The sequence below is a fragment of the Natrix helvetica genome, assembly GCF_964273705.1.
Source record: "Natrix helvetica genome assembly, chromosome: 9".
NCBI classification, from domain to species: Eukaryota; Metazoa; Chordata; class Lepidosauria; order Squamata; family Natricidae; genus Natrix; species Natrix helvetica.
The window spans coordinates 1,598,570-1,736,499 of record NC_138560.1 but is presented as its reverse complement, the minus strand read 5'-3'; the positions used below and the strand labels follow the sequence as shown (position 1 = coordinate 1,736,499).

The following is a 137,930-nucleotide window of genomic DNA, read 5'->3' as shown; positions in this document are numbered from 1 at the left end:
ACCCGGGAGGGGAGACCTCCTTTCTACAACCCTCCCTCTCTTTTAGCACTGATGATGTTCCCTAGTTGGGTCACGGAACGTCTGCATGGAAACCCACCAAGCTCAGAGAGCACCAAGGACTTTACAGTCCTCCTCCTCTCCACGAACCCCACTCCCTCCTAGCACTGATGATGTTACCCAGTGGGGCCATGAAACATCTGCAAGAAAGCCACCCACCCCATGGTCTTCCTTCTCCTTTCTCCAACCAAGCCATGAAACGCTCTAGGGCTAGCTAGGCCATTGTTTCTCAACCTTGGTCCCTTTCAGGCGTGGGGACTTCAACTCCCACAATTCCCCAGCCGGCTGGCTGGGGAATTGTGGGAGTTGAGGTCCACACGCCTGAAAGGGACCAAGGTTGAGAAGCATTCTTCTAGGCAGCTGATCATCATCTCTGCTGGGTTTGGGGACAGTTTAAAAGAACCTCAACGGGGAGAACTTCCCCCCTGCCACATCCTTTCAAGGGAGGAGTGACGGAGCCTCCATCTAGCCCAGATGTTCCTCTGGCTCTTTCTCTGCTTCCCCAGGTCCTCCTTTTCCCCAGCTGGCCCTGCCTCCCTCCCTCCCTCTTCAGCCCACACAGCGTGGAAGGCTTAGCGCTCCTTTGTTGTGAAATCTGAATCCCAGGCGTTGAATTTTGCTGGGCCTTTTTCCTCCTGATCTCCTCCTCCCTTCCCAGGGCAAGGGTGGGGACCCAGAACCATCTCCACCTCCTCCTCCTCCTCCAGATAGCTGGTGGACGGAGCTCCACCTCTTCCTCAAGCGTTGGGAATGCTTACTAACACGGCCTCTAGAGTAATCCTGAAGGAAGACAGCTAGGCTGTGGTTGAACAGAGCCATGAGTTTGATAGGGTGACCGTGGGACCCACAGGAAGCCATTTAATTCGTAAATCTTGGGCAGCCATGCTCCAGGACAGGGGTCTCCAAATTGGCCATTTTAAGAGGCTTGTGGACTTCCAATTCCCAGAATTCCTCAGCCGGTCCATAAAATGATCTATTTTCCTTGAGTAGGGTGTGTCCAACCTTGGCAACTTTTAAGTCATGTTGGCTGGGAAATTCTGGGGGCTGAAGTGCTCAAGGTGCCCAAGTTTGGAGACCCCTGCTCAACCAAGGTTAGGACATCACAGGCTGGAAAGAGGGGGCTGAAATTTCCCAATTGCATCTGCATTACCACTTCGACCTCTGCAGCTTAAGTGTATTTGCTCGTTTGGGTATTAAATTTATATGCCGTTTATCTCCGCACTTTTCAGCTTGGCTGAAATATGAGATTATTGTGTTTAGCTCACGAAAAAAACAACTCAATTGGTCCTTTGTACCAGCCAGCTAATATCCAAGGAAATTGGATCACCATTTTTTTTTTATTTGTTGATGTCCCGCCTTTTATCACTTTTTACTAAACAAGGCAGCGAATATATTTAATGCCCCTTCCTCCTCCTATTTCCCCTACTACAGGGGTGTCCAAACTTGGGAACTTTAAGACTTGTGGACTTCAACTCCCAGAATTCCCCAGCCAGCAGAGCTGGCTGGGGAATTCTGAGAGTTGAAGTCCACAAGTCTTAAAGTTCCCAAGTTTGGACACCCCTGCCCTACTACAACAACCCTGTGAGGTGGGTTGGGCTGAGAGGGAAGTCACCTAACTGGCTTTCATGCCTAAGGCAGGACTAGAACTCCCAGCCTGCTGGTGATGGGCCCCAAGTCACTCAGCTGGCTTTCAGGCCTAAAGCGGGACTAGAACTCACCATTTTCTGGCTTCTAGAAGTTCTAGAAGCTTCTAGAAGTTCCCAGAAATGTCTTCTGAGCTTGGCAAAGAGAAGGGATGGACTCCAGGGTGGAAGCTGACTGCTGGATCGGGTGGAGCTCCCTGGCGCAGGCCGTGTTCACCTCCTAAAGAAAAAATTGTAGGGACAAAGTGAGTTGTTTGTTCCGGCCCAGAGAAACCGGGGTCCCTAAGTGAGGCCCCTTACCTGGGGTCCTAAGCAGCGTCAGACATTTGGGGAGCTGCAGAGAGCTTGAAGATGGTTTCTCCTTAAGGATTGTCTTGGTGGGGGAGACTGTACCCCAGCATTTCAGATCACCCTCGACTTACAACCACAGTTGAGGCCCCAAATTTCTGTTGCTAACCAAGGCAGTTGTTAAGTCCAGCTTTGTCCCATTTTACGACCGTTCATGTTAAGTGAATCCCTGACGTTATTCAATTATAGTGGTTCCAGTAAATTTGGCTTCCCCGTTGACTCGGAAGGTCGCAAAAGGGGATCACATGATTCCAGGACACGGCAACCGTCATAAATACGAGGCAGTTGCCAAGCATCTGAACTTTGGTCACGTGACTTAGGGCAGGGGTGTCCAAACTTGAGAACTTTAAGACTTGTGGACTTCAACTCCCAGTCCTGGCAGGGAATTCTGGGAGTTGAAGTCCACAAGTCTTAAAGTTCCCAAGTTTGGACACCTCTGTCTTAGGGGGTGACACAACAGTTATAAGTGTGATAAATGGTCATAAGTCACTTTTTCAGTGTAATTTCGTGAGTTTCTTGCGGACGTTTCGTGACTCAACTAGGTAACATCATCACTGCTCAGTCATTAAACCAATGGTTATAAGCCGAGGACCAGCTGCATTAAGGGACTGACCGTCTCTTCTCTCCTGCAGTGAATCGGATGGCAATCCCAGCACAGAGGACGAGTCTAGCCGTGGTCCGGAAGAAATGGAAGCCGCGAGGGGCCTGTCCGCCAGCCATGAAGGAATCGCGGGCCCCGGCAGCCTCTTCCTCCCCGGGGCCTGCACCAGCGCCTCTTCCATCCTCCTGAACGGGAACTTCATCACTGCCAGCTCTCCCCCCGCCATGCTCCTCAACGGGGGCTCCGTCATCCAGACCCCCGCCGGAGGGGTCATCCTGAACGGGCTGACTCTGGGAGACAATCAAACCATCACCCTCAGCCCCGTGGCCGCTCCCAGCCCGCCCATCCTCCTGAATGGCTCGGCCAGCCTGCTGAGCCCTAGGACCCCCAAGACGGAGGAGATGGGCAAAGCCCCCCTGGAGACCCTCTCCCCAGCCACGGTCATCCTCAACCCGGCGGCTCTCCAGGGAGAGGTGAAGTCGGAGACCATGGACCCGCTGGCATTCGGGGTGGAAATGAAGCCGGAGACTGGGCAGGGGGCAGTTCTCCCTCCCCTCCTGTCTCTCCCAGAGACCTCCCCGCTCCTCTCCGAGCACAAGGGGGCGCTCTTGGCTGCGGTGCCCATGCCCCAAGTGGTCCCTTCCAATGAAGAAAGCCCCACAATCCCCCTGTTGCCCGTAGCCCCTCAACCGGCAGCGCCCCAAAGTCCGCAGATTGTGCCCCTTGCTAAACTGGTCCCTGTCGGTCAAGCTCTGGCCACTTCCCAGGGAACAGGGCCAGTGGGGGGTGGGCCCACAGGGGTGGCATCTCCTGCCATCTCTGCCGCCCCTGTCCTCTCTGTCCCTGGGTTCTCTACAGGCCAGGCCACCGTCCTCCACGTTTCTGCCCCATCGCTTCTCCCGCTCAGCCAGGTCTCGGCCCCTTCCCAGGTGGTCCCTCTGTCCCAGACGGTTCCCGGGGCCCAGCTGCTGTCCCCACCTCAGATGGTCCCCGTGTCTCCCACCCAAATCTACACTATGTCCCATGGGGCTCCGGCCCCTCAGCTGGTCTCCATCCCTCAGGTGGCGCAGGGCTCCCAGCTCATCTCCTTGCCCCAAGTGGTGCCCACCTCTCAGGTGGTGACTCTGCAGCCGGGCGTGGGCAGTCCCATCCAGATCCTGACAAGTGCTGCCCCCATCAAGGTGGGCCCTGTGGCCAGGGCCCCACAAGGCACGGGAGGGGCCGGAGGCCTCGGCCAGAACAACGTCCATCTCCTCAACACCGGTGTTGGCGTCACCGCACTGCAGCTTCCAGGCACAGCGCAAGGTATCTAGGCCGGCTTCAGAGGTGGCTGAGCCTGGTCCAGCCATAACTGAGGAACTCTCGGAGCATTGTGGGAAGGCCAGGGCCGCGGGGGTGAACCTCTGGCATGTCTTCCACAGGTGGCACACAGAGCCCTTTTTGTGGGCACATGAGCCGTCGCCCAGTTCAGAACCACCACGCATGGCCGCACGCCTCCTGCCGGCCAGCTGAAGGTGGCTGCGGGAGACATGCGTGGGGGAGTAGGGGGAGGTCGCATGTGCATGCATGGGCTCCCCTATGCCCCGTCTGGTGCCAGGAGGCTTCAGGGAGGCTGCTAGCACCAAAACGGGGGTTGTGTGCCTGTGCACGCGGGGGTAGGGGAGGGGGGGCATGTGGGAGGAGCGCATGAATGTGTAGGGGGTGGGGCCTGTGGGGAGGCATTGGATTATGGGTGTCGCACTTTTGGCCCCCGAGGGAAAAAAGGTTTGCCATCATTGGGCCAGGGGCTCTCCAGAAAAATCAACGGTGCTCAGTCCAGAATTGGGGAGGGGCTCCCCGTGCCTGCAGAGGAGAGTATTTATAGCTCGGGGTAGTAGGCGCTCTCTGAGCTTGTGTGTTTTCAAAGCATGCGTTCACGCACGCACATGTTCCTGGGACCCATTTCTGGACATCTCAAGAATTCCTCTCGGGGCCTCTTACAAAACCCAGGTGGGGCTACTGTGAATTCCTCTGCCCCGTGTTCCACTTTCTCCCCCCTCACCCGTACTGTCTTTCTTTCCCAAAGTCATCTCCTAAATCTGGGGAGGAGGCCGGCCGTGGGGTGGAGCGATGGGGAACCCGAACGCTAAGAGATCTTTCCTCTGTTGTCCTTCTGCTCCAGGTAACCTCCTGCTGGCCAACCCAGCCACCGGCAATAGTACCATCGTCACCGGCATGGCCGTACAGCAGGGCAAGCTCAACCTCACCGCCACCTTCCCGGCTAGCGTGCTGATGACCCTTGTGCTCTCCGCTCCGGCAGCCTCGACCGTGACTCTTCCCATCAAGCAGGAGGCGGCAGTGGCCACGCCAGCAGCTCTGGGAGCCCCTGAAGGCAGCAGTGGGTTGCTTGCGGGAGTCCCCTCGGTGCTGCCTGCTGAAGCCCCTCCTCTTCCATCCTCCAACAGTGCCGCCAGCGTGGCCTTCGGACCAGACGCCAGCCAAGGCGCTCTCCTTTCCAGCTTCTCCCAGCCGGAGAGCCTGTCCGTGTCTCAGCCGCAGGTCGTGTGGTCCAACCCGGTGAGCATGGCCCTGCAGGGGAGCAACTCCGGGGGGCTCTTTGAGATGGAGAAGGGGTCCATGGAGGAGCTGCGGCTGCCTGAGGGTGAGGGTCTTTTGCTGGCTGCTGCTGGGGGGGACCCCCTGGGCCCCGAAGCTCTGGACTCGGATGAAAAAGTGCTGACTCAGCTGCAGTCGGTCCCAGTGGAAGAGCCTCTGGACCTATAAGACAGTCGGTGAGTTGTCACCTTCCAGACAACCTTCAAACTGAGGATTTGGACCTCCTGATCTTTCCCAGAGTAACTGAGTGTGGGAGCCCTCAAAGTGCCTCGATCAGAGAAGACGCTTCCCTGCCCGTCTTTGCGGTTCCATCTTTGCACAGGAACGGTGTCACACCACAAGGGTTCTCCACCCGGCCCTTCATGTTGACCATAACAAACCACTACTGGTGCGGCCAACCAGGGCATCAGAATAGCAAACACTACAATCCTGGGAGTTTTTGACTTTCAACCAGTCGTTGAAGGAGGAGCACGGAAAGTTATGATGGACTTTTGAAAAGCTACATATGACCTCTCCTGAAAGTTGTGACCACGGTGTTGCCCCTTCCCTGGGGATCATGTGATCACATTTCGGGTACCTAACAATCAGCTCACATTTACAACTGGTTGCAGGGGCCTGCAGTCTTGTGATCGCAATTTGCTGCATTTTTTGTAAGTTTCCAATCGTGTTTTTCACGATTCCATCATTTTGGATGGAAATGTCCACCCAGAAGAATGGATTTGCTTAATGCCCACGTGTTTTGCTTAACAACTGTGGTGACTCACTTTACAGCTGCTGTAAAAAAAAAGGCCTTAAAATCAAGTCCAGTCACGCGGGGCCTTGATTTATGACCGCAACTACAATTGAAATTCCAGTCGCAATTGTGGCCCTACCTAAATCAAGAAATGCTTCAACATAAGCAAAGGAAGAGCTGCTTCCATTCCTCATTGTGAAGGTCACACATTTCCTTCCGTGTCCTTTTTGAACTTCCTTTCTACTAGACACGCCTCTCTGTTTCCAAAGTCACACTACAACTTGGGCAGCTGGGAATGTCTCCCTCAATCAAGGGAAATTTTATGATATAAAGAAACATTTCCTGTCCTCTCATCCATGGTGCTAGGGATGATCCCAAATCCCCAAATTGGAGAGGCAGGAAAATTATCCAATTTCCATGCTTTCATTCTCGAGTCTTTTTCGGTGGCATTGCGGACACCTTGTCATCCCTCAAAAAGGTCCCCTCTGGAAGTATGGAGAGAGTGGAGGGGCACATCTGGAGCCTCCTGATGGATAAGTTGGAGACGAGCGTGCAATCTTAGTTCGATTAACCCCGTTCCGAAATAGATCTCGTCCTTCAGAGCAGAAAAGGGCAGCTTGGATGTGTCTCCCGATGTATCTGCACACGTGCCTTGTTGGTGGAACAGATGTTTTGAATCTGAAGATAAGAGGACTAAGAAAGCGCCAGGCTAACCATGACCATCCTATCCATGGACAATGCAAAAATGGTGTGGATTCTGCACAGGTTGGTCCGACGGTTAAATGGTACCTAGATTCTATATACAGATCGAGCTTCTTAAGCCACAAGGATGTTGAGTTACTCTAGAACATCTTTGCATTTTTAGACTGAGAGCTGTCTGCCATAGTTGCTTCCACCTGCGATGGATGGAACGGCTTGGGAGAGAGGGAAATACTTCTGCTTTATTGCCAAATGGAGTTCCTCCCCAAGCAATCCTCCCCAAAATGGATTGCTTCTCTTTGAGCACATTGAAATCCTAAAGCCAGTGTTGAAAAAAATATGCATAAAATCTGTTTCCAAAAGACAGGCCTTCTAAAAACACAATTTCCCACACTTTGTGTAAGTTAGATGCAATTCTGCTGCCTGCATGTTTGAGTTTTTATCATGTGGATATAAGGGGGTGGGGAAAATACCATTTTATTCACACTACATTCCTACAACCTTTAGGAAATTGAATAACTTGTGAGAATGGATTTTAAGAACCGAAGCTTTGCCAGTCATGAAATGAAGTTGAGATTTACTATAAATTGAAGATGCCACATTTAGCATGGAGAAAGTCAAGGCTTAATACAGTTTTTTTTCAACTTTGGCGACTTTTAAGATGTATGGACTTTAGCTCCCAGAATTCCCTAATGCAGCTGGCTATATATGTTAAAAGTAGCCAAGGTTGAAAAATACTGGCGTAATAGAATAATCTTGCCTTAAACATTCCTGATAGGCAGGCTACCTGTTTACATGTCCTTCAGAAATATTAATGCTTTTTTAAAGCATTAAAACATGTTCCGTATAAGCAAACATATTTTGTTGTAAAGACAATTTTTGCAGAGAAAAATTGCAGATGGAAATCCTGGTTTTTCTAGCTGAAACAGAAATATTCCTGAGGGAAGCCTGGAGAGCTGCTTTTAGTCAATATGGACAGAACTAAACTAAACTAAGAGGGCCCAGAGCTCTACAGGTAGTCCTCGACTTATGATAAGTTGCTTCACAACCATTCACATTTAACAATGATCAAGGAACGGTTACTTTATGGCCTGTAATGCACCCACAAAAATGGTCACGCCACCCTGGCTTCCCTTGGGGTGTGACCACATTTTGGGCACTTGGCAACTGGTTGACCACAATTTGTGACATTTTTTAACACTTTTCCATCAAATAATTCCCATTCAAATGTTTGCTTAACGACCGCTGGCAAAAAGGTCATAAAATCACTTCCAATCATGTGTGCCTCGACTTACAACTTAATTGCCAGTCCCAGCTGTGGTCCTAAGTTAAGGATTACGGGTAGAGTATAAGGCAGCTTACTTGCACTTTATGACTTGCTAGAGATCAACAAATGCCAATTTTGCTTTCATCTGATTCTCACTTTACTGATCTTCTATTCAGTAGTTTGAACATCAATGCAGAATATCTAATTTGCAAGGGGTAAAAAAAAAAAAAAGTGAAGATGGCGGCTGCAACTATGCAATAAAAGGGCCGCCTCATTGATAGGTGTAAAGGGGCGGGGCTTTGATCACAGGAGGCCGCCATCTTGTCCTTTTGGACCTATCCGTGCAGACAGCTCTGCATGATTCGCACGAAAGAAACTATGCACAGTTGCCATTTGCATGCCCACTTCTAAAGGGTGCACATTTGCAAGCATTTCTGCCATAGCAAAATACACGTCGTGGGTACTTTTGGGTCATTTTCTCCCAGAGCTACAATTCCAAAGCAGGTCGCTTTGGAATTGCAAAATGGCACTACAGTACTTTGAAATGTGTATTTCACACACTTATCTGTTCCAGGTGCTGACCCAGACACATCTGGTTTTTTTAAAGACAGGTAGTCCTTCCACTTATGACCGTCATGGAGCCTGCCCATCATGGTTATTAGTTGTGACAGTCATAAAACAGATCGATCATGTAGCTGACCTAATTGTACGACCTTTTTTGGTGGGGGGGGGGGGGTTAAGCAAACCAGTGCTTTGCTAGGGGAGCAGTTTTGCTGAAACCCAATTTTCAAGAAAATCGTCATAAAATGCAGTCATGTGAACATGGGATTTTGCAAACTGGTGTAAATTATGTGTTGCTGAGCGCCTGACGTTTGGTCACATGACCATGGGGCGGGGGGGAGGGGAAACTGCGAGAACTTTGAGATACAAGTAACCCCAAAACAGGTCTGTTTTAACTTTGAACGGTCACTAACTGACCAGTCATAAGTCGAGGACTACCTATCACATCTATTTCTCCATTAACCCTCATGCTAAGAAATATTGTAATTAGTTCAAAAATGTGTTTTAAAAAATCTGATTTCCCCCCCCTTTTAAATACATGCAAACAACATTCTGAATTATTTGGAATCTGTGAAGGTTCTTACTGAGTTGAGGTCCTCTCAGTTCAAAATACTGTAAGGTGGGAAACTTTACAATTCATTCTGTTGAGAAAAATTCCGTTAATACGGGGAAGAAATTGTTGTGTTCCTACACTACCACCTTCCTGGTTATGCAAATATAACATTGTAATTTCTCTAAATGTCCCTTCTCTCCCGTCAGGTACTAAAGAAACACATCTGTCCCCACTGTTTGTGAGAAGCAATCATTTCTATAAGATATTTTTATATCTCTCCTTTGTTTTTGTTTTTACATCTTTTTGTGTCTTTTATATATATTTTATATATATAAATATATATAAATATATATTTTATCCTAAAACTCCGTCTCTGTGCCTATGTTCATTCTATGGGGAATTCAGATTTGTACACTGGTTTATGAAACAGTTTGTCTCCATAGTTGGGGACTGTTCAGTTGTCAAAATGTTAAAACCACATTTTCAAATTAGCATTTTCAAGTTTGTATCCGGTAAAGTCATCTGGCTCTCTAGACTGCTGAAACTACAAAGCCCATACTCTCTTAGCATTGCTCTTGCTGGCTGGGAGTAATGGGGGTTGAAATCTGTGATACCTGGAGCCACTTTTGACCCTGGTTCTACAGTTACTAGTCTGTACATACGCTCGGGGTCACGCTCTTGCCTTTCTCCGACCACCGTGGATCCCCACTGCCCCCCATAAATCATAAAAGATTCGAACAGATGGTCATCCCTGCACACACACACACACACACACACACACACCCAGTGCGTGGGGAGCAACCTGGGAGCTTCCTGTGGAAAATGGGCTTGTGAACCTGGGGCGACTTCAACTCCAGAACAAAGCTGGTTCTTCCCCCTGGGAAGAAGTAAAGTGATCCAGGTTGGATCGTGTTACGCAGATGGCTGTGTAAGTAATACCGCCTTGGGTGGGAGCGGGGGGGGGGGGCGGTGTCTGATCCTTGAATTGGAAGATAAAGCATGGGAGGGGGCTGGAGGGACCCAGACCGAATCTCAGGTGAGGTTAACCCTTTGTAGGGATTAAACCTTGGCCTGGATTGAAAAAGGCAGGAAGGAAAACAGCTTGTACTGGAGGGATGAAAAGTAGACCAAAGGAATAGCAACACGAAGCAGTAGAACAAAACCAGTGCAGTTCTGTCCATGCGAGTTTGATTTATTCATTAGATCAGGTTTTTTTCAACCTTGGCAACTTCACACCCCTCTGTATTGGATAGCTGTATGAAATATATAGTCTATTCAGTATGTATTGTATTCAATATTCATCTAATGTGTGGATTTCAACTCCCAGAATTCCCCAGCCAGCAAGGAAATCTGGAAGTCCATGCATCTGAAATTTGAGAAAAGCTACATTAGATGAATGGTGAATATAGTATAATGTTGAATATATAATCTATACTAAATTTCAATAGCATGCTGGCTGGGGAATTCTAGGAGCATTTGAAAGCTGACACGGTTGAGAAACACTCCGTTAGATGAATGTCCCATCTTGCCTTCAGCTGCTTAAGGCAGCTTAATTAAAATGCAATCTGCTGCCTTAAAAAAAAGATAATGAACAAGTTTGCTATATTTCACAATTCCTCGTTTTTCAAGGGGTACCTCATTCTAGGGCCACTCCTTCCTGCTTGAGGGATGTGCCAGAAACAGCTACTGGATAGTGCAAGACATGGTCCTCCTCCCCCCCCCCCAAAAAAAATCAAGCTTCATCGCATCACTATGGCTACTCTCTTGAGGTTTTGATCCACCTGCTCCGGATGCTTAACCATCTTTCAGAAAGATTAGCTTCTATGTGCTGCAAATGAGGGAGAAACGAAGTTGCAACTACTTTTCAAGAAATGATGCTGTTTGTTGTTGTTGTTTTTTTTGAATGAGGAAGAAGGAAGCAGCCCATCAAGCGATGCTCGGGGGTGCCATCTGAGCATGGAGCAATGATAGCCCATAAGCCCCAGAAGGGGAGAGAAGGATCCCCCATACGGAGGAGAGTTGAAACCCTGCAGAGATCCCACCATGAGCCAATGAATCAAACACAGCCTTGCCTTCCAGCCACCCCTCCTTGCTGGTAATGGATATACGGCTTTTGCCTGCAGCTGCAAAAAGCCTCTTTTTTTTTTCCCTTTTGCAAGTTGCAACAGGTTATTTGTCTTGCGAATAGCGGCCTCTGAGTCCGAAACATGATCTCTGCATGGGAAGAGCCGGAAAGGGGCAGAGGCAGCGACCTTCCTCTTTGCCTGCACTGTCACCACCTGGCGAGGCCAGGAACAAAGGGAGACAAAGCCCCTGTCAGAGGGATCCAGGACAGCCCCATGAAAAAAAAACAACACTTGTTTTGCTCAGGAAGAGGGAGACAAGCCACACCACACACACACACACACCGACACCTGCCTGTTCTGGGAAGAGGAACTTCGCTCTTATTGTCCTCCTGGGTTTTCCCTTTTCCAAGGCGAAGCCCTTGAAAGCGGAGAAGATGACCTTGGAGGCGAGTAGAATTTGATGAGAGGAGTTTGGAGCTGAGGGACGGCAGTTGAGCAGTGGCTGCAGAAGCCTCTGCCCCCTCTTTAGCTCTCTGCCACTTAACACTCGTCAACCATAACCACGCCGCAGCCAGCACGAAATAAGGCGCAAGCCAAAAAAAAGCGCTCCGATTTGGAATAAAACGGGCTGACCTCTGAGCTGATCTGCCAGGTCTTTTCTGTGGGTCTCCTGCTGCCCCCCGCCCTCTGTAGGGGGCATCTCACATTTCCATACCCCCCACAACCTCCTCCACTGAAAGGTTTACCATCCCAGGGTGACGTGGTAAAAGTCTCCCTCGCTCTTCTTGCGGAGTGGGCCAATGGCTGGCCACAGCTGCAGCCTGTGTGGGCTGGGCCTGTAACCGATACCCCCCAAGACATCCACCCTGGGCAACTGTCTCTAGAGCCAGAAGACGGAGAAAGGAGTCCTGGGAGCACCCAGACCTGGAGAGGAGACGGGAGACATGGCCACCAAAGTGAGGAAGGCGGGAAGCCCCAGCGTGGCCTTTCACTTCTCTTGGACTCTCTTGTCTTAGTGAGGCACAGCCAACTTGGCCTTCCAACCACGTAGGGCCACTGTTCCTTCTTTGCATCAAGGACAGTGGGGTCTTCTACAGGGTAGATGTTGAGTGGCCTTGGTGGACCGCCGTAAATTTTCCTTCGAAAGCCACAAAGCTTTGGAGCCTCCTCTTGGGGTCCTCTGGGAAAGAGCCCCTCGTTTCCCACTTCACCATGAATTTTGGCTTCACGCAAGAGCAAGTGGCTTGCGTGTGCGAAGTCTTGCAACAAGGGGGCAACATTGAGCGCTTAGGACGCTTCCTCTGGTCCCTGCCGGCGTGTGACCACCTGCACAAGAACGAGAGCGTCCTGAAGGCCAAAGCAGTGGTGGCTTTCCATCGGGGGAATTTCCGGGAGCTCTACAAGATCTTAGAGGGCTATCAGTTCTCTCCACACAACCACCCCAAACTTCAGCAACTCTGGCTCAAGGCTCACTACACCGAAGCGGAGAAGTTGCGTGGGAGGCCGCTGGGAGCCGTGGGAAAATACCGGGTGCGTCGCAAATTCCCTTTGCCTCGGACCATCTGGGACGGGGAGGAAACCAGTTACTGTTTCAAGGTAGGTCTTCTCGGAATTGCTTCAGGGAATTCCTAAGCTTTTGCGGACATCCCACTCCTCACAAAGAAAACTCTGTTTCCAACACACAAGCGTTTCAATTCTTCAAGCACAAAAGCCATCAATCGTTCCTTGAAAAGTTTGTATTTGGGATAAACCACTTGATACTCCAGTAAGGTTATAACAAGTCCTCTCTTGCCTAAACCTGCTATGTTCTCTGAATTATCCTTCAATGTTTCTACCACAGTCAACTCTCGGGTCACTTTATTTCCCCTGGAATAGCTTTTCCCTAATTGCCATTAGGCTTCTTTATTTTAATTTTTAAGCCTCTCTTTCCTCTTTCATGGATCCAACACTCCTATTTTCTTCTCTTGCCAAGCGTGCTGACCCCCATCTCTTTGTTTTTTTCCGATCCTACTCTTTTTTCCTACTAGTCTCGCCGTAACGCGGGTTTGATACAAGAAACCTGCCCTTTGAAATGTCCTTTTAACCATCAGGACATAAAACCTCTTCAGGCTGAGTGCTGCCCTTGGTCTTTGGAAACGGGGATTCTATTTCAGAAACTAGAAAGAGGACAAGACAAAAAGGTTTCTTGGGTGAAGATTAAAATTTCACCTGATTTAATTCTGGTTCATTTAATTTGTTAAATAATTAAAGTTCTATACAGGAATAAGGATGTCTCCCTTGGGTTTATACTTTCCTTTCCTTCTTTTTTGTGTTGTTGTTGTTATGGAAGAAAAGGGAAAAAATTGTTGCCGCTTTTAAAGAAGCCATGGTTGGCAGGCCCCAGATTTTCAGGGGTTGTGTAAGGTTCAGGAGTCTCACTTTACATCACGGCTCAAAAACTTTTTAACGCCTTGCCTGCATCTTTAAAAGTCTACTGAAAATATATAATACAAGTTTTCCTGCCATTCTTTCCCTGTTCACCCTTGCCTTTGTGTTCATCTTATTTACTGCAAAATTTAGATCGGGAAATAGTTGGGGAAGGAGTCTCTTGCCTGCTTCAGTCTTTCATGCCATTTCCCACTTCCTCCAAATTCCTCCAGAAACATTCTGAAATAATCATCTGAGGGAGGCCCTAATCGTGCATCTCCAAGAACATTCTGGAAAAGATTCAAAACCCATTTATTTTATGCAGCTTTTGGCAGCCGAGGGAGATAATACGTGCCCTAGCTCCGTTATTACAGTCAAGCAAGTTTTTCCTTTGCCATTAAATGACAGACAACAATCCAAACCTTCAGGCTTTACAAAATGTTACCCTTGAATTAAAAATAAAAGAAGGGGTTGGGATTGGGTGCTCATTTTTGAAAGACAACCAAGATCAAAGAATCATGACGTTGCCTCTTATGGGTTGCATTATAACATTTAAATATAGACCTTGACCTTGAAATATAGACACTTAAAACAATACTGTTTGCTTTTGAAGTTGGTCTAATCGCAAAAACGGACAGTTACCTGCAGCAGTTCAAAAAGCCAATTTAAAAAAAGGATTTTTGAATCATCAACCTGCAATCAGGTTACTGATTCTGGATTCCTGCAAAAGGAAGCTAAAGACCACTAAATACATTTATAGCAAATATACATTAGATTGCCCCAGCTGGAAAACGTTTAGAAATTAACAATAAAAATGCTCAAAAAACTGAACTATTGTCTCTATCTGGGAAGGTTAGAGTTCAGTGCCATTATTAAAGAAAAAAAAAGATTTAAGAGGATTTGATAGGGCCTTGGGGTATTTTATTTATTTGGAAAATGTATATTGCCCACAATATGACCACAGCTGGGACGAGAATTTCAGTTGCGACATGATGTAGTCATTAAGCGAGTGATTGGACTATGTGACTTGACCCAATTTTACAACCATTTTTACTGCTTTAAAATCCGGCTTCTCTCATTGACTTTGCTTCTGGGAATTTGGCATAAAACTTTGGAAGGTGCATGTTGGCTGGGAATTTGTGGTAACTTTGAACTGTTGTTAAATGAACTGCCATAAATTGAGGATTACCTGCAATGACTTTCTGCTCTCCTACAGGAAAAATCCCGGAGTGTGTTAAGGGAATGGTATATCCACAACCCCTACCCCTCCCCTCGCGAGAAAAGAGAGCTGGCAGAAGCTACTGGGCTGACCACAACTCAGGTCAGCAATTGGTTCAAGAACCGGCGCCAGAGGGACCGGGCGGCAGAGACCAAAGAGAGGTGAGGGGGATTCTCTGCCAGCAGGAAATTCAAGCCAACTATTCTAATTTATTTATTTAGCTACCCATCTTGCCACATGGTTAACTCTGGGAGGCTTACCGAGGCATGAGCAGATGTAGAAAAGAAGCCTTGGGGGAAATCTCTGATGAGAGGGAAGCAGAGGGAAAGGTCTCCCTTGCTTCTCCATCTTCCATTCCACGGCTTCTGCCACTAAGACAGCGTTTCTCAACCCCAGCCATTTTAATATGTGTAGATTTAACTATATGTTATGCTAATAAATGAGTTTATTGCAGGGTACGGTGGTCCCAAAATTCAAGAAGGTGGCAATGACAGATCAACTGAAGCTTGGACTGCTTTTTATGTAAAACACAGATAAAACAGGAGAAAGGAAGAGTATTATGTATGTTTGCTGTCTTGAGTTCATTCTAAAGCAATAAAGACAGAATAAAAATCTAATCGATCACAGATAAAAACAGGAGGGGTTTAATCTCCCCATTAGGACCACCCCACCTTTTTGGTTTTTCTGGCGATATGCTGCAGGCACTCCTGAAATATCCCAGATCAGAGAAGACTGAAATATTTATTTATTAACACGCACAACTGATTAGATTACTTTTTAAGAACAACTGATTTAGCTGGCATTTCGCAATCACGCAGACTTGGGCATTGTCTCTTTCTTTTTGGTTGCAGGGAGAACGGCGAGGGTTGCGTTCTGAAGGAAGGACATGGCCTGCCCCTAGACAGACACATGATCCCCAGCTCCGAGGACGAAAGCTCCCTCATTGACAGCCCCTCACTGCTCTACCCGGCCTTGCAGCTTTCAGTTCCCGAGGGATCCTCCATTCACAATGCCCAACCGGTGGATTACCTGCAGAACCAGCCCCTCCACAATGGCCTCCTGGGGTCCCTCACTTCCACTCTGGTAAATCTGGGATCCTGAAACAGTACAATGACACTGCCACATTCTCAACAGGTTGCTTCTTTGTCCTAGCCCCTCCTCATGTAAATATCCCCGTTTCCAACTGCAAGGATCATCATGTTATGTCTCTTCGAAAGAGGAAAACTGTGATAAAACCATACTGAATCATCACATTTGATATTGAGCAAAAACAAACCACGTTCCACAGGGGGTGGATAATGTCACATGTTTTTCTAACTGAGAGAAAAGCTGCAGCCATCCGATCTGAAATTTCTTCTATCTGCACATTTCCTGACTGGCCAAATTCTTTATTTCTGCACTCTCTGCACCCTAAAGCAACGGCAGGAAAGTCACTTAGCTGCAAAAACATCTATAGAACCAAGCAAAAGTAAAGAGCAGACGAGCAACTAACAGCCCAGAATCACGAGTTTAAGGTCAGGGTGGGTTCCTGCAGCAGGAACATCTGTTTAAAGTAGAAAGCACCCAATTAAGACTAATTAGGACTTAGGCCTGGACAGCTGAGCACATACAAACATTTATCCCCTAGAGAGAACAGATGTGATTTGCATATCACAGTGCCAAGAACCTTAATGACTTGGATAGAGAACTGCATTTGAAGGGATTTCAAATGGAACCAAGAAATGAAGGAGGTGGGAAAAGCCTGGTATTGATCCTTTGCCGGTGATTCTTTTTCTCAGCAAGTGTTCATAGGATTGGGATAACCCTGGGATACCCCTCTTGAAAGGTGTAGGGTGGGCAATTGGGCCTTTTGGGTCTGATGGCTTGAATGGAAGTAGTCCATCAAAGCCAAATCATGTTTTTCTGCCATTTTTTAAAAAAATAAAGGTAAAATTGAGAAAAAAAAGTTTATCTAGGGCAAGGTGTTTTATAATTTATTTCTTTTTTGCCAAGGAAACACTGCCCTTGGGAAGGGAATATGCAGTTGGTTAAATGAATCTGATTTCTTCCATTGACTGTTTATCAGAAGCCGGCCTGGAAGGTCGCAAATGGTGATCACATGACTCCAGGATGCTGCAACCTTCTTAAATACACGCCAAATGCCTGAATTGTGATCATGTGACCCTGGGGATGCTGCCATGGTCGTAAGTGTGAGGGTTGCCCAAAAGTTACTATTTTCAGTGTCGTTATGACTTTGAACAGTTGCTAAATGGATGGTTATTAAATCGAGGACTACTGCCTGTTAAGGCGTGATTAGGAGTTCTGCTGCCTACGTGACATGGAGTTATCTAAATATATATTGATTACTCCCTGCTACCTTTCACTTTCATAATCGCCCAGATCAGAGAAGAGACACAGAGGCACCCAATCAGTTAATTTTACTGCCATATTTTATTTTAATTTTAAATAGAGTTTGGGGGTGGGACGACTACCAATAAATATATAAATAGGTAAAACCAATGGAAAAGTCCATTGAAGCTTAAAACAGTATTTCAAACACAAATTGATCTGTGTATAGAGGACACAGTCCAAAAGAGGAAAGGGATGACTCAACAAAATCCAAACCAACCAGAAATATAAGAGACTGATTTAAACTCCTCCTAAAGACAACGTTCTCCCTTCTCAATATGAAGCATTAATCCTCCTTAGCTCAGAACCAGTTTTAAAACTTCCTAACTCTCCTTGAACAAAAGCAAAACTGCAGAATTATTCCTTCCTTAGGATTTTGAGGAATAGTGGGAACTCAGTGCCATCCAGAAAAAGCTCTGAAATGGATTTGCCTCAGTTAAAAGTTTAAAACATCTAGAAACCATTTACTATATAATAAAGCCTGAAACTTGGTGTGGAGCAAGCAAGTCTATACGGACCTCAAAAACTCCATTTGTACTGGCCAAATATGGAACTAAACTGTTAACTAAACTGATGGGGTGGATCTGAGAACATCTATGGCACAAAGCTGTGGGAGACAAAGGGCAGATTAAAAAGACAATAAATATAGATCTTAGGTTTTTGTCTCCAGTTCATTAAAATTATTTTTAAAAGTAGATCCTTTCAAATGCATTTGTGTTTTTAGATCAAGGATAAAAGTTAATATAAAATCTCAAGGATGGAATGTTCTCAAATAGATCAACATGGCCCCTTCATCTAGAGCTAGAGGTTCCCCTTCCTCATGCTGTTTTCTCCCTGCAGTCGATCCTGCTTTCTGCAAGGTCACTAGAGATCAGTTTTGGACATAGGTAGGATAGAACAGCATATATAGGACTGCAGTGACTGCAACATCTGGAACTCTGGGGGGAAAAAACCCATCCCATCTATCAATGTTTTCGTTCTGCTCAGAAAACCAAAATGCGTAACGACAGAAGAAACATTGGTGGTGAGATATGATACAAGGCTAAGCAAGGAAAATAGACGGGGAAAGCTGATGTTTTGAGGAGAAATGGGGTAAATGGCCTCCTTCCTTGTTGCTTCTCTACATTCCCCCTGTCAACCAGAGGGTAAAGCTCCTATTGCTTGCTGTTCTGCTGAAAATGAAGCAGGCACACACACTATTGCAGAACCGTGGGCAGGGAAATTCCAACATCATCAGCAGAGAGAGGGTCCCAGAGCCCACTGAACAGATATAATTACCATCACAATGGGGAAGAATCATGGAATACAGCCTAACAAAGAGACGTTGCCCACTGTCTGGGTGCCAGGAATGCATTTCTCAGCAAGCAGCAAGTGGAAGGGTTTGGGTGGTTCTGGCTCCTCATCGCCACTGGAGAAATCGTCTCTCACAATTCGGTTGTTGAGGCGGCTGAATCGGCGAGCTTTCATGCTGTGAGAAAGAGCATAAAAAGGAGGTTTAGAGCCTAACAAAGGTTTTCTTGTTTGAATTCTCTGTCTAGCTGGCTGGGGAATTGTGGGAGTTGAAGTCCACAAGTCTTTAAGGTTGCCAAGGTTGAACACCTCTGTTCTACAACATGGCTAACTGATTTGCCAAAGGATTACCTGACCCCTTTATCCCAAACATACCAATATGGCTTCCGCTCCTGCTTTGTCATCATACGCCACAGCTGGGCCAGCTCCCTTGTAGCTGCAGTGGAAGCCATGCCTGGACAGGTGCTAGGAAGAGATTGAAACATTTGTTTGATCAAACTCAACAGAAGCAGGCAGCCAAGATATTATCAATGTCTCTAAATCCCTCAAAGGTTTCAAGAAAACAATATTTCTGTAGTGAGCATTACCCAAGCCAGGAATTTGACAGCCAGGAGTTCGATCCTGACCGGCTCCAGGTTGACTCAGCCTTCCAAGGTCGGTAAAATGAGGAGCCAGATTGTTGGGAGCAATGTGGTGACACTGTAAACCGCTTAGAGAGGGCTGTAAAGCACTGTGAAGCGGTATATACGGTAAATCTAAATGTTATTGCTAACCCAGCCCAAATGGTCTGCAAATACAGTTTCTTGGTGCCTAACTGACCTTGGTAAGTGTATTGTGTGAATTTTGCTTTTGTATTTTTTGGCACATTTATTATATGTTGTTGCTGTATTGCTAAAATGACTGGTCTTTTGAGGATTTGCTCCCTTATTTATTTGACCATTTATGCAAACGTTCCTTAAATGCTTCCTGATGGCAATATAGTAGTTATGAGACTTCAAATCGATATTGGCCTTGAATTTAAAAGTCCCTAATTAAATCTCAGCGTAGCAAAAAGCTCACTGGGGCTGTAAGTAAGCAAGCCCCAACTTCCACTCTATAAGAATAGAAAGAAAGGACAATATTTGACATTACAGGCCTACTCTAGAAGTGATGATATACAGGTAGCCCTTAACTTACAACAGTTCATTTAGTGATTGTTCCAAGTTACAACAGCATTGAAAAAAGCAACTTATTACCACTTTTCAGACTTATGACCATTGCAGCATTCCTGTGATTTACCTTTGGATGCTTGGCAACTGATACTCATATTTATAATGGCTGCAGTGTCTCGGGGTCACGTGATCCCCTTTTGCAACCTTCTGATAAGCCAAGTCCATGCAGGAAACTGGATTCACTTAACCAGGGATGCAGTTAACAAATGTGGCAAGAAAGGTTATAAAAGGGGGCGAAGCTTCACTTAACACACGTCTCACTGAGCCATAGAAATGTCGGGCTCCCCCGCGGTCATAAGTCGAGGACTAGCTGTATCTTGAGCAAAACTAAACTGCTGCCAGCCTGCTAATCATAGCAAATGCCTGTGTCCACTGGAGTTTCATCTCCCAGCTCTCACCGGATGAAGTGCTTGCGGTTCAGGCGACAAAACATGATGAAGCCATTCACGCACTTCTTCTTCAGCTGCAGGGGGGGCGAGGCGTTGCTGCGTTTCTCAGCGCCTGCCGGTGGGCGCCTAGCTCTCCTGCCAGCCGTTGTCTTCTTCTTCTGCTTCTTCTTGTTCTTCTTCCTCAGGAGGGCTCCTTGCGTGGCCTTGGCCCTCGGGCAGGGGATCCAGGTGCTGTCGCTGTTCTCCTCGCTGGAGGAGCTGGGGCCTTCGGGTCTCACCGGGGGGGCGTCCTGAAAAAGGAAGGTGCAGAAAGAGGCCGGGAAAATGGCAGCTGAGTCCAGGAATTGCCCAGATTTAGAACGTGGTCTAGCAGGAAGATGACTTCGGCCATCTTCATCCAGGGGCTGCAATGGGGAAGCGTAACGATGGGCCAGGACACCCAGCTGATTGACTGGAGGGCGGGGGCTCCTGCGTGAGGTGATTGACGCTGGGATTGGTGGCTGGGTGTAAAGGGGGAGGGTCCCTTTTTCCCCACCTTTTTTCTTCTGGGTTTGCTCTGTATTGTTCAACCCAAGGAATCTATTTACTTAAGACCCACCCACCCCCAAAAGGGAAAAAGAGCGCAAACTTTCTAGCCACCTGCCTAACTTCATTACAACAGCAGCTTCAGGCTCCTTAAAATAGGCCATTTTAAAAAGAATAAAACAAACAGGATTTCCTTCAAAATAAGTCCTGATCATATGTTTCAGGTGACCCCACAATAAACCAGACTGGAAACTGCACCAATTAAGACTGCAACTAAAACCCCAAAGATGGGCATTGAGAGACACTGCATGCAGGCAGAGGAAGGCGAGAATCAACAGACACACACATAGACTCCAACGGTGAATTAAGGAGGGATAATGGTCCCTCAGACTGTTGGGGGGCAGACTATAGTTTGAAAAAAACATGAACAAATTTCTATGAACACTGCACATATCTTCATTTGTAGTGCAAAAAACCATGAAATAATACAATATTTAAAATGAACAATTTTAACCAACATAAACATACTACTAATTCAATGGGAAGTGTGAGCCTGCTTATTTGAGATTATGGGGCTAAAGGCCTTTTAAGCCTGAAGGAGAATTCACAAACTGATTTGCTTTTTGCCACACTTGTGCATGTGTATATACACATATGAATATCTACCAAAATTGTTCAGCAACCAATTTGGTGGATGTACTTTATATATGAGGAGAATCAAAGCAGTGGGTGAATTCTCCTTCAGGCATTATACCACAGTTGCATTTGAATTAGTGTTAGCCAACTTAGTGTTAGCTGATTTTGAAAAAGCTAGGAGATGTGGAGACATGTCCCCCACCCACTCACTCACTCACTTTTAAACTGCTACTTTAAAAGCAGCCCCTTCCCTACCCACAGGCCCTGGATCACAAGGCTGTGAAGAACATCTGAAAGTCTGTTTTTTAAGTCTTTTAAAGACTTTTAATGACTTTGAAAGACCTTTAATGACCTTTAATGGATCACATGACTGTGAAAAACATTGGAAAGGCTGTTTTTAAAGACTTTTAAAGCACTTATTTACAAGCTGGCAGCTGCTTTTCATCCCACCACTCCACGGGCCAGATACTTTGCATTGGTGGGCTGTACCTGGGCCATAGTTTGAGGATGCCTACTTTAACCAATGTACAACTGATTTACAGCTGCAGTATTAATAGCTTCTCAATTTTTTTTAGTTTTGTTTTAAAGCTAAAGCAATGTAGGTGACAATGTCTACCTCTTGGAGAGAAAAATATATAGTTTAAATATAGTCCTTAATAAAGGCATTAGAAGATTCCATGACCTGATTTATCTGGCTTACAAATTACCAGATCCGTTCCTCACAATCCGTTCCCCACCTGTTGGATTTGTTCGCTCCACGAGGATAATATTTCATTCACTCTTGACATGGGGCTGAACTCGGTTTTACCTGCTTCACTGTAGGAAAGATAACAGTGATCCAGCGTGAATGCTGACTGCAAGAGAAGAAGGGAGAAATCAGAGGGATGGCATTGTAAATGGAATGAATGAAGACAGGGGAAGGAAAGAAGAAGAGAAAAGAATATTAGGCTTCAAATGTAAGATTTTACATGAATGTATGTAACAGTCACCAACACAAAACCCTGTCTAAAATACCATTCAACCTTGTTTCCTTATCATTTAAACTGCAGTTTAATTGGTTGAGTTCAGCGGTGCATGATTTGCAGAGTTGTTAACAACTGGGACAGTGTTTTAATCTCAAAGAGTTGCTTACTGGAACTTAGAAAGGCTATTCAAATAAAAATAAATAAATAAGCTTGCAGTTGGGCACAACAAGAGCCAAGGAGTTTGACCATTGAAGAAACTGCATGTTGACCAAAATATTACACATTGTAGATCTTAAGACAGCACATGGCTCCCAAAGATACTTTAAAAATTGTTACTCAAATGACATAGTAGCGGTTTAATTTTTCTTTCCTCTTCTAGAATAATTTACTCCTGTGTCTTTTCATTTCTTTAACCCTTTGAGAGTGTGACTCTGGCACACAATTGGATGCAAAGTTAAAAGAAACCTGCATATTCCAGATATCATCCAATGCCATTGACTGCAACTGACCAAGCAATCCAAAATCTTCAGAGAATTATTAGCTACTCTACATTGTAGCTGAAAGTTACAAGGGCATTGATGATCTTCTGAATGCAAAACCACTGTGCCACCATTAAGCCATTCTTGGCTTCTCAGTCTGCTTTTCAGGCAAGTGCACATACTGTATATCTACATAAAAATATTTCGCTGGACAAATTATGCAATTGCAATATATGCAATTAGTCTCAAGCCAAGTATCTTAACCAGTCTCCACTGAAAAATATCCAGTGTGAGCTAACAATAGGAAACTGTGTTGCACAGTTATTCATTAACATTCCCCGTCAACCTTTGATACTACAATCAATTACAAAGGGCAAGTGTGTGAGAACCACCTCAGATGGAGAGAAGTAAAAAGGACACACAACAGACCAGGCTGCCTTTTTCGATTGTGGCTATTTATATCTGGAACAACAATACAGGCAGCCAAGATGGGGAGAGTTAAGGTGTCAGACTAGAAGCCAGGAATCCCAAGTGGAATCCCAGTCTCAGCTGCAGAAGTTCACTGGAAGTTGAGTCATGGCCACTGGATTTTTCTTGTTGGCTCGAACAGTTTCGGTGCTTACCCAAGGAGTTTCTGGAGTCTGAGCAGGTTGGTTAGGGGGACCCCAAATAGGTCTTCCAGGATGGGTTTCATTTCTCACCTAATCTGAATAGGCTCCTTAGGTGAGTAGGCAGAGAGTTGTTAAGAATCCTAAATCCTTTCTCCCTCTTGCACCAATCCTCAGGAAGATTTTATGCTGCTCTTGCAGATTAAGACCACTGCACAGGATCACCAAGGAAGCCTCACTTAACGACTGCCTGGATGACTGAGAATCTTCATGGGCATATTCCTACAGAGGTTCACTACGTGACTTTGGGTCAGCCACGCACTCTCAACTCAATCTGCTTCACAGTGATTGTGGTGGGGGAAAACAGGAGGCTATGTACAGGTAGTCCTCGACGTACAACCACAATTGAGCCCAGAATTTCTATTGCCATCATTTGTTAAGTGAGTTTTGCTCCAGTTAAGACCTTTCTTGCCACAGTTAAGTGAATCATTGCAGATGTTAACTTGGTAACACGGTTGTTCACTGAATCTGGCTCCCCCATTGACTTTGCTTGGGAAAAAGGTCACAAAACGGGATCACGTGACCCTGGGACACTGCAACTGTCATAAATATGAGTCACCAAGTATCCAAATTTTGATCACTTGACCATAGGGATCAGGGATCAGTCACTACTGCCGGTTCTCTCGTGGCCGCACCATGCATTTGATGCGCGCTGTGCGTGCATGCACAGTGCAATAAAATGTGTTCTGCGCATGCGCAGAAGCAAAAAACAAGATGACAGGACCTAGGGCGCCACCCAGACAACCAGTTTGGGGGCGTGGCAGGCCTGGGTCAATGCTGGTTCCAGCAACCCAGGTCACCAAACCACTACCGGTTTGGCCAAACCAGTCCGAACCAGTAGCAACCCACCACTGATAGGGATCCTGCAATGGTCTAAATGTGAAAAACGGTCATCAGTTACTTTTTTCAGTGCCACTGTATCTTTGAATAGTCACTAAATGAATAGTTGTAAATTGAGGACTACCTGTATTGTACAATTGACTGTTCATAAGCCAGAAGTCTCGGGATGATGCATGGGAAAAGGCAACGGTCGCTTCTTCAAACTGCCACAGTTAAGAGAATCACTGTGGTGGTTAAATTAATTGCACGGTTCTTAAGCAAATACAGCTTTCCCTGCCAGTTGCCAAGCATCCAAAATTTGATCACATGACCATGTGGACGCTGCAACGGTCGTAAGTGTGGAAAAAGATCCTAAGTCACTTTTTTCAGTGGTGGTGTAACTTTGAACAGTCACCGAATGAATGTTTGTAAGTTGAGAATTACTTGTTCACTGCCTTGACCTCTTCCATGAAAGGGAACATATACAGTAAATCTAGCAAATAAATAACACATATACTAGGAACTACATATCATGTTGCATGATGGAATTTGTCGTTCCATGCCCCTGGAAAACACCAGGTGGGAAAAAGCTGGAATTCAGACTCCACAAGCCGAAATAGATGAATAGAAGATGAAGAAAGAATGTAATATATGAAGCTGAGTAGCAAAGACCTTACCTTTCTCAACAGTGTTCCAGCAGGGGTGTGCGAAAAATTGCTGGACTGAGGAGACAAATACACATCTTCGAACAATACTGCAAAGAAACAAGATGTTCTTTGAAAAATGTTTTAAAGGCCACCTGCTTCCCTCATCACATTTCAAGAAAAGGTTCCGGAGAAGCAACTTTTGTCATTTGTTCTCCCTTTCCTTCTTTTCACCTTGTCCAAATGTTACATTTACTGGAGGGTAACACTCCTCCTTAAAACAATCACACTACAACATTGCAGGTATCTGCTCCCAGGGATTCATAAAGTCTTTGGGTACTCAGTGTTTAGTTCCCACAGGAATTGTTGTCCATAACAAGCCAATAATATTGACAGTTTTAAAATATTCCACTGCCTGGGAAATCTTTCTAAATCTACTTGTTTTGCTCATATTTGAAGAGGAGAAAAATCAACTTTGGAGGAAATGGGCATGTGGGTACAATCCCATCCTTTTTGATAAGAAACACGATAAGCTTTTGGAGGAAAAAAAGGGGCTGCCTATCAAACTGATCTCACCCAGGGAAGGATTCCCTCCCTCCTTGCTGCCAATTTACCTGGAGAAAGCTCCTCCTGAACACCTTGGAGAATGTGCGTGGGGAGTAGCCGAGCAGGAGAGGAGAAAAGTGAAGGGCTCAACCCCAAATCAGGACAGCTGTGGCTTCGGGTTTCAATTCCTGGGGAGCACAGCTGCATGCTTCCCACTGCAATATCAAATGAATCAAATGTATAGGATATTATTTATTTCAACATACAGGTAGTCCTCCACTTACAATCACTTAGCAACCGCTCAAAGTTAGAACGGCACTGAAAAAAGTGATGCTGGACCAATCCTCTAAAACCACTGCAGCATCCCGAGTCAATGATCAAATTTGGACCCTTGGCAACTCCCATGTATTTACAATGGTTGCAGCATCCCAGGGTCACGTGACCGCCATTTACAACTTTTCTAGTTAGCTTCTGACAAGCAAAGTCAACGGGGTAGGGATGGGATGTCAGTCAGATTCACTTATGGATTTCATGAATAGCAAAAAGTCACAAATCAGGGGAGACTCGCTTATTTAGCAATGGAAATTTTGTTCCCAATTGTGGTCGTAAGTCAAGTACTACCTGTACTCATTTTTAGAAGCAGTTGAAAGTAATAAAGAGCAACCCTACTAACAGCACCCGTACCTCTCAGTAGTATTTTGCAAGCCTCTTAACCAATAAAACATACTAAATTTCATAGAGTTTCACTCTTACTAAACTGCTTGCCTTGTTGCCTCTTCAGCAATGTTTTTTTTTTTCTGCATATTTTCGGGCAACTACTTACCACTGGAGAACTTCAAAGGGGACTGGATGGAGAGCCAAGGACTGGCTCTGGGTCCTTCTTCCTCCTCTTCTTCACAAGAGTGATAGTGCACAAGCTCTTGTCTGAAAGCGATTGAGATGTTATCAAGACAATGAAGAGAGACAAGAAAGGAAGGACTACAGGGGATTTTCTCTGTTTCAGGGGGACGAGGTATCATTAATCTTTTTAATGGCTGCTTTTGCTTTACAGAGGCTCCATCCTCAAAGTTTTCTCACTTAACTCACAATTTCTCCCCAATCTTTAATTCCTATCTAACCATCTACCTATAACAAAAGTAAACTTCCTCCCTTTTGAATGCAGGCAAGTAAAGGAGGCCTAACTTGTATTAATCATAACTGACAACACTTGCTTTTAGATAAGATGAACTACAGCAAGTCACAGCAGCCAAATTTAAGTGAGCAACATAGGTCTCAAAGACCCCGTTTCATCTGCTTTAGAATGGAGATGGCACGCTTCTTGATTTCAAAAAGTCCTTATCTGTTTTAAAAAGCCACAAACATTTCAAAAATGGTCTGATTAATACAAGCCCACAGCCGTTTAGGAATGCAGTTTGACAAAATATGAGAATACAACACTCCATTCCTACCTCACCAGTGTGTGTCCAGGGCCCCCACTGTACTGATGCAGTTTATTGTAAGCCATTTGTGCTGTATACACAGAAAATGTATTCTCATCCTCATATTCCTGGTCACCATCAAAATTCCAGCCTGTCAACAACAGTTACAAAGATAGAGGGACAAACTCTTTAAAATCCAATTTATATTCTGTAGGCTATAAAAATAAGTCATTGTAAACAAAATCCGAATAGAATAACATTTTCTCCATGTTAAGAACATTTTTCTGAAAATTGATGAAAACCAGACATAAATCAGGAAGGGAAGAATGGAAGAAGGCATGAAGACATGTATACATGTATGGATTAATATTTAATCTAGATGAAGCAACAACTCTGGAAAAAGAAAAAAAATATAACATACTCAGGATAGAATGATTTTAACAGACTAGTGGATTTAGCAGAGACTAGCAAGGAAGTGGCAAAACTATTGCATGCCACGAGTTTAATGAGAAAATCTATTTCAAGTAACCAAAAATATTTGCATCTTAATGTCAAGTTCTGTCTAAAAATACTTCAGCGGGTGAGGGAGCTTCCCTATTAAAATGACTTATTGGAAACTAGCAGAATATTTTTTCCTGCCCAGTTCATAATTATTTGGAATTCACTGCTGTGCCACATAGACAATGGTGGCTTATATATACATATGGAAAGGATATACTCCTTGCCTGTTAGCAATTAGAGTGAAGCAACTTGTTTAGAGACACATGGCAGTGTAAAGAACTGAATGCCAGAGCATCAGGTTTGAAAACATCCAATGGCTGCTGATTGGCTATTGTGGGAAACAGAATACCGGACTAAGCAAATTGTTGGTCTTATAAAACAGAATTCCTGATGTTCAAACACCAACACAATCTAATAAATCTTTTTTTTCCTTTGATGGAAAAGTCCTCATTAACCTCTCCCATATTTCAAGTCATGTTGTCAGTCACAAAGGAGCAATTTATTCTCCACTGGGTTTTTTTTTTTAACAAAGCAACAAAGAAATTGCACCTGCAGGATCAAATGGGACTCCAATTTTGGTGAGATCCAGAAGATTAGTGTTTGCAGGCTGGTTAGGCTCTGGTAATGGAACTTTAAAATTGGGAAAGGAAGTTGATTGCTTCTGGAAGGATGAAAGTATAGAAGACACATCTCCCACATCAGGCAGACTCTCTTCCTCCGGGTATGAGACAGCATGGGCAGAGTCCTTTCCAGCCTCCAGATCAAGGTACTTGCACACTTTTCTGTTCACACCACCACGTCGATCTACAAAACCAAGTGATACAATCATGCTTGAAGAGCTGAATCTCAGTTTTGACAGTACCAGCCTCATTGCAGCAGGAGCCTTGAGATGCTTCTCCCGTAAGAAAATTCTGCACTTTAGTTTATTCAGCTGCAGTACCAATTTCCTTAGCTCAATCCTTTCCCACATCTTTTATTTACCTTTTTAACCTTCCCAGGAGGGCAAAACCCCACTTATCTAGTTTCTTTCTTGGCTGAGCTATGCAACCATTGTACAGTACCTCCTGTTCATCAAAAAGCAGCAAGCATATTGCGTGACATCCACTGCTTCCCTCTGCCTGGCATCAACCCAAGATCCAAGTACAGCAGGGGTCTCCAACCTTGGCAACTCAAAGACATGGCTGGCTGACAGATTCTGGGAGTTGAAATCCACAAGTCTTAAGAGTTTCAAGGTAAGAGACCCCTGAAATAGAGGACAAGGAAATGTCTAAAACTACTGAAGCCATAAATGGATGTGAAGTTCATGGGCTGTAACAGGCAGTGCTGCAATGGCTGATCATGCAGAGGAAGGAATAAAAACCTACAAACCGGAACACTCTGAAGCATCAAGACTGGAAACCCCAAACTTGTGGAATACTTCCCAGACCTGATTTGCGGGTCCGTCTCCTCTTTCTGGGTTTCTTGTAGACAGCCAGGGGCTTGGGATTTTTTGCCCGTGGTGTGACTTCTCTGCGCTCTCTCTTCAGGGCAGGTATCACCACTTGCTGAGATCCAACTGCTTTTGACGAAAGAAAAAAATGCAGGCCATAATTTTTGCTCTGTACTGTCTGACCATGGGTGTTCTCTGCCTCTATTCTGGCATTTCCCTACCTTTTTGTTCCTCGCCACGACCTTGGAGCAGTGACTTGGCTTTATCGATGCTTGTCTGCAGATGTTCAATGTAGCGAAGGACTCGGAGCAGGATTTCTTTCTGGTTGAATATAATAATAATAATAAATAATAAATATTTATTTCTTAGCCGCACCCTCTCCCGAAGGAATCGGGGCGGCGTACAACAAAACATAGGAAATAAATATACAGACAAACATACATATACCAAAAACATATACCGAGACATATACAAAACATATACTAGGAGGAGGTGAATTGGTAGATAAAAACAAGTAAAAACACAATGTTTAAAACCCCTAAGTAAATTGGATGCAATTAAAATATCCCAGATAAAAAACCCGTCAGGAGCGATAAAATTAGATCAGAGTTGAGCCAGGCCAGCAACTTGAAATAGGTGGGTCTTGAGCTTTACACGAAAGGAGCGGAGGTCAGAGGTATTCCTAATATCCGGGGGGAGGTCATTCCACAGGGCTGGGCCCGCCACAGAGAAGGCTCTACTCCTAGGCGCCGCCCCCCGGCACTGCCTGGTGGACGGCACCTGGAGGAGACCCTCTCTGTGCGAGCGGATTGGTCGCAGGGATGTATGGTGCAGAATACGATCCCGCAGGTAACTAGGTCCTGAGCCATGGAGCGCTTTGAAGATCGTTATCAAAACCTTGAAACGCACCCGATAGACCACAGGAAGCCAGTGCAGCTCGCGCAGGAACGGTGTCACATGGGAGTACCTAGTACTCCCCATAATTACCCGCGCGGCTGCGTTCTGGACCAACTGTAGCCTCCGGGTGCATTTCAAGGGAAGCCCCATGTAGAGAGCGTTACAGTAGTCCAAGCGAGACGTCACCAGCGCATGAGTGACCGTGCGTAAGGCGTCCCGGTCCAGTAGGGGGCGCAATTGGCGCACCAGGCGAACCTGGTGGAACGCCCCCCTTGCCACGGCTGTCACATGGTCCTCCATGGACAGCCAGGCATCCAGGAGGACGCCCAAATTGCGCGCCCGCTCCACAGGGGCGAGTTGAATGCCCCCGATGGCCAATGATGGAATTAATTGGCTGAACCGGGGAGCCAGTACCCACAGCCACTCCGTCTTGGAGGGGTTGAGTTTGAGTCGGTTGTCATCCATCCAGACCCGTACGGCTTCCACACACCGGGACATCACTTCGACGGCCTCGTTGGGGTGGTTCGGGGTGGAAAAGTACAGCTGAGTATCATCAGCGTACAGATGGTATCCCACCCCGAAACCACGAATGATCTCACCCAGCGGCTTCATATATGTGTTGAACAGGAGTGGCGAGAGGACCGACCCCTGTGGCACCCCACAAGTAAGGGGGCGTAGGGTCGACCTCTCCTCCCCTGCCAACACACGCTGCGTCCGGCCAGAAAGGTAGGAGCCGAACCACCGCAGAACGGTGCCCCGGACCCCCAACCCCTCCAGCCGGCGCAGCAGGATACCATGGTCGATGGTATCAAAAGCCGCCGAGAGGTCTAATAGGACCAGGATAGAGGAGCAACCTCTATCTCTGGCCCTCCAGAGATCATCCACCAACGCGACCAAGGCCGTCTCCGTGCTGTGACCGGGGCGGAAGCCGGACTGGCGCGGGTCTAGATAATCATTTTCCTCCAGATGTCATGGAAACTGGTAAGCCACCACACTCTCTACAACCTTCGCCAGAAAGGGAAGGTTGGAGACAGGACGATAATTGGCCAGCTCCAAAGGGTCCAGGGAAGGCTTCTTGAGCAAGGGCCTCACCACCGCCTCTTTCAAGGCGGCCGGGAGAGACCCCTCGCCCAACGAAGCGTTCACTAGGCCCAGGAGCCAGTCTCGTGTAACCTCCCAGGATGCCAGTACAAGCCAGGAGGGGCACGGGTCCAATAAACATGTGGTGGGTCGCAGTCGTCCACGCATTCTGTCCAAATCCTCGATGGCAACCAAGTCAAACTCCTCCCAGGTCGAATCCACAAGACTCGCCACGGACGTCTCCATTGGACCACTGACAGGGACCCAATCCCTCCGGATTTGAGCGATTTTCTCCTGCAGATATTTCCCAAATTCCTCTGCTCTGCCCTGTAGAGGGGCCTCCCGCGGCCTCTGAAATAAGAGGGAGCGGGACACCCGAAACAGGGCAGCAGGGCGGTTCTCCGTGGATGCAATGAGTGGCGCAAAACACAAAATTAAAGAGCAGAAACAGGAAAAGACACATCTGTCATTTTTATTCATTTGTTTGGAATCAGCACACACATGAAATCTGTTGTGCAACTTGGACCAATTTCAATGTCTGGGTAGATCCAAAATTATAGAACATTCCTTGAACATTTATGATAAATTCTATTATTATAATACCTTTGTCAACCTCTTACAACTGGTCCTTAGTGGTATGGGCAACATCTGAGCCAGTTCCTTAAGTGTATTGGTGTAGTTATTGCGTTTTCTTCTGTTAAAAAGAGAGAAGGAAGGTTAGATATTTCTTACAAATACATACATAGATTCCCTCTCTATATTGGTAGGTACTTGCTATTTTTATTCTCTGGAAGTAATAGATGATACCTATCGTCCAAAAAGAATTTAGCATCCTAAATAACCTAGTACCATCCTTTAGGTGTTGTTAAATTGTCAAATATTAATATTTAATACATTAATATTCTGAGATAAATTTTAGTAACTTCCATTTCATTCTATTCAATGCGACAGTCTCAACTTAGGGCTGCATTAAAACAATCTTTGCTTAACCTGATAGTAGTGGTTATTATCATTGCCATCATCATCATTTAAGTTGTTGGATTTCAGGTTGTTCACTTTCTTTCCTTACCTGTCATCACAGTTTTGTTTGAAATTGTTATTGTTGGCTTGCATTTCCTCACAGCAAACTCGCCCTATTTGGTCCCACATCTGTAATGAGAGAACAGAAATTTTCTTGAGTCCAGGATCATAAAACACAACAAAAGAAATGTGTTGGGGAGAGTGAAAAAGAGTGTGAGAGGAAACCTTTTAAGACAATGTTTTTCAACCTTGGCAACATTAAGATGTGTGGACTTCAACTCCTAGAATTCCCCAGCCAGCATACTTGCTAAGATTGAAAAACACTGCTATAGTAGAAAGAACAACTTGCATATACAATGAAGTAAAGGAATTAGGAGGCCAGAGTTCCTCAAGGGGAGAAGCCTAAAACACAGAAAATGTCCTGAGTGATATGCTCCATTTTGGAATTAAATGGGGAAAAATGCTCTATCTTCTTGCCTGGGCTAAATGGAAAGGCCTACAGAACTCATACGCCAAAAGTTTACTGTAGAAAGGGCCTCAACTCAAGACTATAACTTCAGCTGTCAAACTTATTCCACACACCAATAAGAGCTGCACTCCAAAGAGAAGATCATAAGTGGTACAGATTTGTTCCCAAAAACAGGATTTAATCAAAACACCAGAGAGAGCAACCATTAAGAAAGATGAAAATAGCTATCACAAGTATTCTGTTGGAAATAGACATTGTCATTCCTTATGGGAGGAATACAAATTATAAAATGCCATCATGATAAGACAGGTAGCTAGGAATCCTGAGCTGACTGGGGAGAACAATGGAAAAGAAAACTGGCCATATAAATGTTTTAAATAAATAATGAAAATCAATCTATCAACGGTGGGAAAACACCGTTATGGTAAAAGAACAGTGAATTCAGGGATTCAAAATGGCAGTGAAGCTTCTTGAAAGAGATTCTCCAGAAACAACAAAAGTGAGGATTTATATATTAAGGAGAGAGCATAAGAGGGCATGGGGGAATAGATCTGTTTGGGGAGGTATTCTCCCCATCAAATGGCGGTCATGAACTCACTCAAAAGTTAAATTTTTGTTAACTTTCTTGAATGCTACAAACTGAAGGCCAGAAAGGAAATAACATCCACTTATGGCTCCTCATTTTTTTGAGAATGAACCCAAGCTTTTTCCTGAGGGAAGAGCATTATTTGAGAAGGGGGTGGCATAGAGGTAGTGTCAGCCCCAAAATGGCCAGCTGTGAGAACTTCCTTTCCGAAAAGAGAAAAGAAAGATGTGATTCTGAAAATGAGCTTTTTTAAATCAGATTTTGCTGGAAGACTGCCCCTCGGGGAGGCCAAAAGATGGTGAGGATGGCAAATGGATGCCAGGATCAGATGCAGGAAAGGGGAAAGAGGGAAAAAAGCAAAGGAAAGGAGAAAAATTGAAGGAAAGAATGGGAAAGGAGAAAAGGAGGAAGAGATGGGAGGGAGGAGAAGGAAAAATAGAAGGATGCTGATAATGATGATGGAGGATGCTGATGAGGCAGAATATAGCTAATTTTTCTTTATGGGGGCATCGGCAGCCTGCCCCTTGGTGTGTCTAAAGAACAGATCCAGCAGAGGGATCTCTTTTGTACCCCACTTCTGCCCTCATCTCTTTTGCTCAAAATTGAACCCCAACCCCCCACATTGTGACGTATAAATCCCTACAATGAGTGGCGCCCTGCACCCCCAGACCATCATGGCTTATTCCAAAAAACCTAGTTTGGCCCTCCAGGGCTGCAAACCATCCAGCCAGGCTTAGCCTGACTTAGAAAAAGAGAATCCAGAAGGGTTTTTTGACCAAAGAGAGGATAACAGTTTATGTATATTTTGAGGGGGGGTGGTAGGAAGAGAGGAAGATTGGGGGACACACACCCCTCCCCAATTCCTCAGATCACAATAAACTAGCAATTGGGGGAAACCCTTCATGGAAGGGAGGCGAGCAGCTGATAGGATCCCCTCAGGATACCTTCGCTGCCTTTATGGCGGACACGAGCGCTGGGTGTGGGGGGGGGAGGAAGGGCGAGTGGCAAGCAGCAGTCACAGCGGCGCGCGCTCGCGTCAGACCGGGGCCCGCGCAATTCAGGGACGCTCGCGCCGGAGTGGGCGGGATGGGCGGAGTTTGCGCACAAAAGTCCAGAGCGGCGGGTGGGACAATCCCCTCGCACAGGACTGGCGGAGTGAGCCGATTGGTTCGGAGAGCGAGGGGAGGGGAATGGGAATTTAAGGGAAAGAGAGGCTGACCAATCGGCTGGCGCCGCTCTCGTTCCCGCCAAAAGGAGGAAGCGGAGGCCAGTATAAAAGGCAGGGGTTGGGAAAAGGGCTGCCTTTTTTGTGTGGGGGGGATGTGGTGGTGGGTAGGTGATGCTTCTCTTTGAGGAGGGATGGCTGTAAACCTGCCTCGCTCCTCCCTCGCTTTTAATTAATAAAGCGGCGTTCCTCAAACTTCTCAACTTGAAGATGTATAGGCCTCAGCTCCCAGAGTGCGCCAGCCATGGCATTTGAAGCACTAATTTATGTACTATATTTCAGAAGGATAACGATGGTACCCGCCCCTTTTAGACTACTTATGCACAAATAAATGATGGGATATATATATATACTACACACAAGTGCATCACAGCCTCACATGCCAATCATGTCTATCCTCTGTGAAAGTCACATTTAATGCATTTGCCAAAACTGGTCTGCTAAAAGCTCTTTGCAGTTCTTAACGTTTCTATCTTATTAGGCTCCACGGTTTAAAAAGATAACTCCCATTTACATTTTTATTTACCTTTGGGGGGGGGGGGGATAATCCTCACAAATTATACATAATTGGCATAATGCCAGTAAAAGGATCTAACCAAGAAATGATAGGAAACAGCATAATCATAACTGCAGGGGGGGGGGGGGGGGACTGAAATATTTTCCAAAACAGCTATTTTTAATATTGCCTTGAACCATGAGATAGGCGGCCAATAAATTTGATAATAATCTTTGAACTAAAATAATATCAATAACAACTCTTGAGCAAAAGGAGCCATTCAAAAAAGAGGTTGCTTTCTTCTCACCCTTTTATTCTCTTTAAAATCCCTTCTTTCTGCCCCAAAATAATGAATGTTTATTCAAACAATATTGATTTAGCTCTCCAAGGCAATTGTGGTTTTCATAGAACAGTTGGACGCATAACAAACACAAATCAACCTGAAATTTCGCCCCCACAAATAAAAAGCTAGCTGGTTTGCAGATAGGAAAAGTAGCCTGTAATGAGTGACCTTTTCAACCAAATTGATATTCCTAGATTAGGGTTGCGTTCTGCGGCTGGGGATTGTGTATTTACTTCTCCAGGCTGTATTCACAGCTGTGCTTGGTTCCCTTTAGCATCTGAGCAGCTTAACGGGTTTAATGAACTGTTCCATTCGATAAAAGCTTTTACGGAGCCTTTGATTTCTTTCTCAGCAGGTAAAAAAATAGATGTGTCTATAGGCTTCCTTGATGTAAAAATAATTAAAAAAAACAACACTTTTTAAGAGATACCTACTTGTTGACTTTTCCAAAGTGGAGAATAAACACTTTCTTCAGAATTCTGGGATAATGCAATTTGTAGTGTTGCCCCCCACCCCCAACTCTGTTCCTGTATCATTCATGCAAACACCAGGAGCAAAACAAAACAAAACAAGGGTAAATGATGTTTGCCTTGAATTGAGTCTCTTTGTAGGGAATGTTTGTGTGAACCATGTGGCTCTTTCACAGCAGCCCAGAGAGCGAGAAAATTAGGGGTTTATGATAGCAGAAGCGATTCCTCGTTTATTGCTGTCTCTCTCTCTCTCTCTCTCTCTCTCTCACACACACACACACACACACACACTTCAGGGCTTCAACTCTGCAATGTGATGACAACTTTGCTACACATCTCATCCCAGAGAATCTGAAATGCATCTGATTGTTGTTCCGGTTATTCTTTTTTTCCATTCTTTTCTGTAGCTGCAGCAAAGCAGACCTTCTTTTGGCTGCCCGGCCCTGCTTTATTATCCCTTTCTGTGCAAAATGCAACAGCTTTTGCATGCCGACTGCGACTTATCAGATCGAATGTTAATAAACATCAGAAGGCGGCAGAAGCATCAGAGGAAGAAGTGAGCCGGGGTTGGATCAGATGTTTCAGATTGCTCCAGAGGTGATTTTAGAAAGCTGCCGTTGTCTTTTCTTGCTTTTGATGACACCCCTTTGCGTTGGGAGATGACAGCGGGGATCTGTAGGTAAGTCAGGTACCAGCTTTGTTTGGGGTCTTCCAAAGACATGTTGCTTCCTGGCGAGGTGTATTTATTTTCCAAACTCGAGGGTTCTATTCTCAGCTCTTGCTTTTACAAGACCAAATGTTGCAATGTACGTCACTTTCTGATAGAATATTTGTAGCTCAGGGTTGGTCTGTGGGCTACTTCTGATGATGTTAACTAGATTGATTTGTAATGAGATGTCTGCAAGAAAATAACCCAGCTCAGAAAACGAAAAGTACCTCCTCCTCCTCCCAAACACCACACCCTTCTAGCACTGATGATGTTATCTACTTTGGTAATGAAATGTCTGCAAGAAAATAACCAAAGTCTGAAAGCACCAAGGACCCCACTGTCTCCCTCCTCCTCCATTCCGCAAACCTCAGTCCCTTCTAGTAGTGATGATGATACTGAATTTGATAATGAAGTGTCTGCAAGAAAATAAGCTCAGAGAGCACCAAGGACCCCAGTCCTCCCCCCTCCAACTCTTCCTCCTTTCTACAAACCCCACTCCCTTAAACACTGATGATATTAGCTAGTTGGGACATGAAAAATGTCTACCAGGAAACCGCCAAGCTCAGAGAGCACCAAGGACCCCAAAAGACAGCACCTTTGTTTCCTTCCTATACATGTGGATGATTTAAATGTTTCTGATTCACAGACTTGGGTAATGCAAGCAAGCATGATGGAGAGACCCGACGGAATTCTCAGCAGCGTGTTCTCCTCTTCCCCCAACCCCATTTCACCGAGGCTTCCTTTCCTCAAGCATGGAAGGTGATGGGACAACGATCTGCAGAGTTTCAGAAACCGGAAGGGAAGACACAGAGTCCAAATGGCCCCACTCCTATGATGGATAGCATGGAGAATTCATCCTTCGTTAGTCTGCATCAGTGCCCTCTAACCGCTAACACGACCTCCCCGTCTGCTGTGCACATCCCCTATTTGCTGAGCGACAGCCTGACCGCTCTGCTGTCCATCGCTGGCAACCTGTTCATCTGTGTGGTCATCTTGCGGAACAGGAAGTTGCGTTCCACCGTCACCAACTATTTCCTGCTCTCGCTGGCTGTGGCAGACCTCTTGGTCGGGGCAGTGGTCATCCCCTGTGGCCAGTTCATCAATGTGGGGCTGCCCCAGTCCAGGCCCCAGCTGTGTCTCCTGATGCTTTGTTTGCTCCTGATGTTCACCCAAGCCTCCGTCTTCGGGCTGCTAGCCATCGCTGTGGAGAGATACATCTCCATCCTGAAGCCCTTCCAGTACCAGTCTCTGCTAAGTCCTCGCAACGCCCTGCTGGTGATTGCGGCTTGTTGGCTGCTGTCCATCTTGACCAGCCTGATCCCTCTGATGGGCTGGCACGACCCCCTGCCCCCCAGCAGGGAGTGCCTTTTCAACAGCATCATCACCAACGCCTACATGGTCTACTTCAATTTCATGATGTGCATGTTGGCCCCGTTGGGGGCCATGCTGATGCTGTACGGGCGCATCTTCTTGGAGGTCAGGCGTCAGATCCGCAAAGTGGCCGAAGGGGAGGTCAACATCAGCGCTCAGAAGAGGCGCCGCATCATAGCCCGCAAGGAGATGCGGATGGCCATTTCGCTCTTCATCATCCTCTTCTTCTTCATTCTGTGCTGGCTGCCGCTTCACGTTCTCAACACCGTCATGCTCCTCTGCCCCGCCTGTTGCATCCCCAGTCAGCTGACCCTGGCCACCATCATCCTCTCCCATGCCAATTCTGCCATCAACCCGGTGGTTTACGTCTTCCGCGTGCGATCCTTCCGAGACGCCCTCGAAAGCACCCTGGACTGCATCTGTGGTTCCGGCCCACTCTCCGCCTCTGGGACGACGCCCGCCAGCATTTTAGAACTGCCGCCACCTCATAACACTTTCCTGCCAGGCAAGTGAACGTAAAAATCCGGCGTTTGGGTGGAACTGTCAAGCCATTGTTCAAATCGGAAAGGAAACACCAGAGCCATTAATCTTCTCTCCACAAGAGGGGGCAGGAAGGCCTGGAAATATTATTTTTGCTGTGGTAGCCATGAAGGAAAAAAACCCTGAGCATCAGCCAATGACCGACCAACTCACAGCTCACTGCCTAATTATTTTTCAAAATTATACCAAGAACGCTAGACTGGACCCATTTCCCCAGAACTAAGTTGAGACCTCTGGGAAAACTAGACATTTGCTTTCTGGGTCGCGTAGCTGTTGATGAGTTGCGTTTGCTAAGCAGGTGCTGAGTAAGGACATGTTCTAAGACAGGGGTGTCCAACCTTGGCTATTTTTAAGACTGATGAACTTCAACTCCCAGAATTCCTTGCAAGGCTGGCTGAGGAATTCTGGGAGCTGAAGTCCACAAGTCTTAAAAGTTGCCAAGGTTGGATACCCCTGTTCTACCACTGAATAAATGGCAAACCCTGCTACTGATCTCATCTTTGTGCAAAGTAAAGACAACAATTTGTGTGTCACTTCCAGAAACGCAGGTTGGAAATACTTCTCCATATTTCTATCTTCGTTCCTCCATATGTGATGAAAAGACTGTAGGGCACCTCAACCAGACTCCTGCCAAGACCCTTCTAGAGAAGTCATCTGTCCCCATATAGAATTTCTCCCCATGGGACCATAGATTTTGCTCGATGTATCCAGCTAATTGTTCCCTGGGAGATAATGGATATTTTAAATGTGTTTTTAATGCAATGGTGATGTCCCAAAAGACATAACCAATGGATGCATGAAGTGGTAAAAAGATCTGATATCAAAGCAATATGAAGACGCTTTCAGAGGCTGGGGAAGAATGAACGTTGCACCGAGCTTGGGCGGAATAAAAGAACGACCCTTGGGCCTACGGAGTGAGCTCTTGCTAACCTTCTGTTGGGTGGAGAAGGCGCTTATGGCAGGACAGACAACACACTGTGGAAAAGAAAGTGGGGAAAAAAACAGGGAATTGCAGGACCTTGAGGAATTCTAGTAGAAATTGCTTTTTTTTTCTCTTACACACACATTCATACAAAACAAAAGCTTTAACCTTCAATTTGGGTACAAATATTGAATTCTTACAACACGTCAAATCTTAAATCTTTTATGGTTTTAAATTTACGTCAGTTTTATTTTTTATTGTTATCCAACTCCAATTGACCTTTGAGATTATGTGTTAGGGTTAAATTAACAAGTTATCATTTGTGTTAAATGTATGATACGGTGACATCAGACTTCATACCAGACATAATAAATCTGTTCTCCACTCAAGCCCATATGTATACTTGCTTACAGAATCAAAAACTCAGATCAGTTGCTTTATTGCAAACAAGAAGTCACGTATTAAATCTGTGTCGCAAAAGATACGTAGTAATCTGTGTGTGTGTGTGTATGTGTGAGCTCCGGATTTAAACCAGGGGTCCCCAAACTTGGCAACAAGTTTGAAGATCTCTGATTTAAATCCTTGGCCTTTTGAGTGAATTGATTTTTACCATTTTCCTCCCTTGAGAATTAGACAAATCCGCTTGGTATTTACCTAATTATTCCATTTTAGACTATTTCTTGCCTCACCACTTTCAGCCCTTAAAACAGGGGTGTGAAACTCAAGGCCCGTGGGACGGATCTGGCCCGTGATGTGTTCGGATCTGGGCTGTAGGGCCATCCTGGAAATGTAAGAGGCCAGCCCGCATCACTTTGGCCGGTCTACCCAGTGCGAAGAGGAAACATGCCAGCAGCTTAGAGAGTGACGTCAAGCTGGCCATGCCCCCCCCAGTCGCCGTCGCCCCCCCCCCAAGGTCAACCATAGCCCTGATGTGCCCCTCAGTGAAATTGAGTTTGACGTCCCTGCCTCAAAGCTAGATATTTGGGGTCAGGATTAGGATAAGTTTTTTTTTCTGTTGGTGTTAGGGTTTGATCAGGGGTGTGATGGTATTTAATGGAAAATGCTGGAATTAGAAAACAGATCCCCAAATATCCTTTCCTTACCAGAGGTATTTTAAAAAATCATTTTAAGGAGGCAAGAAGAGGGCATTCACAGGATTAAAAGTACTTATTTTCTTTGAATCAAAACACATGTAGGAATGCATCTCAAACCTCTGGACAGAAAACTCTGGTTCCACTCAGCAAGAGACATCTGGTTGCAAAAATACTCTTCATTTGGTTTGATCCAAGAATTTTTAAAGTATGCTGCCTAAGCAAGTAGTGAAGACATGAGGAAAGAAGGCCGAAAGACTTGCCCTGTCAGAAATGTGATAAAATTGTACTGTCTCCAAGTATAAACAAGTTTTTTCTAACATCGAACCGCACCAGATGGGAGAAACTCAGTTATTCATAAATAGAGCTCTTCAACCTTATGAAATACTGGGCAAAAGCGCCTGCACCAGCCAGCCCAAAACACAAAAGCAATCCAACAAATTCAACAAAAAATGTTTATTATATAAAAAAAAGGAAAATCAAAGCACCCACATGGAACATACTGAGGTGACGAGGGAATTTCATCTGTCAGCACGTCATGGAGCTGCACACTCGTGTCACAAGAAACACCTGAAGAGCAGTTGACTATAAGATATCCCCGCCTTAAAACTAAAGGCAACAGATTCCAGTCTTTTGAGATGACCTTAAACGTGGCATCTTGACATTGCCAGGCTCGTGAGCCACCTTGGCCTCTTTACTTGCCAGCAATAAGGGGATTCCTCAGCACAACAATGACCGAATCTCCTCGCAGGAACATCTTCGAGATGTAACGGTCTTTGTTGACCGGCTTGGACTTCTTCTTGCCTTTCCCACTCTTGGGCACCTCGGTCCACATCTCCTTGACGTTCTCTAACACCATGTTGCAGTGCCTGGTGATGGAAGGAAGTGCCTGGTGTTACACAGAGACGAGATGCCCTGGGCAGCTTCTGGCAAATCCCCAACAACCCTGGAGGAAGTTCCGAGAGAGGTAGATCCCCACAGAATTTAAGGCTAAAAATATTCCAATCTGAAAATGGAACTTTGAATCTGCTGCACAAGATGTTTATATACTGGTGTTTATATACTACCCGCTGGCATCTACTTAAGGGAGTTATGAGTTTTTCTTGAGAATTTATGATAGACGTATTATTGCAGTCCATAGGAATCCCATCCGAGCCCAGGAAAAGCCCCTCTTCTTTAAAGCAGGGGTCTCCAACCTTGGCAACTTTAAGACTTGTGAATTTCCAGAATTCCGCAGAATTTCTTTGCTGGCTGAGGAATTCTGGGAGTTGAAGTCTACAGGATTTAAAGTTGCCAAGGTTGGAGACCCCTGATTTAAGGAGCCATTGAGAGTTGTGTGCTGGCTATGCTGGATCAAAGCACCTTTACTTCTCGGGATCCCCGCATACAGACAGTCGACTTCCGACCACAACAGAGCCCAAAATTTCCATTGCTAAGGAAGTCAAGTGGTAAAGTGAGTTGGGCTCCCTTTTTATGGCCTCTTTGGCCATGGTTAAGTGAATGACTGTAGTTGTTAAACGAATCGTGTTGTTGCTAAGCAAATCTGGGTTCCCCCATTGACTTTGCTCAGGGGTGTCCAAACTTGGGAACTTTAAGACTTGTGGACTTCAACTCCCAGAATTCCCCAGCCAGCCATGCTGGCTGGGGAATTCTGGGAGTTGAAGTCCACAAGTCTTAAAGTTCCCAAGTTTGGACACCCCTGACTTTGCTTGTCAGAAGTCAACTGGGAAGGTTACAATTGGTGAACACGTGACCCCGGGGCAGTGCAACTGTCGTAAGTACATGCCAGTTGCCAAGCACCCAAATTCTGATTATGGGTCGTAAGTGTGAAAAACAGTCGTAAGTCACTTTTTTCATTGTAATTTTGCCATTGTAATTTCGAACGGTCATTAAACAAATGGTTGTAAGTTGAGGACCCCTAGCTCAGCTCGTTCTTAATAAGAAACCTTAAATGAACCAGACCACTCCAGAATTGCTTCACTAAAAATATAAACAAATCCCACAGATAATCTTCTGACGGATTGGAGGCATGCCCAGATGAGAGCCTACCTATCAAAGGCCTTGACACGTCCCAGAAGCTTCTTGTTATTTCGACAATTGATGAGCACCTGGGTGTTATTTTTAACGGATTGTGTGAGCACCGACAGGGGCCCTGTGTTGAATTCCTCCTCCTCCCGCTTTTGCAGTTCTTCGGGGGTCATCTCACTTTTGGGCTTGTTTAAGAGGCTCCTAAAAGAATGAAAAGAAAGGAAAATAAATACATAATGTTAGATTTTGGGGTTATGTCCTAACTTAAACCTTTAATTGGATGAAAATAAATTCTTTTAGTAGTACTATATTTCTTTTTAACAAAGTATTTTAACAAATTATTGGGTGGGAATGCAGTAGATAAATCATGCCTCCTGTTCGGACGATCACCATGCATAACTAAGGGGGAACGAAAGGCAAAGTCTCCTATTCATTTCTCCTAATAATTCTGCAACAGAAAAGCACCGACTTCTATTCTGCACTAATTTAGAACAATTACCATCAAGATGCTGCGTGTATAAATCACCAGACTACAAATATAAACCTGTTATTCAGAATATAACAGAAAGTTATTACTATTATTCGCCTACTTAGAGACTCCCTGCTCTCCAGTTTCCAACTACAAAAGATACACACTCATTGTATATCTTGGGGGGAGGGGGCGCAGAGCATAAAGCGAGAGGAGGGGCTCCTTCCCTACTCCAGGAGGAAGCGTTCTTTCGAGAGGGGCGCCTATTCCAAGATTTACGGTAAGGGCCGATTAGAAGCTTCTATAGACATTTTTACACACGCAGAAAGCACACACACACACAGACAACTCCATTTTCCCCCCCCACCTCCGTCCAGCGCCCCATAATCTCCCTCCCGCCTTCCTCACATGATGCCGCTGTGATGGATCCGCCGCTCGTTTGAGAAACGACTCCGGCGCGGTGAGAAAGGAACACTTTCCGCTTCCGGGCTAAACAGAGGGCGCGCATGCGTAAATGCAAAGGGGATAAAAGATTAGGCTCACCCTGGCGGTCGCTGCAGCAACGGCGACGGCGAGCCCAGCGGGTCAAAGCAAAAAAAAAAAAAACCGGCAAGCATGGTTTTTTTCTACCGCGCATGCGCCGGAGGGATCAGTTTCTCTGGGGGTCTCGCTGAGGCGAGGTCAAGCGTGGGGAGCGCGAAGGGTCCACGCGGGAAAACAAGAGGGTCGCCCTTGAAAGAGACGGAATGGAAAATAGCTTGCTTTTTTACTTCATTTGCTTCCATCCTGGCTGAAACTGACTGGACTGATTTGCTACAACAACCCTGCACTGTAGGGCAGGGTCTTATGAGAGACCCACGACTGAGTGGGGCTTCCAACCTGGGCCTCCCCAGACCTTAAGTCTTTGGGGCCAAGAACCAAAACCTCAAGCAACTGTGTCCGTCTCCCTCCCCCTCTCTCCGGTCAAATTAGCCCCCCCAAGATGGCTCAAGGGGAGATCAATGAATTCTTTATGGCACATTTATTGCCTAAGACGGCGTACAGGAGACTCCCTCTGCCAGTTTCCCCCAACAACCACAACCCTGCGAGGTGGGCTGGGCTAAAGGAAAAGCACCAGCTAAAAAGCCAGCCGGCTACTTTTCCACGCCTGAGGAGGACTCAAACTCAGGGCCTCAAAATTCCATGTCCGGCAACTTCCCTGGGATGCTGGACTAGCTGAGGAGGCAGCTGGGCGTCCCTCCCTTATCGACAAAATAGGCCCTTTTGCGTCAGTCTTCGATGGACCCCACCCCAACCATCCTGGATGGAGACCCCAGCCTGGTGGCTTCTCTCTCTTCCCTTCGATTCTTTCTTCGCTTCAGGTTCAGCTCTGCATTTCCACTCTTGGATGTCGGAGGAGAGGCTGGCTTGGGAAAGAGGGGCCTGACCCCCTGCTGCCCCCCACTTTGAGAAAAATCGAGGAGGCCAGAGCTGATCTACCAGTGCCGTGGAGGGATCTTTTCAACACAGCAATTGAAGAGCGATTTGAGGTTTCTATTGGGGATTTTGTTAAGCTTACAGTTTGGTTGCTTTTTACAAATAACTCAAGGCCACAGACGTACCTAATAACAGGTAGACCTCGACTTACGACCACAATGGAACCCAGATTTTCCATTCCTAAGTGAAAGGCAGTTCAATGGACTTTGTTCCATTTTACAACCTTTCTTGACACAGTCGTTAAGTGGATCACTGCAGTGGTTAAGTTAGTAACACGGTTGTTAAGTGAATCTGGCTTCCCTTTTGACTATGCTAGTCAGAAGATTGCAGAAGGGGATCGCGTGACCTCGGGACACCGCAACCGTCATAAATATGAACCAATTGCCAAGCGCCTGAATTTTGATCTTGTGACCATAGGGATGCTGCAACGGTCATAAGTGTGAAAAATGGTCCTAATTCACTTGTTTTTGTTACTTTGAACCAGATGTGGGTTACTCCCGGTTCAGCCCGGATCAGGTGAACAGGTAGTAGCAGTGGTGGGGAGCGTGCGCACGAGCGAACCAGTAGTAAAAAAAAAATGAAACCCACCACTGCTTTGAACAGTGACTAAATGAACTGTTATAAGTTGAGGACTACCTGTGCAACTTTTCTCATTCGCTTTTTTTAAGAGTATGGGAAGGTACAGAAGAAGCCTTTCTGGTCTCAAAACCTAAATGGGCCAGGCCTGATTAGAACCTGGCCAAAAGACCATCAGAAGGGTTGAAAACGTCCATAAAAAGGCCACAGCAAATCTTTCTTCCTTGTGTTGTGCAGAAATGACGTGTCTTAAGTTGTCACTAAGAGTCACGTTGAACTCAAGGACAACTCTGTCTTTTTCAGCTGTCAGTGCACACAATACGTTGACATTTTAAAATAAACAGAGTTGCCAAAACATTTGCCAGGCATAGAAACCGTAAACAGGTAGGCAGGGATTATCCATTGGGCTGGAACGCAGCGAAATAAAATAGTTTGTATTCATCCTTGAGCACAAACGAAGGCACTCTGGGAAAAAAAAACCAAAAGATGGGAGGAGGGTGAGGAATCTGACCTTAAAGCCAGGATGTTTGGCCATCTGGGGCTCGAGGGGTGTATTTCATATTATGCATAATCCTTGAGTTACAACAGTTCATATACTGACCTTTCGAAGTCACAGCAGCACTGAAAAAAGTGAATTATGACTGTTTTAAATAATTACGACTGTTGCAGCATCCCCACAGTCACATGATCAAAATTCAGATGCTTGGCAGATGACTCATACTTATACAATACAATACAATAGCAGAGTTGGAAGGGACCTTGGAGGTCTTCTAGTCCAACCCCCTGCCTAGGCAGGAAACCCTATACCGTTCCAGACAAATCATCCCTAATCATCTTTGTTGCTCTTCTCTGAACTCTTTTCTAGAGTCTCCACATCTTTTCTGCATCGGGGTGACCAGTGGTCATGGAGAGCCCCCCCCCCCGAATTTCCCCCTCCTATATTTCCCTTGCCCCCCCCCCCCCAGGCTCTGCGGCTTCTCCCCGTTTGCGCGACCGGGTGGCTTCGCCGTATCCTACACTCGGGAAGAGGGATGGTTAGCGGGCGGGGGTCTCTCTCCCCCCCTCCCCAATAACTCCAGCGTTAAGCGCCTCCAGCGAGAAGGAGCAGCCGCTTCCCATCGCGGAAAGGCTTTGGGAGCCGGAGAACGGAGCGGCCGCCTCCTTCGCCCGCCAGGGGGCGCCTTCGCACAACCGTTCTGCCGTCCGAGATGCTCGCCGGGGCAGGACCCGGGAGAGCGCCCGCCCGAACAGGTGTCTGCGGGACCAGCGGGCGGAGCGAGTCTCCTTTCGCCTCGCAAAAAGCCCTCCGGATGCGCTGGACTACAAACGCCATCCTCCGCCCACGGCCGATTGGGGCTGCGGGGTTTGGAGCCGCCTCGGGACCCTGGGATAGTCCCCATCGCCCGCTCGCTCTCCCGTCTGATGCGAGGGCTTTGGAGAGGCGCGGCTCACTTCCTAGACTTTAATTCGGATTGTCCCATTCGAAGTACATAGAAACTTGGCGGCGGGGCGGCCGGTTTTTGGGCCGTGGGAGGTGGGAGTAGGGAAAGCAAAGGAGCTCCAACCAGCCGCATTCATATGGGGGGGGTGGGGGGGTCTTCTTTCCTCGTCTTCCCTTTTCCACCCGATCCTCTTCTGGATTTACGCGGGGCGCAAGTCTCGGCGCCAAACCGCCCACAGGGCAGCTTAATCCGGAGTCCCCCCCCCCCTTGCGTGGCGCTGCAGACTCCGAAGTGCCCCTCCCCCCCTGCCCGCACTCGGCGGCATCCATCCCCAGGTGTATCCTCCCAGGCTCCCACCTGCCCAAAGGAACCGGCGCCACTCCGGATCGGCGCCGCTTTGCAGCAGCTCTGCGCAGCCAAGCTGCTGCGCTGAATCCGGCCTCCCACCGCTCTCGTCCCCTCCCCAGCCGGAGCTCCCATCCGCAGCCGCGGGGGGGCACCCTCGACCCAGCCAAGTGCCCGCAAATGAGGGGGCAGAGCCCCCCGGGCGCCGGAGTGGCAGCTTTGCGCCCAATGGCCGCGCGGCTCCGCCGAAGGAGGCGTGCCAAGAGACCCGATCCTGCCTGGCTGGAGGGGGAGGGGGCTCCTCCGGGGTGGGAGGGGGAGCCAATGGCGCGGATGGGGGAGGGGCGGTGGGAGTAGCCTGGAGGGGAGTGGGCTTCTGGGCGGGGGGCCGGAGGAGCGCGGGCGGAGAGAGCGCAGGGAGAGCACCGCCGAGCCCAGCAGCCGGACCCGGGCAAGGAGGCAAGGGAAGGGAGCGCAGAGAGCGAGAGAGCCGGCCAGCCATGGAGAATGGGCTGCAGGGACCCAGGTAAAGCCCGACAGAAAAGCTCCCGCGGCGGTTTCCGCGCGTGGGGCTGCTGCATCCTTTGCGAGGACGGGCAGGATGCTCAGAGGGCAGGAGAGGCCGGGGGCTTGGGTGGGTGGCTGGGTTTCTGCAGGGGTCTCCGGACCCCTCCCCCGAGACAGAGGTGGGGCGAGGGGATGGAGGAGCTCGTGGGGGTGGGGAGGGTGCAGACTTGCAGACTCGTCAAATTTTCGACCCCTTTGCCCCCCTCCCCACGTTTGCTCGAGATTTCCAGCGAGCGCGACTTGCAATTTGCCCCCCCCTTTCCTCCCCCCTCTTGCACAGAAGACCCTTCCTCATTCTCCAAACAGGTCCCGTTTTTCTTCCAGGTACCCTGGGAAAGTATTTGGGGAAGGGTCGCGGCATCCTCGGTGCCTGAGCTCCTTTGGAATGTGGATCGGAGTAGAGGCGCGGTGGGGGGGGCGTCATTGGGAGGGGGACAGGCATTATTTGGCCATTGCAATATATATATATATATATATATGTTTTAAATAAATTGGCAGGTTTATATATATATAATATATATATTTTAAATAAATTGGCAGGTTTGTCATTGAACCCCCATATCACTTCTGGGTCTGCCTGTAGTTCTGCAGAAGAAGAGGAAGGGGGGGAGGGAATGTCTTCTGGGCTGCAAGGAGATCTATGAGATTACAGTAGGATCTTGCCAAGGGTTTTATCAGCAATTAGAGAAAAGAGGGGAGGGGAGCCGCTGTTCAGCTGCCTGCCGTAAGTGCGAGGAGCCGGCCAGATCCCAAAGGCGGACTTTTCCCACTGTCCTGGTTGCGATTCAACCTCCCTATACATCTTGTTTACAGTAGGGCAGACTTCCTATCATGGCCTCTCAGCTCTCTCGTCTGCTGCCTTTAGACCCCAGATGGGTTCTTTAATCGAGTGGATTAGAAGGGGGAGGGGGGCGCAGGGAATCCGCCCAAGGGAAAGGGAGGGGGAGCAGCGGTTTCAGGAAAAACTATTTTTCCCCCAAAAAAATATCTCTGCTTGGATAGTTTTGCAGCATTCTCTGGTTGTGTGAATGTGTGAGTGAATGACATATATACTGTATGTGTTTGTCTCCATCTGTGTCTATGAGGATAAATAGATAGAATGATAGATAGAATGATAGATAGATAGATAGATAGATAGATAGATAGATAGATGATAGAGATAAGAGATAGAGATATATTTATATATTCAAATTCAAAGGCAAAGGAATATGAATTCATATTCCAAGGGGGGAAAATTAACAATAAGGGAACAAGAGCGCACAGCTTGCAAACGGCAGGATTTTTTGTACAGTAAAGATTGTGGAGAAACTGACCCAGCCGATTCCTACATGCCCCCTATTGTGACAGTCATGTTATCCACCAGCTGAAATGTTGTGAGTGGCGCAAAGTAGCCCGTTTCGTGGTTATGTTTAGGAATGTTGGTTTTGCAACCAGCTTTTACACACGCAAAGCTTGGAGCCTGGAAGTTTGAGTCGCCAAGACAGTTGGGGAAAGAGAGGGGGCTTCTGGGATCGACCTGCATTGGCAGGAGTGCTCTCTGCACCCTGAATTTGAGAGAAGATCTAAACTTTGAAAGAAAGAAAAAAAGCAATTTTGAAGCCACACCTGCAGACCTGGCTCCCGTTGCGTGTGGGAGACAAGGTGATCAGGATGTAGGTCAAATCTATTTAGATCTTCCCAAAACTGTGTCATGAATTGGGCAGAAGGGGTGGCAGGAGACTTTGGGGGGTCAGAAAGAAGTGGAACCCCCCCTGGCTTGAAGCCCCCTTCTCCCTAGTGTGTGCTTTCCAGCTTGTTGCGAGGAATTTGGGTACAAATTGGGTGGGTGCAATTATGGCTTCGTCTGGCTGATTGGGAAGGGGGAAAAGTGTGTGCCCACAGGAGCATCTCGTTGCCCCCAAGGGGGTGTGCTGCCCCGCTCCTCGGCACGGTTCCTGGGCTGCAGAATTTGCCGCACTGGCTTTTCCGAGGCAGCTCTTGGCCCTCTCTGCCCGGGGAGGACAAACCTGGCACCTTGCCACCCGTCCGAGGCATCCGGCCAAGGCAGACTTCACTTCGCCCCTCCTCTCTCCCTCCTTTGAAACACTCGCTCCTAGCCTATAAGAGTTTTAGTCTCTCGCGGAAGCTGGCTAAGATGAGCCGGGAGAGCTGACGGCGGGGCGGAGGTGTGCATCAGCCCTAACCATGACTCTGTAACTCAGGGATGTCCTGGTCAAAGTATCAAAGGTAAGGCGAAGCTTTGATGAGGCCGCAAAACAGTTTAGGAACATTTCAAGCTGCTCCTTGGCAAGAAGGATTGCGGCCAGGATCGATTCAATCCAATTTGAATCCAGAGCCGATCTCCTGCCAATCCTGGCTGCTTTTCCAAGATCCTGAGCCATTCCTGCCCACGAAGGAGCAGCTCCTGCCGGTACCAGGAGGGTACAAAGTCTGGGACTCTGCAGACTTTCGCCCGAAGGAGAAGCTTCCTTGGCAACCTTGCAAGGAGTATGAGCCTTGGTGTGTTTCCAGCCACTGCCTCAGTCTTGCAAACTCTTGCAGCCTCTGGGACCGGTGGCTTGGGATGCCCACGGCTGTGCCCAGCCAGGGATGGCAACTTCTAGGAAGTTATTTGAGCCTTTTAAAACCCCTTGCCGGGCAAACCCTTCCCATCATCCTAATCCATTGCTTCCGGATTGGGCTGTCTCTTCTGCATAACATCCCTGGCACTGCTCCGGGTTCTCCCCCACGGCTTCGCTGGCACCCTCTGGCGGCCGCTTCTCGCTGACTCTTGCTTTCTGCTTCAGCCCTTTTCCCTCCGCAGGCATCTCGACTGGCTCCTGTCCCAAGCCAGCCTCCTCCTCCTCCTCCTCCTCCTCCTCCTCCTCACACATGTCCTTCCTCCCCCCCAGCCCTTGCTGTTGGCTTTTTTCCTACGGGCAGGGAAGCCGGTGGCCCTCGCGTGTCGGAGGATGAACACATGACGGGTCTTGTGTACATCACGTGTTCCCGGCTCCGTGCCAGGCCGTGACGCGGTGGGTGGAGGTAGGATCCAGTTCCACATATGGAGAGGAGCCCGCTCGGCTCGGGCTTGGCAAGGAGTCGGTGGTCAGTGGATGGCAGAGAGCGATGATGGGGCAGTTAGGCGGGAAGCTGGGCCTGAGGGTGCCTTCCCCCTGGGGGGCTCTGGGGCAGGTGAGTCCCGGCACTGTTCATCTGCTGCGGCTTTCCCCTCATGCCCCCTCTTCCTCCTCTGCTTGGCTTGTTTGTGCCGCCTTCTCCCCTCTGCTCCGTCCCCTTCAGGCTTTCCTCCGTTTTCCCTTGCTGTTTTGGTCTTCAACTTTTTTTGGCAGCTATTTTCCTCCTCTTTCTTTTCCTCTTCTTTGCTTCCCTCCTCCTTTTCCTCCTTCTGTCTTTCCCATCAGTTAATTCTTCCATTTCTCCTCTGTCCCTGAGCTGCTCTGGTACATTTTGTTCTTTCCTTCCGCAAAGTGTTTTATGCTCGGCTGTTTCTTTGCTTGCTCGCCATTTCTTAATTCTTCTCTTTCTCCTCCTCTCTCTATGTTCTCCTCACCTTTTATTCGTTTTTTCCTGTCTTTTCCTCCCCCCGTTATTTTAATTTCTTTCATTTTTTTTCTTTTTCTTTTTCTTTCTTTTTTTCCTTCCTTTTTTCTCATTTTCACTCCCATTTCCTTCCTTCCTTCTTTCCTTCCTTCCTTCCTTCTCTCTCTCCCACACACATATACAAATACACATTTTTGCATCCTCTATGCTACTCTCTGTCTCAACTGAATCGGCCCAGTTTGGGGTGCCTTTCTTGGCTCGTGTACATATTCCAAGCAGGGATGCAGAATCGTTGTTGCCAAAGAGCAAAATCTCAGGCACAGGAATCTCAAAGGAAGTTAGTTTGATTTGCGTCTATATTCGGAATCCAGATCTTGTTATTCTCCCCCCCCTCCCCCGGTTCTGCTTCCGTGGATGGGACTAGAGTGGTCTGGGACTTAATCTCTGGGCAAGAGGGGACTTTGTTGGGGTTGGGGTGGGTTGAGGCTTGAGGAGGCCCTCGGTCTTTTGAGAAGGTGGGTCTGGCCCCAGTCCCAAAGACGGGAGCCTGGTGGGGGCCTTTTGCAGATCTATCTGTGCCTTTTAGGTCTCAGTCTTCCCCTTCTGTGAATTGGGTTATAGATCTACTCCGTATGGAGCTTTTAACGCTGGCTTGTTTGTGGCCTTGGATGAACCAAGAGGGGAGCAGATGTTGCTCTTCCCAGTTTGGGGGGGCGGGAGGTGTTGGGCCGCAGGATGGAGAGACTTCAGCTTCCACAAGGTGGGAATTGTGGCTTTCTTGGGTGCCGTTCTTTCTTTCCCTTTTTTGCTTGGGCAGCGATTCTAACTAGGATCCCATAGGATGAGAAAGTGTGTTGCGTCAAAGGAGCCTGACGGGTGGCGTGTCTGACAGGGGAGTCCTCCTCCTCCCTACACCTTGCAGCCTCTTCTCCAAAGGCATCCAGGCCGGCCGCCAAGGTCTTTCGGAGCCTATGGCTGTCCGATGGCCCATGATTAGTTTTCTAAAATAAGAATCTGGGTTTATAGGCCCTGCATAAAAGCAGCAGGCCCCCAGGTTTTGCAAGCTTTTGTGCCCTAGATATGACGGCAGGATGGGATTATGCTCTTGGGAAGGAAATGTTCTCTGTACATGTCCAGAGGCACTGTTTTTGCCAGCTGCAGATTGCTAAAAGGTTCAAGATGATGGTGGAAGAAATAAGGAGAGAGAAAGTTAGAGAAAAAGTTAGAGTTAGAAATAGATAGATAAAGAGAGATAGAAAGATAGAGGATAGATAGATAGATAGAGGATAGATAGATAGATAGATGATAGATAGATAGATAGATAGATAGATAGATAGATAGATAGATAGACAGACAGACAAACAGATAGATAGAAAGATAGCAATTAGTTTAGTTTTATGGTTAGGAAGGGAGGGAGGGAAAGAAAGAAAGAAAGAAAAAGAAAAAAGAAAAGAAAGAAGGAAAGAAAAAAAGAAAGAAGAAAAAAGAAAGAAGGAAAGAAAACAACTACAGGCAACCCTCGACTTACAGAAGTTCATTTAGTGACCGTTCAAAGTTACAACGGCAGTGAAAAAAGTGACTTATGACCATTTTTCACACTTACGACTGTTGTAGCATTCCCCATGGTTGCGTGATCAAAATTCGGATGCTTGCCAACCGGTTCCTATTTATGACGGTCGCTGTGTCCCGGGGTCACGTGATCCCCTCTGGTGGCCTCCTGACAAGCCAAGTCCAGGGGGAAGTCAGATTCACTTAACAGCCGTGTTACTAACTTAACAACCACAGGGACGGACTTCGCAACTGTGGCAAGAAAGTTTGTGAAATGGGACCAAGTTCACAAGTGTCTCGCTTAGCAACATAAATTCCGGGCTCACTTGCAACCATGAGCCGAGGATTACCTATAAATACAGAATATGTAAATGCGGAATGCAGAAAGAAAACGGAAGAAATACATTTGTCTGAACTGTTGGCAGGTTTCCTGCTTGAGCCCGGGGTTGGACTAGAAGACCTCTGAGGTCCCTTCCCACTCTATTATTCTCTTGAACCCAACCTCAGGCACAAGGGAAATGGGAGGGGCAGAACCCGGTTTAAATGAGGACCTAGTGACCCCCAGAGCACAAGGCCGTAAAGGGGAAGAATTCTGGCACCCTTCGCGGGCATTGGTGCTGGATTCGAGAGGTGCTCCTGGACTTTAATGTGCCTGCTGAGAAGGAGGCTGTGAATAATTAAGGTGAACCCCCAAGGCCGCCTATAAGATGGGCCAAAGGAGACCCCCGAAAGGGAGGCTGGGCCAAGGGGGAGAGGCTTGCCAGGGACTGCCTCATATAGGTACCCCAAATAACTTGGACCCTCTTTCCTTGCCGGCATGGCCCTTGCGTGACGAAGTGTCCGTCATTCTAGCAGGAAGACTTCCCCGTGAGCTGGGTCATTGGTCAGCTGGTCCTCGAATTATGACCTCCATTCAACCCAACATTGACCTTCCTAAGCGAAATGATCCTTGAGTGGATTTTGCCCCATCTTATGACCATTTCTTGCCACCGTTGCTAAGTGAATCCCTGCTGTCCTTACGTTAGTAACACAGGTGGGAAAAGCAAAATAACAAACTGATAGAACAAGCGGTCAGTGGTAGATTTTTAAAATAATAATCGTAACAACAGCAACAACAACAATTTCAATGACAATAGTTTCAATAATAATAATTTTAATAATAATAATTTTAATAATACTTCCAGTAATAATAATTTAACAATTTCAACAATAATAATTTCAATAATAATAATTTCAATAATATTTTTTATAATAAATATCATTTATTCCAGAGAAGTAGAATTTGCAAATGTTCATTTATTTCCAGGAAGCATATAGGTAATCCTCGACTTACAACCATTTGTTTAGTGACCATTCAAAGTTACAGTAACACTGAAAAAAAGTGACTTATCGCCGTTTTTCACACTTACGACCACTGCAGCATTCCCACGTGATCAAAATTCAGACGCTGGGCAACTGGCTCACAATTATGACGGTTGCAATGTCCCGAGGTCATGCGATCCCCTTTGGGGGCTTTTGATCACATGACCAGGGGATGCTTGCCAGGGTCACAAGCGGCCCTAAGCCACTTTTTTCGTTGCCTTGGTAACTTCAAACGGTCATTAAACGAACCCATCGTAAATCATGGAACACTTGGGCTTTCTATCATTCGTTTTCATTGTCTCTCCACGACATCTTTAGAGCTAGAAGTAGTAGGGATGTTGGTGGGGCAGGAGTCAAAAAAGTCAAGATGGCCGTTGCCATCGAGCACCTAAAGCCCCGCCCCTTCTTATGATGTCACACATCCACGCCCCCTCGGATTCAGCCTCTGCTTTTATTAGCAAGTGGCACATAAGACACACACACACACACACCCCGCCTATACACAACAGTTTGGGTCGGAAGAAAGATTGTGTTCCAGCCCTTCTGCCTTTATAAAAGACGCTCTTCATAGTTTTTAAAGTGAGCCTCTGCAGAGCCTAAATGGTTTGGAGTTGGAAGCGAAGAGCATGTTCAATTTCTCTCTCTTGGCTTGGATCCCTTCAGCATCGGTCCAGAGATTTGGTGCCCCAGAGGTTTTTCCAGATAATGGATTTGGGGCAGTAGATACTGCACATTTGTTTCTACACCTTTTGGAAGTTCAATGCACGTTTATTGTTGTTTAACTTCTGGCAATTCCTTCATCTTTCGTCACTCGTTTTGGGGTGTCCTGATTTTGCTGAATTTCTACCAGGCGTGGCTGTTCCTAAGGGGAGTTTCCGGGCACATAGCGTCATCTTTTTCATTTATTTGATTTATTTCCCTCTTTTTGGGGTCAAGTCAGCCAGTCCTCCAGAGTTGTTGCAAAGGCAGCTTCTCGGTCCAAATAACAATTGTGTTATTGAATTGAGAAAATGCCTGTCTGCTTCACGCATCTTTCTAAACGCAGGGCTCTCCAACCATGGCAACTTTTAAGACTTGTGGACTTCAACTCCCAGAATTCCCAGATGGAGCAGGGGTCTCCAACCTTGGAACTCTGGGAGTTGAAGTCCACAAGGTGCCAAGGTCAGAGACCCCTGCTCTAACTAATCTGTAATGCACCCTTCTGAAGTTTTTCTCCTGTTGCCGGAATTGTTCTAATTTAGGGCATCTGGAGGACGGCCCACATTGTTGGCTTGGGGTCAGGGCAAACTATGTTTGGGATAAACCATCTTTGGTGTAACACTCAGGATTGGACGCCGCATTGGCCTGAGGCCTCTTGAGTTTTGATGGCCATGGTTGTTGTCCAGTGTTCTGCTTACTGGGAGTTGTAAAAGTAGTGCTTGACTTACAGGAGTTCATTTAGTGACGGTTCAAAGTTGCAACAGCAGTGGAAAAAGTGATATTTTTTCCACACCTACGACCGTTGCCACATCCCCATGGTTATATGTGTGATCAAAACTCAAGACGCTTGCCAACTGACTCCTATTTATGACGGTTGCAGTCTCCTGCGTTCACGTGACCCCCTTTGGCGGGGGATCACTGGGGAATCCAGATTCACTTGAACCACCGTGTGGCTGATTTAACGCTGGCAGTGATTCACTAAACAACCATGCCAAGGAAGGTCGTAAAACGGGGCAAAACTCACTTAAACAAGCGTCTTGCTTAACAACAGAAGTGTTGGGCTCAGACTGTGGTCGTAAGTCGAGGACTGGCTGGATATCCACTTCGGAAAGACCTGTAGTCTTCTAAGAGAGTTGAGAATGAGGCGGGTCAAGTCAGGCAGAGCCCTGAGGAAATTGTTGGCTTGTTCTTTGGTTGAGATTTGCCAAAATATGATTTTTATTTAAGTTTTTTTTTCTGCAAGGTGGGAACAGCCCCTAAAGAGGTGTGAAGGGAGCTTAAAGTCCAGTCCAGTGTATAAGGTGGGTGGACTTCAACTCCCAGAATCCCCCAGACAGTATGCTAATGAACTGTACGATGGGTGGACTTCAGCTCCCAGAATCCCCCAGGCACGTGGCTGGGGAATTTTGGGAGTTGAAGTCCACAAGTCTTAAAGTTCCCAAGTTTGGACACCCCTGCTGTAGGAGAACACTATCTGAAGAAGGCAGATTCGTGGGTGAAGTTTGGAGTTGAAGTTGGGGTATCTGTGGGATGAGGTCAAAAAAGTCAAAATGGCATCCTGAAATCCCTGGTCACCCCACCAGCTTCCTGACAGCCCCCCCCTCCCCACTTCCCCCCCTTCCCTGCCTCCAAAGCTGCTTCCCAAAAGACCTCCCTCCAACTCGGGAGGTGAAACACCTCGCAACTGCCGAGACCAGGTGTGTGTGTGTGCGCACGACACAAGCTTGTTTAGCGATTCGCCCACCGCACTTCCTCTTGCTAATTGCCGGCTGATTAAGGAGAGGAGAAAGGGCAGCCCTGTTTTCCCCCGTTTAATTGCACGCTTGCCAATCGCGCTTTGCCAGGCCCACCATTCAGTGGCAAGGCCAGATCAGTCCCCAGGGAAGAAGAAGAATAAAAATAACAACAATAAGCATATTAATACAGCTAGTCCTCGACTTACGACAGTTCCTTCAGTGACAGTTTGACATTGCAACATCCCTGAAAGAAGGGACTTGTGACCGGTTTCACACTTACGACCGTTGCAGCATCCTCATGGTCACACGATCAAAATTCAGATGCTTTGCAACCGACCCCTGCTTTAGGACCTTCTGACGAGCCAACCCAATGGGGTTAAACCAGACTCGCTTAACGACCGCCTTACTAGCGGAACAACTGCAGCAATTCCCTTAACACCTGTGGCAGGGAAGGCAAAGTTCACTTAACAGGCGTCTCACTCAGCGACACAAATGCGCGGCCCCCATTGTGGTCGTAAGTCGAGGACTCCCTGTGTCGTTACGCTCAAGGGCGGCTCCGAAAGGCAGGCCAGGCAATGCCAGCTCCCTCTCTCCTCCCGGCCCCCTTTGCCATGAAACCCGGTTTTAACGCCGGCACCGTCTTCCGACCGCTGTATGCGACATCATCGCCTCCGGCTCAGTGACTCAGCCGAGTGTTTTGGGGAGGGGGGCTTTTCGTCTGCAAGGTGGGAGAAGGGGAGCCGATGTGGGCGAGGAGGCCAAAACGAAGGCGCAGAGGGCGAGATGCTCGCAGCCTCCGGGGGACCCAAAGTGGCCTTTGAACCGTGGGGGAGGGGAAGCAGGCGTGGGGCGAAGGGGAAGGGGGCTGCACTCCGAGCACCTGCCTGCCTCCTTTCCCTGCTTTCCCAAGCTTTGGGGGGGGGGCGGCATCTGCCCCTCCTGCCTCTCCTCCTCCAGCCCAGCCTTAGCAGCAGCCCTGTGCCAGCCCAGTTGGCAGAGTGCCCGGGGCTGTGCGTTGCAGCCGGGCGTCCAATGGCTGCGCTGTGTTCCCAACCGAAATTAGCAAGCAAACAGGAAAGAGGCCGGCCGCTGGTTGGCTGCTCCCAGCCTGCCCCGTCCCCCCGCCCGTCGCTAGGCTCACGTAGGCCCAGCCTGAGCAAGGGGCCTCTGGGCTGCCGTCCAAGCAGTGGGGGGGGGGGACAGGCAGGGGGAGGGCGGGGGGACGGCTCAGGCCTCTCCGGGATCCAGAGGGCACGGCGGGGCAGGCAGCAAGCCCAGGCTGGTGGCAGGAGGGCAGGGAGCCCCCAAAGCAGGCAGCCCCGAAACGTGCCACCCACAAACAGCTGGGCTGGGGCAGATGCTGTGCCACGGGGGTCTTGCAGGCGGTGGGCTGGGGATTTCTGCAGAGGTGTCCCAACCAGCATTTGGGGGAGGGCCGCTTTCTATCCGGGAGACCCCTCCTCAAATCTTTCTCCCTCCCTCTTAACTCTTGACTGCTGAGCGTGCGGCTCTGTTTCTCCGGGAAATGCAGCAGCAGCGGGCGGGGGGGCTGCTCTTCTCTTCCACCTCCGGCTTGCTGGAAGGTCAACCAAGGTTTAGCATCACTGTTGGGGACATTCAAAGGGGCTGGTTCCAAAATCGGAGTTTTTGCAAAGAGGGGTGATGGGGTGGAAGAAGACATCTTTTAAGCATGGATATCACGTTGCGTGGGGAACTTTCCCAGGCTTCCCGAGCGAAGGAGGGAGGAAGAGCAATCTTTCTCTTCTCTAGTGGGGGGTGGGGGGGCTGCTCTGGACTATGCTTTCCATCATCCCCTTCCAGCCTGGCTTGGGAAAGATGGGGCCTCTGGTCCAGCCCAGGGCTCTTCTTTAGATTCCCCCCTCCCCCAAGCTATGGTAGAGTTGCTCAGACTTGGACACTTGAATGCGTGGACTTCAATTCCCAGAATTCCCCCAGCCAGCGGGCTGGGGGATTCTGGGAGTTGAAGTCCACCTATTTTCAGGTTCACTTGCACGCTGGCTGGGGGATTCTGGGAGCTGAAGTCCACCCATCTTCCAGGGGCCCTGTGTGAGAAACACTGCTCTACATAGTCTCCTTCGCCCCACGGTTAGCGTGTTCATTGCTGGGTCCCCTTTCAGGAATCGGAACTGAGGCCGAGCCCCTCTTTATAGGGCAGTGGGTGAAGCGGCTACGCCAGGCAGGCCTGGCACCTCCCGATGCTGGCACCGTCCGCAAGGACGCCTGTTTCTCGGTGGGCTGCAGGGGAATTCTGTTCCGGCTCCTTCTGCCGATTCACACGCTGTGTATGTTCTTGGCTTCCTCCCCTGGCTCAGCCTGGGAACAGGCCCTGGAAGAATGCCAGGCCTTGCCGGCCATTTGCATCCCTGGGGTGGGGGGTGGGGCGCTGCAGCCCCCTCCACCTCAAGACCACCCAAGAAGACCCAGGATTTCTCCTTCCAGTGTCCTGCAGAGTTTCCGAAAGGGACCAGAGAAAGGACGGCTTCTGCCCTGGGAAGCCGGGTGACTCAACCGGGGTGCCTTCAACCCACCAGCCCTCTGACCCAGTTGGATCAGCGCCTGCCTGTAGGGAAAGAGAGGGCATTCCAGGCTGATTCCGCAGGCAGGGAGAAAATACACCAGATACACAATGCACGCCGGTTGCATCTGTTGCTCTGCGGAGAGCCCTGTTAGAAAGAGCCGGTAGCGTGCGACAGTTGCCCCCAGATCTATGCGTAAATACTTGTCAAACCCCCAGAGTTGTGCCCGTCAAACTTCCCAAAAGCCGAGTCCCTTGACATTGACGTCTCAAAACAACTGTCCAAAGTAGCTTCCCAAAATATCTGCATACCGGACGAGTCCACATTCTCAGCCCTCCCCCCCAGCAGAGGGGCTCCACGGGTAGGAACGGTGAGATCACCTCTCCTACAGGGAACCCTCGACTTACGACCCCAACGGAGACCCCCCAATCGCCGTTGCTAAGCGAGACCCACGTTCGGTGAGCTTTGTCCCGTTGGACGACTTCTCTTGCCACCGTTCTAAAGTGAATCGCAGGGTTGTTCATTGAATCCGGCTTCCCCGTGGACTTGGCTTGTCCGTAGGCCGCAAAAGAGGATCGCGTGACAACCCCCGCCCCCCCGGGGACGCTGCGACCATCGTAAATGCGAACCAATGGCCAAGCCTCCGAATTTTGACCAGGAGGTTTTATATCTAGGCTGCTGTAAGGGTTGCGTGAAAAACTGTCGTAAGTCGCTTTTTTCAGCGCCTTTGTAACTTTGGTCACTAAACGAGTGGCTGTAAGTCAAGGATTACCCGGGGCCAATTTGCTTTCCTCTCGGTCGCCGCAGGGAGTGGGGCCAATGCTTGGTGATGTCAGAATGGCTCCTGGGCTGACGATAAAGTCGGATTCCCATCCAGAATCATGCAAGATAGGGAAGGGGAAAACCTCCTCGTCCAAGCATTAGTGAGCTGAATTTGTCAATGGAGCTGCAGCGATTCCCATAATCCAGCAGTGTTGTTTTCAAACTCAGCAATCTTAAATTCGGTGGACTTCGACTCCCAGCATTCCCCAGCCAGCAAAGCTGGCTGGGGAATGCTGGGAGTCGAAGTCCACCCACCTTAAAAAGTTTTGAGAAACTCATCTGGGGAAAACGATCTGACTCCTCCATCCATTTTTAAGGCATGATGAGCCGGCTTCCTTAAAAGTAGCTGCAAAAATTCACAAGGGTCTCCTTGTTTGCCAACATGTTTTCGGTCTCTGGAACGGGAGGGGTGGGGGTGGGGTGGGGGAAACCCTGAGCCGCGCCCCCCCCCCACAAATGCAGACAACTCTGTCTGCCCCTCCCGCTCCGTGCCTCGATGTCCCGATTTAACTTCCCAGCGAATAAGACGCAAAGCAGGAAAGCTGCCGCTCGCTTTCTTCTTCTTTGGCAGCCGTACCCTGCCACACACACACATACACACCCCAGTGTGCGTTCAGGTAAAAGGTGGCGCACCCCTCCCTTGTGTACACAAATAGGGCTCTCCAGATGCAAAGCCGAAGGGTGTGGAGGCAGCCAGCTTGCCAAGAACATTGCGTTCCCACCCCAAAGCAGAGGGAATCGGCTCTTGTGTGGGTGTCGGGAGTGAGGGGTGTGGAGGGGGGGGAGTGAGAGGTTTGGCTTTGAAGGATACTTAAGCCCTCCCCCACCCCCCACCCCGAGATGGACCGGGGAGCGCCACGACACAGGATGCCGAATTTCCTGCAAATGATTTTTGGAAGCATTTGGAATCCTTTGGCTTGTCCTGCGAGTGGTTGAATAGGGTCCCATTGGGGAGGGGGTGCCCTGGGAACTGGGAGGGGCCGCCCAGAGCAGCCTCCAAGGGGTTCCAAAGGTTTTACACACAGAGTTGGAAGGGACCTTGTAGGTCATCTAGTCCAACCCCCTGCCCAAGCAGGAGACCCTGCCCCTGTTTGTTTCAGGAGTGGGGCCCAAAGGTTGTAAGAGAGAGAGAGAGACACACACACACACACACACAGACACTCTTTCCCTTGTAATGAATGAAACTCTCCTCCTCCTTCCTTCCATTCTTCCTCTCCCTCCCTTCCCTTGTCTCTCCTCCCACGACTGAGCAGCAGTTGGCATCCGTCCCTCTTTCCAGCACACTCTGTCCTGGACTGACGTGGACAGAACAGCCAAAGGCTGTGCCAAAAGCACGTGCAGCAGGGCTCCTGCCTTGGAGTGGGCGGGAGAAGAGAGATGATGACACACGCAGAGAGAGAGAGAGAGAAACACACTCACATGGGAGTGGGTGGGGACGGTTGCGGAGTCGGGGAAGCTTTGCAGCAGGCTCAGGCTCAGCTAAGCCCAGCGCAGACGAGCTCCCCGCATCAGCTGGGTCGGGGGATTCTATTTTAGAAAAGGGTGTTGATTTGAGTTCCATGGGAAGTGTTTCTCCCATGTTGCTTGGGCAGGGGGTTGGACTAGATGACCTACAAGGTCCCTTCCAACTCTTGTTATTCTGTGCAAAATCTCTGGAACCCCTTGGAGGGCGCTCCGGGCAGCCCCTACGGCCCCCTCCCGGTTCTCTGCCAGTGGGGAGAGGAGGGCCCCGAAGCATGCACAAAGTTTTTCTTCCTCTCTCACAAAGGTCACTTTGGACCAAGGGATTGCAAATCTGGCCAGGTTTGGCACGTGTGTGTGTGTGTGTGTGTGTTTGTGGCAGGGTGCGAGGGCTGAGGGCCGGCCGATCCAGACTCTGTGGCCTGGCTTGGCGTCCTGTGGGAGGCAGGACACACTGGCCCTCTGGACGCTCCAGTCCTGAAAGAGGGAAACTGAAAAGGAATGCACAGCCAAGGGTGAGAGGCCGGAGGAGCCCTCGTGTCCTGTGACGATGGGAAAGAAAAGGGGAATGAAGAAAGAGCAAGGATGGCCGGACGGAGGGACCAACCCTCTGGGGGGCTCCAATCCTTTAAAACAGGGGTGTCCAAACTTGGCAACTGTAAGACTTGTGGACTTCAACTCCCAGAATTCCCCAGCCAGCGCTGGCTGGGGAATTCTGGGAGTTGAAGTCCACAAGTCTTACAGTTGCCAAGTTTGGACACCCCTGCTTTAAAAGGACGTAAAATTAAACATTAAAACGAACAGCAAGGATGGCAGAGTTAGACCAGCCCTCCAATCCTGACCGTTTAAAACCGAAGGTAGAATAAATGAATAGCAAGGAAGGTCCAATCCTAAAACTCAGGAATCGGGATATATTCCTCCCCACATCCAGGTGGAGGGACCACCTGAGCTTCTCCATGTCTCGGGGAGGTTGCGGATTCAACCGTTCATTTGCCAAATGGACCGTCCCCGGTGCCCCTCCCTCCGCCAGAAGGAGCCCAGGGGCCTTAGGACAAAACATGGGCCAGTTCGGCTCACTGTGTTTTGGGGGCAGTGGGTGGTGGGAAGACCCCGGCCCACACCACAACCGACCATTCACGCGGGCGACCCGTTTATCCGAGTGCAGGAGGACAGATGTTGTGCCTTCCTGACCCAGCTTAGGAGTGTCGCAAACTGCTCCTCTTCCTCCGGCTGTTTTCCAGGACAAGACCCTCCCCCCTCCCCTCCTCTTGCCCCAGAGGGAAATGTGGGGTGGAAACCCCCTGCTTCCACAGACTTGGGCAAAGAGCGGATTTTCTTTTGAAATCTCCCCATTTTAGCGTCTCCTCCCTCCGGGGAGATGCAGCCGCATCTTAACATTCGCCGCCTGTCCTAGTTGAAAGGAGGAAGTCATCTGGGTGGAACAATTGAGGAGGGGGCTGCCTCTCGCTGTGACTGGGGAGGGAGGGGGGGCTGTTGGCATGCCAGCAGTGCTTTTTCTGCCCACTCGCCCCCTTCTCTTCCCCTCTCCCCCGCCCCCTTTTGCGGTTGTGTGCTAATCAGGGGGCAGCCGTGTGCCCCTGCACCCCTTGGTAACACGCAGTCTGTGCGAACCTCAGATATCCTCAGTGGAGGAAGCACATTGACGTCAGAGATGCTACGAAGGCTTTGGAGATGCGTGCAAGCTCTGGCGTCGCCAGTCGCTGACGAAGGAGGGCTCTCTCGTTGCGTGCAGAACATGTCCCCGAAAATGTTAGGGTCCTCTCCCCCCCCCCATTGTAGGGCACCCGAAAGTCAGGGAGAAAGAGGTGGGCGGGTGGGTGGGTGGGTGGGAGCTGCAAAGGGGACGGAGCCAAGCCCCGAGATTGTGCACTCAGCCGCTGGGTCCCCCGTGGCTTCTCTGCCACTGCAGCTTTCTTCCTCTTCAGGAGATCTGGTCTTCAGAGGACTAAAATTAGAACAAAGAAAGAAAGAAGGGAGGGAGAAAGAAAGAAAGAAAGAAAGAAAGAAAGAAAGAAAGAAAGAAAGAGAGAGAGAGAAAGAAGGAAGGAAGAAGGAAGGAAGAAAGAAAGAGAGAGAGAGAGAGAGAAAGAAAGAGAGAGAGAGAGAGAGAAAGAAAGAAAGAAAGAAAGAAAGAAAGAAAGAAAGAAAGAAAGAAAGAAAGAAAGAAAGAAAGAAAGAAAGAAAGAAAGAAAGAAAGAAAATACTTGTAAACAGCTTCCAGGGCAGGGACTGTGGATGTGGATCTCTGCCCACGGTCCCTCCAACCTGGATTAATTTATTTTTAATTTGGAACAACCTTAAAGACTAGAAACTTGAAATGAGCGTGGGTGCAAACGAAAATTGAGCTTCCAGGAATGCTGCATTCCCAAGGATATGTTGAGGTGCAGATAGTCCTCGACATACGAGGAGCCCAACGTTTCTGTTGCTAAGGGAATCGTTTGTTAAGTGAGTTTTGTTCCCCTTTATGACTTTTCTCGCCACGGTTGTTCAGTGAATCACCGCGGTTGTTAAATTGGGAGCCCAGTTGTTAAGTGAATCTGGCTTCCCCGTTGACTTGTCTTGTCAGGAAGTTGACCCCATGAGACTGCGACCGTCATAAATACAAGCCAGTGGCCGAGCATCTGAATTTTTATTACGTGACTGTCAGGAGGCCGCAACGGTCGTAAGTGTGAATGTGATACGCCCATCAGTTGCTCTTTTCAGTGCTGTTGGAACGTCAAATGGTCACTAAATGAACTGTTGTAAGTCGAGGACTGTCTGTGTTGTATAATTGACTGTTCATAAGTCAGAAATCTCGGGGTTATACATGATGCGAAGCAACGCTTAATCCCGAGTTCATCACATTGCCACCGTTGCTAAGCGAATCATTGCCCTTGTTAAGTGAATTGCACAGTCGTTAAGCGAATCTGGCTCCCCCTCCCCTTGACTTTGCTGGTCAGAAGGTTGCAAAAGGGGATCCCACAGCCGTCATAAATGTGAGCCGGTGGCCAACCAAATGAATTTTAATCGCATACAGTATATCAGAGGGATGCAGCAAAGGCAACTTTGAAAAACGGCCCCAAGTCTCATTTTTCAGTGCCGTTGTAACTTTGAACGGTCACTAAATGAAATATTGCAAGCTGAAGACTCCCTGTACATGCAGTATGTGCTTGCGTGGCGTCTCGCTCAGAATTTGGGCATCCCAAGGAAAACCTTTGGCTTCCAGGACCTTCCTTTCTCCAAATAAACCTTCAATCGGATTTCATTCCAAATTCTGCAGTTGGGGGAAGATAAGGATAAAAGGGGGCTTCCCCCCCAAAAAAATTTCCTTTTCCTGCTGTATTTGGGGGGGGGGGCAGCAGGGCTGCGTTCGAATTCAAACTAAGTTTGCCCAGCCTGTACAAGCAGTCCTCGACATACAACCGTTTTAGTGACGGTCCAGAGTTGCAACGGCACTGAGAAAAGAGAGACTTAGTTCTCCACACTTGCAACCGTTGCCACATCCCCAGAGTCACATGATCAAAATGTGGATGATTTGCAACTGACTCATATTTATGACGGTCGCAGTATCCCGGGGTCACATGATCTCCACTGGCGACTTCTTGACGAGGGAAGTCAACGGGGAAGCCACATTCACTTAACAACCATGTGACGAACTTAAGGACTGCAGAACCTTGTGGCAAGCAAGGTCATAAAATTGGCCAGGACTCACTTAACAACCGTGTGATCAAACTTAACGACCGCAGCGATTCACTTAACCGCCCTGTGAACAAGTCAAGTCAACAGGGAAGCCAGATTCACTTCACAACCGCGTCACTCACTTAACGACCGCAGTGACTCACTTAACCACCCTGTGACGAGAACGGTCGTAACATGGAGCAAACTCCCTTAACTGCCTGGCTGAGCTCCAGAAACTTGGGACTTCCTTGCCGTTGTAAGTCGAGGACTACCTGCAGCCACGCAATGCCTGTTTATGACTCCCACAAGAGAACACACCTGTTCGCAGGTTGGCACAGGAGGTGGCATGAGGCCAGGCCCGGCTGGCCCGATGACCCCGCGGCTGAGGATGGCTACCGGCCATGCCACTTTGCTGACCCTTCTGTTTGGGAGGCAGGGAAGATAACCGCTATGCCACATGGCACCCTGTTGCCGCCTGTCTGCAAAACAGAGCCGCAGGTTGATGGGCAGAGTGCCAGGGCAGAGAAAGGGAACAGCCTGTACCCAAAGGAGAACCAGGAGGGGAGGGATGGTGGAAGCAGACCGTGGGAGGATCAGGAAGTACAAAGTCCGGCTTGGTCTACTCGGGAAGCCCGGGGGAAGCCAGAGATCGGCTATGTGGTGGCGCTGGAAGCGGGCGAGGGGCAGGAGATGGTGCAGGTAAGAGGCTTCTCTGGCACTGGGATGGAGCCCTCGGGGCAGGGCCTTCTGGGGCACGGCAAACTTCCAAGTCCTCCGCCTTGTATGGGGCTTGTGGTATGGAGGAAGCCTCTCTTGAAGATCTCTCTGGGCCCATCAGCAGAAGGCTTCAGGGCTTCACAACTGGTTTGAGGGTCTTCATAGAAGATACCTACGGAGATTCTCACTCATCCAGGTTACAGTTGTCTTTCCAAGAGTTTTCTTTCAAGAAGCTTCTTGGATGAGAAGCGAAACGTCTTGAAAGTCCAGTTCCTCTTGAAAAAAAAGAACCTTTGGGACTTCCTAGAAGATGTGAGCTTTGGTGGACTTCCAGAAGACCCTAAGACATTTCCAGGACAAGGGACAGCAGGATACCCCACCACCTGGGGCAGAAGTATGCCGGAAATCTTTAAAAAAAAAACTATGAAGTTCTGAGGATCTCTTTTGTTGAGGTCTCCTTGGAGAGGATCTCTCTGGACCCAACGGGGGTGAGAACTTGGTCTTTTCATTTGTGGAATTTGTGAAGGTGGAGCGGGCTGGTCTCTGACATTTTTTGGGGCAAACTATACCTGGTTTGCTCAGGAGAGTGGATCCAGGACACTTGGAGATCTCTCCAAAGGTTGGAACGTCAAGAAGCTCCATCCAAAGAGAAAGAGGAACTCAAGAAAGCTGAAAAATGGGCCACCTCGAACTCCAAGGGGCTGGGAAAAGAAGAAATATGGGTTCCAGGAACCAGTGGGACCCCAAAGAAGGATGTCAAAGCGACGATTGAGGTCCGGGAGTGTAAATAATGTTAGATTTTTGAGAAGGTTTGATAGGAGGGGAATGTTCATTTACCTTAATTCAGAAAAGGGAGATTGCCGGGACTTGTTGTCGAGAAGGCATTTAATTTGAGGAAAGTTCCTGTTTTGCAACCGTTGGGCGCCCTGCGCCCTCCCCTACTTCTGCTCACACGTCTCTGCTTCTTCCTAGTCCTCGAGCGCTTGGTCTACTCGGGGAAAGCCCCACCAGAAGACCAAAAGCAGAATAGCTGAGAAGGGTTGCCTCCGTCGCACCCCATGTGTCGGTCCTTGTGTGTTTTGAAACAAGTCAGGACTGTGACGTTGGTTGGCCGAGGTGGGCGGGTGTCTTGGCTTTGCAGGTAGTCCTCGACTTACAACAGTTCATTTAGTGACCGTGCAAAATTAACAACGGCGCTGGGAAATAAAAAAGGAACCTGTGACCATTTTTTGCACGTGGGACCTCGATAGCAGCCCCGTGATCAAAATTCAGACGTTTGGCAACTGACTCATACTTACGACCGTTGCTGGGTCCCCACGGTCACACGATCTCCTTTGGCAACTTTCCCGCCAGCAAAGTCCAGGGGGAGGTCCAGATTCACTTAACAACCGGGTTATTAACTTAACGGCCTCAGTGATTCACTTAACAACAGTGGCAAGAAAGGTCGTAAAGTGGGGGCAGAACTCACTTAACAACAGAAATTGGGGGCTCAATTTGTGGTCGTAAGTCAAGGACTACCTCTTCTCCTTCCTGTCAGAGATTTCTTTAAAAACCTGCTGCCCTAGAGTGCAAATTCGGGTGTGATCCAGGAAAGTAATTGCTTTTACACACAGAGTAAAGCTAACATTGTTGTGTTACACAGTCGGTTGGAACTGTTTGCATTTTGCTCAGGAAGATGGCTTCCTTAGTTATTGTATATTTTTAAATTAAATGTCTGCCTGGCCCTTCCTTCCTAAGTGACTCTGGATGGTTTCCATGTGATCAGCTTCCTCCTCTTAGTATTTTAGCCACTTTTATTCAGGGAGGGACTCTCCACCTTAAATCAACTTTCTTTCTGGAGGGAGAACTTTCCGCTGTGTGGACTTCAACTCCCAGAGTTCTCCTTGGCTGCCTGGGGAATTCTGGGAGTTGAAGTCCACACAGCGGAAAGTGGCCAAGCTTGGAAAACTACCAATTTAAAGAACGTGTAACGAAGACAAAATAAGGTGGGTTGTGGGTCGCCTGTTTAATATACAGTCCTGGAGCTAGAAGCAAAACCCAGAAAGAGAAAAGAAGCGATAATTGCATAGGCTGATTTATATTGGCCTCCTGATTTCCTTTTCAGGATTTCTTGAAATGTCCATTTGTTTATTTATTTATTGGATTTTTATCCTGCCTTTATTACTTGAACTCAAAGCAGTGAGCATACATCAGGGGTGTCCAAACTTGGCAACTTTAAAACTTGTGGACTTCAACTCCCAGAATTCCCCAGCCAGCTCTCCACAAGTCTTAAAGTTGCCAAGTTTGGACACCCCTGGCATACATAATCCTCCTTCGTCCTTCTCTTTTCCCCACCACAACAACCCTCGGAGGTAGGTTGGGCTGGGGAAAAGCTCTGAGTCACCCAGCCAGCTTTCCTGCCTAAGGTAGGATTAGAACTCCCAGTCTCCCGGTGATTGGCCCAAAGTCACCCAGCTGGCTTTCATGTCTAAGGCAGGACTAGAACTCCCAGTCTCCTGGCGATTGGCCCAAAGTCACCCAACCAGCTTTCCTGCCTAAGGCAGGACTAGAACTCCCAGTCTCCTGGTGATTGGCCCAAACTCCCCCAGCCAGTTTTCATGACTAAAGTGGAACTAGAACTCACCGTCTCCTGGCGATTGGCTCAAACTCTACTCAGCCAGCTGTCGTGCCTAAGGCGGGACTTGAACCTAATGAACTCCCTGCCTGAGTGGAGACTCGAACCCAGATCGATTTGCGTCTCATTGGTGCGTTCCCCATTAATCTTCTCACTAACCACTGATCGTCTCCTTGTCCCCCCCTCTCAGGTCCACCACCGAAATCCGGAAGGAGAAATCGCGAGACGCTGCGCGATGCCGGCGCAGCAAGGAGACAGAAGTGTTCTACCAGCTGGCCCATACCCTGCCCTTTGCCCGGGGGGTGAGCGCCCACTTGGACAAGGCCTCCATCATGCGGCTGACCATCAGCTACTTAAGAATGCATAAGCTGCTGAATTCTGGTAAGCATTTCCATGGGGGAGACCCTCACCCAAGGGGGGAGATGACAAAAACTACGGAGGACCCCAAAGAGGTGTTCTCAGAATAATAAGAGAGTGGGAAAGGGACCTTTGGAGGTCTTCTAGTCCAGACGTCTCTAACCTTGGCAACTTTAAGGCTTGTGGACTTCAACTCCCAGAATTCCTCAGCCAAAAGCTGGGAATTCTGGGAAATGAAATCCACAAGTCTTAAACTCCCCAAGGTTGACTGAGGAATTCTGGGAGTTGAAGTCCACAAGTCTTAAAGTCGCCAAGGTTGGAGACCCCTGTTTTAGTCCAATCCCCTGCTGCCTTTTTTGCTGAGATTTTTCAGCAAAACCGTCCCAAAACCTGGTCATTTAACCCTCAAACTGTCATAAAGGTGGCCTCATTGCTGAGTGTTAGAATTCTAGTCCCTCTTGTGAGATGGTGGACAGTCAGAAGTTCAAATCCCGGGTGGAATTATCCCACAGATAGGAACTTCGCATGATGACTAAATGACCTAGGACTCGGGCTGCCTGTAGTGACCCTGGCGGACTTTTACTTTGTCCTACAGGCAAAAAAAAGAAAAAGAGGTAGAATCACACAAATTCAGCCTCTGCTGTTGACTTTTTTTGACCCCCCCTTCCCCTCCAGTCATTTCTGTCTTGTAACTTTGGTGTGGGAAGTCACTCTGAATCTATCCTTGCCTTAAAGCAATTTCTACACCCTCTGTTGAACCAGGAGAATGGCAAGACCAAGTCAAAGCAGAGGAACAGGTGGACTCTTACTACCTGAAGGCCTTGGATGGCTTCCTGATGGTCCTGACCGAGGAAGGGGACATGATCTACCTCTCTGAGAATGTCAACAAGCACCTGGGTCTCAGCCAGGTGAGCGGGAGGAGCTCGCACAGGTGGGGGGGGGGGGGTTTCAGCCAAAGATGAGTCAGTCTGAACAATGGTTAAGGCACCAGGCTAAAGAGGGAGGGCTTGTGAGTTCTACTCCTGTCTTAGGCTTGAAAGCTGGCTAGGTGACTTTGGGCCAGTCGCCAGGAGACTGGGAGTTCTAGTCCTGCCTTAAGCATGAAAGCCGACTGGGTGACTTTGGGCCAGTCCTCCTCAATCTGCCCAACCTACCTCACAGGATTGTCGTTGTAGGGAAAGGAGGAGGAAGGTGGTGTGTTGAATATGTGCCCCTGCTTGAGTTACTTGTAAAAATAAAGGAGGGATACAAACAAATAAATAAAAATAATCAGCCATTCTTATGAATGTTGGATCCTGGAAGCATTTTTTGTTTGTTTGTTGGGGGGAGTCAAGACAAAGCATCTCTGTCAGCCTCTGGGAGCCCCCCCCTCCCCCCCCCATGCTGGCATTCTCTATTCAAATTTCAGGGAGGTCAACTTCAAAATTCCTCTCCCACTCCTGATTTTTGAATGGATCTGTTTGTTCTTTGGGTTCAGCTTCAATTTTATCTTTCGGACGATTTTGGAGAGACGGAGTCAAGCTGGGAGGAAAGTTTTGGAAGGCCGTTTTATGTACATTCCAGCAAACCTGGAAATGAACGGAGTTCCCCTTTTTTGCCGAAATCCACTCCAAACGAACCGCTCTGGCCTCAAATGCCGTGGGCTTTTTGCAAAACTCGGTGGTTTATTTATTGTTTCCCCTCTCTCTCACTTTCCTTGTCTCGGAAACGAAATCGCATTCCTGATTTCACCAAATAAGCAAGGGCCTTCTTTTGCAAAAAAAGAAGAAAAGAAATCTTCCCAATCTGGAATCTGATTGAAAAGTTCTGAATGGGGGAGAGGGGAGGGCAAGGAATAAAGGGCCTTTTGATTGGCTGGCTCCGGGGAGCCCTGCCCATCCGTTGGCACCTGGCCGAGGTGGGCTGCTGGGCAACCAAGCCTTCCTCACGGCTTCTTCCCTCCCTTCATCATCCAGATGTGCCTCATCCTTTGTTTTCCCCCTCTATCTCCTTCCGTAGCTGGAGCTGATTGGCCACAGCGTCTTCGATTTCATCCACCCCTGTGATCAGGAGGAGCTGCAGGACGTGCTGAGCCCCAGGCAGGGTGAGTCTCCCCTCGCCAGCCTCTTCAGAGTAGGGATGGGGGATCGCTACGAGGTCCCCTTTCCTCCAGCACTGGGCCTCTCTGGGCAGGCTGGGCAAAGGCTACCCGAATTCTGCACTCATACATTCAAATTGTAGGTTGTTGCTTAAGGTCCTTTAGCAGCAGCTCCTCCTCCTTCTCTTTCTCTTCTTTTCCTCCCCTTTCTCTTCCTCCTTCTCTTCTTCCTCCTCCTTTTGCTTTTTCCATTTCTTCCTCTTTCTCTTCCTCATTCTTCTCTCCTCCACCCCTCCCTTCTTCCCTTCCTTCCCTCTTCCCTCCATTCTTCCCTTTTTCCTTCCTTCCTTCTTTCCTTTCTCCCCTCCTTCCCCCGCTCCCTCCCTCTGTAGCCTTTGAGTTCTGTCTGTGACATTGTCCAGTGCAATCTGTCATTTCAGAGTGAAACAAAAACAGGAGGCAATGTTAAAGCCTTCGAAAATCTCCAGCTGCCCATTTTGCTGACACTTTTTTGACTCCCCAAAGCCGGGAGCTAGGACCAAACATCCCTCTCCCTACTTCCTGCTCTGCCCGTTGGTTCCCTCCATGCACCCCACAACCCCATATATCCTGATTAACCTTTCATCCCGGCTCTCCCCAGGTTTCTCCAAGAAGGCGGAAGTGAAGACAGAGCGGAATTTCTCCCTGCGCATGAAGAGCACGCTCACCACCAGAGGGCGCACCGTCAACCTCAAGTCTGCCACCTGGAAAGTGAGCATATATATATATATTTGTTTACTGGCCTGATGCTCTTCCCTGTCGCCAATGCGGAGTTTTTTTTCCCAGCAGATATATTCCCAGTGTGAGAACTCAGAGAGAGAAATATCTGCCTCTACCTAGGATTGAACTAGCAGCCTCCTGATTGTGAGGCGAAAGCTCCACCTCTAGGCCACGGCACCTGTCTTATAACTTATTATATATGATTATTTACTTATTTATTCAATTTATTTGCTGCCCGTCTTGTAACAAAACCTCTCCGAGTGGCTTTTTGGCACACTCAGAAGGCGCCAGCCAGAATAAACGGGCGCTGTTCCCACCCGTCGGTTGCCCCCAGCTGCTTCTTTCTGCCCTCCCAGGTGCTGCACTGCTCTGGGCACATGCGCTCCTATGCGCCTTCCAAGCCGGCCACAGGGAAGGAAGGGGAAGGGGGCTTTGCGGAGCCCCCGTTGCGATGCCTGGTGCTCATCTGCGAGGCCATCCCGCACCCCGCCAACATCGAGACCCCCCTGGACAGTGGCACCTTCCTCAGCCGTCACACCATGGATATGAAGTTCACCCACTGTGATGACAGGTGAGGGGGAAATGCCCGGGACCCCCACCCCCTCTTCCTCCACCCTCTGGTGAGTTGAGGAGATAGCAACTGAGGGAGACGCATTATCCAGAAGCCATTGAGTTCTGTCTGTGGATGATGGGTTCCTTGACCTTGGCTGGGATGTTGTGCCAAGGGGTTGCAACTATGATGTATAGAATGGACATGGCTGTTGAGCGAACAGAGTCAAATCCACAGGTAAAACTCTTTCTCTCTCTCTCTATATATATATCCATATTTATCTCTCTCTCTCTCTCTCTTTATTTATCTCTCATCTCTCTCTTTCCAAATCTCTCTTCTTTCTATCTCTATATCCATCTCTATCTATCTGTCTATCTATCTATCTATCTATCTATCTATCTATCTATCTATCTATCTATCTATCTATCTATCATCTACATATCTATATCTATCTATATCTGTCCGACTGTCTCTGACTCTGTCTCTTTCTCTATCTCACCCTTTGGCTCTCCAACCTGGAGAGTAACTAAATAAAAGAGATTTGATTTGATTTTGGAGGGAGAAACGTTGAGATACGTAAGCAAACCCCTCTATATTCAGTGTTTCTGCACATGAGTTTGGACTCTCCCGAATAGCAGTTCTTGTGTTAGCATCAGAACGCTCAACAATCCATGTGTGGCATTCATGTTGGGAGCTCTTGGGCTTCTGCCACACGGTCTGAATTCGTGGGCTAAGGGAACGCCATCACTCCAATCCATGACAGGCAGTTCTTGACATACAACCATTTGTTTAGTAACCATTAAAAGTTACAACAACGTTAAAAACGGGGACTTGTGGCCAGTTCTCACACTTACGAATCGTCTCAGTCCCGTGATCAAACTGGGTGCCACTTGGAGAATTCTGGGAGTTGAGGTCCACAAGTCTTAAAGTGGCCAAGGTCACTCGGTCAGAATATGATTCCCTGATGACTGTCCGCTCTCTTCTCCTCCTGGGCCAGGATTGTGGAGATGGCCGGTTACACCTCGGAAAGCTTGCTTGGCTGCTCCCTCTACGAATACATCCACGCCTTGGATTCGGATTCCGTCAGCAAGAGCATCAACACTCGTAAGTGAAAGCCTGTCACAGGCCTGGCCGGTTCCTTCCGATCCCGCGTGTTCCTCCTCCTGCCGTCCACTCCACACCTGGACGACGAAGGCTTGTGGGGGGGGGGTGCGTGTCGATATGGAAGGGGTCTGGGGTCAACCCAAACGTCGTATCCTCCCCACGAGAGCGAGCGCGAAGCAAATCCTGTTCCGCCTTACTGTCTCTTCCCCGTCTTCCCCCGCTTATCCGTTTGTCTGTCTGTTCTAGACTGTCTGTCTTTCACTCCCTATTGGTAGTGCTAAGCAAGGGACAAGCCGTGACCGCGCAGTACCGCTTCCTAGCCAGGAATGGGGGTTACATCTGGATCCAGACCGAGGCCACCGTCATCTCCAGCAGCAAGAACTCCCAGCCTGAGAGCATCGTCTGCATTCACTTCGTCTTGAGGTCAGCCCCCCCCCAACCCCTCCCCCCCGGAGGGAACTTTCAGATATGGGGACTTCAACTCCCAGAATGATGACACCAAGCTGGCAGGAATAGCCAACACTCCAGAAGATAGGCTTAAGATACAGAAGGATCTTGACAAACTTGAACATTGGGCACTATCTAATAAAATGAAATTCAATGGTGAAAAGAGTAAGGTTCTACATTTAGGCAACAAAAACGGAATGCACAGGTACAGTATAGGTGGTACCTTGCTCAACAGTAGTAACTGTGAAAGGGATCTTGGAGTCCTAGTGGACAACCATTTAAATAGGAGCCAGCCGTGTGCAGCAGCTGCCAAAAAAGCCAACACAGTTCTAGGCTGCATCAACAGAGGGAGAGAATCAAGATCACGTGAAGTGTTAATACCACTTTATAATGCCTTGGTAAGGCCACACTTGGAATACTGCATTCAGTTCTGGTCGCCACGATGTAGAAAAGATGTGGAGACTCTAGAAAGAGTGCAGAGAAGAGCAACAAAGGGCATTAGGGGACTGGAGGCTAAAACATAGGAAGAACGTTTGCAGGGTATGTTTAGCTTAAGAGAAAGAAGGACCAGGGGAGACAGGATAGCAATCTTCCAATATCTTAGGGGTTGCCACAAAGCAGAAGGAGTCAAAATATTCTCCAAAGCACCTGAGGGCAGAATAAGAAGCAATGGGTGGAAACTAATCAAGGAGAGAAGCAACTTAGAACTGAGGAGAAATTTCCTGACAGAACAATTAATCAGCGGAACAGAAGTTGCCTCCAGAAGTTGTGAATGCCCCAACACTGGAACTCTTTAAGAAGATGTTGGATAGTCATTTGTCTGAAACAGTATATGGTTTCTTGCCTAGGCAGGGGGTTGGACTAGAAGACCTCCAAGGTCCCTTCCAACTCTGCTATTGTATGGTATTGTAATTCTGAAAATTGCCATGTTTGAGCAACCTGTTGTCGAGAGCCACAATAGTTGTGGAGAAACTATCTCCTCCCAACTGTCTATTGTCTGTTTTCCAACCTGGCCCACCTTGAAGGGTTCCATGTTGTCTCCGTATCTTCCCATAGCCAGGTAGAGGAGGATGGCCTGGTCCTGTCCCTGGAGCAAACAGACCGCCAAGGTGAGCATCGCCGGCTGCCCCCGCCCTGCCTCGAAGGGCTGGACTCCGATAGCGCCTTGGAGGAGATGGATCCCAACGGAGGAGACACCATCATCAACCTCAGCTTTGGTGAGGAAAGAGGGCAGTGGGGGGAAAATGGGGGGGGGGAGGTGCCAACTTCCCCCTCCCCTAACTGAACCCCCAATGCTTTCGCTCCCCAGAGCTTCGGGGTCCCAAAATCCTGGCCTTCCTGCGCCCGGCCAACATCAGCGAGGAGGAATTGCAGCTGGATCCCAAACGCTTCTGCAGTCCGGATCTCCAGAAGTTGCTGGGACCCATCTTCGACCCGCCTGGGACCCAGAACTCCGCAGCGGGCACCGGGCGGGCAAAACTGCCCCTCCCGGTTTCCAAGACGGCTCCAGTGGTTAAGAAGGTGGCAGGAAATCACAATCTAGTAAGGCAACCTGGAGGGACACTCGGTGGGTGCGGGGGTTGTCTATCTATCCATCCATCAGTCTCTATGTGTATCCATCATCTATCTGTCCCTCTATCTTTCCATCCATCCAAATCTGTCTCTGTCTGTCTGTCGATCTATCTGTTCTGTCTGTCTATCTATATCATCTATCTATCTATCTATCTATCTATCTATCTATCTATCTATCTATCCATCCATCCATCCATCCATCCATCCATCTATCCCTCTATCTATCCCTCTATTCCTTGATCATCTATCTATCACTTATCCGTTCCTCTATCCCTCCCTACCTCTGTCTATCTATCTGTCTATCTATCTATCTATCTATCTATCTATCTATCTATCTATCTATCTATCTATCTATCTATCTATCTATCTATCATCTATCCCTCTATCTATCCCTCTATTCCTTGATCATCTATTTCCCATCCATTCCTCTATCCCTCCCTACCTCTATCTGTCTCTCTATCTGTCTCTCTATCTGTTTTATTTTCTTTCGGTCCCTGAAATAAGCGCTTGGCCTTATTTTTGGGGAGCCCTTATTATTTTTGAGGTGCAGGAGGAGGCGTGAGCGTGGTAACCTCATGGCTGCTGCTGTGTTGCAATATTTTCGTGGAGGGCTTATTTTAGCCCATGCGCTCAAAGGCCCAATTGGGCTTATTATCCGGGGAGGTCTTATTTTGGGGGAAACAGGGTATCTGTCTCTCTCTGGTTAAAAGGGGCCAGAGCCTACATACTCCTGCCCTCCCTCTGCTGATCACCTTGTGGTAACTTTTCCCTGCCTGCAACGGCCTTCGCTTGGCATCTCTGGGGGTGAGGAAGGAAGAGGCCCTATTTGGGATGGAAATTGGCCCCCGGGCGATGGGTTCTACCAGCCTTCAGCTTCCTTTCCTTTCTCCCTTCCTCCACCTGAAGACGGAGCTGCCCGAAGAGTTGATCTTTGACATGGAGAATGTCCAGAAGCTCTTTGCCTCCAACAAGGAGGAGCAGAGCATGGAGACGGCGCTGCAGGTATGGCTGCTGGGGGATCAGGGAAGGGGGTCAGTTGGGAGGCCAATCTACGGGTAGTCCTCGACTTACAACAGCTTGTGTAGTGACCACTCATAGTTATAAGGGCACTGAAAAAAAGTGACTTAGGACCATTTTAATCCCACACTTACCACCATGGCAACGTCCCTCATGGTCACGTGATCAAAATTTGGACACTTGGCAACTGACTCGTATTTATGACGGTCACAATGTCCCGGGGCCACGTCATCCCCTTTGGCGACCTTCTGACCAGCCGAGTCAATGAGGAAGCCAGATTCACTTTAAGACCACAACTCTAGCGATTTACTTCCCAGCTGTGGCCAGAAAAAGGCCGTAAAACTAACCGTTGCCTCGCTGAGGAATGGAGGTTTTGGGCTCAGCTGTGGTCGTAAGTCGAGGACTGCCAGTACTACCCTCATGGATGAAGAGAAGATCCTTCCTTCTTTACTTTCAGTTTGTCCTGTTCTTAGGATGAAACTCGGGTGGCTTTCTGGCTTTTCATCCCCCCAAATGATGGGAAAGGGGATTTTGGATTTTCAGCTACTGCGCTAACAAAATATTCAACCCATTTAGGAAAGAACCCCCATATTTTATGGTATTTTCGGGGGGTGGGGGCTCTGTTCTTCCGACTCTGACTCCATATCTATGAAGATTCCCCGTCATCCTGGTCGTGGTTGTCCCAAAGTGCTTTTTTTCCAAAAAGCAGCTGGACTTCCTTGGTTTATTATTTCAAAACATTTCGCTTCTCATCCAGGAAGCTTTTTCAGTTCTAACCGAATGACAGAGTTGGAAGGGACCTTGGAGGTCTTCTAGTCCAACCCCCTGCCTAGGCAGGAAACCCTATACCGTTTCAGACAGATGGCTATCCAACATCTTCTTAAAGACTTCCAGTGTTGGGGCATTCACAACTTCTGGAGGCAACTTCTGTTCCACTGATTAATTGTTCTCACTGTCAGGAAATTTCTCCTCAGTTCTAAGTTGCTTCTCTCCTTGATTAGTTTCCACCCATTGCTTCTTGTTCTGTCCTCAGATGCTTTGGAGAATAGCTTGACTCCCTCTTCTTTGTGGCAACCCCTGAGATATTGGAACACAGCTATCATGTCTCCCCTGGTCCTTCTTTTCATTAAACTAGACATTCCCAGTTCTTGCAACCGTTCTAGATTCTCTCTGGTTCCTACCTCTACTGAGAACTCCCTGCTCCCCGTTGCAGGATTACGAAGGCCTCGACTTAGAGATGCTGGCTCCTTATATCTCGATGGACGATGATTTTCAGCTCAGCAGCACCGACCATCCGCCGTGGCTGACCGAGAAACGAGGAGATCCTGGGGCAGGCCCCCGGCCCACCTCACCCCCTCCGAGGCCTCGCTCACGCAGTTTCCATGGCGTGTCCCCGCGCCCGCCGGAAGCAGCTCCTCTTCCCCGCTGGGGCAGCGACAGCAGTTTGAGCCAAGGCCGCCCCGTCGAGACCCCCCTGGCCAACTCACCCTGCGGAGAAGGCCAGATGGTGGAGATGGTGGCATCGGTCAAGATCCAGTCTGTGCAGGACGGGACCGGCCTGAATGGCCAGAGGCCTCCCATGGGCGGGAGGAAGAGGTCAGTTGCTCACTTTAATTGTATCAGAGTTTGGAGGGTGACTGACGGCGATAACACAAAAACAGGGAAGGTGAAGCTTCGTCTGGCCCAGCTCATCCACCTTACTTACCGTATTTTTCAGAATATAAGACGCACCTTTCCCCCCCAAAAAAAGAGGGGTGAAAATCTGGGTGTGTCTTATACACTGAATACAGCATTTTTGGCCTCCTGAAACCCCACCCCTTTGCAAAAATGAACGCGCAGAGGGTTTGGGAGCCTGCTAAGTGGTCCTGGGGGCTGGGGAGGGCAAACAATAGTGAAAAACGGGCTGTTTTTTGCTCATTTTTGCCTCCCCCACCCCCAAGTCCCGAGGAGTACTTTGCAGGCCTCTCAAACTCTCTGCATGCCCGGTTTTTCACAAAAAAGAGGCATGCAGACGGTTTGGGAGGCCTGCAGAGTGCAAAAACATTTTTTTTTTAAATTTACCTCTTCAAAATCTTGGTGCGTCTTATACTCTGAAAAATACGGTTCTTGTTCAAATTGGAAGTTAACATGAAAATTTTTTTGAGGAATGGGGGCAGCAATTCTTTAATCTGCTCATCATTGAAAGCAGTGTTTCTCAACCTCGGCCACTTTTAAGATGGGTGGACTTCAACTCCCAGAATTCCCCATCCAGCCCTGGGGAATTCTGGGAGTTGAAGTCCAGCCATCTTAAAGTCGCCGAGGTTGAGAAACATCCATCTAAAACATGTGCCCTTCATTGGCCAAGCCCACCTCTGGATTGTGTGGCAGCCCCCTCCCCCCCACCTCAGTTTGAACCCGTCTTTGGCTAAAGCTTTCCTCCGTTCCCCCAACAGGACTCGGGAGATTAGCCTGGATGAAGAGAGGGATCTCTTCCTCGAGACCAGCCCCCCCAAGCGGGCCCATAACCATGAGGCTGAGAGCTTCCTGATGCCCTCGCTTAGCCTGGTAAGTCCCGAGGTGCCCCCTGCATTGGGAAGGAGTTCAGCCGGGATGAAGCTGGCGCATCTTTTTTTTTGTGCCCACACAAAATTCCTTTGTGATAGACAAGCCTTCTGTCCTGCCAGGGCTTTCTGCTCAGCGTGGAAGAGTGCCTGGATGCCCGGTCCGAGCGGGGCTGTGGGGGCACCGTGGCCCTGGGCAAGAAGCTGCTGGCGCTGGAGGAACCCATGGGTGAGTGCCACTGGGGTCTGGAGCTGAGCGGTTGTGTGGACAAGGCTTGGCGGGGTCAGCCCAGAGCCCCTGTCCTGTCCCTTTCACCTGGCGGTCCTGAATGAACATTTCTCATGGGTTGTGCCCCCGATGGCAGCTTTGTGGTTTTGCAGGCATTTCATGATCCAACTAGGTTATGTCATCAGTGCTGGAAGGGTGTGGAGTTTGTGGATTGTAAGAGAAGGAGGAGGAGAATGCAAAGGGGAGGGGAAAGAGGAAGAGGAGGAGGACTGTGGGGTTCTAGGTGCTCTCTGAGCATGGTTTTGCAGACGTTTCACGACCCAACTAGGTTACATCATCAGTGCTGGAAGGGAGTAGGGTTTGCCCTTTTTTTTGATATACTGGTGGCTTGCCCTGACCGTGTGGGTGGGCTGATGTTTTCTTCTTGGCAGTTAAACAGAGAAGAAACCCCACTTCCGTTAAGCATTGATGATGGGACACCAGGAAGGGGCTGAGGGGTGGTTGGCCAGGGCATCCTCCTGAATGCTGGGAGATGTAGTCTTGTCAGGCACAAGCAACCGGGTCCATTCACAAAAGGGCCAAGCCAGCCACTTGAGTGTGCTCTTACCTATATTGTGAGAATCTCCCTAGACTGCTTGCCTTCCCTTGGGAACAACCAGGCGGAGTCAGGCTTATGCCTCTTGCAGCTGTGCAAGGATTCCAGGCTAGTTCCTCATTTGACGCTTCCTGCTCTCGTGGCTGGGATTTTCCCGACTGTCTCAAGACGTCTTACGATGGCCGGATTTCAGGGGGGATGCGGGTTAAAGGAAGGTCCCAACCCCCTGATGACCTCTCCCTCTCGCCTCCCCCTCCCCGACTCTCTGCCCCCAGGCCTCTTAGGAGACATGCTGCCCTTCGTCGTGGACGGCCCAGCGCTCTCCCAGCTGGCCCTGTACGATGGCGAGGAGGAGGTCTCCAGGCGTGGTGGAGAGCACTTCCAGCTGGGGGAGGAACTCCTGGTGGAGCTGGACCAGGCCACCTGAAGTGGCACCCTTGACCGCCCCCCCACCGCACCTCCATCCCACACTCCTGCTCTGCAGATGGGACACCCGGAACCAAATCCAACCAAATGCCCTCGGGGAGGGGTTCCTCCTGGCCCCTTCCCCCGCCCGTCCACCCTCCACTGGCGTTCTTAGGACTCTTCCTACCTCAGTCCCGTCCCCTTCCCCAGGCAGCCTCTCCCCTCCGGAGACGGTTGGGAGGAGGGTCTCTGCCCCCCCATTTGGTGCTTATCCACCTGAATGTTCTTGAAGCAAGAGGAAGGGGGCCAGGAGTGGGACCGATTCACGGAGGGGGTCTGCTCTCTTCATTTCCCCCAAAGGAAGAGAAAGCACCACAGAGGGATTCCCTCCCGGACGAGAAAGACGGGTGCAGCTCCCCCTTGGGAGACTCAGAACCCTTCTCCTCTGTCCTCAGCTCGCTAGGACAGATCCTTCAGAAGGCGCCTAGGCGGTAAGATCAGCCATTCCTGGGGCGAAGGGGTTCACCCCTTTGAGGGAGGTGGAAAGTGGGAGGGGACCCGCTCTGAGGACAGGGCAAACATCCGCGCTAGCCTCTCGGGGGTCGCCTCGCCACGACTTCCCCAGAACACTTACGGTGCTCCCATTGACCTCAACCCAAGGCCTCACCTTTGGTAAAGGAAAGCCAGAGAAGTCCTGGGAGCTTGTGCTCCTGAGAGGACATTTTGGCCAGGTGGGAACACCTGTCCTGGACTCTAGGGAGTGATCTTTTCCCCCCTAAGATGGCCCACTGATGGAATAATCAGCCCCCCCCCCCAGAACAGAAACGCTGGTGCTTCGGCCCCATCTGGGCCTACTTAAAGATTTCTCTCTGTTTACAAAACGCTCTCCGTCCTGCCCACGTTCGGTGCGCAGGATATCGGATGCCCTGTAGAAAACAAGGCAAGCTGGAAAGAAAATTCTCTTGAAAAAAACCCCCACGCCTATTTTTTAAAAAAAGCATGCCAGCTCCCCTGATCATGCAGTCGACAGGTGTGTTTTGAATGCAGGTCGCTGATCCCCATCACGGCAAGCCAAATCACATCTGGAAAACAGCTGGGTGGGGGAAACTGGCTAGCTTGGAAATTTTGACCCCCAGGAAGAAGAAAAAAAACTTGACTAGGAAACAACAAAAAATTATTTTTAAAAACCCAACACCCCACGCGACGTTTTGAACCTGTCAGTCATCAAAACGTTCCAGAAAAATAGAAAAAAATAACAATTGCAAAATCCGAAATCCTAAAAATAAGGATTTGCCAAATCCGTCACCCAAAGAGAAATTTTCAGGAGCCTTAAAAAGTACGGTCTGAAAAATCCAAAAAGACAAATCTCCCCGACAAGCTTTTTGTGGTGAAGAGGAGAACGGCCGTCCTCTGTTTTTAAACCTTCGCGAGGGCCGGCCGATCGCGAACATCTTCGATAACGAAACGCTTTCCGTTCAGCGAGTTTGAACCGGTGCTATGAAATGTTATCCGTTGTTAGAAATGACCTTGTTGTCGATATTTCAATCGCTATTTTTTTTTCTTACTACTTTTAACGAAAGGGGAATCGAAATTTCCCCGAAGGTGCTCCCCTTTCCCGTGTTTTTAACGCCTCGATCCCCGTCACGCTTACTTTGAAGTAAGTGGCGCTAAAGTCAGCGCGGCTCAGTTTGAAGTAATGATATAATAGCAGTTTTTTTTTCCAATTTGACTACTTTTAAGATATGTGGACTCCAACTCCTAGAATTCCCCAGCCAGCTTTGCTGGCTGGGGAATTCTGGGAGTTGAAGTCCCCCCATCTCCAAAGTTTGAAACACCATTGTGCAGGGATTCCATCCAACTTTTTTAAACCCCGATTTTATGAATGTTTTACTTAGAAGCTAATCTCATGGTGCTCAGTGGATTTACTTTACTTTCACCTCAAGTCGAACGCAATCTTTCCGGCAGCGTGGAAAAGCGACTCCGTTTTGGCTCGTGATGGGAAATATAACATTTTCCCAATGAGATCCCCAACTAAACTCTTCACCTTCGCAGAACTCTCCAACGGGCTTTTAAAAAATAAAAACGGAGCCGCTTTTCCATTCTGCCAGTCCGCGTCTTCTGGACAAGCAGACATTATCTAAATGTCCATTCGCCTTTCCTCTTCTCCCGTCTTCGGGATTGAGAAGGGCCCCCTCCACGTACGTCCCCCCCCCAAAGCTGTAATACTGATATAAAGGGGTTGCACTTAATTAAATAATCTCGACCAGTGGCCCAGGAAGGAGAATGTTGGCCAGTGTGTAAGTCCCAATGTAACGTTATCCCAGGGAGTAAAGCTTGATTTAGACTGGCTTCCAACTGCGCATAGGCACCGACACATAATCTGTATGTCCGAGACAGCTTGAGGTCTTCTAGTCCAACCCCCTGTTTAGGCTGGAAACCCTCTACCATTTCAGACAAATGGTTGTCCAATCTCTTCTTAAAAACTTCCAGTGTTGTAGAATTCACCACCTCTGGTAGCAAGCCGTTCCACTGATTAATTGTTCTCCCTGTCAGGAAATTCCTCCTTAGTTCTAGGTTGCTTCTCTCCTTGTTTAGTTTTCATCCGTTGCCTCTTGTCCTGCCTTCAGGTGCTTTGGAGAATATTTTGACCTCATCTTCTTCGTTGCAGCCCCTCAAATATAGGAAGACTGCTATCATGTCTCCCCCAGACCTTCTCTTTGTCGGACTAGCCATAGCCAGTTCCTGCATCCGTGCTTCACACGTTTTAGTCTCCACTCCCCTAATCAATTAATTAATCAGAAGACACTCTGGTCTCTGGAAATAATCCGCCTTCTAATCCCATGAAGCCAATTCTGAACTCCACTTTCCCGAAGGCAGGATCAGACACCAGGTAGTCCAACAACGTTGCACACCTTCCAAATCCCAATTCCGTGTTGTGTGGAGATGCACAAACTTCGTGCTGAATGTTAGACACCTTCTTTGTTGTTAAGTGCTTTGTCCTTTGAGCACCGCGTAGCCAGGGCGTCAACATTCGCGGGATGATGAAGGCCACAACTATGCAACCGTCCCCGGACGACAGGCAGGGTACGTTCCCTGGCATGCAGGGAGGCCGAAGTCTAAATCAAGCTTAACCTCTTGCCCGAATATCCCAGGGGATCCTGACTGAAATTCTCCTCTCCGCGCGGCACTTAAAACCCCCGCGACCCTTCCCTACAAATACACAGGGACGTTCTGTCAATCAATGCCTTTCGCGATGGCTTGGGAGGGAGGTTCCCCCAATACGCCCTTCTTTAGGAAAAGAACGAGTTTGCTTGTTTTTTGGTTTTGCATTTTTATCTAGAGGTATAGATGATAGATCTATAAATCCCTCCGTTGCTTAGCCCCCCCCCCCATGGCCTTGCTACTTTTCACAGCAAAATTTGACCCAGCTTTTTTGCATGTTAAAGGTTGGATTTCGCACCCGGTCCCGAACCAGGCTTACTCTGCACAATTCACTGCTTTTCCCCTCCCGCTGTGCAAAATCCTTTGGATTTAAACAAAAATAATAATAATAAGGAAAACGGAGTGATAGGAGACAAGTGTAAGCTAAAACCAGTGTTTCTCACGCCTCCCTTAGGTGTGCGAAAGTGTGTGTGTGCGTGTGTGTGCATCCCGTTGGTGCTTGTGTCTGAATAAGGTTGTCATTTAGCTGACGGGAGACCCAGGGACCTCCACTTTCCCGTAGCAGAAGTGGCCCGGTTTCCCAGCTAGGTAACAACCGCCGAAAGATCTCGATTTCAGAAGCTCCATATTTGTAGAACTTTTAGCCAAGTTCTCTCATCCCTCTTGGTGCTTTCTTCTCCTCGGCCCCCCCACACACATGGGGACACTCAGTAGGTGGGGGGCACCCATCCACAGGTGTTAATGGGCCCACACAGGACAGGCAAGTCCTGACCCATGGTCCACGCACGACGGCCCCCGTTTTCCAGAGTGGGGGCCGGCTCCCATCCAGCTGGGGAATGACCGTTCTGCAAATATTTTGGGGACCGTCCCCCCCTCTTGCAAGAGGCGGCAACGGGACAGGTGAGCTCTCTCTCAGAGCCCCCCCCCATCCCGTTTTCTTTCCCAATCAGCCGCGTAGAAAACCGCAGTCTTAAAGAGGGGCCGGCCCTGCCCTAGACACCACCTTTGCCTCGGTCATCGTTCACCCGTGCCTTCACATCGACAACGTCACCAGCTGCAACCGCCAAACACCAACCCAGCCATGAATCCGGCCCCTTCCGATCGTTTTCCCGGTTGAGGAGTGGACACGGCTGTGGTCTGTGGCACAGTGGAACGGGAGAACGTGGCTAATTCCCAGACCCTCCTGCACAAGGTAGGCTCCTTCTTGGTGCCACGGAGCACGGGACACCCCCCTTCCCGACATCATCGTCACTTGGCAAGTTTCGCGGTTCGGAACGCGAGAAGATCGCCAAAAGGGGTTGTGAGGAGAACCTGCTCCGCTCGGACCTACCAACCCGGACTTTTTCCCTTTCGTCACGAGCCAAGCTCTCACGCACACCTACGTGTACGCCCAAGATAAGTGCACACACCAATGCAGTACACACCAAGCACGCGCAATCTCACAAATCGACGGGCCGCAACTGGCTCAGGCAGCTGTATTTTTGTTTTTTCAAAAGCCGCACTTGACAAACACGCACAGAACAATAGAATTTCAAAGCCAGGTGAAGAACGCAGGATAAGATGTCTCTCTCTCTCTCTCTTTCTCTTTCTCTTTCTCTCTTTCTCTTCTCGTTTTTGTTGAGTTTGTTAGGATTCTAATTTTAAATCCCCAGCCACAGAGCAAAGGGGCATCTTTGCCTCCACTGACCGTCCGCTGTTCCATTTTGCTTTCTTTGTATCGTGTCACCTTTTGAATCCATTTCCTTCGTCGTCTTCTTCTTTTTTTCTTGGAGATCCTGGTGGGAAAAAAATGATGGTTCTCCCCGATTATTGTTGCCGTTTGCCGTTTTGCTGTTATCATAGGAATTGTAGCTTTTTAACCCGATCGTCTGCCCCAAAGCTGGACGCCATCGCCGCCTGCACGCTTCTCCTTTGAATGTCCAGCAGACCAGCTCCACTTGGGGAAGGAAGAGCAAGAGGCCGGTGTCCCTGGGTCGCCTGGGCCAGCGCCCGTGTCCACTACCCCTCCTCTCTTGGCCTGCAAGGGGAACGTTTCTCGCCTGCTGTGGCCGTTTGTACTTCTGGGGACGCGTCGCGTAAGGGTGGCGTTTGGTGCTAAAGCTCTCCCCCCTGAGCAACGGTGCTCTGTTCCTCCTTGAATTTAGACCACGGTGTGGCCATGGTGCTCTCGTCCCCTTCCCAAGCCACCTGGAACGGCTGCCAGCCGACAACAACCGGGCAGCCGACCACCCGCCCGATCCTGATGGAGATCTGACCTCCGGCTGGCAGCGCTGCCCAAGTGCCCATGGTGCTCTTCTCTCTCACGGCCCCTCCGCCCCGCCAGATGACCCAGAGGCAGTGGTGCTAAGAACCCCTTGCCCCTCTCAGCCCTTACGCGGAGGTCGGTTTGAAAAGCAGGACCTCCGCCCAAAAAGCCCCCCGGCTCTTCGAGTCTGCCTTGACCGGGAAATGGAACGGATGTTCTTCCAGAGACCTTCGGACGAGATGGAGATAGTGGGAGGTCAGTGCACCTAAAAAACGCTGGTCTTTGGTTGCGGTTGCTCCGTTGCTAGCCATGCGGTGCCCTCCCTCTGCTCTGCAGTGGTAGTGGGTGGACGATGAGCTGTGGGAAGTGAGTGGTCATCTCCCTTTGGTGATGGGTTCCACCTAGCCCAAAGCAGAAGATCTATGGAGATTCTCAATCCTCCAAGTGATCTGCTTTCCCCAACTCGGCGCCCACCAGATATGTTGGTCTTCTGATGCCATCATCTCAGCCATGCTGGCTAGGAATGTGAGCAGCAAATATTCCAAAGTCTGAGGGCTATTCCAAACTGATGAGATCGGGGCACAGCGGGGTGACCCACTGGCAGCCTACCGACACTGGCGCACTGCTCCTCCCGTCGTCTCTTCCTACATGGAGAAGAGTGGATCTTCAATGGTCTCTGGAAGATCACCCGCTCTACCCTGCTACGATCCAGAGACACAACCTCTTGCTCTTCCGGCCACCCCCCTTTTACGCACACACATCGCCTTTCGCCCATATTGTTGTTATGCCAGCCAGCATTGATAAGATTATGGTTTGAAAACTTCTAGAGAAGTTTTCCCTGGTGGACTGGTCTCCTTGGGGGTTCAGCCTGCTCAACATTCTCTGGATCTCTGGCCCAGAATACCCTTGTTTTATCTCAATGCCAAGTCCAATTATCTGGCCAGGTGCCCCGTGCGATCTAGATGTGTGCCCCAGAGACGGGCCCAGCATCCTTCAATCCTCCAAACACAAGACTTGGTAATATCCTCTCCTTCTCCTACCAGCCTTTGAGGCTATCCATCCATAGTTGAGGTCTTCACTTCCCTCAGGTGCTTTGTCTGATTTCCAACGGGGGGAGGTGGGTGCCAGTCATTTGTTTTTAAGCCAGGTTTGCTTATCACGGGGCAAAACAACGCTGGAGTTATTGGCGGTTCAGCGTTGTGGGACACCCCCCCCCCAAAAAAAAACACCATCTCTCGTATCATATAAACCAGGCCGTGGCTCACTTTGGTTGGCCACGTCTGATTATACAAACCTAACAATTCCAGATTTCGGGTTTAATCAATATAGACTAAGAATCCCTGCTATGCCAGGGACATTTGAACATGCTTGTGGCAGCTTTGTTGAAAATGGGTAGTTACGCAAACTGGTTAGAGGTTAGAGGCCAATGATTAATAAATATAGCGCCCACTTTTTCAAAAGCCGATGTCCTGAGAATATTCGTAGCTCAGGATTGAACTGTGAGAACCTTGGTACTCTCTGAGATGGTGGCTTTCTTTCAGATGTTTCATGACCCAACTAGGGAACATCATCAGTGTTGGGAAGGAGGAGGGTTGCGGAGAAGAGGGGGAGAAGGACTGGGGTTGTTTTCCTGCAGGTGTTTCCTGACCGAACTGGGGAACATTATCTGTGCTAGAAGGGAAGTGGGGTCTGCGCTCTCTACAATGAGTTTGCTCTACAGTAAGCAAACCACCCTCCTTCTAGCATTGATGATGTTACCTAGTTTGGTTATGAAACATCTTCAAGGAAGCCACCAGGCTCAGAAAACCCCTCAAATACCTGACATGTTGACCTTCAGCCTTTATCATCCTTATTCAGCCGGGCTTAGATCACGGGGCTCTGAAATCCCATATATTCAGGAGGCCCCGTGAAGAAGTCAAAGCACATAATTTTAGAAGTTGGGAAGGAGACGAGGAGATCGCCCTGGCAAATGGCAGCCTAAAAAAAATGCAACTTGTCAACAGAATGGAACTCGTCTCATGGGAGTTCAGGTTAATCCAGAGTGACCGTGGTTTTAAGATCAGGTTAGTGCAACTAAGTCTTCACTTTGGATTCAGACAGTTGGGGTTAGCTCTTTCAGACACGTCTAACCGGGAAGGTGGTCCGACTTTTGTTAACGCCAGTTTCCTAAATTCTGATGGCAAGGAAGCGGCCTCCCGGCTTGGCCTCCCGCACATACTGGTTTGGTTTGAAAACCTGTCTAAATTGGACCGCATCGAGCCGGGGCGGATGGGAGGGCCCACCTGCAATTTTTACTAGCGGTTTGGGCGAACCGGTCGGCACTGGCTGAATGCCACCTTTGTAAGGATTTCTCCGCATGAGAGGTGAGACACAGCAATTTCCTGTACCTCTTTAACCAACCTCCAGTTGGCAGTAGAGAGCTTCTTAATTCAAATGTTTCGCGACTTTAAGATGTGTGGACTTCAACTCCCAGAATTCCCCAGCCAGCTATGCTTGGAAGCTATGCTGGCTGGGGAATTCTAGGAGTTGAAGTCCACACATCTTAAGGTTGCCAAAGTTGAATAATACTGCCAAGGTGAACCTGTGGCTGAACACCAGACCTATCTTTGAACATCTGGCTGGCATGACAAAGACTTTTGGGAAGGCCTTTTCAAAGGAGATAACCGTGCAGGAGACTCCGGCGTCTTTAAAAGCTTTGGGAATCTCTTCGTATATAATTTTGATATATAAATATATATATAAATATATTATTTTCCTCTTTATCTTTGTGTATGGTTAATTTCCCCCTTCCCCTCTCTGTGGCGGGATCAAGTTTGGCCCCCGTTATGTCTGTATGTATCACCGTTGTGAAACATAAAATACGTCTGGTAACATGCAAAGGACTTCACGTGTGTGCGTGTGTGTTTTTAGCCTTCAGAGGCAAGAACAACAAGGACCAAAATAAACCCTTTTGGGGGGAGGGGGGGAGGGGGGAGGAAAAAACAGCTCTGTTGAAGCAATTTTGCAAAATGCAAGCAGTCCTTGACTTACAACACAAAGGGAACCATTATTGTCGCTAAGTAAGAAGTCACATCTGAGTGGATGATGCGGGAGCGAGACCCTGTCTTAAGTCATTTTTTTCCCGTAGTTGTAAGTCAAGGGTTAGTCCTCCACTTGCGACCACAAAGCCCAAAATTTCTCTTGTCAATCAAGACCGTCGTTAAGTGAGCTTTGCCCCCATTTCATGACCTTTCTTGCAACTTGTTGTTAAGCGAATCGCTGCTGTTGTTAACTCCACCGGTCGGTAAGTGAATCTGGCTTCCCCATTGATGTGGCTTGTCAGGAGGTCGCAAAACGGGATCACACGACCCCGGGATGCTGCCATCGTCATAAGTACATGCCAGCTGCCTGGCATCCAAAGTTTGATCGTGTGGCCAAGGGAGATGCCGCAACAGTCATAAGTGTGAAACACAGTTGTAGGTCACTTCTTTCAGTGTCATAATTTTGAATGCTCACTAAACGAATTGTTATAAGTCAAGAACTGCCTGTGATTAAGGAAAAGATGGAATGGCTGCAAAGGTTTTTTTTTTTAAAAAAATTGGTAGTATTACAGTATGAGAATAGAGTAATAGAGTTGGAAGGGATCTTGGAGGTCTTCTAGTCCAACCCTCTGCTCAGGCAGGAGACCCTAAACCATTTCAGACAAGTGACTATTCAGTCTCTCCTTGACAACTTCCAGGGTTGGAGCACCCACAACCTCTGGAGGCAAGGAGCTCCAGTGGTTAATTGTCCTCAGTGTCAGGAAAATTCTCCTTAGCTCCAGGTTGCTTCTCTCCTTGGTTAGTTTCCATCCATTGCTTCTTGTCCATAGGTGCTTTGGAGAACAGCTTGATTCCCTCTTCTTTGGGGCTGCCCCTCAGATATTGGAACCCTGCTATTAAGTCGCCCCCGGGCCTTCTTTTCATTAAACTAGACATACCCAATTGCAGCAACAACCCAATTGTTCCTTATACGTTTTAGCCTCTAGTCCCTGAATCAATTAACCAGAAGACATTCTGGTTTCTGAAAATAATCCACCTTCTAATCCCGCAAAGCCAATTCTGAGGTCCCTAATCCTGAAGGCAGGATCAGAACACCAGATGCAATGCAACATTTGCCCATCCTTCTCCACCTGTGCCACTGATTGAGCTTCTGAGCATCTTCAGAAAGCCTTAAATGTTGGGGCTTCTGTGGGGCAGAGAAGCAACAGCCGCTGAATCTTTGCTTTGGCTTCAGACTGCAGCAGATGCTCCGAGCGCCAGGGATCGATTGGTGGAGGTGGAACGATTCTGGCCCAAAGAGCAGGGCAAGCATAGGGGGCAGAATTCCTGCACCTTTCCTGCACAAACTGCCTCATCATAACAGCACAGAAGCAGAAGCAGCAGGAATATCTGCAGGTCAATGCATGAGATGGGGATCATAATTTCTACCCTACCTAACATGCAGAGGATTGCAAGCTTAAATGTCCAGGGAATCTTAACAGCCAAAGCTGCTTTTTTTATTTAGCTAGAGTTTTATCTCCACCCAGTGGTAGCAAAGCAAAAATGCAGGCAATTTAAGTCATCCCTAAGAGAAACTTAACCATCACAACGGAGCCCAAATGTTCTGTTGTTAAGTGAGACATTTGTTAAGTGAGCTTTGCCTCATCTTATGACTTTTCTTGCTACATCCGTTAAGTGAATCGCTGCAGTTGATACATTAGTAACCTGGTTGTTAAATGAATCCGGGTTCCCTCGTGACTTTGCTTGTCGGAAGGTCGCAAAAGGGGATCATGTAACTCCAGAACACTGCAACCATCATAAATATGAACCAGCTGCCGGGCATATGAATTTTGATCATGTGGCCACGGGGATGCCGCAAAGGTCATAACTGAAAAACAGTCATACGTCACATTTTTCAGTGACGTAACTGGTCACTAAACAAACTCTTGTAAGTCAAGGACTAGCCATAGGAAAGTTAGTTCAATACAGAAATAAACATTTCCTTTTTTTTCCTGCACAGAAAATGGGATACACAATAGTAGCTACTTTTCTCTTCCCCCATAAGTCCTACAGACAACGTGAAAACAGAGAAAACAAATTGACAAATACTTGTAACTATTCAACATCACTTCTGACTGTCATCAGATGTGACAAAGTGATAGGGAAAGATTTTTAAAACAACATTAAAAGATGGGCAGGTGGCACAAGAGTTCAGTTTACATTACTTCACTGCATACTCGGCACTGGGTGTGGTCCTGAATATAAGATCTATTCAAATTACAAGGGTTGGAAACTCAGGAAGCAAGGCACAAAGTGCTCAAAAGCCAAGTTACCAACTTGAGCAGCTTGTTAGAAAGGAAGCCAAGAGTTTCTGAAAAGAAAGGAGCAGTCTTGGGTATCCCACATGTTCACCCCAACTTACTTAGCTCCCTTTGAATAGTCATGACTTGAAGAGTTAAAAGCAAGTAGGGAAGATTGCCAGTTTCTAAAAGAAATCTACTTGAGAGATGTAAAAGAATTCGGGTGCAAAATAACAGATCCAGCCAACATAGTCTTTTCAGTGCCACAGAATTTTTGGATATAGATTTGGGTGTGATCCAAGAAATCACCATCTTTTCAATCAGGGAAAATTGGTGGGGAAATGCTATTAAAAATGACAAATGAAAAAATGAAGAATAAAGAGAAAGCAGCAAGAATGGAGAAATGATATGGGTACCTAAAGCTGGTTTTTCAAACTTGGCCACTTTGAAGATGAATGGACTTCAACTCCCAGAATTCTCTAGCCAGCTGGCTGGGGAATTCTGGGAGTTGAAGTCCATTCATTTTCAAGTGGCCATGTTTGGAAAAAAAATACTGCTTTGGGGAGTTGCACAAACGCATTCCTTTCTTTTTGTGAACCATGCTTTCACAGCTTCGGATGTTACCATAACATTAGCAGCCAATCGTGGTTTAGTAAACCCATCATGGCTTAGCTGGCTTAACTCTCGAGGATTCACTACAAAGAATAAACTGACCGGGAAATATTGGCTGCAGGTGGTGCTGACAATCCTTGAACTTATAATTAATATTTATTCTTACTTTCTCCTTTGACACCCATGTTAGCCCAACATTGCAAACTATGCCCAACTACACGAGGTGGCCGGGCCGAAGGATTTCAGATGGGCCAATCGCATCCACTCCCCACTTCTCAGTCATATCGCGGCAGCCAATCCGGACTCCTGAAAACGCCCCCCGTCCTAAACGGCTGCCCTATCCCGATGTTTGCTCCACCTTTTAAGCGGCGCTCTGGCCCGCGAGAGGGAGGAACGGTCTTCTCTATGATGAGGCGCAAGTCCTCCTTCTCCAGCTGCTCGCGGCGCTTCTGCGCGTGAGCGGCACGCGCCAAGCCCCGCCCGCCACTGACGTCTCCGCCGCAGGCTCCGCCCCCGCGCGCTTTTCCCGCTAAGCGGTGGTTTGCGACGGGCGGGCTTGACGGCTGCTGGGTTTCTCCCCCCCTCTCGGCCCCCCGTCGCTGGTTGTCAGGGCGCCTCGCTTTACGGCCCGGCGGCGATGGCGGAGGGAGAGCGGGCGGAGAACGGCAACGGGGGCGAAGGAGGAGGCAGCGCCGGGCGGCCGCCGCAGGAAGGGGAGCCGGGGGCGCTGGAGCGAGCCGAGACTCTCAAGACGCAGGCGAACGATTACTTCAAAGGTAGGGAGGGAGGGGGGAGAGGATGAGGCGGGGGGGGAGGAGGAGGAGGAAGGGGGCGGGGCCAGGAGAAGGGTGGATCCGGATGGGAGGGGCCAGCGGCGGGGAGGGAGGGGCCTCCGGCGGGGCGGGGCCATAGCCAATTGGCAGGCTAGGGAGAATTAATTCCTCGTGGGCTGGGTGGACTCCAAGTCCCATCGTCCCCGGCCGACAGAGGGCGTGTGTGTGATGGGTTTTGTAATCCAGGGTGATGATCTCCTTGGAGTGAGAGTGTTGCCCCCATCCTCTTTTTTTTAGCGGTGGTGGCTGATGGTCCGTGTGTCCTCCATTCCTGGGACAGCATGGACTGCAGCACCCATCTTCCACAGCAGGAGAGGCCGGTGGGAGTGGGGAGCCTAACAAGGCCTGGGTCTGGAGGAAGGGGCTTCCCCTGATGGGGGTCTCCTTGGAGGCCAGCCTGGCAAGCGTTGGGGGAGCCCCAGGCCTTGCCTATATACAGGGGCTTTGGCTTGGCTGTGGATGATGGGAAGAAGCCGCCAGGGAAGGGTCTTCCCTGTGAAAGGGATTTGGAGCATTGGCAGAGCCAGACCTGACGGACACAGAAAAGCCTTGGAAGGAGGAGGAGGAGGAGGACTAGGGGTGACCCGAGAGCATACAATATTTGAGGGGCTAGAAGACCTCCAAGGCCCCTTCCAACTCTCTTATTCCAAAGCATCTGAGGGTAGAACAGGAAGCAACGGATGGAAACCAACCAAGGAGCTAAGCAACCTGGAACTAAGGAGAAAACTTCCTGACATTGAGGACAATTAACCAGTGGAACAGCTTGCCACCAGAAGTTGTGTGTGCTCCATCACTGGAGGTCTTTAAGAAGAGATTGAGCAACTAGGTGTCCAGAATAGTATAGGGTCTCCTGCTTGAGTAAGGGGTTGGACTAGAAGACCTCCAAGGTCCCTTCCAACTCTGTTAACATTCAAGAGAAGGGGATGCTGGCTGGTATCCCCTCTTTAGCTGAAACAGGCCTGCAGTCCAAGGAAGAGGAAGGAGTATTAAGTACGTTCACTGCCTTGAGTTACTTATAATAAAGGTGAGATAACAATCTAATAATAATAATTGCCTCTGTTGATTGCAAGCAAGGGAGCCCAAAGCATTCCCAGCATGGCTCGTTGTCTGGATACCCACTGGAATCCTCTTTTTCCAGCCCAGTGATCCATCTGGAGAATTAAGCACTGACATATATGTTATAATCAGCAATTTGTAGAGCTTTGGGAATGGACAGCCAGCCAGACCCACAGTCAATTTGTAGAGCAAAGTTCCTTGGTCGGTAGGCTGGCTGAGTCCTTTTCCTGTGTCCTTTTCTTCCACAAATTGGAAAAAAGTTGCCTGCAGAATAAAAAAATAGCCATTGAATTCTATTTCTTTTGCCTTTTGGGGATTCAACAGGAAGCGATCCCCCACCCCCCAAGTAGGCTCCCAGGATCCCTCACCCCCCCCCCCCCCAAGATTTCTTAATTGTTGCCTTTGAGAATCAGTTTCTAATGGTGGATTAATCTGCTTTCTTGCTGGCCTAGTGCTTTTTGCCCCCAGGTTGTGTTTCCAATGAAGTTGGTTATTAAACCACCATTTGGCCTGCCAGCGTGTGGCTGTCTTTTAACCCTTGCCAGGGGTGGCTTATGCCCTGAAGGGAGAGGGTTTTTTTTTATATCCTCTTCGTTTCTATTTCATTCTGGCTTTGGTGGAGCCTTGTTGCATAACACAGGAACTTTGTCTCTACAACAATGTACTGCTTTTTGCTTTTTTCCCCCCCTGACACCCTTGACGCTGGGGGATTTGGGGATGAGGGTTCAGGGCAAAATCCATGCGATGGAAAACATTCTAAAAAGACAGTCAGCTCATTGCCCAACACTGAGTAGACATAGTGCTCCGTTAGCTGAAGTTTTGCTTCAAGGCTGAGAATTATGAATAGGGCAAAAATTGTGGGGTCCTTGGTCCTCTCTGAGCTTGGTGGCTTTCTTGCAGGCGTTTAATTATCCGACTAGGTAACTCCATCAGTGCTGGTAGAGAGAGGGGTTCGTGGAGAGGAAGACGACTGTGGGGTCCTTGGTGTTCTCTGAGCTTGCAAACATTTCATTACCCAACTAGGTAACATCATCAGTGCTAGAAGAGAGGGGGTTTGTGGGGAAGAGGAGCGGGGGAGGAGAATGATGAAGGAGAGGAAGAGGAGGAGGACGAAGAGGACTGTGGTGCTCTGTGAGCTTGGTTGTTTTCTTGCAGACGTTTTATTGCCCAACTAAGTAACATCATCAGTGCTAAGAGGGGGTAGAGGTTTTTTCTCATTTTAACAAACTAACAATCATGGAACCACTTTCAGCAACAGGGACAGGGGAAGCCACTAAACATATAAAATAAAAACAAACTGGATATAGAGACAGACAAACAACAAATAGAGATAGATAGAAATGGATGGATGGATGCAGATAAGATATAGAGAGACAGATAGGGATGGATGGTAGGTAGGTAGAGACAGACAGACAGATATGGATAGATAAATAGCTAATGGGTGGAGGGTTAGATGGATGGATGGATGGAGTGGATGATTGAGAGAGAGAGAGAGATAAATAGATGATAGATGATAGGTAGATAGCAATAGATGAGAGAGAAACGAGCAGAAGATGGATGGATGGATGTGAGAGAAACAGACAGAAGATAGAGAGAGATGAGATAGATAGAGAGATAGAGAGACAAAGAGACAGATATGCATAGATAAATAGATAATGGGTGGGTGGATAGATAGATAGATAGATAGATAGAGCTGTTCTCCTCATGCCTCCTTCCTTTCTCCCCCACCAGCGAAGGACTATGAGAACGCAGTCAAGTATTACACCCAGGCCATTGAGCTCAACCCCACCAATGCCATCTATTATGCCAACCGCAGCTTGGCCTACCTGCGGACGGAGTGCTATGGCTACGCCTTGGCCGACGCCACCAAGTCCATCGACTTGGACAAGAAATACATCAAAGGCTACTACCGCCGAGCGACCAGCAACATGGCCTTGGGCAAGTTCAAGGCGGCTTTGCGGGATTACGAGACGGTAAGAGAGAGAGAAACGGGGGGGGGGGGGTGTTGTACGTCGGAGAAGGTGGGGGAGCAGACGTTATCCCGCCCGTGGTGCCCAGGCAGCAGTAATGCAGCCCCACAAGGTTGGGAACATTTTAACATCCTACATAAATTTGAGACCTCAATCGTCTTCTTTTAACGGCCCCATAATCCCTTGCATCGGGGTGGAGTCTGGGGGCAACTGAATGGACTTGAGTGTTTACTGGCCGGATGCCCTTCCCTGTCGCCAGTGCTGAGTTATATTCAGCAGGTATATTCTCATTGTGCCCAGAGAGAGAAATATCTTCCTCTACCTAGGATCGAACTCACAGCCCTCCCGATTGTGAGATGAGAGTTCCACCTCTAGGCCACGGCACCCACTCCACTGGAGACCACAACGCAGCCCAAAATTTATATTGGCAACTGAGATATTTGTTAAGTGAGTTCCCCCCCTCCCCCCATTTTACGACCTGCCTTGCCATAGTTACGTGAATCTGGCTTCCCCACTGACTTTGTTAGACGGTCATAAAATGGCATCTTGTGACCCCTGGGACACCGTGACCGTCATAAATATGACACAATTGCCGAGCGTCCGAATTTTGATCACATGACCCTGGGGCTGCTGCAGCAGTCATAAGTGTGAGAAATGGCCCCTGAACCCTTTTTTCCAGTCCTGTTGTAACTTTGAATGGACACTAAATGAATGGTTGTATGTGGAGGACTGTTATTTACGTGCATTGAGTACATCCTATCTTTTGTACGTGGCCCAAGACCGTCCCTCTTCCCGCCCAGCGGCCCAGACCAAGCCCAAGGGTGGGTCAGAGGGGCAAAAGTAGATTAGAAAATAGTTTACAATAATACAAAACAATACAATAGCAGAGGTGGAAGGGACCTTGGAGGTCTTCTAGTCCAACCCGCTGCCTAGGCAGGAAACCCTATACCGTTTCAGACAAATGGCTATCCAACATCTTCTTAAAGACTTCCAGTGTTGGGGCATTCACAACTTCTCGAGGCAACTTCTGTTCCACTGATTCATTGTTCTCACTGTCAGGAAGTTTCTCCTCAGTTCTAAGTTGCTTCTCTCCTTGATTAGTTTCCACCCATTGCTTCTTGTCCTACCCTCGGGTGCTTTGGAGAATAGCTTGACTCCCTCTTCTTTGTGGCAGCCCCTGAGATATTGGAACACTGCTATCCTTTCTCCCCTGGTCCTTCTTTTCATTAGTTTAGTTTACTTGATTGTCATTGCATCTTGTACAACGAAATGAAATGCGGTCATTAAGCACAACATCAGGGGGCGGCTGGTTTCCTCATTAACTTATTGGAAGCTGGCAGTGAAGATCGCAGGGGGTGAGGATGTGACTGTGGGAAGCTCTGACCCTTGGAACTGTCTGCCGGTTGCATCCTCATCCTGTGACTGTGGGGGACACTGTGACAGCCACAACTTCAAGGACCAGCCTTAGGTCTTCTTGTTGAGCACTGTTGTATCTTCGAATGGCTGCTGAACAAGAAGTCACTAAGTGAGGACTACCTGCATAGTCCAGAGCCCTTCCCTTTCTTTCATGGTTGACGAAGCATAATGATACCCCTGACAACAACAATCGGACCAACCATTTGGGGGGGGGGGTGTCTCTGTAGTGCCCTGGGGTCTCTGGCCTGCTGGCAAAGCCATCTCTTCATCCCTTTTGAAAGAATGTCGGGGGAGCAAGCTTATTATTTCTGCAAGGAGGAAGTTCCACACGCATCTTCAATAGATAAGAACATTGGCAATTAAGGAGACAGAACAATCTGATTATCATATGATATGGGAGGTTTTTTTTTTAACCAATGGTTAGAGAACAAAAAAGGAAATTGGAAATAAAAGAAGAAGATAAGAAGAAGAATAGAAAACGTATTGAGACAGTATGATGAAAATCATTGCAATTAATGTTATAATTGTATATATGTTAGAAGATCTGTCAAGAAGGAGATGAAGACATCTATAAGGTTTAACTGTATAATGTACTATAATTTATGGAAGAATGTCACACGGAAATATCTCTGTGCCCAGGCGACACAGCGCTTAAGGAAAGATGGAATGCATGTATTTTAAATTTGAAAAATAAAAAACTTTTTATTAAAAAAAAGGGGGGGGGGCAAAACTGATCCGGGCATCCCCTTCCTCTACCTCTCCTCCCCTGCCCGCCCCAGGTGGTCAAGGTGAAGCCGAACGATAAGGATGCCAAGATGAAGTATCAGGAGTGCAACAAGATTGTAAAGCAGAAAGCCTTCGAGCGCGCCATCGCCAGCGATGAGCACAAGCGGTCGGTGGTCGACTCCCTGGACATTGAGAACATGAGTGAGTCAGGGCAGGAGAGATGGCATTTGGGGTGTGTGGAGGTGTTGCGGTGGTGGGTTCCGGATCACATTCCAACCGGAACGGGCCCGTCGCCGCCCACATGGACGTGTGCATGCATCATAGCTGCCAGCCACGCTTCCGCAAGCCTCTGCCATGCTCCAGCTGCTAAGCGGAGTGTTGCGCAGGCAGTGTTTGCACCGTGTGCCTGCGCGGAAGCGCTGAAGGCTTTAAAGAACAGGGAAGGAGCTCGGCGGGCAGGTAGCTCTCCGGAGTACCGTACTGGAACGGTACCCAGTGCTCTGGGCAGGCTCCCGCCTGCAACCCGCCACTGGTGTGTTGTTTTTGGGAAATGTAGCAGGGTCCCCTGCGCCTGGAGGCTGCTACTGCCTCTTTCCAAAGACTTCTTGGGCTATCCCCCTCCCCCGAGAGTGGAAAGGGGAGGGGGGCTGAATCTTAAGCAAACTGGCAGAGGAAAGCTGGTAGCCCAGGGGCCCAGCTGCATTGAATTGGGGCATTGCTCACCAACCTTGGCAACTTTAAGATTTGTGGACTTCAACTCCCAGAATTCCCGAGCAAATCTGAAGTCCACTCAGCTTCAATTTCAATAGCATGCTGGCTGGGGAATTCTGGGAATTAAAATCCACAACTCTTAAAAGTTGCTTGAGGGCTGAGAAACATCTGGGAGTTGAAGTCCACCAGGCTTAAAAGTTGTTTGATCACTGGGGGATTCTGGGAGTTGAAATCCACAAGTCTTAAAAGTGGCCAAGCTCTGAGATCCTACTGCTAAAATGGGAACTAAGAGAGCAGCACCAGCCTTTCCTGGAAGTCAAGCTTGGTCCCCACCTTGGCGGGAGGGGGAGACCCCTGGAAGCATCCGGCTTCTCCCAACTCCTTTGCTCACCTGAGTCCTCCCCCCCTCCCCCCCTTTTCTTCAGCCATTGAGGACGAGTACAGTGGGCCGAAACTGGAGGACGGGAAGGTGACTTTGGACTTCATGAAGGAACTGATGCAGTGGTACAAGGAGCAGAAGAAGCTACACCGGAAATGTGCATATCAGGTAGCTGCCTCCTCCCCGGTCCCTTCTACAGGTGGTCCTCGACTTACGATCTTTGCCGGGACCCGACTGTCAGGGCAGTCATGAAACCAGTGATTTCCCTGACTCCATTTTGCGACCGTTTTTCCCCACCGCCATTAAGCCAATCGCTGGGAGGGTGAAGCGGATGGTGCGGTCGTTAAAAGGGAGTCCGGCTGGTAAGGCTGCCGCTTGCACATTTGCGCGGCTGCAGAAAGGCTTCAAATTGGCAGGATGATATTGCGACCGTTGTAAGGGCGAGGACAGTTCGCAAATCACGGCTTCCGAGGCCGTGGTCCCGTTGAACTGTTGTTAAAATGGATGGTCGTAAGTCGAGGACGGCCTACATTGGGAAAGGCCTCCCTTGCAGCCCAGGATATTCCGTTCGCCTTTCCTACCTGCCTGTCAACCACTCCTCTTTTCCTTCCTGCAGATTCTGGTACAGGTGAAAGAGGTGCTATCAAAACTCCCCACCCTGGTAGAAACCACGTTAAAAGAGGTAAGGGCTTCTTTCTACCTGGAGTAGTGGGGTGGTTTTTTTTCTGAAACAAGGTTTTTTTATTCTTTGTTACATATTTAACTTCTTTTATCAACAGAGTGTTGCATCTTCTCATAGGCATAATTCCTTTTACATCATATTTCCATTTCCAATTTCAGCCATATTATTTTCTTTAAATAGTTTCCATCTTAGATTTAATTTCTTCTCAATAAATACCATATTTTTCGGAGGTTAAGACGCACCTTTTTCCCTCAAAAAAGAGGCTGAAAATCTGGGTGCGTCTTATACTCCGAAAAATATGGTAAACAATATCATTCTTTGCCTCTCCAGTTTAATCAAATTTTAACATTTCATTTCCATCTTTTTATTCTATTTTACTATAGGTAATATATATCCTCAGATTTAATTTTGTATAATGAACATTTCGTTTATTCCAGGGGTGTCCAAACTTAGGAACTTTAAGACTTGTGGACTTCAACTCCCAGAATTCCCCGGCTGGGAGTTGAAGTCCACAAGTCTTAAAGTTCCCAAGTTTGGACACCCCTGATATTAGTCAATTACCCACGATTAATATATCAATCTATTTCCCTCACATCATGTTGACCATATCCCATTAACAATATTAACATACTTCATTTTTTTCTACTGGTAAACGTTTTCCTTCTTTCCTCCTTTTCTAACCATTTTCTCTTGGTCTCTCAGAATCTAATCTTCCCTTCTTTTATATTCTCTCTTCTTTCCACCCACTCAGCTAGCTTTTGCTTTTTCTACCTGCGGATTGTTTGCGTGGTTTATTATTGCATCCACCAACACAGCCTGCCCATTTTCAAAGTTGCAAGTCGGGGCGGCACTCAGAGGGTTAAAACAACGAAACAAAACCTTGTTTTAAAGAAAAACGGAAGAAAGAAAATGAAAATAATTGCATCTTGCACCCGTGATCCCTTCCTTATTCCCACAACTTGGGATATAAAAAAGACTCTTTAGTCCAGTGCTTCTCCATCTGGCCAGCCTGAAGATGGGTGGACTTCAACCCCCAGAATTCCCCAGCCAGCTATGCTGTTGAAACTGAAGATGGGTGAGCTTCAGCTTCGCTGGGGAATTCTGGGAGTTGAAGTCCACTCATCATCTAATCGCCAAGCTTGAGAAAGATGCTTTAATCGCACTCTTGGATGATTTTTGACCTGCCACCAACTTGGTGTTTTGATGGTAAGAAAGTGACACCTCCAATTATCCCACCAGTTAGAAACAGTAACAGAGTTGGAAGGGACCTTGGAGGTCATCTAGTCCAACCCCCTGCTCAAGCAAAAGACCTGTACTAGGGATTTGAACCCCCGAACTGCCGACCTTTTTGATTGACACGCCCAATCTCTTAGCCACTGAGCCACCTAGTCAGGTTATCTCCACTGGTTCATCCCAATGCTATCTGCTTCCTTTGATCTTGCGTACCTGTCCCACAGGCCCCTCCCTCCACGGGCCTCCTCTTTCCCAAAGCTAACCAGAAATAAGCAGCTGTCGGCCCCCAGCCCCCTTTCCAAGGAACTCATTAACCTCTTTGGAGCTGGGGAGAGGGCTGGTGGCGGGGACACGGCCCTGTAATTAAGTCAGGTGGATCAGTGTCACTCACGCACAGGTGCGCCTGCTGGGCCTGGCTGAGGTGACACAGGGGAGCCTCTGCTGAGCTTGCCCCAAATTCCGTGGCTTTCTTCTTATCTGCCTGAAATTGGGGTCATTTTTGTCTGATGAAGCAGAGCGGAGCCTTTGATGTCTGTCTGGAAGCGCCAGGGAGCTCTTTCCTGCGTCCCTTTATGAATTCGCTCGGGGCACCGAGTCTCAGTGAAACCACGAGAGGCAAGCAAAATTATCCCGGTGATAAAAAAAAAAACACCACGCTCCTATCTGACTCATCTTTATGACCTCTACTGACTGACTGTCTTCTTCCTTCTCCTTTCATCCAGACGGAGAAAATTACCATCTGTGGAGACACCCACGGACAATACTACGACCTCCTGAATATATTCGAGCTGAACGGGCTGCCCTCCGAAGATAATCCATACGTATCTTTTGGGGGGGCTCGTTGGGGAGGCTTCTTGGGAGAAGGGCAGCTGTAGAGCTTCTGGGTCAAGGAAGGAAGGGAAGGAGGGAAGGGAAAGAAGGAGGGAAGGAGGAGTAAAGGAAGCCAGGAAGGGGAGGGAAGAAAGGAAGGAAAGGGATTAAGGGAAGGAGGGGAGGAAGGATGGAAAGAGGAAAAAAAGAAGGAAAGGGAAGGAAGGAAGAAGGAAAAGGAGGGAAGGAAGGGAAAGGGGAAGGAAAGGGAGTAAGGGAAGGAGGGAGGGAAGGGGAGGGAGGAAAAGAAGGAAGGGAAAGAGGGAAGGAAAGGGAGTAAGGGAAGGAGGGAGGGATGGAAGGAAAGGGAGTAAGGGAAGGAGGGAGGGGCGGAAGAAAAGAGGAAGGAAGGAAAGGGGAGACAGAAAGGAAGATTTGCATTTCCCGTGTTATTTCCTTGAACAAGCCACCCAACCGCAGCTCTTCAATGGGGACTTTGTGGACCGTGGGTCCTTCTCGGTGGAGGTGATCCTCACCCTCTTCGGATTCAAGCTGCTCTTCCCCAACCATTTCCACTTACTCCGAGGTCAGCCTCGCATCCCCCACAGACTGGCAGGGACAGGGGTGGGGGTGGGGTGGCCCCTCCCTCCCTCCCAGCTCCGGCCTCCGTCCCCCACCCCTTGTGCCTCCCGATTCCTCTCCTCCTCCTCCAGGGAACCACGAGACGGACAACATGAACCAGATCTACGGCTTCGAGGGCGAGGTCAAAGCCAAGTACACGGCCCAGATGTTTGAGCTCTTCAGCGAAGTCTTTGAGTGGCTGCCCCTGGTGCATTGCATCAACGGGAAAGTCTTGGTAAGGGGGCTGGGGGGGGGGGGAGGAAGGGGCGGGGGCTGGCTTGGCAGAAGAAGCCAAGATGGGAGCCTGGGGGAGATGTTGGCTGGCGGCCCCCCACCTCTCTGATGTTGGGGCTCCTCTCCCCCCGCCAGATAATGCATGGTGGACTCTTCAGTGAAGACGGCGTCATGTTAGACGATATCAGGAAGATTGAGAGGAATCGCCAACCTCCAGACTCAGGTGAGCAGAAGACCTGAAGGGGAAGGGGACGGGGGTCTCGCTGGAGAAGGTGCTTGACCCTGAATTCTGCTCCTTCACCTCCGGCAAAGTTTTCAAGGGAGGATTTACAGTCACAGACCTTCTCTGGCTTGGAGAGCTGACAGGCCGATAGCTGCAAAACCTGACAAGGAATGGAAGGAGGAAAGGGAAGGGAAGGGAAGGGAAGAGAGAGAAGGAAGGAACGGAAGGAGGGAAGGGAAGAAGGAAAGAGGGAAGGAAGGGAAAAGGAAAGGAAGGGAGGGAAGGAGGAAGGAAGGAGGAAAGAGAAGGAAGAAGGAAAGAGGGAAGGAAGGGAAAAGGAAGGGAGGGAAGAAGGAAAGAGAGGGAAGGAGGAAGGAAAGTGAGGAAAAGAAGGAAGGAAGAAGGAAAGGGATGAAAGGAAGGAAGGAAGGAGAGAAAGGGAAGAAAGAAAGAAAGGGAGATTTGCATTTCCCATGTTATTTCCTTGTACAAGCTGCCTCACCTCAGCTCTTCAGTGGGGATTTTGTGGGCCGTGGTTCCTTCTTGGTGGAGGTGATGGTGGAGCCTCAGAGAGTCAGGAACCAATGAAGGGAACTCATGTTCTCCTGCAAACACCACTCCCCTTTCGCTCCTCTTTTATTCCCTCTGGGAGGGGCCATTTACCGTCCACCTGTGGCCTTCCTCCCAAGTCGACCCCTGTTCTTTAGCTGTTCCCTTCGTCTTGCAACTCTGCACATGCGCACACTGGGAACAGGCTCCAGCTGTTCTTCTGCCTCACTGATGTCTGACTCCGAAGGCAGCTGATAATTGTCGGCCAGCCCTGGCCCCCTCTCTGCCTCCGACACAGAGCCCTCATCAGAGCCTTCCCCAGACTCCAGGACTGGCCCATCTTCCTCCCCAACCTCCTCCTTGTCCGAATCTGCTGCCAGCTCTGCTGGTGGGCCACAACATTGTGTTTTTGAACTTTGCCTCCTCACCCCATCAGTAGAAGCTTAGCTAAAGTATTTCAAGGTAGCTGCATGTTGAGGCTGCCGGTGGATTCTTGGTAGATGAGCAAAACCCCAGTGAGATTTAGCAAAACGTTTGCTCTTGTCAAGAATGGTTTACTAACGTTCCGTTTTGTCTTTTCCTCCCCCTCCCTTCTTCTCTTCGCTTGACCTCTTCTCCTGGGCAGGCCCCATGTGTGACTTGCTGTGGTCCGATCCCCAACCCCAGGTGAGTCCAGCTTTGCCACCCCAAGGCGTCCTTCAACTTTGCGCCCAGCTCTTGGGCGTTATCTGAGGTCCACCTTATCCCCACACCCAGGAGTCACTTCTTTCAATGCTGTTGTAAGTTCGGTCACCAAACGAACAGGATGTAAGTCGAGGATCGCCTGCAGAAGAAGGGGAAAAGACCGGCACAATCGGATTCGGCCCGATTCGGTTGTGACGGCTCTTGTTGACGGGACGGGGTCAACGTTTTGTTCCTTTCTCTCTTTCAGAACGGCCGGTCGGTCAGTAAGCGAGGAGTGAGCTGCCAGTTCGGCCCCGACGTCACGAAGAGTTTCCTGGATAGCAACCACTTAGATTACATCATCCGAAGCCATGAGGTGAAGCCCGAAGGATACGAGGTGGCTCACGACGGGAAGTGTGTCACGGTTTTCTCGGCCCCCAACTACTGGTGAGTCGGGGGGGGGTTGGTGGGACGCCCCCCACCCCCTTTAAATGGGTTCTCTCTCTGGTGGAGGAAACTGAACCGGGGGGGGGGGGTGCCCTGAAAGCGGGCAGGAATCAGGAAACCCCTTCCCCAACTCAACAATGTTGATTTTTGCAAATGGCTTGGCACGGAGATCGTTATAGGTGGATCTCTTGCACACACACACACAAAAAAGCCAATTAGCTGAATGCCCTTCCCTGGAAGGGGGGGGAGAGGAAACCCCCCACCCCACCCCCAGGATGTACAGTTGGTCCTCAAATTACAACCGTTCATTTAGTGGGCATTCAAAGTTACAACAGCCCTTAAAATAGTGACGGACAATGATTTTTCATGCTTACGGAGGTTGCCAAGATGCCGTTGGGGAGGGAGGAGCAAGGGGCGGGGGAGAGGGGAGAAAGAAATCCTCTTCCTGCCCCTCCAGCTGTTTTGAGAACAGCTGGCCAAGCTCTTTTCGCCCTCCCTCTTTTGCCAGTGACCAGATGGGTAATAAGGGGGCCTACATTCATTTGCAAGGCTCGGACCTGCGGCCGGAGTTCCACCAGTTCACAGCAGTGGTGAGTCCTGGCTTTTGGGGCCGGGGTGGGGTGGGGTGGGGTGGGGTGGGGTGGGGTGGGTGGGGTGGGGTGGGGGCTGGCGCTCCGGAGTGCTTGCCCTGCACTCGGGCATCTGGGTGAGGCAGGCTGGGAGGAGAAGGTGGGTGCAGTCACTGAATTTTCTTTCTTTTTCTTCTTCCTCCCTCTCTGCCCTTCTCTGCTTTTCTTTCCTTTCTTCCTTTTCTCTCTATTCTTCCTCCCTTTTTGATCTGTTTTTCTGTTCTTCCCTCCTTTCCTGTTCTTTCTTTCCTTCCTTCTCCCTCTATTCCTTCCTTCCTTCTCTATTCCTCCATCCATCCTTCCTTTCCTTCCTTCCTTTTCTACTCTTCCTTTTCTATCTGTTCCTTCCTTCCCTTTTTCTCCATTCCTCCATCCTTCCTTTCCTGCTTCTTCTTTTCTTCCATTCCTTTTTCCTTTCCTTCTCTGCTCTTTCTTCCTTTCCTCTCTGTTCCTTCCTTCCCCTTTTCTCCATTCCTCCATCCTTTCTTCCCTGCTTCCTTCTTCTTTCCATTTCTTTTTTCCTTCCTTCCTTCCTTCCTTCCTTCCTTCCTTCCTTCCTTCCTTCCTTCCTTCCTTCCTTCCTTCCTTCCCTACTCTTCCTTCCTTTCCTCTCTGTTCATTCCCTTTTTCTCTATTCCTCTACCCTTCCTTCTCCGTTCCTCTTCCCTTCCTTCCTTCTTCCCTTCCTTTTTTCCCCTCTGTCCTTCCTCAGCCTCATCCAAACATTAAGCCCATGGTTTATGCCAACTCGCTGCTGCAGATGGGGATGCTATAAGGCCGCCTTCTGCCTCTGCTGACCGGCCCCTTCCTCCTCCCAGACCGTCTGGAGGTCCACTCACCGAGCAGCGACGGGATTTCGGAGAGTGGGGTTTTTCCCCCCCTTTTTTAATTATCATTTCTCCCAACATCAGCCTTCACTACGGAGCAGAACGATGCCGCGGCCAGGGGGACAGAATGGGACGGGGCAGCCGAGGGACGCCGGAAAGAATCCTGCGGCAGGGTCGAGGGAGGGGAGACCCCCTTCCCTCCTAGGGCAGGTAGAGACCCCAGGTGGCTCTTTCCTTGCGCTCGCTCACCTGGAGGGCTTCACCTGTGGGAGAAACAGCAGTCGGGGAGCATTAAGAAAGAAAAGGATTTTCTTTTTTTTAAAAAAAAAATATTATATATTTTGGAAGACTGTATTTATTTCCCAGGTCCTCGGTTGTTGTTGCTGGGGTTTTTTCTTTCTTTCCATAGTCCTCACCGCCTTCCTTTCTCTGCCGCCAAGAAAGAAGACCCAGGGGGGGGGGAAAGGGTCGGTGCGCTTGCTTATGAGCCACCGGGGGCATCCCTCCGTCCTGTGTCCTCGTCGCCTCCCTCCCTCTGCTGATCAGCCCCCGTGTCTGTTGGAGCCGTAATCCAGGGAATACACTCCAAGATGGGGTGGCCAAAAAAAGACCAGGGGGGGGGGGCGTCCCGAAGAGGAATGTGGGGGAGAATGAAAGGGTCAACTCTCGCCCGCCACCCCACACACACTTTCAGTTTTCTCCAATCATTTGATCAACGCTTTCTCCCCCTCAGTGACCTTAAGACAGGGGGAGCCTGGGAGTTGTAGTCCCTCTGTCTTAAGGTCGCCGAGGGGGAGAAAGCGTTGATCCATCTTGGCCAAGACCTCAATCGTCCATGATACTGACCAACAACTTTTCCTGCATCCTTGGGGGGGGGGGATGCATCCTTGCACCCCCTAAGGGTTAGTCCTGGGCTTGGGGGAAGAAAAATCCGAGACAAGGGGGTACAGGACCCCCCTCCCAGTCTCATTTTCCCGCTCATCTCCCCCCCCCTCTGGAAAAATCAATCAACCCCCTTGAATTCTTCTCCAGATCTTCACGCAACGCAGACTTCCCGGGACCCCTCCTCTCGCCTCAAGAGATACCCCTCCTTGTTTGCTATCCTGGTCAATCCAGGATCACCCTACCCAGCCCCCTTGGGGGGGGGGATTCCCCAAGTCCTAGAGAGGTCTGTCTTGTGCCCCACCTCAGACGGTGGTTTGGAGTAGACCTCTCCCATCTTGAATGCCCCATTCCCACAGCTTGGAAATCACACCGACTTTTGTTCCTTTGGAGAGAGGGCAGGAAACACACACACACACACACAAAACACACAACAGAGACCCACAGAGACCCAAATCCCTTGCTTCTCTCCCCCCCCCCCCGCCCCTTCCTGGGCGGCAGGGGAGACAAAGACCTCTGCTTCCTGGGTAGATGGTGACCTTCCAACTTTCCTTATTTCTTCCCTTTTCTTCCTCACTTCCTTCCTTTTTCTTTCTTTTTTTTGTCCCCTTTTCTTTCCTTCCTTTTCTCTTTTTCTTTCCTTTCTTCCTTTTCCTTCCTCCTTCCCTTCCCTTTTTCTTTTCCTTTTCCTTCTTTCCTTCCTCCCTTCCTCTTTTCTGTATTCCTTCCCTTTCCTTCCTCCCTTCTTTTTTCTTTTCCTTCCTCCCTCTATTCCTCCTCCTGTCTCCCCTTTTTTCTTTTCCTTCCTTCCTTCCTCTCTCCAAGTTCTCTTTCTCCGAAGCCTGTGACAAAAGAGGGGGCCCATGGCGGGGTGGGTGGGTTGTGGAGTCATAGAACTGGGAATGGGGATGAAGGCAGGCACCCCCCCCCCTCTCCCCAGCCCAGCCCTGCCCTCTCTTGCCCTGGGACAGCTCCTTTCAGCTTCTTTCATTTTTACTTTTGTGGCTGAGAAGAGAAGCAAGCGAATAGATGACAAGCACTTTGGTGTTGTATTATTATTATTTTTCTCCATGCCGACTCTGGAGGGTTTTTATATACATGCAGGGTTTCTTTGCCACTCGCCCTCCTGCCTACTGAGCTATTTTACTGTCTGTAATTAAACCAGAGATGTTTAAATAAAATAACTATTGAAAGATTGATCAATTTGGTATCACCCTGATTTCTTTCTTCCAAAAGATGAAATCCGCCTGAGTGTCGCTCAAACTCAGCTGCTTGAAGATGGGTGGACTTCAACTCCCAGAATTCAAGTTCATTAACATGCCGACGGGGGAATTCTGGGAGTTGAAGTCCACCCATCTTCAAGCAGCCCAGATTGAGAAATATTGATGTACCCCTGGTTTGAGTCAGCTCCCCTAAGCCAGAGACAACTTTGACTTGACTTTTATCAGCAAGTTGTGTATTACAAGCCATGTTTTGTAGCTTCAGATGTAGCCATGCTTGGTTTGTAACTTCACATGTAGTTTCCAAGCCAGGGCTGAACGTGTTGTGGTTTGGATTCTAGGCCAACTCCAACCTAGAATTATTGCTTATTTCTAAGCTACAGCCTATAATCGGGTTTCTAGCTGGCCCGCAAATTCAACTACGATTCCCAGAATTCTTAGTGGAGTATGTCAAATCGGGGATCCCCGTTGATTGGTGGAAAGTTCTGGGTGGAGCATCGAAGCTGCCAATGGTGGGAGTGGAAAGAGCTGATGGAAACACTGCCACCTCCTGGTAAAAAAAAAAAAGACTTCATTCTCGCCACTTTGCCCAGCCCCAAAATGCAAATTCCTTTGATGCACTTCAGCTTCGGTCCCCATTTACCGACCGTAATTGGGGCCAGGAACTCGGTCATTGAACAAAGCAATTGGTAGGTGCAATATGACTACATTTTACGATCCGACTTCAGCCTTCCTTCACTTTACAGACTCTGAAAGGTTCTAAAAGCAAAGATTGGTCGCAAAGTTATTTTTCCATCACCGTTGCAGCTGAGTGGTCACTAAATGAGGCAGTCACTAAACGAGGACTGGCTATGTAAAAGGCAGGAGAGAAGCAAAATCTGTTACAGAATCCAGTGTAGTTTAGCCAAGGCTTTTGAGTACTATGAGGAAAGTATAAGTCCTTGACTTACAATTCTTCATTTAGTGACTGTTCAAAGTTATAACAGTACTGAAAAAAGTGACTTGCGATTGTTTTTCAGTTGCAATCTTTGTCGCATCCTCACGATTGCGGGATCAAAATTCAGACAGACACTTGGCAGCTGATTCATAGTTATGACTGTGGTGGTGTCCTAGGATCACATGATCCCCTTTTGCGACCTTCTGACAAGCCAAGTCAACGGGGAAGCCAGATTCGCTTAACCTCTGGGTTACCAACTTATCAGCTGGCAGTGATTCACTTAACAACGGGATCGAGAAAGGCCGTCACATGGGGCAAAGCTCCCTTAACAACTGCCTTCCCTTAACGACAGTATGTTTGGGGTCACTTTTAGTCCTACGTTGAGGACTTAAACCTGTATAGGCAAATAATTTGGGCTTCTCCCCTTTTTATTTTTATTTTTGGTGGGGGGGGGGAGTGACCCAGAAGGATGCCTCAATAGGGAAAGGAAGTGTTTGCACCACAATAAAAGGAGGACGTGAACAAACAGGCTCAGATCGGAGTGGAAATTAGGTTAAACTTTGGGGTGAAAAACACAGTTCGGCTTGCCCAGACAGGAGTCCGGAATGTTTTTGTTCCAATCTGGCCGGAGGCTGGTGCCTTGTTTATTCCTGAGCCTCTGGGATGGCTCTGTGTGTGTGTGTGTATGTGTGTGCGCGCGCACCCCATTAGCAAGTCCCAGGGTCCTCCCTCCTTTCTCTGCCAAAAGAGCGGGCAAGGAAGGGGGCTGCTCCAAGCCCCCAACGGGGGTCGATCGCTGCTCCATTCGTTTCCCCCTTTTCCTTTCAGGAGGGTGCAGACGGACGGGAATTTCTCTCTGGCCTTCTCCTCCTCCTCCTCCTAGTCCAGAAATCTCACTCCAGCATCGTCTGCCTCGGAGATGCATCTCTGGTGGAACTGGTTTCCCAGCCCGGATTTCTTTTCACAGGGACATGCCAACCCCCCCCCCCACCCCCCACACCGCACCAATTTTCACTTGGAAAAAAAAAACACCCTCCCATGCCATGGGGCACTTCTCCTCCGATCGGAGCCGAGAGAGAAGAAAGGTTGAGTTTTTCACCCATCTCTGCCTTCCTGGTTTCCCTCCCTCTCCAAAAATGGCTCACCGGGATTTCCCTAGCCAGCTAAGAGTTAATTCCATCTCAAGGGGGGGGGGGGGTTCAAAATGGCCCTCTTTGTTTTTGGCAGGAGGGGGGGCACTGGTTTTTCTTTTCCCAGAAGCAAAATCCCCATGGAATCCCACTGGCATCTTTAAACCCACCCACCCCCAATAAAGGGGCTTTATGTGGGCTGCAGAAAGTGGGGCAGACGTAGCAAAGGCCGGGCTGCCTGGGGGTCCTAAAACAAACAGAGAAGAGCTCGTCCTGGGGGAGAGGGGTTTGGGGGAAGGGGAGGGCGGACATGGCCCGTTGGGACGAGCTCCTCTCTCTTTGTCAGATGACAAGAGACTCCCTTTCCAGGGGACCAGGCATCTCCCAGGGAAGCGTATCTAGAATTTCCCTTATTTTTATTTCTGGTTTCCAAGTTTGGAAAAAGAAAGGAAAACAACTTTTTGATGGCTGATTTTCTTCCAGGAAAATCCATTTTCAGGAAAAGGTGCTCCAAATCTCTCCTAAAACCACCCAACCCCATCGCACTTGGCTATTTTTTTGGCCACAAAAATAAAATAAAAGTTTTAAAGTTGATGGGCTGGGTTTGGAGAACAGTTTAGAACATACAAAGGAATAACTTTTATTCTTCTCAACTTACGACCATTTGTTTAATGAGGGTTCAAAGGTTACCTGGCTTTGGAAAAAGTGATCCCGTCCTCGAAGTTATGTCGCGCCACTCCTCTAGCCATGGGATCGCAATTCTGGACTGGCCAATCAGGCTTCCCTTTGTGATGGTTACAGCTTCCTGTGGTTGTGATTGCCAACGTTCCCAGCCAACTTTCAACAAGCAGAGTCAAGGGCAGAAGCTGGCTTCACTTAAGGACTAGGTGATTCACTTAACAACCATGTGATTCAATTAACAGTGATTTTTAAAAAATGGCTGTAAAAATCAGGTTGCATCTCCTGATGACTCACTTAATGGCTCAGTGACCAAAATCCCAGCCTCAGTTGTGGTTGTAAGTCAAGCAGTAACCTCAAAGGGATGCTAAAGGCTGTAGAATTGGGAGGGTATTAAAAGGGGGGGGGCGGTGTTTCAGGACTTGGCCGGGTTTAGAAGTTAGGCTGACGGGGCCCTCCAAGGATATGTAGTCCAATCTTGTAGGTAGTCGTGGGAAAGACATGTGGTTGACTTACAATCTTTTGTTATTGGTCTGCAAAGTTACAACGGCACTGGAAGAAGTGATTTTTGACTGTTTTTCACACTTACGACCGTTGCAGAATCCCCATAGTTACATGATCCAAATTCAGACACTTGGCACCTGGCTCACATTTACGATGATCTCGGGTCCCCTTTTGCGACCTTCTGACAAGCCAGGTCAATGGAGAAGCCAGATTCTCTTTTAACAGCCGGGTGATTCATTTAACAACCGCAGGGATTCCCTTAACAACAGTGACAGGGAAAAGTTGCAAAACGGGGCGAAACCATCTGACCCATTTCTCCCATAGCGACAGAGATATTGGCCTCCGCTGTGGTCGTAGGATGAGGACTACCTTGACGCAGCCAGTGGCTTTGTTTCATGCTTTTATACAGGGGTCTCTAACCTTGGCCACTTTAAACCTTCAACTCCCAGAATTCCCCAGCCACCTGCCAGGCTTCAAGGTTTGCTGGCTGGGGAATCTTGGGAGTTGAAGTCCGCCAGGCTTAAAGTGGCCAAGGTTGGAGACCCCTGCTTTAATATATCTACCTGGTGGGGGAGGGGGTTCCTGGGATCCCAAAGAATGGGGGAGGGGGCACTCAGCAGAGCCCAGCCCATCACTCTAACCCATTTCTCCCTTAGCGACAGAAATCCTGGCCTCCGCTGTGGTCGTACCTGGAGGACTACCTGTAGTTGAAGCCACCAGGTGTTTCCTTCCATGCTTTAATTCATCTACCTGGTGGAGGTGGGGAGGAGTCCAGGGTCACCCCCACTCCAAGGAGTGGGGGAAGGGAGCTCTGCCAGGCTCCCAGCTCTGCCCTTGCCCGATGCCCGCAGCTCACGCTGCCCCCAGCCCCGCCGGCGGGGGACGATGGGAGTTGTCATCCCATCCCTGGAGAAAAGACTCCAGGAGCCTGCCAAGCAGGAAGAGGCCGCCGGCCCCCGCACGTGCTCCCGGCCGGGGTTGGGCAGGCGGGCGGGGAGAGGGAAAGGGCACCGTCCCCGCCTCCCGCGCCTCTGGCAGCCTGGCAGAGCCGCAGCAGCGCCCGTCCCGTCGAGCAGCCGCCGTCCCGCTTTATGCCCCGCGACCGGGCGGCCCAGGAGGGCTGCCTCGCCGGCCCCGGCCAGGAGGAGGAGGAGGAGGAGGAGGAGGAGGGCTCGCCCGGCCGAGATGCTGCGCTGCGCTCCGGCGATGCTGCTGCTGCTGCTCCTCCACGCGCAGCTCCAGGTGAGCGACTGTCCCTCGCTCCCCGGGAAAGCCCCGGCAGGCTCCTCCCTGAACGGGACCCACTCCCGGCCCCATGCGCCCCTCCCGCCGGGGCCAAGCCAGGCGCCCCCAATGCGCTGCGTTTCCGCAGAGCTTCCCCAGCTGGGCAGCCGATGCCCTTCCTCGCCTCTTTGACACGCGGGTGGAACTGCTACTACTTTACTCCCCCTCCGCCAAAAAAAGCGGTGTTGGAAAGTTTCCCTTCTTCTCCCCCCCCCGCCACCCCCCCGCCGAACTCCTGAGAAGTCCCGGGGGGCAGTGGAAGGACCCTCTTCTGGGGAAACCTGGGTGGGCTCGGCTGAAAGAGGGCGGGCAGTTTGCAGGATGCCAGTCCGGAGTTGGGCGAGTTTTAGACCCGGTCATAACATGATGGGCGATTCTTCTGCCCCAGGAGATGGCAGGGGATGGCGGGTAGATTTGGGGTTAATCCGGGATGTGCAAGATTCCTTTTTCTGGCCATGCCCAGGGGTATCTCCGAAGTAGACTGCAGTGTTCCTCGGTGTCATAGAGTATATGTGAGTAAATGGCATCATTTTGTATTTATTTATTTATTTATTTTGTCCAGTTCATGTAGGTCTTCAAACTTGGCAACCTGAAGACTTGTGGACTTCAACTTCCAGAAGTCTCCAGCCAGAAGTCCACAAGTCTTCAAGTTGCCAAGTTTGGGGACCCCCTGATGTAGTGTATATTAGAAGTGGAGACCCTTTGAGAGCTGTAGGGAAGGAAATGTCATTTTAATGTATGCCTATTAATGTACATTTAAAGTGATCATAAAGCTTTCCCTTTCTCTCTCTCTCTCTCTTTCTTTCTTTCCTTTTCCTTTCTCTTTCTTTCTTTTCCTTCCTTCCTCTATCCATCCATCCATCCATCCATCCATCCATCCATCCATTGAATGCAGCCACTGAGTAGCTCGTGGTTTCATGGTGAAGCAGCCTCAAAATTCTCCCAACGTCGCTTGCTCTGGCTCCAGAAAGATGTTTACTTTATTTTACTTTATTAAGATCTTGCTTCTCTCTCAGTTCGAAGCTAGGGCTGTGCCTCCAAAGCCTTGCGCTCCCCCCAAGACCAACCCTAAAATTGAGGGGACCCTCTGGGGGTATGATTATACAACTGCAAGACAGAAAACCTGGGATGCAGCCCCTCCTGCCTTCCAGCTGTGAGGAGGGGGGTGTCTTTTCTCCCAGCCATAGACCTCCTAAACAAGGGCCCCTAGAGATCCCGTTTCCTCCCCACCTCCAAAAAAGCAGGAGTTTTACAGCTGTACTGAAACTCTATGACCTCCCATCTTTCTCCCTGGGGGGACAGGAAGGTGTGGCCCTCTTTGCTTAGTTTCTCAGCCCAAGAAAGCACGCGCGGGGGGGGGGGGGAGGGGGAGGCCCTCTGGCAGCTGATGTGCCCCACCCCAGGAACAGCTGTCTTTCCAGATGCAGGGGGGAAGAGCCACCCCCCTCAGGAGATAAGGATGCCTGGGACACTAATATTCAAACTCCTTGACAGTTCCAAAACTTTTAAAGTAGGGCTGTCCAACCTAGGCCACTTTAAGACTTGTGGACTTCAACTCCCAGAATTCCCCAGCCAGCAGTTTCTTAGTGTTTTCGTCTTCTTTTTCTCTTTGATTCCCTTCTCTCTTCTTCTCTCTCCTTCCCTTTCTCTTTCTATTTTCTGATTTCTCCTTCTCCTCATTCCATTCTTCTCCTTTCCTTCCTTCCCCCATCCCTCTTTTTTCTTCTTTCTTTTCTTTCTGCCTCTCTTTCTGTCTTTTCCTTCCCTCCCTCCTATCCTTCCACCCATTCCCATCGTCTTCCTTCATCCCTTTCTTCTTTTTCGCTTTTTATTCTTTATTTTTAAGGATTCTTTTTCCTCACATGCGGTTCTGAATCAGTTTGGAATCAAGGATCAGCGTAAGAATTTTAGTAATCAATCAATCAATCATCTAATAAATAAACTCTGGGCAAGAAGCCACTGGAAGGCTTCAGCTGACATTAATATTCTAATTTGTCTGCCTAATTGCTTTATTGCTTCCAACATTCTAATTGTTTTTCCCTCCTATGGATGATGTCGTAAGCCACTTGATCATGAGATAGGTGGCCTATAAATTTAATAAATAAATTTAATAAATAAATTTAATAAATAAATTTAATAAATAATTTTGATAAGTAAATTTTGATAAGTAAATTTTGATAAGTAAATGTTAATAAATCAAATTTAAAAATAAATGTTAATAAGTAATTTTAATGCATTAATAAATTTAATCATGCATTCAGTACATAAACACATTTTTAGAAGTAAATCTAATAAATGAATTCAATCAATCCATAAATTTAATAAATCCATACATTTAATCAATGAAACACATTCCCAACTATGGGGATGAGGCGGAGGTGAGCCATGCCTTTCTCCTGGGGGAAACCCACTGATTGTGGCCGCATCAGAGTTGAGTTGGGGGGGGGGCAGGTTGGAGATGGAGATTTTCCTCCTGTCCGTCTTCCCCTCTCGTGCGGCTGGCAAGCTGATCGCCGTCTCTGCTCTGCCCCTTTCAGGTCTCGTGGGCCACGGGCGTGGTTGAACTGCAGGTGTCTTTGGTGCGGAACGAGAAGGGGGTCTTGGCGGATGGACGGTGCTGCCGCGGAGGGAGGGAGCCGCCCTGCCCCGTGACCGAGACCTGCCACACCTTCTTCAGGGTCTGCCTCAAGGAATACCAGCTGCGGGCACAGCCAGGGGGGGCCTGTGTGCTGGGGGCCACCAGCACTCCCGTTTTGGGAGGCAACATCTTCTCGGCTCCCCTCCAGAAGCCCTCGGATGGGGATGGGACCATGGTCATTCCTTTCGACTTTGCCTGGCCGGTAAGAGGCTTCTTTTTATCCTGGTTGGGGGGGGGGGGGCAGCAGAAGCGTTAAATAAAAGGTTCTCACAACTCTAGGTCTGGCCCCACCCAGGACTGCCCAGATTACAGGCAGTCCTCGACGTACGACCGCAATTATGCCCAAACTTTCCGTTGCTAAACGAATCAATTGTGAACTGAGCTTTGCCCTATTTCTGGCCACCGTTGTTAAACGAATCCCTGCAGTTGCAACTTAGTCACACGGTTGTTAAGCGAGTCCAGCTCTCCCGTTGGGTTTGCTCGTCAGAAGGTGACAGAAGGGGATCGTGGGACCCAGGGATTCTGCGACAGTCATAAATATGTGCCAGTGGCCAACTCAAAATTTTAGCCGGGTGACCATTGCAATGGTCGTAAGGGTGAGAAATGGTCCTAAGTCGCTTTGTTTCAGTGCCAATCTAAGTTTGAACGATTGGCTGTAAGTCGAGGACTAGCTGCAGCAGGTTGTGGGAAGGCACCTGTTGGACAGTATCAAGTTCTGGAACCACTTGGTGAATTTTTCCCGCTGGATCTACAACCCGGGAGGGGGGGGGTCTGGAACGGTTGAATTCGTCCCTTGGATGTGGGGGGCAGGCCAACCAACCCCTGACAAAGCTTGAGGTCTCTGATCCTTTGCCTTATCAGACAGATTTCTCCCCAGGATCTCCAGAGATCTGTCCCTACGATCTGATCTTAATCCCCAAGAACCAGGAGAGATCCGAAGGCAGATGCATTAATGCCAATTTGCAAGGTTCAGGGTTTCACAGCATTCCTCATTGCGTCTCAGAGCTCTGTGGATTCTGGAAGAAGACATACGATTGCCCCTGTTTGGGCTGCTTGTCAAGCACCCGGATTTTGATTTCGTGAGCCAGGGGGTTTCTGCTGCAGCCCTCGTCAGGGTGAGGGCCGTAAGTCCCTTTTTCCAGCACCGTCGTCACTTTGGTCGCTAAACGAATGGTTTCCAGTTGAGGCAACTGCCTGTTGGAGGCATCTCTGCAAAATCTGGAAGAAAGGGTGACTCACTTAACAACCGGCTTGCTTAGCAGTGGAAATTCTGGTTCCCATTGTGGTCGTATGCCGGGAATTACCTGTAAAGCTGCATCCCCAAAAAACCCCAAATTACCCAGGTTGAGAAACGTTGAACCGGAAGTTGCAGACTGGAAAAAACAACGGAGAAGGTCTGTGGAGATCCTCCGTCATCCAGGTCAGGATTGTCCCAAAGGTGCTTTTTTTTTGGGGGGGGGGGAGGCAACTGGACTTCCTTGTCTTTTTTCTTTGAAGACATTTCCCTTCTCATCCAAGAAGCTTCTTCAGCTCTGATAGGATGGTGGGGAATGGGAAGGGGTGATGCTCCTTGCAGACAGCTGGTCAATTTGGGACGAAGACCCTTGGAATGGGGTGGGAATAGGAATGGATTTCCAGAGGAAAAACTGCAGACTGCCGGAACCATTTGCACCATTCAGGTGATCCTGAGGACACAGTGAAACCTCCAAGTGGCCTCAGCGACCCTCTCAAAGGATGCAAAGGACCAGCTGTCTGCAAGGAGGATCCATCCTTCCCTTCCCCACCATCCAGTCAGAGCTGAAGAAGCTTCTGGGATGAGACGTCTTCAAACGGAGAAAAAAACAAGAAAGTTCACTTGCCTTCTAAAACAAAGCACCTTTGGGGAAGATCATAATGGGCAGAAAACGGGGCGTGCGGAAGACAAAAATGGGGCACGCAGAGGCCAAAAATGGGAGGCGGAGGCCGCAATAGGATATGGGAATCCCTGTAGCATCGGGAGGCCGATCCAACCGACAGTCAGTTGCTTGTGCTAATCAGGCTGTGCTGAAGCTGAAGCTGAAACTGGCTGTTTGCTATTTGCTGCAAGGAGGCAAATGGATGGGAGGCAGAGGCCACAGGCTGAACTCCTACTGCTAATCCTCTCCCCCCCCCGCCCCCCCCCTTTGGCTGTGGACAAGGCTCTCCAGCAGTGTTTTCCAACCTTGGTAACTTTAAGACCTGGCTGGCTGGAGAATTCTGGGACTCGAAGTCCACCCAACTCAAAGTTGCCAAGGTTTTGGGGTACTCTGAGGGACCTTAACGGACCTAGTTGAGAAACCGACTAATCTGCCTTCAGTTGGTGCTCCAGATGTTGTGGGATTAAACTTGGCTTTATCTTTGCTTTCTTTGCCACAATCATTCTACTTTTTTTGCATTATTATTACTTACTTAATTCATTTTTCTGCATCCAGGTCAGCCGAGTGGGAAGTCGGGCTTTGATATGGTAGAAAGGGTTTCGTTCTCATTCAGTCAGTTGGAATAGAACTGAGCAAAGAACGGGGACAGTTGGGGGCAGAGGGGGGTGCCACATCTGGGGTTTCCAGATGTTCAGGCGGGGGAATGTGAACTTCTGCCTTGTCCCTTCTAGCGCTCGTACTCGCTGGTTCTGGAGGCCTGGGATGCGGTCAATGCCAGTGATGTCACCAGCCCAGGTAAGGGGTCCTTTTTCTTCTGTGATGGTGGGTGCAAGGCTGTGGTGGATTCCTCTCCCCGTCGCAAAGGGCCCGGCGTCCTGGTTATGCATGCACACTCCACCACCACCCCCGCGACACCCAGCTGCTCGTCGGAGGTTGCACCTATTAAAAATAGGTGTGGAACATGGGCGGGGGAGTGGGGGAAGGATAAACAAGTCACCGTACCAGTATGGGGGCTGGTGCTCCCGTCTACTACCGCTATGCCTGCACCAAGCCATACTGGCCGGAACCCATTACTGGTGCAAGTAGGAAAAGAAGGGAAGTTCAGCACACCTGGATTTTGTGTTCCACTTCTGGAGCCTGTATGTGCCTCCCCTGGGTACTGAGATTGAGGCAAAAGAGCGACGCAGGTGTCAGCATTCGTGCCTGCAGCCGTTCAGATAGCCGTTCGGCGTGCCACATATATATTCCAGTTAGGAGGTGGCTCAACTAGTTGTTAGCCGCGTAGGAAAGATTGAAAGAAAAATAATTGTAGCTCTGGGCTTTTCATTTCTCCTTCCAGCTACATTCCTGATCACTGAGCCCTGGACTAGTCACTGGCCTCTGGCCCGTAAAAACTGGAACTTCCATGGAGAGTGGCAGTCTACCTCTAAAATTGTAGTTGCCAGGAATAAGCAGGAAGAGAGGGTTCGTTTATGGCTTTCCATAAATGGGGGCAATGGCAGCTGCAGGGGGTAGCGGGTGGGTGGGTAAATGAGTTTAAATTTTCACCCCTGTTGCAGTGGCAGGCGGTGTGTCAGCCTCGTTGTGGACTGGTGACGTGTGCTCCTTTGCAGCTCGGCCTCGGGGCACTCAAGGATGAACAAAATGTTTGGGACTATTGATAATGTAGAGTTTATGACTAAGATATAAAGCATAGGTGAAAATGAAAATGGGAAAAAGGGAAGGGATGGCAGGATAAGAAGAAACACAGAGTAAAACAATGCAGTGTTTTGTTTTGTTTTACTCTATTCGGGTGCAGTAAAACACAGATCCATCCTCAGCTTCTTGCTTTCCATTTCCAGTAGATAGAAGCCATTTCTATAATAGCCAAGTTAATCTAGTCCTCTAAAACCTAAAATCAAATTTTAATTTTGTTTTCTGTTTCGAGCATAAAGTCCAGAAGCGATTTTCAAATGCAAACAAAACTAGATAAGTCCTTCTCTTTAATTAAACAATTAACTGTGCCCTCTCTGACAACGCTTTTTCCATCCATTCTTCCATTCTTTCCATTTTTACTTGTATAAAATTCTTGCAGCTGTCAACATAGATGAGAACCAAGTTCCGAATTTCGGACCGTTGATGATCTGTTTGAATTGGACTGAATATGTCAGTTTTGTAACTCTCGGGTCCTTGGGGGTCTCTGAGCTTGGCTGTTTTCTTCCACACGTTTCATGACCCAACTAGATAATAATTGGTGCTAGAAGGGAGTGGGTTTGTGGAGAGGAAGAGGAGAAGGAGTCCTTGATGCTCTCTGAGCTTGTTGGTTTTCTTGCAGATGTTTAATCATGACCAAACTAGGGAACATCATGAGTGCTAGAAGGGAGGGAGGATTGCAGAGGGAGGAGGAGGAGGAGGAGGAGGAGGAGGAGGAGGAGGAAGAGACATTGCAGACATTCCATTGCCCAGCTGAGGTGTTGGGGTCTTTTTTGCCTTTTTTGTTTCCTTTTTGTCTCTTTTGAAAGGTGTGTAAATGTGGTTTCATCTCTGTGTGCCTGTTGATGGCTGATTCATCTGAATGACAACCTTCCAGAAATCCCCTTGTGTTCTTGGACTTAATGGGTCCAGGACGCCACCAGCTTCCCAGTTGAAACTATGGTGACCTTTGTCCGTGTGTTGTGCAGTTAAGGTGTTTTCATCCTGTCTTCTGACTGCTTGTTGGTGTTCATGGATGCGCTCTGCAAATCTTCTGTCTCGTAGTGACTGTTGCAGTCCTCGCGCTCCATGTTGCATGTGCCTCCTTTCTCCTGGGGCTGCTGGCTCTTTGGGTTTTGTGCCTCCCATCAGGTGTGGGGTGGTGGTGATGGAGAACAGGACTCTCCACCTTCGTCCTCCTCCCCTTCCTTGGCAGGCTCAGGGCAGCTGATCGAGAGGGTGACCCGTTCGGGTATGGTGAACCCAGGCGAAGGCTGGCAGCATTTAGGGCATCGCGGGCGCAGCGCCCTGCTGGAGTGCCGGCTGCGAGTGCGCTGCCACGAGCACTACTACGGGCCCTCGTGCAACCTGCTCTGTAGGCCCCGCAACGACTTCTTCGGGCACCACAGCTGTGACGCGGCCGGGAACAAGGTCTGTCTGGACGGCTGGACGGGAAACAAGTGCCAGCGGGGTATGTCCGGGGCAGGGCAGGGTGAGAAAAAAGGGTCTAGAAAAGGGCAGGCTGCCCCATTGCTCTGGTTGTCTTGCTCCAATTCCCCCCTCCCCCCAGAAGGTATCTTGGGGGAGTGTTTCTGGGACGGGGAATAGACAAACAGATCAAAATGATGGGAGTAGCTGCATCCCCAACCCACCCCCTGTATTTCTGTGGGTCCCCTGTGCATTAAAAGGGGGTGGGTGGGTGGGACTTCATCACATGTTCCCAGCTGCCACCTTGACGTTTTTTTGACCCCCGTCTGGAGGATGTCCCTGTGTCTCACTGTCCTTGAGATGCGGCAACCTGATATTCCACCTCAAAAACAGAGACGGGCCCCTGAGGATTACCCTCCCTTCCTTAACCCCGATCTCACCTGTGGCCAGGTAGACCGGTCCCTCTCCCTTTTCCGCGCACACCTAGCGATGCAAAATCCTGTAGGGTCTTCAGGCTGGGTGGCCCCATCCCTGAGTCCTTTCAGTCCTTCCCTCCAACACCAAAACAAGGACTTTCCTCACTGGTGCAAATCCCCTCCCTTCGCTCCCTCCTTGCCAGCCCTTTGAGGTAGGCCAGGTCTCTAACCACCGTACCTGAATGATCATTCAGGTGTGCCCACAAAGAAGGGCGCAGCCATGTCCTTGCAGCAGCATTCAAGACCAACTCCGGAGCCTCGCCTGATGTTGCAACCTTCTCCTTGTGCTCTCTTGCAGCTGTTTGCCGCCAGGGCTGCCACAAAACGCACGGCTTTTGCGAGGAACCTGGGGAGTGCAGGTGAGAAGCAAGCAGGTGGGAGGGGGTTCTGACCCTTCGGCCTTCCCTCAAGCCCTCCTTTAGCCAGCCACGATGAAACAGGGGTCCAGCAAGTTCCCAAATCCTGGTCAGATGCTGGTTTATTTGGTCGTACTCCTGCCGCACAATCTGGCGAGAAAAACATGTGTTTCCTTCGTGGAAAGGGAGTGCAAGGAAGATAGGGGGGGGGGGGGGGCGCCCATGATGTTGTGAGGTGGGGGTTGAGCTCTTCGAGATTGTCCAGACAAGAAGCATCATTATGGGGACCAAGTCCATCTTTCCTGTAAGGTCACATTAGCAGCAGAATCTTGCCATCCGAATGGGCTTATTGGAAACATTTTCTTACGTTACTTTCTCGGCTGGGGCTCAACGCCCGGTTATCCGTGTTATCCGACCGCTGTCTTGGTAGCAAGCCTTTTTCCTGTCCTTCAAGGACGTTCCTTGACGTGTCCAAACCTGGGAACTTTAAGACTTGTGGACTTCAACTCCCAGAATTCCCCAGCCAGCCGGGGAAGCCCACAAGTCTTAAAGTTCCCAGGTTTGGCCTCCCCTGCCTTACGCCCTCTACCTCGTCAACCTTGGCCACTTTAAGACTTCAACTCCCAGAATTCCCCAGCTGGAGAGAGGTTGCTCTGAGGACTGGGGGGGGGGGACGGGGAACATACGCAGTTTTGCGTGCTGCCTGCGACCCACGGATGGGGCTTCGCTGGTTTGCGCTGACCAATTTTGGGCATGCCACAGCCAGTGCCACGGACCAGGGGTTGGGGACCCTGTGTTACAGGATCAGATGGGGGCAAGTCTGACCTAGCCGCCCCCCCCCTCCTCGATTTCAAGGCCTCTGGCTGTGCAGTAACCACCCTTCCCTTCTCAGGTGCCATTACGGCTGGACGGGCGCCCTCTGTGACCGGTGTCTCCTCTTCCCGGGCTGCGTCCACGGGAGCTGCACCGTGCCCTGGAAGTGTGACTGCGAGACCAACTGGGGGGGGCTTCTGTGTGACAAGGGTGAGCCCCGTCCCCTCCTCAGCCCTGCTCAGTGGGTCCTTGTGTTGAGATGGGAAGAAAGGGGGCAGCAGAGACCCTCCCCCAAGAGGCAAAACCTCTTGGCAATAGGTAGTCCTCCATTTACGAAAGTTTGTTTAGCGAAGTTGCAATAGCACTGAAAGTAGTGTCGTAGGACCATTTTTCACACTTAACGACTGTCGCATCCTTCTGGCCATGTTCATATTTATGACTGTTGCAGCGTCCCGGGGTTACGTGATCCCCTTTGGCGACCTTCTGACCCAGCGACCTTCAGTGCTGTTGCAAGTCAGTGGGGATGCCAGAGTCACTTAACTAACTAACTAACTAACTAACTAACTTAACAACTGTCGTGATTCACTTAACAACCATGGCAAGAAAGGTCGTAAAATGGGACAAAACTGACTTAACAAATGTCTCACTTAGCAACAGAAATTTGGGGCTCCATCGTGGTCGTAACTTGAGGATTCCCTGTATTTTGCAACTAGCCTCCATTCAATATGGTGGTCCCCAATTCCAGAGAGTCCTGAACTTACGGCCACAATTGGGATGGGAAAAATTAGTTGTTACGTGGTGAGGTCATTAAGTGAGACATCAGGTGACTGGGACTGATGACCTTCCATGCCGGCTTGCTGGCTGGAAGCTGGCTAGGAAGGTGCCAGATGGTGGTCACATGACTGCAGGGACCCTGCAATGGTCATAAGTGTGAGGACTGGTTATCAATCCCTTCTTTTCAGTGCCACTGTAAATTCAAACCACCACGAAACAAATGTTCCTAAGTTAAGGACTCCTGCAGTGGTTGTAAGTGTGAGGATTGATTGTAAGTCACTTTTTTTCACCTGTGACGTCAAATGGCCACTAAATGAACGGTTGATAAGTCGAGGACTCCCTCAAAACACCTACCAAGGTCTATTGGACCCGATACAGGTAGTCCTCGACTTAGTTCATTTAGTGATGGTTTGAAGTTACAACGGCACTGAAAAAAGTGACTTATGACCGTTTTTGACTCTTATGACCATTGCAGCATCCCTGTGGTTACGTGACCAAAATTCAGATATTTGGCAACGGGTTCATACTTACGACGGTCGTCGTGTCCCAGGGTCACGTGATCCTCTTTTGCGACCTTCTGACAAACAAAGTCAATGGAGAGGTCAGTTTCACTTAACAACCGTGTCACTAACTGAGCAACTGCAGTGATTCTTTTAACGAAAGAAAAGCAAAAAAAAAAAAAAAGTTGTAAAATGGGGGAAACAAAAAACATCTCACTGAACAACATCAATGCTGGGCTCAATTGCGGTCGTAAGTCGAGGACTACCTGTAATGGCTTCCCAATTAATTACTTTTGAGAATTTGTTTATTTATTCAAAAAGAGGAAATAAGAGAAGATGGGAGAATTTTGACAAGAAAGTCCTCGGTGGTCCTTCCCCCCCCCTAACCTTTGGAGAAGGTTGCGCCAGCCACAGTGGGCGGCATTTCAGCCAGAAGCTGGCAGGGAGATGGGTGACCCAGAGTGGTGCCTATTCTGGATCCAGACGGAATGGGGCAGCCTTGGACCAGATCCCCCAAACCCTTCCCTCTTTTCCCTTCTTGCTCAGATCTGAATTATTGTGGATCTCACCGCCCGTGCCAGAACGGGGGCACCTGTGCCAACAAGGAACCGGACGAATACGAATGCCTCTGCCCGGAAGGATTTGGTGGGCGCAACTGCCAGAATGGTGAGTAGAGGCGGCCAGCCAGGGGGGGCAAAAGACGTGGGATCTGGGGGCAGGGGGATTTTCCAAACCCCCTGGGCATTCTGGAGAGGCCGGGGAGAGTTGGAAAGGGGCATTCCTGTTAAGACCTGTTCTTTCTGTGGTCACCTGCATTTTGTATTAGAGAAGAGGGTCCGATGGGCAGCCCTGGGAAACTAACCTCCAATCCTTGTTTGGTCGAAAACTTGAATGAGTTAGTTGAGTTGAGCTATATAGCACTGATGATGTTCCCTAGCTGGGTCATGAAATGTCTGCAAGAAAACAACCAAACGCAACCACCAAGAACGTCACAGTCATCTCCCCTCCTCCTCCTCCTCCTCCTCCTCCTCCTCCTCCTCCTCCTCCTCCTCCTCCTCCTCCCCCTCCCCCTCCCCCTCCCCCTCCCCCTCCTCCTCCTCCTCCTCCTCCTCCTCCCCTTATCTGCAAAACCCCACCTAGCTAGCACTGATGATGTTCCCTAGTTGGATCATGAAATGTCTGCAAGAAAACAGCCCAGCTCCAAGAACAGCAAGGATCTCACAGTCCTCCTCAACCCCCCTCTCTTTTAGCACTGATGAGGTTGCTTAGGTGGGTCATGAGGCATCTACAAGAAAACCACCAAGCTCAAAGAGTACCAGGGACCCCACAGTCCTCCTCCCCCTAACCCCCCTCCTTTCTGGCACTGATGATGTTACCTAGCTGGATAATGCGATGTCTGCCAAACAAGCTCAAGAGAATACCAAGGACTTTACGGTCCTCCTCCCCACCTCCTCCCAAGCCCCCTTCCTTCCCAGCACTGATGACGTTCCCTAGTTGGGTCATGAAACGTCTGCAAGAAAGCGCCAAGGACTCCACTTAAAGAATAAACTGGGGAGTGGGGAATTTCATCCCTTAACCCTAGTGCCCCTCCAGCTGCTTCTTTGCTCTCAGATGCCTGACTGTGGTTAACTCAGGTGCACTTTCACGCTTTCTCCGCTCCTCCGTTGCTTGTGATGCCCTCATTTGCACGACTGGCTTCTTGGCCACCTCTGCCTGTCCTCCTCTCTTCCCAGCCCTCCTTTCACTGCCTCCTTCCAGACCACCCTGCCCTTCAGAGCTCTGTGCCAACGTCCAACCCCATCCGGACCGCACTGTCTCTGCTCACCGGGTGGCGTGGGGAGGCGTGCCAGGACAGAATGTGGTTCCCAGCATGGAGTAGGGTGGCTTTCTGGAGACGGAGCAGAGAGCTGGAGGGGAAATGGAGTGTGATTAGGCTCCAATTTTACAAATACAAATTCATGCTTTCCCATCTAAGCTGCCTTAAAAGCAACGTTGAATCGCTGGCACTTTAAAGCATGGTGGCTTTAAGATGAGTGGACTTCACCTCCCAGAATTCTCCAGCTAATAAACTTTAAGATAGCTGGACTTCAATTTCTAGAATTCCCCAGCTAATAAACTTTAAGGTAGATGGATTTCAACTCCCAGAATTCACCAGCTAATAAGCTTTAAAATGTGTGAACTTCAATTCCCAGAACTTCACCCATCTTAAAGTTGCCAAGTTGGGGAAACAAGGCTCTTAAATAAAATGGATGAAAATTGGACACCTGGTATCAAATTGGCCCTTAGGCCAACCTCCCAGGGTTGTTGTAGCAGGAAAAGTTTGGAGGAAGAGAGTGCCGGGTTCTCAGCCTCAAGAGACCTGGAAATCCTCAAGGCAAAAGCAGGGCCTTAACCGTCTAAATAACTGGTTCTTTAATTGCAGCTTTCAAGGTTTTTTCAATCAATAATCTCTTTTTTTTAATCCACTTTCTGCACAGGGATGAATTTGTGCCAAAAGAGATGCCAAAATGGAGGCACCTGCCAGGTGTGTGTGTGTGTGTAAAAATCTGCAATCTTAGGATAATTAAAGACGATTATAGTTTTGTATCCTGCTTTTCCCTCTCGTAAAGGGGCAAAACTCACTTAACAAATTTCTCACTTAGCAACAGAAATTTTGGGGTCCATTGTGGCCATAAGTCAAGGACTGCCTGCATCCCGCTCTGCTCGTTGCCCTGACCTCCCCCCTCTTTTCACCCCTTCCCCCACAGATGGAGGCTGGCAGGCAGACCTGCTCGTGCCAACCAGGGTACACGGGTGCCAAGTGCGAGAGCAAAGAGAGGTCCTGCCGAGATGCCCCCTGCCTGCACGGCGGGCAGTGCCAGCAGGCAGAGAACCGGACCTTCCTTTGCAGATGCCCTCTGGGCTTTAGCGGGAAGTGGTGCGAGGTAATTGAACCCGGGGTGGAAACGCTGCAAAATCCCAGGGATTGTACGGCCAGGCTGGAGGGAGGGTCCTCTGTTTTATTTATTTATTTATTTGTATGCTGCTTGTGTTCTTCTTACAAATGTCTTCGGTGGAGAAGATACTTAATAATCCTTCCTCCTTCTCTTTTCCCCACCACAACAACCCTGTGAGGTGAGTTGGGCTGAGAGGAAGCCCAAAGTCGCCCAGTTAGCTTTCATGCTGAAGGCAGAACTAGAACTCCCTGTCTCCAGGTGATAGGCCCAAAGTTACCAGGCAGTTTTCATGCCTAAAGTGGGGCTAGAACTCACCGTCTCTTAGCGTTTGGGCCAAAGACACCCAGCCAGATTTCATCCCTAAGGCAGGACTAGAATTCACCATCTCCTGGTGATTGACTCAAAATCACCCAACTGGCTTTTATTCTTAATGCCAAACAAGAACTCTCCATCTCCTGGTTGTGAGTGGCCCAAATTTACCCAGCCGGTTTTCGTATCTAATGCGGAACTAGAACTCCCAATCTCCTGGTGATTGGCCAAAACTTGCTCAGCTGGCTTTTGTGCCTAAGGCAGGACTAGAACTCACTGTCTCCTGGTTTCTAGCCTGGTGCCTCTCCACTTAGACCAAACTGGCTTGTGAGTCTCCTTCCCCAGGCCCCATAATGCACAGACATTTGGAGTGGAGAGGCCGGGAAGAGTAAAACAATGGGCACCCCTCCCCCACATTTTTCACAGATAATGACTATCCCCCCCAACTCTTTCTCCCTGCCACCCCCCTCCTTCAACTCTCTCCCGCAGGTCACTGCCCATCTGTGCTCCCCGAATCCTTGCCCCAAAGGTGCCATCTGCCAAGACGGAGGAGGAAGCTACACCTGCTTGTGCCCTGAAGGTGCCACCTGTCAGACCCTGCAAGACCCCTGCTTGGGCGAGGGGTGCAAAGGTGGGTCCTGGGCAGGGAGGGTCTCCCCAGCCGAAAGCACTTCGCAGGGGGTTGAAGGTTGCAGCTTTGGCAGGTCTGAGCATTAATGCTGATCTTCTGTGTTTCTCAACTACTGGAAGGAAGATGGGTGGACTTCGATTCCCAGAAATCCCCAGCCAGCAGAGGGGAATTCTGGGAGTTGAAGTCCACCTATCTTCCAGAGACCAAGGTTGAGAAATTCTGATTTACAATCGCCAACAGAAAACATCCCCACCTAAGTTTCTTTGGGCAAACCCTTAAAATCCGGCTCTTCTCCCTAATCTTAAGATTAGAGGATCGCTTGTCCCCCTTTTGAGGTGCTTGGTTTGACAATGGCGCCTGCTTTTCCAGGCATAATATTTTTGTAGGGTCTTTTTTTTAGTAGCTTTGTGGGATCATAGGCTGCTTAGGATAGAATTGGGTAAAAAGAAAATTTCTTTTCATAAAAAAAAGGACTAGGGGTGACAGGGGAGCAGCCTTCCAATATCTCAGGGGCTGCCCCAAAGAAGAGGGAGTCAAGCTACTCTCCAAAGCACCTGAAGCAATGGGTGGAAACTAATCAAGGAGAGAAGCAACCTGGAATTAAAGAGAGACTTTCTGATAGTGAGGACAATGAACCAGTGGAACAGCTTGCCACCAGAAGTTGCTGGTGCATCATCACTGGAGATTTTTAAGAAGGGATTGGATAACTATTTGTCTGAAATGGTATATTGTTTCCTGCCTGAACAAAGGGGTTGGACTAGAAGACCTCCAAGGTCCCTTCCAACTCTGTTTTTCAAATATGGTTCCCTTAGGAGAAACCAACGTCGCCCCCCTGTCTGCCGTCCTTCTCCCGTTTCTCCTCCTCGCCGGAGGGCTCCCTCTTTTGGTGCTGCTCCTGATGCTTTGCCTTCAATACCGCTTTCCACCGAGAGTCCCCGGTCAAACGGAGCCTCCCACCAACAACAGCCTGCGGCCGGACGCCGTCCATCTCATCCGCAACATCACCCACGGGGAGGCCGAGCGAGGGATGGGTGCGGCTGACGGGACGGCCAAGATGGCGGGGCTGCCTGCTGGAGTGCCTCCTTCTCCCGGCCTCTCCAAAGTGGACATCTCCAACCAGGAGAGGGCCAAGCTCAACCGGTTGAACGTCGGCCCGGTTTCAGCGAGGACGCCTCTCTGACCAGAAGGGGATGGCGGAGGAGTGGTGGGCACCGGTGGCACTTCTCCTGCGGACCAGGGGACCTGATCCCCGTCGTCTTTGTGATCCTCCATAAGCAAGCGGCCGAGACCCGCCTGCAAGCCTTCTTATGTTCCCAGGCAGATGTACCACTGGTCTAGCTGCCGGCCTATTGGCAGGAGGGAAAGACCTGAAGGGTGAGGGAGGGTCTCCTGTGCCTGCTCAGACAACACAACATCCTCAAAGAAGCTGCATTTGCAAGAGCAAATAAGCCTCCGGTCTTTGGAATTAATTTGACTGGGCGCACATCTGCCCATCGATGGGCTACAACATCTGGCAAGCAACACCCCCCTCCCCAAATGGGACAACAAGGCGGAAGCCCCCCCCCCATGCACCCTGCACCACCCCCACTTAATATTCGGTGGCTTCTCACCCCCATCCCAGGCGCCAACCTCGGGGCTCTGATTTGGAGCGGCTGGGGAGCATGGGGGTTGTAGTCCAGTCCAGCGAGAGGGTGCCTGAGAGGGGCGTGGGGGGGGATGGACACAGCCCCCCCTTTTTTGCAGAAAGAAGCCTCTCGGGCCGACGGAATGTAACTTGCGTTGTAATATACTGTAATATTCTCTGGTTCTTTTTGCCAGTTGTGTTTTGATTCAGACGCCCCGTGTTTGTGGGTGTGGCGAAGGGATTGAGGGGGAATGTTTTATGGCCGCCATTTTGGCCAAATTTTGGGGTGTTGCATGAGGCATCACCAAAAGAGCTCTGTTGACACCCCCATTTTGACCTGGGTGATAGATTAATGCATTTAAAAAAAAAATCCCCATAATGCCCTGAGACCAAATTCTCTCAAGCAATGGCCCTTTTAAGATGGGTGGACTTCAACTCCCCAAATTCCCCGACCAGTGATCCTAAATCCTAACATGGTTTGTTTTGGCATCAGAGATCCAGGTATCCTTCGCCCATTCAAAATGACAAACGCGTGGGAAAAAGTGACTTACGGCCGTTTTTCACACTTACGACCGTTGCAGAATCCCCAACAGTCCCATGACCTGAATTCATGGGCTTTGGCAACCAGTTTGCATTTATGACGGTCGTAGTGTCCCCGGGGTCATGGGATCCCCAGCAAAATCACTTAACAACCATTCAGATAACTTTTAACCACTGCAGGGATTCACCTAACGACGGTAGCAAGAAAGGTGATAAAATGACCTCACTTGTCTGGCTTATAGCAGCGGAAATTTTGGCCTCGATTGGGGTCGTATGTCGAGGACTACCTGTATGGGTATCTTTGCCGACTTGGCTGGCAGGGCGAACATCAGCCCAGGCTGTGTCTGGCTGTGCCTGTTTGGCAGCTGTGTTTTATGGGCTCCCCGAGGGCACCCTGGCATCTCGGGACTCGCACTTCTGGAGCGGTTGGAGGCTGGCAGGAGGACCCCCGTCATTCTTCCCAGCAGGCGAAACCTCCGGAGGCTCTTCAGCTCACCTGTTCCTCCCTCTCACCTGTTCTGCTCCCTCTTCGCCCACTTCCTTCGCCACCACGGCTGGTGCCAGCCAACCGCCGCGGAGGGGGAGAAGACAGGCTGCAGCCTGCCTCGCTTTGCCCTGGGGTCCAGGCTTGTGAGAACGCGGGCAAGAGGTTTGGGGCAGGGGCGGCTGAACACCTCGCAACCTGTACGGGCAGGTAAGCTGCTCAGCCAGCCGGCCGCCTCCCTCACCCCGTCATCGCTCGACGGCTGGGGAAGAAGGGCGTGGGAAGGGGGGGTGATGAAATTGCACAGGGGCAGGAATTGGGGCGATGCTGGCCAAGAACCCATGGAAGGAAGGAAGGAAGGAAGGAAGGAAGGAGGGAAGGAAGGCAGGCAGGCAGGCAGGCAGGCCGAAACAAGCGATTCTCAGGTACGGAGGCCAGTTATGTCAATAGGGAGACCAGGTGCTCCCCAGGTCAAGGAACAGGACAGTGAAGGCATCACTGGGCTTGACCGACAACCTTAGAGCTGACCTCTGCAGCATCAAACACTTTGATCTTGGAGATGTCCAGGTTCAAGTGGCTGGAATACAGGTACACAGGTATTCTAGCAGGGGTGGGTTGCTGCCATTTTGGCCCAGATCAGCCGAACCGGTAGTAGCGGTTGTGGGAGGCTCCGTCCACCTGCCTGGACAGCGTCATGCAAACGGGAGCGCCCCCCTCCCGCTCCGAACCAGTAGTAACAAAATTGGCAACCCACCACTGCATTCTAGCCACAGGTATTCTAGTCCTTGACTTACAACCGTTCATTTAGTGGTCGTTCAAAGTTATAATGACAGTGAAAAAAGCTGGCTGGGGAATTCTGGGAGTTGAAGTCCACACCTCTTAAAGTTCCCAAGTTTGGACACCCCTGGCCTTAGCATCTCCAGGATTGCAGAAGTGCCTTCCCTAAAATCACACCACCCATCATCCTAACCCAGCTTGCCCAGAGATGCTGTCCAGTGGGACTGGACTCCAATCTCCATAATCCTTAGCCAGGGTGGGCGACTGGGCTGCTGGTCCAGTATATTTAGATTTTGAGAGCTGCTTTTTGAACTGGGTGGGTCAAGAGTCCGAGGTCCAGCCAAGGTCTGAGCAGGTGGGAATTCAACAGGTAAGAGTTCCAAGCCTTTATAGCAGCGACAGTTCCGGGTTGGCTCCTTCCCACGTGGTAGAGAATCCAAGGAAAGGAAGGCGGGGCTTGCGACTAGTGGGCGTGGCCAAAGGAGGGCGTGGCCCAGCTGGATTGTAATGTCAGCTCTTTGGAAGAGGGCGGGGCTATCTCCTGCCAGGGGGACCACGTCCCACTTTCTAGAGCGATCTATTCATGGCGGGGGAGGGCGAGGGCCGTACCATTTTAAGAACAGTCAGATGGTGTGGGGTTTTTTTTTCCTCTTCGAAACCCACCGCTCCGCTAAACGCGGCCTCGCGGGCCCTCCCGCTCCCCCACCCACGCTCTTTCACTTGGTTGCTCCCTCCGTCCCCCTTTTTTCCTCCTCCACATGGCCCGCTCCAATTTTGACGCATTGCAGGTGAGAGACGACCAATGGCCGAGGGAGTCTCATCCTGCGCCTCCTCCCGCGGCCAATGGGAGCGCGCGAAACAATCACGAGCTCGCAATCCTGTGTCCTTCCGCCGGCGGGCGGCTGCAGGGGAGGGGCGGGACGGGAAAGAAGCGCGAGGAACCAGCCAGGGCAGGAAAGTAGTCCCCCCGGCCCTCTCCCCGCCCGCAGGGAGGAAGTGGGCGTGGCCGGCCTCAGGGGCAAGTGCGGATTGGGTGCGGCGGCGTCCACGGGGCGGGGCGTCGGGGCGAGGTCGGAGGCGGCCGTTGGCGGAGGGATCTGGCGCGCGCAGTGAGGCTCCGTGAAGCGGCCCTCGGTGCGTCCCGGCTGGTGCGGCTCCTGCCTCCCTCGCGACGCCGTTGCTGCCCTCGAAGCCTCCGGACGCCGCCCCCACCTCGCCGAGCCGGACCCGACAATGGTGAGGGGACAAGCGCGGCTGCCGTCGCGACTTCCCGGAGAATGAAGGACGGACTACAACGCCCATGCTTCCCCGCTGGAAGCCGCGGCGGATGGGTCTTGTAGTCCAATTACCCCCCCCCCCCGAGGATTTCAGGGGCTGCCTGGTTATTTGGGGGGGAGTTCTAGGAGGAGGGGAGACGCTTCCGGGGGGCTGGGGGGGCGAAGTGAGGTCAGGCCCGTTAAGGGAGGGGCGCTAGGGGGGGCGATGGGAGGAAGCAGCGTATGAGACCAGTGTCCGGCCCTTGCGGGGGGGGGGGGGCGTCGTATTCCAATGCAGTAGGGGGGGAGGGGAGGGGGTTGCATAGGAGAAGCGTTGTGGAGGGAGGGGAGGGGGGAGGCCTTCCTTGGGGCGAGGGGACGTGAATTGGGGGAGGGGGAAGTGCGGGGGGGCGCGCTGGGAGAGTGCAGAGGGGGAGGCCAGACCCCTGAGTCTCGGGGGGGTATTAAGGAGGGGGCTATTGGGGGGGGCTCAGGGACTGAGTGACAAAGGAGGAGAAGTAACGGGGGTGGCTGGGCAGGTGGGCTAATTGGGGAGGGGGTTGCAGTTGGGTGGGGGGAGGCCCTGCTGGATGGGTGCAATGGGCGCCCCTTGTTGGCCCCCATCCCTTGGACGAAGCCTGGCCGGGGGGTGGGGATGCTTGGAGCAGGGCAAGGATTTGGGGGTGGGGTCCTTCCAGCCTGCTTTTTTGCCAAGGGAGGGGCTGATGTAGGTGGGGGAGGGCAAGCACTGGAGGGGGGGAGGGAGCTCCAGACAGTTGTCTAGGGGGACAGACGGACAGCCAGCATAGGGGAAGAATGGGGGGGGGGGAACACTTTGAGCTCCGAGCATCCTGAAAGAGAGAAACGCCATCGGCCAAACAAAGTGAAATAAGTCAGGTTGTGATTTGCCCCTCCCTGCACTGGGGGGGGAAGGGGGTGCCCTCCCCCCACTGCTGGTGCCAGTCACATGGCTGCGATTCGGAGGGGTGGTGGGGGGAGCCGAGGTGGGCATCCTGCCTGGAAAGAGGGCAGGGCAGGGGGGCGCCTGTCCAAGGCCCTGGGCCCTGCCGACTCTGCCAGAGGGCTGGTCCTCACCAGCATCCGACGAGGTTTCCAGATGTTTCGTTCCCTCCCTTCGCTTTGCCTAAAGAAGGAAATGCCGCTTGGGTCGCCTCTGACTTCAGCGGAAATAGCAGCGGGGCAGCTCTGGTCGGAAAGCGGCTCCCGCCACCCTTCCTCACCTTGCCCTGCCCGTTGCGGCTGAAAGCGAAAGGCGGCTTTGCAATCCGCTGCAGAGGAGCCGTTGCCCGTCTGTCTCAAAGTGCAACGCCTGCCTGACGCTGAAGGGTGGGTTTGGGGGAGCCGAGGGGGCGTTTGGCTCAGGGGCTGAAGCTCTGGAGGAAGGAGGGGGGGGGGCTGGGCTGCTGCTTCCTTGAAAAGCATCCAGGAGGGCCAGGTGGAGAGACTAGGAAACTTTGTTTGCCCCTCTTCACCTGCACGGAGGACAGACACAGGAGGGCGGATTGGAGCTGTGGCTTTGCAGGTTGCTGGTCTGTTAGGAGAGGAGGACACCCGGGAGGCCTCCTGTTAGGTCCTCAGAGTCTTCCTGGGGGGGGGGGGGGGCGTTTCTGCTTCCCACTGCAGCTTCCGGCGCCTGATTGACACCCTGGACTCTTCAAATCCTCTGCCCGAGTCTCCCTCACCCCTTTCCAAAATGGAAGGTCACTGGCTGGCCGTCTCCTCGCACCTCTGGGCACAGCAGCCCAGCCACCAGCTCCTACTCCCTGCTTTTCCTCTGGGAGCATCTTCCCCGAAAAGCCCCCTCGAAAAGCCCCCTCCAGTTGCCACTCTGGCAGTTTCTGCTAAACGAATCTGTGCCAACCAATGGAATTGGGAGGGGGCTGCTTTTATTTGAGGGCAGAGGATAAATGGCTGGCTGCTTCCGTGGGGGAGAAAGAATGATTTTCTTGCCTCATTCTGGACTCAGGAGTCATAGCTGTGATAGCAGGGAGATTAGTTGGTTCCAAATTAAGGCTGCCTTTTCGTGGGCATCGCCCCTCCCTCACCGCCTAAAGGGAAGACTCAGTGGGGCTGAATCTCTCCCTCCATCAGACCCTGGGATCTTTTGTGGCTCCCTTGGGGGGGACCCCTCCTCCCCAGCCTTCCCCTCTTTTGCCCCATCAGAAGTGCTTCGTCCTCCTCCTTCCCTCTGGATGCCCTCCAGTCTCTGGGGCTGAACCCCTCTTTCCCCCTTGCAGCCTCCCCTTGGTCACACGATCAAAGTCAGCCCCTTTGCCCCTGACTCACACTTCTGACGATCGCAATGACCTGCAGGGGGTCACATGATCCCCTTTTGCGACAAGCCAGTGGGGAAGCTAGATTCACTTAACAACTGTGTGACTAAGTTAACGCCTGCAGCGATTCACTAAGCAACGGTGGCAAGATAGGTCGTAAAATGGGGCAAAAGTCACTGAAATGTGTCAGCCACAGAAATGTTGGTCTCACTGGTCATAATTTGAGGGCTGCCTGTATAACTTTAGTAGCTGCTCTGTGGAAAGTCTTTTTGCCTGAAGATCAGCGAGCTGAGGGTCTTATTTTTCTCCTGGGGAGGGGGAACCTTTCCCTCCCTCTGTTGCATCCTTGAGGCTCTTTAAGGCTGTGTGCACCTCCAAGCAGAGGTTCTCTGGCCAGGCTGGGGTCACTTCCTGGTCTGCTGCAGCGTTGGGCTGGCCAGGACTGCAGCCCAAAACCCCTCTGGGTTTCCTAGGGCCACTTTAAGACTGGCGGACTTCAACTCCCAGAGTTCCTCAGCCAGCAACTGGGAGTTGAAGTCCGCCAGTCTTAAAGTGGCCAAGGTTGGAGGCCCCTTTGATGTGGCCAGCTCTCTCGCACCCTGAAAGGTTCGCAAGTCACAAACTGCCCCAGGGTTGCCGTTCGCCTAAACCAGGGAGGGCGACCTGCCTCATTTCATCTCAGCCATAAGTCCTTGACTTACAGCCGTTCATTTAGTGACCGTTCAAAGTGACAACGGCACTGATAACTGACGTTTGACCGTTCCTCACACTTAAGACTGCATCCTCATGGACACCTGATTGCAATTCAGATGCTTGGCAATTGACTCACATAATGACGATTGCGGTGTCCCGGGGTCACGTTGATCCCTTTTTGCGACCTGAACGTAGCAAAGTCGTTGAGGAAGCCAGATTCACTTAACGACCGTGTGAGTAACTTAACTGCAGTGATTCACTTAACTGTGGTGAGAAAGGTGGCAAAATGGGGCACATAGCAACCAAAATGTTGGGCTGAATTCTGGTCGTAAGTCGAAGACTACCTGTGATGGGAGACTCTTCCCAGATGAAATGGGCAGGGGTTTTGTGGTGGGGCGAGACTCTGCTTGGTTGCTGTTGATCTGCTTCACCGTAGAAACCCAAGCTGTGGTTTGGTCACGTCGTGAATCTTGGAGGTAGGTTGGCCTGGAACAGGGATGGGCAGCTATGACATCCTGACCACCTGTGGACTTCCTCCCATAATTCCACAGGCCATCAGGATGCCAGAGGTGCCCATCCCTGAATAGCAGCTGCCCCGCGGTCCCTCAGGAAGCCTCCCTTGGCATCTTGAGCCGCTATGGCTGCCTTTTGCCCAGAAGCCAGGATCCTCGCAGCAAAATCCAGCCTGGCAAACCAATATTCTTGTCGCCAGAGAACTGACCTTTTAAAAAAACCAAGAAGGAATCGGTCAGTTGTCCCTCCTGGACAGAAGAACCGTTTTGCATGCAGCATTTTGAGGAGCAGAAGGTAGAGGAGACTCCCTCTTTGTGAAGCCCAGTCCTGGAGATCCCCAAAAAAGACATTGAGCCAACTTGGGGAGCCTTGAAACATGGTTTGTCGATGGTGTGGAACGACTGCGCTCGGCTTTCCTTATTCCGTGAGGACTCGGTGGCTGCTGAGAAGCGATGGAAGCTCAGGACAGTCGTAATTTTAAGGCCAGGAAACCGCAAATGAGCTCTCTGTGACTTTTGTGCTTTGAATCTCATCGGCTGTGCTTGGGATTTGCAACGATTTCCCCCAGGGCAGAAGGGAAGCTGCTGACTCACTGCAAGGTCCAGCATCCTCTTTCTCACGGTAGCCAGGATTGCTTCAGACAAGCCAAACCCACCGGGACTTCAAAAGAGCCTGCCCCTCTCTCCCTCTGCCCTCAGCGCTAAGAACCAGCGGGCTTTCGGACCTGCAAAACGCTTGAGATGAAGGACCCTTGATTCTCTCGGAAGAGTCTGTTGCCGTGAAGGGGCTTTCGGCCGTCATCACCTGGGAAGACATTCCAGAAACCCAAGTTGTCCAACGGGGTTTTGTGGTGCTCTCCTGCATGAAACAGCCGCCGCCTTGGTGGGTCTTTGTTGGCAGCTCTTGTGGTGCGTCGGTTCTTGGCTGGCACAGACTGGATTTGTAAGAGCTCCGGAAGGAATCCCACGGCCTCCTGAACGAGAGAGCAGAGGTTGTGGGTCCCTCGTCCAGAGCAGAGCGAGGGCCACGCTTTCATTTTATAGGGTGGTCTTCCAACCCTGGAGGACAGTTGGAGTTGTCTGAATGAGCCTCTTCCACCTTGGGTCAGTCCTGAGGTCAACCATGGCTGAGACCATCTTGGAGGCTACACAAAACAGAAGAAGGGGAAGGGAGCGGGGGAAATAGCTAGAGGGGGTTGTGTAGTTTTCCTGTGGGAACCAAGGACATTCCGACGGGTGGCTGGCCAGGGGAGGAGTGAAGTAACCAAGCGACCGCCAAGCATCTTGATTGGACAGCGTGACCAGTGACTATGGGGAAACGTTTACTTTTTAATTGGGTGAAAGCCGCGGGAACGTTCAGAGTCGGCTTTCTCCGGTTGTGCCAATATGATGTATCCCACCCGGTGTTCTTCGAGGAATCTGCCTGTCCTGGAGTTCTGCTTTCCATGGGGGCCTTGCTTGAGCACGGCTGGCCTTACGCTCTCGGAGGGTTCCTTGTGGCTGCAGGGAAGAGCCACCAGGATGGCTGCTCAGCCGACATGGGACTAGCTCTCCAAGCAGGCCGGGGCCAAAGGTCTGAGTCCAGGGTCTGCAGGGAACGATGGGTCCACTGGTGCAGATTATTGTCCCCAGTTGTAGTTGGGATGGGAAGGGACCAGTCGCACCTTGAGGAAGAATTGTAGAAGGCAGGAAATGCAACTGGCATTTGCAGGGAGCTTTGAAGGACCCTTGTGGGATTTGCTCCATCTCCAGAGGCAAATGTGGCAAATGGAGATGTTGGGATTTTTACAGTGCAGCACTGAGGATGTGGATTCAAAGCCCTCCCCAAATTTGGAGGGACCTCGGTTGTCTTTTTGGGGGCCTCGGCTGAGGCATGGAAAATATCCCTTGCAACTGATGCTTCCCCACCCAATATTTTTTTGGCAAAAGTGGACAAAAGGAGAGATGAGAGCTCAAAGTTAACTTTTTCTTTTCTGCTTGCAGGCTGACCAGCTGACTGAAGAACAGATTGCAGGTGAGTTTACACACACACACACACACACACACAGACACACACACGCCTTAAATTTATTTCTGGAAAGTCCATTTGCCACTTGAAAGAGTCCCTTTGGGACAACCGTGACTGGGGGACTGAGAATCTCTACGGACTTTAAGCAGCCTTAAAAAGTCTGCTTTTTTTGAAGACATTTCACTTCTCATCCAAGAAGCTTCTTCAGCTCTGACTGGATGGGGGGGAAGGGAAGGATGTATGTTCTTACATCCTTGGTTTAGGCAGCTTCTTTCTCATGAGCTCCTTTTGGCTTTGTTAGTCCGTGGCTCCTCCACATTCAGGGGGTTTAGGGCTCAGGGCTGCTTAGAAAACCAAAAAGTTCCACTGGGGGGCAAAGAGAAGGACGTGGGCCTTCGATGTTCCACTCCTCCCTCCGTCCCTCCCTCTTTTCCCCCTCCTGAGCCCTTTTGGGGTTAAAGCCCTTTCTGCCTTGCTGAGAGCTCCCCACTTCGCTGTCCCCCTGCAGAATTCAAGGAGGCCTTCTCCCTCTTCGACAAGGACGGCGATGGCACCATCACCACCAAGGAGCTGGGCACCGTGATGAGGTCCCTGGGGCAGAACCCCACCGAGGCCGAACTGCAGGACATGATTAACGAGGTGGATGCAGATGGTGAGTGACGCCCAAAACTCCAGCAGCTCAAGGCCAGATTAGTTCTCTGTCAGCAGCCCCTTCGGGCAAATACAGGCGAAGCTTCGCCCATCACTCACCTCCAGATGTGCGGCCCAGTTCCTAACAGGCTACAGACCGGTACCGGGCCTTTGGCCCGAGAGTTGGGAACTCCTGGTCCAGTATCTCTCTCTTGTTTCATTGCAAGTGAGTGAGGGGCCCTGTGGTACAACCGAACAAAAGCGGTCTCGCCCTACCCAAAGACAAAAAGAAATTGGATGAAAATGCCTTCGTGGCTGAGAGAAAATGATAAAGCAGCATATAGATCGAAAGCCAGAAATATTCTTGTCAGGTATTTTGCCAGGAAAAAATACAATGAAGGAAATATATAACGTTGCGTGTTTTGATGGCAGCAAGAATTGTTTTTGCACGACAAAAGAAAAATGAGGAAACTCCTTCAGCTGACAAGATAATGAAAGAAAAGATATATTAGATTTCGTGGAAATGGATAGGTTAACATTAAAGATAAAGGAGATACAGAATATTTTTCACCTTGGGATTTGTTTTATTGATGGCTAGATAAAGTAGAAATTAGAAGCTGGAAGAATAATTACTATATGCGTGCAAAAATATTATCACTATGACTATGTTTGTGTAAAATGACCCAGACAATACACTGTCTATTAAATACCTACATATGTTAAAGAAAAATGTATAAATAAAAAAAACTTCAAAAGAATGAGGGAAGGGGAAGGGATCCGCTGGGCAGGGTGGGTGTTTGCAAAGCCTCTTCAAAAGGGACAGTTGGTCTCACCGCGCCCATCGCTGCCTTTCAGGCAACGGCACCATCGACTTCCCCGAGTTCCTCACCATGATGGCCAGGAAAATGAAGGACACCGACAGCGAAGAGGAGATCCGGGAGGCTTTCCGGGTATTCGACAAGGTGAAGCCGGGAATGGGAGCCCGGGAGGTGGGCAGGGAGGGGATGGAGAAGGGAAGCGGCTGGATCGAGACCTCTGCCCACCCTTTCCCCTCCCTCAACTCAACCTGACGGGAGCTTTTCTCTCCTCCCAGGACGGGAACGGCTACATCAGCGCCGCTGAGTTGCGCCACGTGATGACGAACCTCGGCGAGAAGCTGACGGACGAAGAAGTGGACGAAATGATCCGGGAAGCCGATATTGATGGAGACGGGCAGGTCAACTACGAAGGTTGGTAAAAGGGACCCTGGTGGGTTGGGGGAGACGCTTCTCAAACCCCCTGGGGCTCTCCGCAGGTGGGCAAGGCCTCTGAGTGAGTTGGAGAGCCACAACCTTGGACCGAGGGGTCCATTCTAAACCGCTTTAAGACGGGTGGATTTAGTCCCCCCACAGTTGGACAGCTCTCTACTAGAAGGCAACGCACCCACCGCTTAGTGTAGAAGGCCTTTGTGCAAAGAAGTCGACACGAGATGCTCTGAAAAATCCAGGCCTGGAAATCCCAGTTTGACGGGTTCAGCTGAACCAGGACTTTGCTGGCAGTTCCCTCCTCCAGAGCCTCTTTCTTTGGCTCGTCCAGG

At 49.6% G+C, this 137,930-nt stretch overlaps 9 protein-coding genes across 16 annotated transcripts in view; 7 read left to right on the top strand and 2 right to left on the bottom strand.

The window, feature by feature from the left end:
- Window positions 1-9,393, top strand: part of SIX5 (SIX homeobox 5) — a 10,658-nt gene extending 1,265 nt beyond the window's left edge. The window contains exons 2-3 of the mRNA XM_081961502.1: window positions 2,681-3,954; window positions 4,811-9,393. Of these exons, the coding sequence (XP_081817628.1) occupies window positions 2,681-3,954; window positions 4,811-5,412 (1,876 nt within the window). The 3' untranslated portion in view covers window positions 5,413-9,393. The remainder of the gene's footprint in view (window positions 1-2,680; window positions 3,955-4,810) is intronic.
- A 2,942-nt stretch (window positions 9,394-12,335) lies between these two features.
- On the top strand, window positions 12,336-16,682 carry LOC309396417 (homeobox protein six1a-like; the record flags this gene model as incomplete). The annotated part of the gene is made up of 3 exons (XM_081961535.1): window positions 12,336-12,719; window positions 14,746-14,909; window positions 15,600-16,682. The coding sequence occupies 3 exons, from the start codon at window positions 12,336-12,338 to the stop codon at window positions 15,847-15,849; spliced, it is 798 nt and encodes a 265-aa protein (XP_081817661.1). The 3' UTR covers window positions 15,850-16,682.
- Window positions 16,433-33,688, bottom strand: MEIOSIN (meiosis initiator). 3 transcript variants are annotated; one of them, XM_081961525.1, is made up of 14 exons: window positions 33,653-33,688; window positions 31,703-31,782; window positions 31,237-31,327; window positions 28,878-28,977; window positions 28,654-28,785; window positions 27,777-28,031; window positions 26,757-26,877; window positions 26,132-26,232; window positions 25,377-25,523; window positions 24,796-24,872; window positions 21,925-22,041; window positions 20,036-20,316; window positions 18,802-18,891; window positions 16,433-18,604 (listed from the first exon to the last, which is right to left on the bottom strand). In XM_081961525.1, the coding sequence occupies exons 2-14, from the start codon at window positions 31,780-31,782 to the stop codon at window positions 18,433-18,435; spliced, it is 1,764 nt and encodes a 587-aa protein (XP_081817651.1). In that variant the 5' UTR covers window positions 33,653-33,688; the 3' UTR covers window positions 16,433-18,432. The 3 variants fall into 3 exon arrangements, with proteins under 3 accessions (XP_081817651.1, XP_081817652.1, XP_081817653.1); XM_081961526.1 differs by lacking the exon at window positions 33,653-33,688 and adding an exon at window positions 33,559-33,595; XM_081961527.1 differs by lacking the exons at window positions 27,777-28,031; window positions 28,654-28,785.
- A 1,834-nt stretch (window positions 33,689-35,522) lies between these two features.
- LOC309396415 (adenosine receptor A1-like) lies at window positions 35,523-39,173 on the top strand. The gene is made up of 2 exons (XM_081961533.1): window positions 35,523-35,921; window positions 36,598-39,173. The coding sequence occupies exon 2, from the start codon at window positions 36,714-36,716 to the stop codon at window positions 37,833-37,835; it is 1,122 nt and encodes a 373-aa protein (XP_081817659.1). The 5' UTR covers window positions 35,523-35,921; window positions 36,598-36,713; the 3' UTR covers window positions 37,836-39,173.
- A 1,143-nt stretch (window positions 39,174-40,316) lies between these two features.
- Window positions 40,317-42,892, bottom strand: SNRPD2 (small nuclear ribonucleoprotein D2 polypeptide). The gene is made up of 3 exons (XM_081961537.1): window positions 42,781-42,892; window positions 41,925-42,104; window positions 40,317-40,744 (listed from the first exon to the last, which is right to left on the bottom strand). Coding segments are annotated over exons 1-3 (357 nt in total). The 5' UTR covers window positions 42,783-42,892; the 3' UTR covers window positions 40,317-40,569.
- Window positions 42,893-46,610: 3,718 nt separating this feature from the next.
- HIF3A (hypoxia inducible factor 3 subunit alpha) lies at window positions 46,611-79,174 on the top strand. Of its 4 annotated transcripts, none has more exons than XM_081961506.1 (15): window positions 46,611-46,737; window positions 67,686-67,876; window positions 68,615-68,760; window positions 69,851-69,935; window positions 70,570-70,679; window positions 71,045-71,259; window positions 72,236-72,342; window positions 72,618-72,765; window positions 73,846-74,006; window positions 74,099-74,331; window positions 75,268-75,363; window positions 76,592-76,974; window positions 77,811-77,922; window positions 78,042-78,147; window positions 79,018-79,174. In XM_081961506.1, the coding sequence occupies exons 1-15, from the start codon at window positions 46,712-46,714 to the stop codon at window positions 79,167-79,169; spliced, it is 2,271 nt and encodes a 756-aa protein (XP_081817632.1). In that variant the 5' UTR covers window positions 46,611-46,711; the 3' UTR covers window positions 79,170-79,174. The 4 variants fall into 4 exon arrangements, with proteins under 4 accessions (XP_081817632.1, XP_081817633.1, XP_081817634.1 ...); XM_081961507.1 differs by lacking the exon at window positions 46,611-46,737 and adding an exon at window positions 48,908-49,004; XM_081961508.1 differs by lacking the exon at window positions 46,611-46,737 and adding an exon at window positions 49,822-49,952.
- Window positions 79,175-90,876: 11,702 nt separating this feature from the next.
- PPP5C (protein phosphatase 5 catalytic subunit) lies at window positions 90,877-106,555 on the top strand. The gene is made up of 13 exons (XM_081962338.1): window positions 90,877-91,241; window positions 94,086-94,327; window positions 96,520-96,667; window positions 97,603-97,724; window positions 98,173-98,238; window positions 100,194-100,292; window positions 100,762-100,867; window positions 100,995-101,137; window positions 101,272-101,359; window positions 102,534-102,574; window positions 102,840-103,018; window positions 103,527-103,608; window positions 104,360-106,555. Exons 1-13 carry the CDS (start codon window positions 91,103-91,105, stop codon window positions 104,420-104,422), a joined length of 1,518 nt encoding a protein of 505 aa, XP_081818464.1. The 5' UTR covers window positions 90,877-91,102; the 3' UTR covers window positions 104,423-106,555.
- Window positions 106,556-110,619: 4,064 nt separating this feature from the next.
- Window positions 110,620-127,335, top strand: LOC309397029 (protein jagged-2-like). 3 transcript variants are annotated; one of them, XM_081962703.1, is made up of 11 exons: window positions 110,620-111,067; window positions 113,647-113,949; window positions 116,374-116,437; window positions 118,530-118,784; window positions 119,516-119,576; window positions 120,466-120,596; window positions 122,207-122,326; window positions 124,138-124,184; window positions 124,408-124,584; window positions 125,395-125,536; window positions 126,349-127,335. In XM_081962703.1, exons 1-11 carry the CDS (start codon window positions 110,711-110,713, stop codon window positions 126,714-126,716), a joined length of 2,025 nt encoding a protein of 674 aa, XP_081818829.1. In that variant the 5' UTR covers window positions 110,620-110,710; the 3' UTR covers window positions 126,717-127,335. The 3 variants fall into 3 exon arrangements, with proteins under 3 accessions (XP_081818829.1, XP_081818831.1, XP_081818830.1); XM_081962705.1 differs by lacking the exon at window positions 118,530-118,784; XM_081962704.1 differs by lacking the exon at window positions 124,408-124,584.
- A 2,700-nt stretch (window positions 127,336-130,035) lies between these two features.
- CALM3 (calmodulin 3) overlaps window positions 130,036-137,930 on the top strand; it is a 9,978-nt gene continuing 2,083 nt past the window's right edge. The window contains exons 1-5 of the mRNA XM_081962233.1: window positions 130,036-130,197; window positions 135,700-135,730; window positions 136,233-136,376; window positions 137,210-137,316; window positions 137,448-137,583. Coding sequence (XP_081818359.1) covers window positions 130,195-130,197; window positions 135,700-135,730; window positions 136,233-136,376; window positions 137,210-137,316; window positions 137,448-137,583 — 421 coding nt within the window. The 5' untranslated portion in view covers window positions 130,036-130,194. The remainder of the gene's footprint in view (window positions 130,198-135,699; window positions 135,731-136,232; window positions 136,377-137,209; window positions 137,317-137,447; window positions 137,584-137,930) is intronic.

Coding starts and splice junctions, on each gene's coding strand:
- MEIOSIN (XM_081961525.1), bottom strand. CDS start 31,782: ATGTGGGACCAAATAGGGCGAGTTTGCTGTGAGGAAATGCAAGCCAAC. Junction 26,878..27,776: donor AGTCCCATTTGATCCTGCAG/GTGCAATTTCTT, acceptor TGTTGTTGACAG/GCTGGAATTTTGATGGTGAC. Junction 18,892..20,035: donor AACCGCAAGCACTTCATCCG/GTGAGAGCTGGG, acceptor ATCTCTTCCTAG/CACCTGTCCAGGCATGGCTT.
- PPP5C (XM_081962338.1), top strand. CDS start 91,103: ATGGCGGAGGGAGAGCGGGCGGAGAACGGCAACGGGGGCGAAGGAGGA. Junction 97,725..98,172: donor ACCGGAAATGTGCATATCAG/GTAGCTGCCTCC, acceptor TCCTTCCTGCAG/ATTCTGGTACAGGTGAAAGA. Junction 100,293..100,761: donor CCTCCGAAGATAATCCATAC/GTATCTTTTGGG, acceptor ACCCAACCGCAG/CTCTTCAATGGGGACTTTGT.
- LOC309396415 (XM_081961533.1), top strand. CDS start 36,714: ATGGGACAACGATCTGCAGAGTTTCAGAAACCGGAAGGGAAGACACAG.
- SNRPD2 (XM_081961537.1), bottom strand. Junction 40,745..41,924: donor CGTGTCAAGGCCTTTGATAG/GTAGGCTCTCAT, acceptor TTCCATCACCAG/GCACTGCAACATGGTGTTAG.
- HIF3A (XM_081961505.1), top strand. CDS start 64,820: ATGTGGTGGCGCTGGAAGCGGGCGAGGGGCAGGAGATGGTGCAG. Junction 68,761..69,850: donor AGCACCTGGGTCTCAGCCAG/GTGAGCGGGAGG, acceptor CTCCTTCCGTAG/CTGGAGCTGATTGGCCACAG. Junction 74,332..75,267: donor TGGCAGGAAATCACAATCTA/GTAAGGCAACCT, acceptor CTCCACCTGAAG/ACGGAGCTGCCCGAAGAGTT.
- LOC309397029 (XM_081962703.1), top strand. CDS start 110,711: ATGGGAGTTGTCATCCCATCCCTGGAGAAAAGACTCCAGGAGCCTGCC. Junction 122,327..124,137: donor TGGGCGCAACTGCCAGAATG/GTGAGTAGAGGC, acceptor CTTTCTGCACAG/GGATGAATTTGTGCCAAAAG. Junction 124,585..125,394: donor TTAGCGGGAAGTGGTGCGAG/GTAATTGAACCC, acceptor TCTCTCCCGCAG/GTCACTGCCCATCTGTGCTC.